Source organism: Ursus arctos, unplaced genomic scaffold, assembly GCF_023065955.2.
Source record: "Ursus arctos isolate Adak ecotype North America unplaced genomic scaffold, UrsArc2.0 scaffold_7, whole genome shotgun sequence".
In the NCBI taxonomy this organism is placed as follows: Eukaryota; Metazoa; Chordata; class Mammalia; order Carnivora; family Ursidae; genus Ursus; species Ursus arctos.
The window spans coordinates 8,739,792-8,883,970 of NW_026623089.1; the positions used below are offsets into that span (position 1 = coordinate 8,739,792).

Here is a 144,179-nt window from a genome sequence, read left to right on the forward strand (position 1 = left end):
GCCCAATGCGGGGTCGATCCCAGGACCCCGAGATCACAGCCTGAGCTGAAAGCTGATGCTTCACCGACTGAGCCACCAGGCGCCCCTCCAGAGACGTGTTTAACAAAGCAGTTCAGCAAGGCTAAAACTGAAATGGGCAATGGAGTACCGGCACGTGCGAACAAGATGGGAGGGTCACCTTGTTTCTACTGAGCAGGGTGGATGCCAGGCTCCCCTCGTGGTGTCTGCTGCCCCTCCCCCCAGGAAGGTGGAGTCTCCTCGTTACCTCTGGGTGGGGGGCAGAGGTCCTGGCTGTCTACAAGGTCTCCTCTGACACCACCCCAGAGTAGTCTCAGAGGGGTGGCTTATACCTGCCCGGTGGGGTTGGAAGCCCGGCTCCCCACTGGTCTCCACCTGACATAGGGAGTGCTGGGGAGGCCCTGGTTACTGCGCAGAGGCGGTAACACCCTGGGAGGGGAGGGAAGATGTAACGGATCCTGGGGACAGGTGGAGGTCTAGGCTTCCCACTTCCCTTTAGTCGGCAGGGCTGGAGGTAGGGCCACGGCTGGAGGTAGGGCTCACTGTCGTGCCTGGCTACCCGTTTGCCCGTCCTTTGGCTAGAGAGAGTAGGCTTCTCTTGGGGCTTTTTTGTCTCCCCCAATTGGTGTTTCTGGGTTGCAGGTTTCTCCCTGTTAAGTGCGTTTTGATCCATAAAACATGGAATGCTCAGCAGCAGCCTTGGCGTTCACCCGTCGGGGCTCCTCAGACTCCCCTGAGCGCTAGTGGAGAGGGAGCTCCTGCCTCCCACCTGCTGAGCCGCACCGGGAGAGGCTGACCTGCAGGGTCACTTATTTGTGCTTTAAAGTTCAGTCCTTTCATTGTCAACACTTCTCCCCTTAGGCGTTTGTTAAAAGCCATAAGGTGCTAACTTTGGAAGCTGTTAGTCTCCCACATCCTCAACACGTACGGGTAGATGCAGTGAATGGGCAGATAAGCTTCGGAAAGGGGAGCCTCTAGCAGCTCAGAGCTCCTCGGAAAGCTCCTTCATTCATCTGAGGCGCTCCTGTGAGATAGACGCCCGATGCTCAGATGACATAACTGAGGATGAAGGTACTCGGTGACGAATGATTAACTTTTGATTTAAAGATGCTGCCGTCACCAGACTGACCAGCAACTATGTTTCATCAGCTTCTACCAGGTATAAGCAGGGAACGCCCTCAAAATACCCGTCAGTATCCTGTTTTTATCAAAATGGTTGGCGATGAAGGGCACGTTTGACATGAGCCTGAGATGTTCCCCTTTAGAGGCAATGCCCTCCCTTGGGTCATGTGTCAGATTTTCATCTCTGGGGACTTCAAGTTTAGCTCCCAGGCTCCCCCAAACCCCACTTTCCTCCCTGGGAGACTTGGCCATACTGTATTCTCATCTCGTCCATGCTACTGAATGACAAAGATGGGAACAATTTCTTGGACTTGAGGACCCATATTTTAAATGTTGCTATTGAATATTTCTTGACAAGCAAAAAACCCCCCAAAACCTGACTATGTCCAAGATGGTTTCTTTCTTTCTTTCTTTCTTTCTTTCTTTCTTTCTTTCTTTCTTTCTTTTTCTTTCTTTCTTCCCTTTCTTTCTTTCTTTCTCTCTTTCTCTCTTTCTCTCTTTCTCTCTTTCTTAGAGAGGGAGAGAGAGAATCTTAAGTAGGCACCATGCTCAGCACAGAGGACTTACATAACCCTGAGATCATGACCTGAGGAGAAATCAAGGGTTGGGTGCTTAACCTACTGAGCCACCCAGGTGCCCCAAGACAGTTTCTCTAAAGACAGTTTTGAGGGTACCAAACCTAGCACAGGCTTCTTTCTGTTAAGATTCAAAGAGAACTTGGATAAAGTGGGTGCTTCCCGCCTTTTCCATGAGGGTGTGGGATATGTGAACCTTCCTTTCTGTGTTCCTTAGGTTTCCTCTGTACTTCTCAGGTTTCCTATAGAGCCTTGAGGATCTGGGATACAGACTGAGTGTGTGGTAGCTCAGAAAATAGTCACAAGTGGTTCATGTTTTGTGTCTCCAGCTCTCATTTGAGGTCAATGCCAAAGCTGCCACCCAAAGCCAACAAAGCCAAGGCAAGATGTGTTCCCTTTGAAACGGGTAAGAAGAGCTTGTTTTGAGTAACTGACAACGAGTAAACGAACAAATGATATGTTAGATTCAACTAACCAGTTATTAGGATTAAAAAAAAAAAAAAGAGCAGTGGCTTCCCAACACTTAGTTTATTTTTCATAAGACTCTTAGTAAGATCGGAAAAGAAATTCTCATACCACCCGAGGGGCAGAAACAAAAAGATCCATCTACTAGCATCTGAACTTTGAAGAGTCAATTAAACAGTCTTTACATTGGCAATTTGGTATATAGAGAGACTCTGTTCTTTAGAACGCGTACAGTGTGAGACAATGATCAGGTTCTCGGTAGTGAAGACTTAGAAAACACAACATCTCCAGCCGACAGAGAGAGTGAGTGCCTTACAAGTTTAATAATCAGAGAAGGTTTATGTAGCAACAAACCTCAGAGAGAACCTCCTTAGTGTTTCTTTTACCTGTGGCTCTGCGGACAACTTCTGATTTGTCAAACTTATTACTTCGCTGCAGGGAAATAGGCTTTGCTTTCTATTAACAGGTTTGTGTGGAAAGTGGAGAAATCACACAAGGGTCTTACTCTGACCGGTCCCTCTGTGGATTTCCAGTGGCCCCACCACTTGGAAATGCTCAGTCTGCTCTTCTAGGGACCCCACAGGACCCACATCCCTCTTACTCCGTTCTACACAGCCCTGGGAGCAGCGGGATGAGTGGTCCCCCACTTTGCACACCGCGACCTCACACTTCAGGTAGACCACGTCATAGTTGCTGAGAAAGTTGAAGGCGTTGAACTTGAACTGGGCCGTGTTCTTCTGGTAGGAGTGCAGGTTGACATAGGTATCGTCTCTGATGCACCTGAGAGAAGAAAAACCCCCCAGCCCCAAGGATTCACTTGAAGTATAATGGGAATCCACTCTGACTCGAATACCCAGACCAATGAATTCCAAACACAGTTCTTCCCACTACCCACTCTTTCTTTTATAAAGAAACTTAAAACACTACCATGAGTAGAAAAACCACTGTTCTTGAGCAGAAATAGAAGGTAACAGTAAAATAAACATAATAAAAAATGAACAAGGTAATTAAATTCTAGCTATTTTGCCCAACGAGGAGATTAAAGGTAGTGGTTGTAATATTTGAAGACGAAACTTAGATTATTTTAAAATATGTTTTGTTGGGGTGCCTGGGTGGCTCAGTCGGTTAAGCTTCTGCCTTTGGCTCAGGTGGGATCAAGCCCTGCATTAGGCTCTCTGCTCAGCGGGGAGCCTGCTTCTCCCTCTCCCTCTGCCTGCTGCTCTGCCTGCTTGTGCTCTCTCTCTCTCTGTGTCAAATAAATAAATAAAATCTTTAAAAAAAAGTGTTTCGTCAACCCTAGCACAACTATTGTAAAAGTTAAGGAAAGAAGTGTAAATGGTACATCAAGAGAGGAGATAAAATGGAATAATATAAAATGCTCCGTTAAAACCAGAGAAGGCAACAAAAGGAGAGCGGGGGTAGAAACAAGGAACAAATGCAACAAATAGAAAACAGTTACCAAGATGGTAGATTTCCATCCAACTATATCCATAATCACTTTAAAAAAATACATATTTATTTATTTATTTGAGAAAAAGAGGGAGAGAGAATGAGAGTGCGAGCTGGGGGGGAGAGGGGGGGAGAGAGAGAATCTTAAGCAGGCTCCATGGTCAGTGCGGAGCCCAACATGAGGCTCAGTCTTATGACCCTGAGATCATGACCTGAGCTGAATCAAGAGTTGGATGTTTAACACACTGAGCCACCCCATGCCCCTCAATAATCACTTTAAATGTGGGTGTTCTAAATATGCCAATTTAAAGATACAGACTGCCAGAGTAGATAAAATGAAAACAACAAGAAAACCTAAGCTTCAACTACTGTTGTCTGTAAGACACCCGCTTTAGATATAAAGACCTAGAAAAGGGATGGAGAAAGACTGACCATGCTAATACTAATCAAAGGAAAGCTGGAGTAGCTATATTAATTTGAGACAAAACAGAGTTCAGAGCCAGGACAATTATCAGGAATCAAGAGGGGTATTGCATAATAATAAAGGGATCAGTCCTCCAAAAAGACAATCCTTAATGTATATACATGTAACAACAGAGTGTCGAAATGAGTGAGACAAAAAGTAACGGAACTGCAAAGAGAAATCTACAAGCCCTCTGTGATGGCTGGAGACTCCAGCACCCCTCTGTCTGTAATTGACAGATCCAGCAGAAAATCGGGAAGGATACTGATGATCTGAAAAGCACCACTGATCAACTAGGCTAATGGGCATCTATAGACCACTCCATCCAACAACAGCAGAGTACAACCCTTCTCAAGCTCATGTGGAACAGTCACCAAGGCGGACACATTCTGGACCATAAACCACACCTCAGCAAATTTACAGAAAAGAAATCACACCAAACACATCCTCTGATCACAATGGAATTGAGCTGGAACTCAGTAACAGAAAGGTTGCTGCGAAACTCTTATTCGGAAATGAAACAACACACTTCAAAGTGACCCAGAGCCAAAAGAAAAAGTCCCAAGAGAAATTTAAAAAATATTTCAAACTGAGTGAAAATGAATACACAATTGACCAAAATCAAATCAATAAAATGCATGAATCGGAAAAGAAGAAAGACCTAAAATCAATAATCTACGTAAGGCTCCACCCAAGGACATGAGAGAAAAAGGAGCAATTTAAACCTAAAGCCAGCAGAAGAATAAAGTGTTGGTTGTTAGATTCTGGCCCCAAACTCTGCCTCCCTCCTTCATCTGTTTGTAAGAAGAATTGAAGGGGAGGAGCTGTCTCGTTCAGTTTAATGCCTCCTGTGTGCCCCTCCCATGCTATGGCTCACACCACGTCCGCCCCGTGCTGTGTCTTGCCCCTCCCCTGGCTTTCGGGAACAGGTACCATGACGATGCTTCTCACGTGGCTCTCACCACTTTAAAGCTGCCATCAGTAGGGGATGGTTTTTTTGTCCTTTGCATTGGTTGCCAATTGCCCATCCATAATCAGGGTTTTGCTCCTGTGAGGGGGCACGGAAGCTACAAAGGCAAGCAACATCCCAGAGTTCTCATTCGGTGAATCCTTTGTTTAACCAAAGGAGCCAGAATAAATCTCACCACCCTAAGCGTTTAGGCTGAGAAGGTAGGCCAGATGCCCCGAGAGCCTGCACCACGAATGGGAAGTGTAATAAAGTCATAAAACACAAAGGGAAGGGAGGCACGTGTAAGAAAGGGTGAGATAGGACAGCAGGGTTCCGGAGGACAAGGGCTCTGCCCAGCTCAGAAGCCACAGGTCCCCCAAAGGAATGCCATGTGAATATAACAGCCAGTCCTAGAGGGCTTTCCATTTTCCTTACCCTTGCCGGATCAAGTCATACTTGACAGTCGTAAAATCGTGGGGATCTGGAGAAGCCACACAGGTATCCACAAAGAGCCTCAGGCTGGGGCTGGGGCTATGGAGCGTGGCCTGAAGGAAGACTGCTTTCTTCTGCCTGGCGTAGTATGGCCCCATGTTCCTCACGTGCTGGGACGTGGGCAGCTCAAGGAAGGATATGGACACGTCATAGCCAACGCTCTCCCTGGGGACATCAGCCCCGGGAACGATTTCAGCTGCAGACGGGCCATCCACCCTGCAGGTGAACTTGAGCTGAGGCACCCTATGCCGCACGAAGACTCGGCCGGGGTGGCCCTGGATTCGGCCTCTGATGGAGTTGGAGTAGCTGAGCGAGCCGAGCCCTTCCTGGGAGAACGAGAGGGGAGTTGCCGGCCGGTGCTCCCCGGCACCTTCGCAAACCTTTCTGCATGGGCAGGGGCCTCTCCTTCAAACCCCTGCTTGATGCCAGCTCACCGAAGAGCTGGAAGCTGGAGGCCTCGGGCCCACCATCTGTGGTCCCTCGTGCCCTGATGGGGTGACATTATGTCCTGGCCGCTTGGAGTTCAGGGTGCATGCAAGGAACCCCGGTGTGTGAGCCTGGACCCCCTTCTTCCCTCCCCTGAGGGTCAAGCTGTGCTGCTGTGAGGGAGGACGGGAGCTCTACGCGAGCTCCTTGGAGCTCCGTCTGCCAGAGTCCTCCTCACATCCCATCCCGTCAGCCGGTGGTTCCCTCAGGCAAGCACAGCCCAGGGCCCACTGCTCTCCTCCCTTCCAGCTCCTCCCTTCTCCTGGTCCCAGACGGTGCTGGCTCCTTGTGAGCTGTGGGCCTAGCCCTGCTCCCCTTCAGTCTCAGTCTTGCTCCTTCTAATCCAGCACGACTTGAAAGGCTAAGGGGGTGCTGAAGGCCACCACGCAGAGCGCCGTTGTCTCTGGCAGCCTGGTCCCCAAGGCCCTGCGTGCCGTCCAGAGACTCGGCCTGACCCGCCACCCTGCTTCCAGGAAGCCTCTGCTTGTGTGACTCAGATCCTTGGCGTTCTGCCTGGGAAACTCCGAGGACAGCCCCGTCAGCTCAAACCAGGTCCGCCTTTTTAGGCCTTTCCTTTCCTACTCATACCACCTCTGCCCCCCCCCACCCCTTCCCAATCCCCATTATGAAATTTTAATACAACAAAGACACTCTTTATGTTCTGCATGAATACCTGTGCTTTATCCAGAAAAACAGTTTTTTTTTTTTTTTGCTCCTAAGAATCAATCTCTCCCTTGAAGCAGATCTCGCCCTGATGCACCGCTTAGAGGAAAAGCCCAGCTCCTTGACCACACGGCCCTGGCCCTTCCACGGGGTGCAGCACTTCCCGGTGCTGACGGCCTCCTGTCTCTCCCTCGAGTCCTCCAAGCTTGCTGCTGCGGGGCCTGGGTGCTAGCTGGCCCTGCACGGAGCCCTCCTCCCGCTCCGCTCCACCTAGCTCCGTCTCCTTCTTCAGGCCTCGGCTCCTCGGCCACCCTATTCCAAGTGGCATTCCTTCCACCCCACATCAGTTCCTGTTCCCTTCCTTGTTTTGCTGTCTTCTTAGCATCTGTAAAATGAGTCTTCTATGTGGGCTTGTTCAGTGCCTGTCTCCCTTTTCCCGAATGTGAGAGCTGTGGAGCAGGACCCCCATCAGTCTTGTTGGCCACTGTGTCCTCCCCACCTAGAAGCTTGCTCAGCCACTGACTGAAACCACACATTCTGTGGCAGTGTGTTCGCCGTGGGTGGCCCGGGACTGGCCGTCACCCTGAGGGGTTCCTGACCTGCTGTGTTCTCTGGCCCCCGTGCAGTGAGAGCTGGGCCAGCCAGGGCCACAGAGGACAGCGGCAGGGTCCTCCTCTCTGATGGCCTAGAAGCTTCCGGGGTGCCCGCCTCCCAGACACTGGGGGACTTCCTCCCTGGCCTCTGGGGCAGAAACCTCTGAGGTGAAAACTAGACGTTTCAGAGCAAAAAGGGTAAGAATGAGCGCGATCTGCATAAGCAAATAGACAAAATGTGAAGCAGGGAATCAAAGTGGCCACTGGGCATCAGGCAGACTGAATGAATTAAGCTCCACCAATGCCAAAGGTTTGCTGTTTTGGTGTGTGTGTCTAAACCCGGATACAAAAGAAGAGAGGAACAACCTGGAGATCTGGCTGGGGAACAGGTTACATTGTTAGATATACTGAGAAAAAGGATTTTGTAGTTGGACGCTCTGCCTGTGTCCCTGGTCTCACTTCAGTGACGCTGTTCTGTGAAATAAGCTGGTGGTTAAGGAACAGGAAGTAAACATATACACTTCATTATCCCCCCCTGTCCCGGACATATGCTTTCTAGATCGGGAAATACAGTGGGTTGCTGGTCAGATCACAGCAGCCAGATAGATCATCTGTCCTCCCCCATGCCCAGCACCGTGGCCTGCCCAGAAGAGGTGTGCCCTGAAGGTGAATAAAGAAGCATGTTGTGGAAAACGCTTGGCTTTGGAGCTAAGAGAACAGCATCCATCATCCATCCATCCATCCTTCTGTCCGTCCATCCGTCCGTTGGGTGTTTATCCATTCATCAGTCCGTCAGCACTCGCACTTATTACTGTGTATTCCAAATTCAGTATGTGTTCCAAATTCCCAAAAGGAAGGAAACTTTTGGACGCATTAGTGCATGCTCCAGGTCTCACTGAACTTAGAAACAGAATCATGGCTGTGCCTTTCCTCTGTCCCTACCGGGTTTTGAACAGGTGGTTAAAATTTCCAAATAGCTCCCCTTGGCCTCTGTCCACAGAAGGGTACCATGACCTTGGCGGCAGTGTCTCACCTGTCTGACGGTGCCACAGCGACCGTAGGGGATGTTGAAGATCAGGTAACGCCCGGTGACTTGGGGGCGGCAGAGCGCATCATTTAAGCGGATGTCCCAAGAGGAGTAGCCCAGCCTCCGGAGATAGCCTCGGTCAATGGTGACTTGGAAGAGGTGAGGCAAGCAGGAGAGCTGGGCTGCAGGAGGAGGAGCATGGGGAGAAACTCACAAAGACAATTTGGCACACTGGACTTGTAGGTCCGGGATGTGGGCGTGTGCTTACTTTATAGGGCATGGGCGGTGCCTTGGGTGGGGGCTGGCTTACCCTTGACTTGACTTTCACTGACTTTATGTCCCTCCTTTTCCAAAACTCACACCATATCGTGGGAGTCATACCCACGGCACATGTCCCACGGTCTGAGTCAGAGCCTTGTCTAAAGATTTAAAGGAGAGCCCACTTCCCATGTTGAGGACACTGAGGTTGAATGTACATCTATCTGAGGCTTTGTGTGAGAGGTAGTTTGGGAAAAGGAGAGCAGAAGCAAAGCGGGAAGGACCACAGGTGTTAAGGGGCTTCTTCCCCAACCTCCTAAAGCCCACAAGTAGGTGGAGAGGCCAGAGATCTCAGTGGAGACAGAGAAAAGCCTGTTCATTCTCCGCAGGACAACTGCTCTCTCTCCTCCCCCTTCCCGCAGCCTGGAGGGGAGGGCTTACCCTTGTCCTTGGGTACAGCAGAGGCAGCTGGACCTGGTGGGGGGAGACGGGTGGGAAGTGAGCATCAGCTGCAGACACACTGGAGGAGGAGGGCGTGGCTGGCAGTAGACAGGCCGTGCGGGACAATGGGCTCATTCGACTTAGCTATTACATCTGGAGTGCAATGGCTTGAAAATACTCCAGGGCAATGGGGAGGGAAAGAGGGCCCAGGGCCTCTGGATGGAGGCAGAGGGAGGGATTTCTACGTGTACGAAGTAGAGTTGAGAATACTGGTGTCATCAACACCAAGATGAGTTAGAGCAAGAGAATAGTCAATACAGGCTTTGCAGGTACCAAACACCGTCATCTGTAGGAATCTGGCTGATGTTCCTTCCCATGCTCATGGCCTGCTTGGATCTCAGCCTGGGACATAGGCAGTCCGTGGCTCTCAAATGCAGAGCAGCCCAGAAGCAATGAAGGACGGTAACCCAGGGCCAGGGCCCAGCCCAGGAAGCATGACTGGCCACATTCACTCAACGCCTTCAGAGACTCTTGGTCCCAGACCTCTGGTCCTTCCATTGCTGTACCCAGTGAAAAGAAAACTCCTTGGTGTATAATCCAAGAGTGAAAAATGAATTACTCTTTCCAGTGGGCCTGCTGACAGCAGGAGGAATGGCTGGAAATGTGAACAGACTCAATGAAAGTGAGGATCTGGAAGATAAGGATCCCAAGACCCCAGGCTGACTCTTATTCGTAAGGCTTTTTGCGGGATGGTTTGTCTCTGGTGGACTCTGATGGTCTATTTACGACCATTGATCCATTTCTCTGCAGAACAAGAGAACCTCCCACATAAAGATAAAAGCATTGGGAGTGAGTCCTTTGTTTACCTGTAGAAAACTAAGGTCGGAACAGACAAAGGAGCTCGGACTTGTTCACCAAATCTTAGAATTCTGTCACTTATTGAGATTTACCTGGGTAAATTTAGGACAAACGTAAGAAAGTACTACACACAGAAGAGGGTTGACCTTTGAGGGTCAGAATGCCACGATGGGCATCGGATGGTAATAAAAAGTACTCCAGGAAAGGGATAGGCCTAATCTTGGATGATAGGGACACTAAGGGAGCCCAAGATAGTGTAGGATTCTGACTTCTGAAGGCTGGGTCAGGGTGTCCACCTAGGACTGTGCCCTTGATGACCTTGTCAGAAATTGAAAAGGGTCTTTGTGGTCTGACTGATAGCCTCAAGTTCTATGTCCTTAATCATTGTACTATACTGTGGCTTCTTCCTTGGACCTCATAATCTCCGAGCCGTATTTCAGAACAAATACTGCCCTGAATTGGGAGTTCGACAAAACCGTTGAATGAAACCACAAGGTTTCATTGCCCTGAAACTATTCAGCACAGCAGCTGTGCGGCAGACACGCCCTTGCTGTCCTGGCAGCTGGCGCCTTGGCCTACGCGCTGTCCCTGGACCTTAAGAGCGCTGCAAGAGCAAGAGGCACGGACCCCGGGGACACACCTGCGCAGATCACACCCGCGTCCTCGCGGTGCCGGCAGTTGTGCCGCCCCCAGCCCGAGTGGCCGCAGCGGCCCAGCGCGTCCTCGGTGCCCGCGCAGCGCACGTCGTCCAGCAGGATGGGCCCCGAGCCCGGGCCGAAGCGGCCGCGCCCCGGGGCGGCTAGCGCGCGGCCGCAGCCCAGCAGGCGGCACACGACACGGGCGTCCCTGATGTCCCAGTGGTCGTCGCACACCGTGCCCCACACGCCCTGGTGGCAGACCTCAACCCGGCCCTCGCAGCGGCTGCGCCCGTCGACCAGGCGCAGGGACCGGTCTGTGGGAGGACAGAGAGGGAGTCAGGAGACAGCAGTGACAGGCGCGACAGCCGCCCTCCCCTGCCCGGCATGTCCGGTGGTGCGTCATTTGCCATGGAAGAAATGACACCGCAGTGAGATCCACAGCGCCTGGTGGTGCCGCCCTCCCTCTCTGTCTCTCTATCTCCTTTTCTCCTCCCCTCCCCCCATGGCGCACCCTGTCTCATAAAAAGTCAAACCTGCCTTAGATGAAGCCCTCAAGGAGCATCAGATAGTGTCAGCCTAGTTGCCCAGACACCTGAGAATTTAATTGTTAAACAAAAATACTAAAAACCAAAAGAAAGCAAAATGGCAAAAAAAACCCTCCAATCTTTAGAGAATTGTTGAGGCCCTGGGTTGACTTAGCAAACAAATCCATCCTATAACATTTCTTTTACTCTTGATGAATAAAAGCCAACATTTGAACTGTAGAAGTGTCTTCTGTGACGTAGGCATTCCACTTCCAGGTGTTGACTCAGGACAAATGAAAACAGATGTGCACTGAAAGATTCCTACATCGCAGAATTCTCTGCTGGAGACAAAAACTGGGGAGTACCCACGTGTCTACCCGCAGGAGAGGGGATAAATCGCAGAATACCCACCCAACGAAATATTAGTAAGCAATAAAAAGGGAAAAAGAACCAATATAAGGAACCATCTGGACAAATCTCAAAAACAATTTGTTAAGCCAAGAAGTGAGACACAAAGGAGCACATATGATTTGATTCCATTTATACGAGATTCTAGAAAAACAAATCTAATCTACAGGGACAGAGAGCAGACCAGTGGTTGCCTGGGGGATTTACTGCAAAGGGACAGGAAGGAACTTTTCAGGGTCATGGGAATGCTCCGTATCTTGATTGTGGTGATGGTCTCGCAGTTGGATACTTTAGGAAAATCTCATAGATGTGTGCAATTCATTGTATATAATTATACTTCAAAATAGGATTTTAAAAAGTCAAAATTATTTTAAAAATCTCTATTATGTTGGAGGGCCACACCCGTGGATGTGTGTAAAATGATATGTCTTCATATAAAGTGGTGGCAGGTGGCTGTTTTCCAACTTCCTGCTTTCTTTTGCCCATAGAAGATGTTTGGTGAACCCTCATTAATACCACTGGCTGTGGTTTCTCTGTGGCTACAGTGTCCTGGTTTAGGACAGTTGTTTGCTCCTCATCTAATTTGTGGCTGTGATATTGGAGCAAGAAAACCATGCTTGTCTGAACTATGAATAAGGCAAATATCTTTTCGGTGAGGTCCCAGGAGGTGAATTTGGGGCTTCCGACCCACAAAGGGTTGTGTGTCTGTGTGTGTGTATGTACACATCTTTGTGCACATATCTACTTCTTAGCTCATAAAAGTTTTCTGTAAAGAGTAGCAACTTTGAAAAGAAAAAAACCCGCCCCTAACAGTAGTAATAATGATTTGATAATTTAAGGGCTTAGAACAAACACAAATTACCAGGTAAAGGGGTCGTGTCTCCGCCAATGGAAATTGTAACTGTAAAAAAGAAAAACTGAGCTTAAAAAAATGCATATCCTCCAAGCCACATATTTATATTCGGACCTGAAAAAGAACCGCACATTTTCTCGAGGTTTAGACACTAATCATTTTGTTTGTTTCTACATAGATTTAGGTGCAGAAATACTGCCCCCTAAGTTTTATTTTCTTATCAAAATGTAACAAGTGGTGTGTCCTATTTGTTCTCCAAAAAGAAAATAATTTGATAAATGGTCGGAAAAGAAGCCTTATAAATATACAGAATTTTTACAGGAAGAATATTGACGTATTAGATTTTGTAAGAAAAATGTTTATTGGGGTGACCTATGTGAGTCAGGTCATTAGAAACATATTTAAAAACTCTAAAGAATAAAATAATTTGACCAGGACAATTAAATAAAGAAAACCAATCAGATTTCTCTGAAACATTTTTAGATAAGAGAAAGATCATATCTGAGAGGTGAAATATACAGAGGGAAGCAAGGTAGGAAAAGTCATAGTGGATTTTATGATAGAACATGGCTGTATAAATTACTATACAAGTAAGGGTTAATCTAGCAACAGCATATGATCTTTACCAGGTGATGATGTCACTTTTGTTGAAATCAGATTTATGGCTGCCAAAAAAGAGAGCGAGAGAGAGAAATTTTTTCCAGTGAAAAGAAAGCATGAACATTGGATGTCACTGAAATTTCACACCGTACACTACAAGTTTATGAAAATAAGCCTGATCCGTAGAATAGAATCCACCCTGCTTATTTATCTTGTGGACTTACACATCCAGGAGTAAAATGGCGCATAAGAAGTTGGCATTTTGCAAGATAGGTGAACAATTCCCATTCTGAGCATCCATGATGTGTCCTATAATTTACATCGCGAATCTCTACAACAGCCATTCCAGGGAAGTATTATCAGTATTTTAGAGATGAGGAAGTTGAGACTCAGAGAGCTTGTAAACATTCCCGGGACATCTTCAGTTCTGACCTGGGAGGCCCCAAAGCATATACCCTTTCTACAGGGCTCTGCCTTTCAGGAGCATAAAATGTGGGCGTTGCATTCATTCTGCATGCTGTGAGGGGAAGAGGGATAAGAGGGAAGGAAGGTAATGGTCTAATAATGGCCACCACATGTGCCCTCACACTCCGCGAGCCAGGAAGTGATTTTGCGGTCATGCTTTCTGAAAGGAAGTAGAGTGTGTGAGGGCCGCCTAATCGGCATGGCAATCAGCCCAGCTACCCTCAACCAGGTATGCAAACAAAAGCTCACCTCAGGTGATGTCAAGAGCCAGTGAGAATGACAAGAGAAGGAATCTGCCAAAAATAGGGTCGTGGTGGGGGAAGGGAAAGAAGGAAGCAAGGGAGGGAGGGATGCAAGGAGGCAGGGAGGAAAACAATCCCTAAATATAAGTGAGAGGAAAGTTCTAAACTTGGTTTCACTGCCTTTTACACCATTGTGTCTTCCAAGTAACCAGGACTTGAAAGGAAAGAAATAAAAGATAAGAAAGCAGTAGGTCTCGCTACTGAAGAGCTCAGTATCAGCTCCATTGGATGGAGTCCCACAGGCTCATCAGCAAAGCCTGGGAGCAGAGAGGACGTTGCATGGGAGCTGGGGGACCCAGCTTGCCTCGTTCTGTGACTGCTGTGGACTGAATTATGCCCCCTCAAAGCTCACATGTCAAAGCCCTAACCCCCAGTGTGGCTGTATTTGGAGATGGGGCCTCTGATGAAGTAATCATGGTAAAGTGAGGTCATAAGGGAGGGTGATCTGATGGGATTAGTGTCCTTATAAGAAGACACACCACAGTGCTCTCCCCCTCCCTCGTTCTCTCTTTCTCTCTCTCTCCCTCAGAGAGCTCACACTGAGGAAAGGTCCTGTGAGCACACAGTGAGAAGCTGGCCATCTTCAACGTGAGGGAAGACCCTCACCAGACACCCACCCTGCGGGCACCTTGATCCTGGACTTCTAGTCTCCAGAACTGTGGGAAATAAATTTCTGTTGTTGAAGCCACAGGTCTGTGGGATTTAGTTATGGCTGCCTGAGCTAAGACAGTGGCAAGTTTTCTTCTTCTCTGGGCTGCATTTTCCTCTAAAACAAGGGTAGTGGTTCAGCATTTTACTCCTCCATGTGGCCCATGACCAGCAACATGGGCATCACCTGGGAGGCTGTGAGAAATACAGAATCCAGTCTCCACCTGGAGCCATGAAATCTGAAACTGCATTTTAACAGGGTCTCCAGGCCGTTCGCTTGTACGTTAACATTCGAAAATCGCTGCCATGGGTCATCTCTAAGGTATCGTCCAGGGTTGACGCTTAATGTTATTTTATCCTACTCATCCTTTCCCCACATCTGCCTTCACTGTGTTCAGAATCATAACCACTGTTGGTTCCAGTGTCCTGGAACCAACCAGACCTTCCTCTCCTCTCTCCTGACCTCTCCTGGGGAAATAGGAAGTATTTTCTCTGAGTGTGTCTGCTCCTGCTGGACTCACAACGGGGCTACCGCAAAGAGCAGAGAGTGTACCTGGTGAAGAGGCCTCTTCTCCTGGAGTGGGAGTTGTATCTGCAAACAAAAAAGAATCAAGCTCAAATATCAGTGAGAAGACAATGGAAAGTTTTGGTTTGAACAACAGTGTGGTAGAAGATGGAATTGCAAATGAGTAGAACCAACACTATCACAATCCAGTTCTTTTGCATTTGGGTGTGCGGGATGGGTCAAAGCATCAGCTGTAACATAACACTGACTACCAAGCGAGTGGAGGTTTGGAACCCCTGCCCTTGCCTCCCATGGGCACATCTGATTAAGACCAGGGCAACAAGCAGAAGGTGTTTCCTAGTGGAGGGACCATTCCTGTGACTATGAATGTATGAAGAGAACATGAAGCTTCATATCTGTGAAAAGGATGCTGGGACTTCTGTTTACATCAGGGCTTATGCCACAGACAAAATATTCAGTACCAATGTTCATTTGTCCAACAGAAAGAGGGAGAGTTGCTCATATTTAACCTAAGAAATGGGACAGGCAGAAAACATTACCAGAGGGCGTGTCCACTTCTGCTGAACTTGAAGATATATCTGTATAGGAACAAAGAAATAGGACACTTAAAAATGGGAGAAAGGACATTTCAGTGTGTCTTTTCATTCAGTCTACTTTGTGGTCAACATGGTCATTACGTGGGCTCATTTTCTAAATAGAACATGGCAAGTGAGAAGCTGGTCTCACTGATTCAAACCACACAACAAGAGGGCCTTTACCAGAGGGAGAGGTCACTTCTGCTGAGGTTGAAGAGGTATCTGTAGAAAAAGAGAAGAAAAGACCTAAAAACCAGCCAAGAGGACTCCCGGGGCATCTGTCCTCACTGAGGCTGTGTTGGGAATAAGCTTTCCATGGAACAGCCTAGTCTGATGAATGGAGCTGCAAGAAGAGGCACTTAATGGGGCAGGAGACAGTGTCTTACCTGGTGTGGAGGTCACAGCGGTTGCTACTGAAGCTGCAGGGGAACAAGGCAGCAATAAGACAGCAATATCAGGCATACATGTTCCAAAGGTACAGGAGACATAGAGGTGGCTGTGCTGATCAGTATGACTGGCCTGGCTTGTCTTACTGCTTTCTGGACAGGGCATTCCTATGGCAGGGCATTCCTACATCATCCATTGCCTCTAGACCACCCTTCCACTCCTTGGGTCTCCATTCCTCTTGGAACCCTTTACTTCTCCCCTCAGAGAAGGTGGACATTACTCAGAGGGCAACAACCATCGGTCCAAGTTTCTCCCAAAGTGGGCTAATCTAACAAAGATTCTGTCATTGAATGGATTCCTTCACCTGGTTCTCCTTCCTCTCCTCAAATGGTTGGAAGGCAGTGACACAGAAAAGGGCAAGCTCTGTAGACCGGAACTTTCTCTAGGTGGGTTGTCCCAAGACCCAGACTGCGGGTAAGGAGGAGGTGGCAGGTCCATTTGCCTCTTGTGCTAACAGTTGCCCTCCAACCAAGCCTTCTCAGTAATAAAGGCCATATTTTGGTGTTGAATCTGGTGTTTTATTTAATTGCTCTAGCACCTAGAGTAGGCGGGAGCACCCTCTTTATTGTCCTCCCCATAAATAAACCTCTAACACTCTATATGTAAAATTGTTCACCCCAGAGTCACATCAGGAACTCCTCAGATGATTGTAACCAGCAACACTCAAGATTATCATACAAGACAAAGTTACGTGTTACCGTGATTGACTCTGCATCCCTCAATACCTTGGCACAGAGCCTGGCACGTGACCATCCTCACTGAATGCTGGATGAATGTCTAAGGAAGATCAACCAAAGCCATGGCTTGACTCCTCACCATGCTGCCAACACCCATGCTGTGGTTGGTCTCCAGGAGAAACTCCCACCATGGGCAGTTGACGGTAGACCACCGGTCAGCCCAGTGAATGACTTATTTTTGAGTTTGGGAATTGGCTGAACTAATTTTTCCCTTGGTCCATGCATTTAGCTGGGCTGCTCAGAATTCATTCACCATCAGGAGGTACAGAGGTGGCCTATGTGAGTCAGGTCAATATAAACGTATTTAAAAACTCTAAAGAACAAAATAATTTGATCAGGACATAAACAATTGTGTAATGAGCTCCCTGGAAAATCAAATAAGATAATTTATAGCAAGTAAGATGGTTAGAACCCACAATAACATCCAAATTACCTGTTGAGGTGGTTACAGTAATACTAAAATATTCTGGAAATAAGAAAAGGCAATTGGTCAAAACCCGCCAAATGGCAAAAATACTTGTTTTATAGTTAACTCGTTTTCTTCTCTCTGTCCCTGGAGCACAGAAATCAAGGACTTCATTTACTTAATCAACAGATTTTGATTCATCCATCTCCTCTATGGCAGACACTGTGCTAGATATTGGAATCGAACAATAAAGAAAGCAAGACATGGCTCCTGCTCTGTCCAAATGCAGCTGTGACCAGCACTATGAAGGAGACACACATGATGCTCTGAGAACCTATGACAGGTGATCTCACCTGGCCAGCAAGATCCCCTCTCTATCTTCCCAAGAGGCACCACCACCACCTTGTGCCTGGCACAGGGTCTGGCCCAGACTGGGAGCTCTGCTCAAAGACAGTAACAACCTGACATTCCTTCCCTCCCTCCCCCACCCAAAGCTGTCCTGGTTTTGGCCCTGGTGACAGGGCGCAGGCAGTCTTGCTGACCCATCTGCCTACATTTACAGTGGGCAAAGGGCATTACCAGGTGAAGAAGTCACTTCTCCTGGAATAGAAATTATGTCTAAATAGGAAACACAAACAAGAAAATCAGTCAATTGATCAGAAAGTTTTTACGCATTTTCCAGTTCTACACCACTCTGTCTTTCCTGTGATCTCATCTACCTGGTTTTGTTGTTGGAAAAATTCAAGTGTGAGGACTAGTTATTTCCCAACCTCCTGAATAAAAGTTAAGGCACCCAAAGCAAAACATGAACTGTTATAAATGAAAACTTTCCTGAAATGGAGCACGTTTCCCTGTCCTGTCCTTTTAAACAGAAGATATAGTCCACCCTGCATGATTCAGGCTCATGGGGAAGAAACCACTGAGGCTCAGGGCTGTCATACAGGGATACCTCAAAGGACGTTGAGGTTAATGGGCATTTTGGGTCCATAGCAGAACATTTAGAAAGTCTAATATATTTACTGGGTTTCTGAACACTTATCTGGCTGTCAGAGGATCTGTAAACATTTCCTGCAGTTGCCACTGTGCCTGTTCTATGAGCAGCTCTTCTCCCTCCCTGTCCCTGTGCCCCTCCCTAGTTTGTTGTCTTTCATAATACACAGTGGGGAGACCAGATATCCAGTTGTTATGCATGTGTAGGAAGTAAGAACAACAGGATCTGTGGACACTGTTATGTAAGCTTGAATGTTGGGGCCTAAACTTGGCTGTGTAGAGGCCCTCTGTGTCTATTTCTGGATTCTAGTCTATTTTCCAAGGGATTAATTCAGCCAAGCAACCCCTGGCCAAAAAGTATAAGCGTACTATCTCGGTAGAATTTCAACCCAGCAATATCCCCTAAAGGCAGGAAGAGGACAAATCAGCAGAAAAGTTGTTACCAGTTCCAAGGACCAAATCTGTGGCTGCAGTGGGCTCAGGAACTGTCAAAGCAAGCACAATTCAAGGAAATTTTAATTCAATACCATCCTTGTCCATCAAGTTCATTGGTAAATAATATTTTTAAAAACAATCACCCTGTGTACAAATTCTGCCCCAGCCACGTTCATATTTGATTATGCTCTGTTCTTATTTGATTTTCTTAGTCTCTGTATCATTAAGCTAAGGGAAATAAATAATGAGGAAAGTGGTATTTGGGTCTGGGACCCAAGAGACCTGGGTTCTAGTCTCTGCTCTTTGTGTAACCAAGTATGTGACTTTGGACAAGTCCCTTTGCATCTCTCAGCTTCCTCTGCTGCATCTGAAGGGCTAGTCCATGGACAAGCAGCGTCTGCATCACCTTGTTAGAAATGCAAACCCTCAGGACCTACCCCAAAACTATGCAGTCAGAGTCTGCGTTTTAAAAGATCTCCAGGTGGGGTGCCTGGGTGGCTCAGTCGGTTAAACATTTGACTCTTGGTTTCAGCTCAGGTCATGATCTCAGGGTCACGAGATGGGATGGAGCCCCGAGTCTGGCTCTGTGCTCAGTGGGGAGTCTGCTTGAGATTCTCTCTCCCTCTGCCCCTCCCTCTCATGCTCTCTGCTCTCTCTCTCTCTTCCTCTAAAATCTATCTATCTATCTATCTATCTATCTATCTATCTATCTATCAATCATCTATCTATCTATCTATCTATCTATCTATCTATCTATCTATCTTTTAAAAAAAAGATCTCCAGGTGATTTATATGAACATTGAAGTTTGGGAGGAACCACACATCTGAATGGAGATGCCTCTATCCCCAGAAATAATTGGCACAGGCCAGGAAGAAACCAGACAGCACTGCCTATGTAAACAGTCCCTTTCATGCTCAACCCCAGACAATTTGTGCCTTGCCAAAATTCATGCTAGCACTTCCTATCCTCTGGGTTCTCCAACAGAGCTTGTAATTTGGATATTTATATGAAATCGCTCATTTTAAAAAGGGATATTGAAAGAAAGTTGAACATTGCTTAGGCAAAACTCTGTTGTCTGAGTCAGAACCCCTCCCTGGGTCAAAGCCGGCCCAACGGGCTGCCTATTTGTGATTTCAGGTCTGAACAGTCTCTAAGGTTTCTTCCAAATCTTGAAGAAAATGTTATACGGTGATGGTGTCATACTGAACTTGACCTTGCCTGAGAGAGTTGGCAGCTGATTCTCACAACTCTAACCACGGAGAGAGAGAAATTGATTTCATTGTCTGATTTTCTTAGAGGTCATTTTCTCCCAAGCCTGGCAGAGGGCTCTGAGATTTTGGAAATATGGACCACGAACTACTTTCGTAACTGTTTACCGTCGGAGAAAACTTGAATTGATTTGTCTTAAGATGGTATTTCTCCAACTTATTTATCCCTGTATTGGTCAACACAAACCCTAGGATGGTCCCCAAAGTCCCCAAGAGGGAAGTTTACAAAAAGACACATGTGTTGCTTAAATGAGAGAGCCAGGTTGGACTCAGCAGATGGTAGGACACGCATCGCACAAAGCTCCCGTCACTGTGTGCTCGCGCTGGGCTGTGCCACCCAATCTCCAGGACAAGCTTCCTCTTCCTGTTCTACAGATGAAGAAAGGAGGCTCTGGGAGATAGGGGGACTTGCCCACTGTCACCCACTGTCTGGCTAGAGCCAGAAAATAAGCCAAGATTCCTGGGCTCCAAATTCTGTGATGCCGCATTTCTACTCAGAAGGTTTTAGTGGTCAAAGAAATTCAAGAAACACTGGGTCAAGCCAAGTGTTAAAAAAGGTCCTTTACCACAGGACTTGTCAGAGATTTTAATGGGCTAACAGACTGAATCTTCAAGAGAAGGCTATGGTATTTCCCCAACTAGTCATGCAAATTATTTTTAAACATTTGCATATGACTGGGTTGGTATACTGTATTGTGAAACACACAGGAGAGATGGGGTACTCTGTTATTTTCTGAAAATGCAGATTACAGGGATAGCTTTGCCCATGATGCCAGAAGTCCTGTGCTATTAAAAAAATGAACTCATTGAATTCCCGAATGTGTGAATCTGAAGGAGGCTCATGTCACTATAACTTGAACTCAGAGATCTGCAGGTGTACCGAGGTCCAAGGGCGCACAGTGGGCATATGACGTCCTCCATACAGAAGGGATATGAGCTCTCTATCTGCCCGAGTTACTAAGCTTTCAGTAAATACGTGAGCACCTTATGTTAGTTTGATGTGAGCTTGATATTTAGTTTCTGGTCATGTATAAACTTCCACCCTAACCATAGGCAAGACCCTCCAGCCATCTATGATTTATATAAAGCAAGAACGAAAATAAAATTACCAGGTGATGTGGTCATTTCTGTGGCTGATGCTGAAATTGTAAAACAAAACCAAAATCAAAATAAGAGAAAATCCAAACAAACCCCCCCCCACAAATGGAAAATTTAGAAGATACCCTTTTACGTAAGACATGTATGCCTCAGCTGTACTAAAATTAGACACAAAAACTGAAGACTTCTGAAATGTGAAATTACAAATAAGAAAGGACTCTTGGATGAGATTGAACTGGAGCTAGGACTGCACAAAGGGGGAGGTGAGAATGGCCGTTGGTTGTGAGGACAGTATAACCTCCCCGCGTGGGTAAGAAAGGCTGTTTCTCTGATGTCATGCAGGGCAAATATTTCCTAGGGCTGCAAAGTATAGAACCCTCCTGAATTCTGACCTTAGGTTTCCAACACGGATTGCTCATTTTCAACAACCTAACAACTAGTTCATACCTTAGCACCAAGGTCTGAATACGAAAGGAGAGTGACTCCTTACCGTAATCAGGCATAGTAGGACTCCTGACTCAATGGTACTTTTGTGAATGACCTATTGTGGTTGAAATGCATAAATGACCCTGACCACTCACCCTGGTAAGGAAGCCCCGTGAGGGCAGGACCGCCGTCGGCAGTGCTCACTTCTGCGTCTTCACGTAGAGTTGTGCCTGGCGCAGGGAAAGAGATCAAGCACTATCTTAAATGGATGCCTTCACGGAATCCTATTACTCTTGTCTTTGATCTATAAAACTAAGATAAGCCGGGCAGTGGGTATTTTCATTTCATCTGATTTGCTTTTGTAATCCTACTTGTTTGGCCGCCTGAGATAACGCGAACGTGGGTTGAATTAAAAAAAGGAGAGAGGGAAACCATCTGAAACCACTGAGGAAAGAGTGTCGATGCCTTCACAAAGGGTCCCCAGGTGAGAGGGACTGGGTTTTGTTCATGAAACTCCCCAGAGCAGCTCCACAAAAGCAGCTTTCTGGCTCAAAACAGAATTTTAAGCCAAAGACTAGGAAGAGCAATTACCCCAGTGGGTGGATAATGGGGAGTCTGGTACATCCTTGAAGAGGGCAGAGACTGAGGGCTCTAAAGTGAACTCGTGAATGTTGGTTCAAGCATTGGGTAGATCAGCAAATTCAGAGAGGCTAAGAAGGATCCAGAGGCTTCTTGGAACCAATGTTGAGAAGGGACTGTAAGCAGGTGTTTGGAGGACCCCGAGGGGGCCTGAGCTTCCTCACATTCATTTCCATGTCCCCCTCACCTACCCCAGAGCCATGGCTCTGGCAACGTCAGGAGAAAGTCAAGAGTGACTACCTGGGCAAATGACCCCGGCATCCTCATGGTGGCCACAGTCGTGGATGGGCAAGCCCGGGGGCCGGCACTGGCCTAGTGGGGGCTCACTGCCCCGGCACCGCACATCATCCAGGAGGATGCTCCCCACACCCTCCCCAGAGTGGCCATTCCCCAGGGCTCTGATGCCCTGCCCGCGGTCCAGCTGCCGGCACACGCCTTGGGCTGCGTTGGTGGCCAGAAGTCATCACACACGGTCCCCCACGTGCCGCTGTGGTGTACCTTCACAGCAGCTCCTCCCATCCGCCAACCCCATGACAGACAAGTCTGGGGAAGCCTCAGGGTTGTTAGTGGGACGGGATTAGCTCTTCCGGCGAGTAATTCCTAATAGGACTTCTCTGCAGTTTTTACCGTAGCCAACCCCAAAGTCCGGTACTCCACCACCTCTCGCTTTCTTTTTCCAAGACCCATAGGGAAAAGTTACACTAGTGCTTACAAGTGCAGTGACTGGTTTTTCCAGGCTCGCTCTGATTTCAGATAACTCGTTCCCTCATTCCCCACCTTTGCATTTGAAAATAGGAAATTGCAAGGATAAGGATAGATACCGATTTTAGAACTGGGTCATTCAATTGCTAAGCAACAGCATGGAAATAGGTCAAATTCAACTTGTCATTATTTTCTTTAGGCCAAACTCATACACTGGCCCAGGTTCACAGTTAGCTAAATTTTAGAAGCAGTGACTAGACCAGCGGCCAGCCCTCTTGCAACCTCTCCGCGCGGGCACTGACATTCCTGGCTGTAGCCTCAGGAAGTCCGCTGGGAGTGTTCATACCTAGCAAGCCCTGACAACAGCAGTAAAAGGATTACCGACTGTGGGATCTGTTTCTGTGGGTTCCGGGACAGCTTCTGTAGCTGAAAGAGAAAACCCAAGGCGCTCACGTCAGCGCAGGAGCACCTTCGCTCCACGTTCACGGACGCACCAGCTGAGTGGGCGCGGGAACCCACGTCTGTGCCCGACGTCTGTGCCCTTGTGCTGGTGCGGGACGGCCCGGCAGAGGCACCTGCGTTTCTACGACCTCCTTTACCCCAGCTGGGGAGACCCCGACTATGGACACTAATCGGAAGCATCTATCTGAGCTTTTCCAGGGAGGAGCTGTCGGTAGCCACTCAGATGCCATTTTGATTGCGAGTCTCACGGAGAGACACCTTGTTCGTAGCATCCAAGGCTCACTCTACGGATTTAAAAAACTACCCAACAACAGGGTGGGATCGAACTATCCTCACCTCGCCTGCATCTTTCCCTGTCTGGGGACCTTGTCTCCCCCGACCCTCTGAGGAGCGGGTGGCTCTGGGCCGTGGGGTGGGGGTCACAGATGTTTGCTGCACGCATCATTTACTAGCAAAAGGTAACCAAGCAGGGGTGTTAAATGTTCATTCAGCTTTTTGGAATGGTTGCATGAAATTGTCACTAATGGCAAGAAAATCCCCACTCAGCCAATCAGGAGAGCATTCGCGAATAGCTCTCTCTGAGAAAGTCCTTCACGAGAAATATATGACATTGACACACATTGGAATATCATTCCTGGAAATTGAAAACCGCCCCAAGCGGGGGCACGAGTTCCTGCTTTCCAGGCGCGTTTTTGCTCTTAGGATCTCTGCTCTTCTCAGGAGCAGGGGAACGGGCTGTGATATCAGGAGCACTTGAGACTAGTGTGACCAGTATCCTGGGTTCGCTGACTCTGAGGGGGTTCCCAGGACAGGGGACTTCCAGCCCTACCTCTGGGAAAATCCCAGGCACACGGGACCAGTGTTCTCATGACCTGGAAGCCCCAGCCTTTCGGGCTTGGCCTGCCTGGCAGGTCCAGCTCTGCCCTTGAGGAAGGTACCCGGGCTCGGGGAGAGTTCAGGTACATGAGGAGACGGCCCCGGCATCCTCATGGTGTCCACAGTTATGGACCGACAGGCCGAGGTGGTGGCACTGCCCCAGGCTGCTCTCGTGGCCCGTGCAGCACACATCGTCCGGGAAGATGGGGCCTGAGCCGCCACCAAACAGACTGCCCCTCGGGGCCGCCAGGGCCGGTCCGCAGCCCGGCTGCCGGCACACCACCTGCGTGGCGGGCAGGCCCCAGCGGTGGTCACACCCCGACCCCCAGGTGCCCCAAGAGCCCCGTGTGGGTCAGGGCCTTCCTACAGGCCTTTCAGTGCTGCCACTGAGGGTGGGTGGGTGGGTGGGTGGCTGGCTGTCCTTGAAAATGTCCCTGCGCGGGGACAGCCCACTGTATCACCAGCTTGCCTCTGATGAGAATAGCTTTGATTCCCTACGTCACCAGGGCCAGGGAAATTACGTTGGCTACATTTCTGTCAAACGCCAGCCTCGGAAAAGAAGTTACAAAACGTAAGAATGGAAAAGTTACCTATCGGATGGAAAACAGGTGACTGTTCCCCAGGAGCTGAAGAAACTGCGCATGTGGAAAAGAAAACAGTCATCATAAGGGCATTCCAAACCAACAATGCAATTGCATAATCTTCTCAATACCATCTACGTCACGTGCGTGAGTTTGCCTTTCAACAACCCCGTCCGATCTCTCATTGAACAGTTAGCATTTAAAATGTGGTGGCAGCCCACGCATGTGTACCTATTATTCTGGTGAAGAGTAAGACAACAAAAGAAAGAAAGTGGCTGTTGGGGTGGTGAAGGAACGGCCCCATCCGCCCAGAAAGCTTCTCAGAACCACAGAGTTCAGCCGCAGCATCCAGGGGCCCGGGTGGGGTTGGAGGTGCAGTCCGGAAATGTCTGCCCCCAGAGCCTCCCTCCTTCTCTGGCCTGCCACCACCTCTGTGGCATGAGCCACCACTTGGGGTCAGGAGCCGGTGTCTCAGTCCTGCGGACACGGAGATCTCCTACACGGGAAGAATGACCTCAAACCTGCTGACATCCCGAAGAGCTTTTCCTCCGGGGACAGAGTAGGGCCCCGTGGGAATGGGAAGCAGCTCTGGGCCCTCGCCTTCTGAGAGAGGTCTGGAGCTAAGAGCATGGTCAAGGAAAGGGAAGGGTGGTGAGGGAGACCTCATGTGGGGGCCCTGGCACCAATGGCTCATCACCAATCAGTAGATAAACTGGAAGTGAACTCACAGATCCCTGGGTGCCCAGCAGCTGCAGAATGTGCAGAGATCGAGGGGAACACAGGGGCGGTTTAATAATAGAAACGGGGCGGGGCACCTGCCTGGCGCAGCCTAAGTGTCCAACTTTGCTTTCGGCTCAGGTCATAATTTCAGGGTCGTGGGTTCGAGCCCTGCATCAGGCTCTGTGCTGAGGGCAGAGTGTGCTTAAGATTCTTTCTCCCTCTCCCTCTGCCCCTCTTGCCCCGCCCACTAAAAAATAAATAAAATCTTAAAAAAAAAAAAACAATAGAAATGAAGGCGGTTGAGTGGTTCGAAGATCATTGTCTCAGTTTAAATGCGACTCAACAAGCCCGTGCAAACAGTTGTTCTTACCCTCTAGGGCTGTTCCACCGGGGTTTTTAGAGCCTGGCCTGAACCTCTGAGATAGTGATTCTGAAAGAATTTGCCTTAGGATCTAAAATACCCCCACCAACAAAATAGTTAACATGTGCATTTACAGTGCGTCATATGCTTGACTGAGCGTTCACGTGGAACGTCTCTGTTCATCCTCCCGCCAGCTTTGTAAGTACCATTACTGATGACTTTACAGCTGATTAACCTTGAGAGTCACTCCAGTTGAAGGGGGCCCTCCATGCCTTAAGCAGCTGGCGACTCTTCCAGAGTGAGAACAGAAATCTATCCTGGACTTGGGGAAGCTTTAAGGCGTGGAAACGTTTCCAGACTCCATCTGCAGATTTCAGGCTTGGCCCGGGCCGCTCCACCATCAGCCCAGAAGGGACCTGTCCTCACCTGAGCAGACGACCCCCGTGTCTTGGTGCCCCCAGCTGTGTGTGAGCCAGCCGCTGTGAGGATACTGCCCCAGGGTGGACTCGTCTCCCGCCCAGCTGACATCGTCTAGGAGGACGCCACCTGACCCAGGCTGAAGCTGGCCCCTGGGAGCGCGGCCACAGCCGGGCCACAGCCGAGCTGTCTGCAGACCACGTGGGCATCCTTCGTGGACCAGCTGTCATCACACGCCTCGCCCCAGCTGTTGGCGTGGTAGACGTCCACGCGGCCCTCGCACCTGCTTCACGCGGTCATCCGCCGCAGGTCCGGACCTCGGTGCACAGTCCGAGTAACGACCTCCATCAAGGCTCATCTGAAAGGCCACCAGGAGAGCCAGCCCTTCTTGGGAACTGTCCGCTGATAATCAGTGATAACAAATGTATTCCCCTTTTCACTTTGTTTCACTCATTTATTTTTGCCCTGGGTGTTCCTGCGTGTCCGGAGGTGACAGCGGCTTAGCAGACGGGTCTTGCTCCTTAGCTGGCTTAGACCCACCTCACCGTAGAGCTGCCGCTTCTCTTTCATGGTGTGTGGTGAATTTTGGTGTCTGGCACTCACAGGGTTTGCTGGATTTTTCCTGAGAAGCTAACATGCACATACCACTTCGGGGGTGTGTGTGTGTGTGTGTGTGTGTGTGTGTGTATGTGTGTGTGTGTGTGTGTGTGTGTGTGTGTGTGTGTGTAATATTCTCTATGTGCCCTTGCACACGCTTGCCAACTGGCAACAGCAATAGCTTCTGTCTATGTTGTTCCCATGTCAGGTGCCACCACATATGTGGGGACGCTCCTGGGAGCACACAGGGCAGTCATTCCGGGCTGCCCCTCATCTTCAAAGGACAGGGTTGCAGAAGGGAACAGAGACCGGATAGGCTCAGAACACAGGACAGCTCATGGTGGGAGAGTGCGACGGGCGGGGTGGGGAGATTTGGGGTGAGCGGGCCACCGTCAGCCCTCCAGACAAGTCCCCAGAAGCCATTTGTGCATCTCACAGCTTCTTGTCGCTCACCTTCCAACCACAGATTTTCCAGGCGAACCCAGGCGTCCTCGGACCTCCCCCCGGCAGCAGGCACCTGGGCGCCCACCAGTGGCTTTGAAGGAGTGTTTCCAGCGTGGACACCATCTCCCACAGCAGTCGTGCTGGAGCATTTCTGAGCTAAAACTCGAGTCAGGGAAGGCAACTGAGGAGAGGGCAACAGCTTACCTGCCGACGCGGGCACCTTTGTCGGCCTTGGCAAGGATGCTAAGGACAGAGTGAAACACAAAAGAACAGGATACAACGTCTTAAGTGTCAAACATGTTTCACTCTCAGTTAACTGTCGGTGGGCCCTCCGCCTTGTGGGTTATGTACAGTTTCTGATTCTAGATTGATTCCCTTCCCCGTCTTTGCTCGGTGGGGGTGCTGCTTCCATCGCCCAGCAGGTGTGTGCACTGGGAGGACGCAGCTGATGTGCATTCCAGAAAATCAGAGCACGATGGTTGACAGATTTTTTAAGCAGATAGACTTTAAAGAAAGCATTCTTTGGGCATCCCTGCTGTTCAGTATAACCTACTCTTGTGCTTCCTTTGATGGTTTGGGGTCCTTTCTTCCTCCAAAGTCCCCTGCGTGTTGTATTTTACTCTTAGAGACTCTGCCACGAACAGGCTCCTGACCTAATTTAAAATGTGCCAACGATGGAGCCGGTCACAGAGTCAGGGAAAGACCAAGTGACGTGTTCAGCTTCTTCATTCTTTGTAATTCTGTCAGGTAGAAAGCCGTACCTACAGAGATGGCTCCTTGCAGTGCTCGGAAGGAGCTGGCGGCCTCTACGTCGCGTGCCCCCCATGGCGGGCACTGCTGCATCCTCTCTGTACGGAGAGTGCTGAGCCCCAGCATTGCCGTAGCAGGCAAATGCTATGATCCTTCTCCTCACGCTTATCTCCAGCAGGAGGCACGAGGCGGTTCAGAGATTCATTCAAGACCCCACAGTTCATAACTGGTGAAGCCAGGATGACAGATCGGGGCATTTGGCCCCTGAATTGCTGCCCTAGTGCCCAGGGTGACTTTGCCAAGATAAATTACAGTTACTCAATAGGGAATAAGAGAAATTACCTGAAGTTGGGTAACTCATAGCAGCTGATGGTGTCGAGTAAGGCAGGGAGGCTAGGAGAGACATAAATCAAAAGGTGAGCGTAGGTCACGTCCTTTCATTCTTCTCAAACCCGAGAGGCTGATCTGCTTATTTGAAACAGAAAGGGGAGAGACCGCACCCAATCTGGGCATTGAGAACGGCCCTGAGTTGCCATGATTACAACCACTAGATGTCCTGGGTCACTGGGTTCATTTTTGTCCAGCTGCTGGACATCGCGACGTGTCCCCCCTCAGCCAAACGGGCCACAGTGATGGTTGCCTTATGTGGATTGCCTATCTTTCCAGTTGGTTTGGTTTTGTAATTCTTCCTGGGTATGTGGGTCCTGCCTCCCAGAGCAAGTGTCAGTTTGCAAAGTGCAGAACTACGTTCGTGTCAAGGATACACACTGGCAACGTCAGCACCTGGAGGAAGCCGAAGGGCCAGGGTGAAGGAGAGCTCTGTCCCCATCACCTCTCGTAGCTCTGTCCAGGGTTCTGGTTCAACATCTCCCTGCTCCTTAGGCTCCCAGCCCCGTCCTCAGATGTCACATTCAGCATGTGGCTTCTGCCCCTGCTTGGCTTCAACACTCCCTCTGCCCCTTGACTTTTCTCTTCTCCTCTCAGAAACCTCTAGTACCCCCACCCCTGCTTGCTCTTCCATCCTCTCGTCATTGTGGCCAGGTCTAGCTGATAAACAACTTTGCCACTTTCCAGCCAAACCCAGAAGGATGCAGAGATAAATGGGGGCTTTCGAATTCATTTGCGGAAACTCAACTGGGATAAAACGGAGGAATAACAGCCCTGGGCTGAGACCTGGGCTCCCAGCTCGGTGACTTTAAGAGCAGTCCCTGTGTCACCTGGGCAACAAGAGGGATGAACCAAAGAGATGATTCCCAGAGGCATGACTCATCGCTGGTGGGGCGGGAGATAATTTGAGATGGTGCATCTTCTATTTTAAGAGTTACATATTTATATAGCATTACAATTTAAAATATTGAATTGAGTTCCATTCTGATTAAGGATATTTTCAGAGATGCGTGGGCATGAATTGATCAGATTAGATAGTTCATTGTTTAATTTTTGTTTTATTGCCGCTGTGTCTATTGGTATGTATTGTCTATTTATGGCAAGTGACCCTGGCTGTGCCTGTGTGGTGGGAATATAGAACTTCCTTGTCAAACGATTTCATGTAAATGAAAGAAGAAGAGGCCACGTGAAAGAAAGTATGGGGGAAAGCAGCGTGGGTGGTAGGTGGGCAGAAACCGTGCAGGAACATCCGAATGGCCCAAGCTGGGGTAACAGTGACAGTGGGATCCCTCCTGCTCTGACTAGTCGGGAACGCCATTTGCCCCCCGCTGGTGTTGGAATCAGACCCACCTGAGCAGATGACGCCGGCATCTTCGTGGTGGCCGCAGTTGTGGGAGAACCAGCCACCGTGCAGGCACTGCCACAGCCTGGCTTCCGTCCCCATACACTCCACATCGTCCAGGGCAATGGGGCCCAGGCCTTGGTGGAAATGCGCCCTGCCGGGGGCCGACACCGCCCTGCCACAGGACAGCTGCCCGCACACCACCTGGGCATCACGCAGGTCCCAGCTGTCATCACACACTGTCCCCCAGGTGCCATTGTAACGCAGCTCCACGCGGCCCTCGCAGCGGTGGCCACCGCCGGCCAGCCTGAGGGCCACATCTGGGAAAGGCAGACAGGCTCGGGTCACGCTCTGGGCACTCCCCCTTTGTCCCTGCTTCGAGGAAGGACCTGGGCATTTAGGTGAGCAGCTCTCCTGTCCGACGTGGGGAGGGAGCCACCGAGGGTTAAAGTGGCCGCAAGAAGTAATTTGGGTTCGATCTCTCACATCTGTGTGATTTTCCGAGGGGCATTTTTAAAAGCTTTTTCCCCAGACAGTAATTGTCTACTTGACAGAGGCAAAAGGAGGTGCCTGGAAGCCCGGTGTGGGGCGGGCAGCACCAGGCATGCCGACCCTGGTTGTGGCCGCTCTGGCTGGGCCACATTTGGAAGCAGGTGCAAAGAGACTACAGGTGTGTGTTGAATGGAACAGGCTCAGAGAGAGCATCAGGCGAGACCCGTCCTCGGTGCTGGGTGAGGAGTTTGGTATCGGAGATGTGCGTGGACACGTTCCACCGCCGAGCCGGGTGTTCAACCACTTCCCTCAGCCAGATCGCGGGGGGAAACGAGGGAGCGGGGGTGCCCCGTCAGAGCCAGCCACCCACCCTCGCCTTCATCACCAGGCAGGGCCAGGACCAAAACGACCAAAGCACCTACCAGTATTGTTCTCGTCTTGCACCGCAGACTCATAGGACGCGTAAAAGCCCATGTTGGTGACGATAGCGTCGCTGTGGAAGACCACCGTCAAGCGATTGGAGGAGGAGGTGAATATTGGGGTTGTCCCAGAGCAGAACCTTCCCAGAGAAAAAGATTCGCTCTGCGGGCCATCAAAGACTTCAATGAAGTCGTACGGACAGCCGTAGAAGTTTTCCAACCTGTGAAGTAACGCTGTCACTCAGACTCCGTCCGCTGGGGCTTTTCCCCCAACGAGCGCTGCACAGATGGGTTCAGGAAGGGAAGGTTCTGGAAAGGCCACCTGAAACTTACATCTTTTCACACAGGTCAGGGGACATATGACCCTGCTGACAGGCATATGTATCTTCCTGTTCATAAAAACCTTCCAATTTGTGAAGTTTCCATGTAATGGCATTTCCTGAACCCGCATTATAAGCGCAGAGAACAGAATTTAAGTGGTATGGGCAGGTATTTGGTGAAAAGTAAAATCTTCTCCCAGCCCTGACTAGCCCCTCTCGCTTCATTCTGCTTCTTTGAAGCAGCTACTGTAAACACTTTCCTTTTGTTTCCTTCCAAACAGAGTCTAAGCGCAGACGTCAGCCGCTGCCCTGTTGTCCAAGGCTTTCCTGCAGACCATTCCATGGCCATACCCCTACGTGTGTGAGGGACCCAAACCTGTTTAACCGACCCCCTGCTGATGGGCCATTAGCTTGTTTCCAGTCTACTGCTCCCCTAAGAACGCTGCCATGGTCATCCTCCGTGCGCGAGCCTTTGTCAGTAGACTCATCTTCTAGAACTAGAATGGTTGCATTAAAGGCTCGTGCCTTTAAAATTTTGGTCAGTGTCACCCAACGGGCCTCCAAGGGCGTCCTCACTTTGGAGAATTCACTATGGAAGGTGGCTTTTATTTATCCGCTTGTGCCTTTGTTCGTTGGCGGGGCTAGGGGCGGTGGGCAGGATACCTGTGTCTATAAAACTGAGCAGAATGGCAGATAGTTACTCACTTCACCACTTCAAATGTGAGCTTGACATGAGCCCTGGAGTCCACGTGTATGTCCCAGGCGCACACCACATTTATAGGGTATTTTTTAGGGTACCAAGGGCTAGAGAAGGAGCCCGAATTGTTTGTGAGCAAACCACCACAGTGGAAATTTTCGTCTGCAAGAAAGGGTAAAGAAACCCCATCAGAAAGAGGTGCCCACCTGTGCTGGTGTTTCCAGAGGGGTCAGAGGGCACAGGGAACAGGGGCGAGGGGAGTTTGCTCCAGGGCTGCTTTGCCTGATAACAAAAACGTTGGCTTTGGGGACCCCTCTGATTTTCTGACGCTGCTCTCTGTCAGGGAAGAGCATTGCGCCTGTCCTGTCAAGCTTACAGGGCTTCGTGCAGAGAAATAGCAGTGGCATAGGGCTGACAGGGCTTTCTGGACCCACAGCACAGACAGGGCTGAGCACGTGGTTTCACAGAAAGACCCAAGGACAATGCAAGCCTGAGCATCCTTTCTCAGGACTCATCACTGGCCGGTTGTGTTGGAAGATCCCAGGGATTACATACAAATCCCAGCTGAAGTCAGCACCAATGTCCCGTAAAGCATCCGTTTTATGGCTGATACTGGATTTGGTGTGGAATTTAAGTTAAAGGCTCCTCTGTGCTACAGCTTCTACGTATAAGAGGAAGAGAGCCTCCTCCAGCTGCTGGAAGGGCTAACATCGAAGATAAGGCAAATCTAAAACCACGAGAAGGGTTTAAGCAAAGCTGACGCACCTGTAGCTGGGCCGTCACCAGTGGAGTCTGCGAAAATACACAGAGGAAAAACGATACTGTGAGCAAGGACCATTATCCAGGATACTCCTCTAAAACACTCAAAAATACTGACACTCAAAAGCTGTGACTTCTCTGGACAGAGATGACTGGCTCTTTGACAGTTGGGACGTCTGCACGCTAAGTGTGTGATAGGAATGGTTTGATAGAGCTTGTTGAGACCTGGCCTGCGGTTCTCGTTTCCTTGCTCTCCGCAGCACCTGTGGCACGATCGTCCCTGCAAGCAGCTAGCCCTCTATCACGGCAGGTGCCCCGCATGGCATCCCTGGGGCCCAGATACCACATTGCTGGTGAACCTGAACGCTACCCAGCCCTCTCCCCACCCTCTGTAGGCCCCCAGCCCCACCGATATGTCAACACTAATGAGCTGTGTCGCTCTGGTTCATTAGCAACAGAAGGTTTATACTGTCCACTGTGCCACGATTACAGGATTAACGAGTAGCCAGGATCACAGACAGCGCTCAGAGACCCGGCAAGGGGCTGAAACGTACAGAAGAGCACCAGTACCTGTTGGTCCTACTTTCGGATTGCCATCCACACCTACTCAAAGACCAAGAGAAAGAATGAGTAAGACAGTCATGTGATTCACAAAAGAAAACCAGATACTTTTTTTTTTTTTTTTTTTTTTTTAAGGATCAAACGCATTCTCTGTGGGCAGTTGGGAGTGTGGCAGCGAAGCCCATCAATGCTGGTTAAAGATCGGCAGGCAGCCTACGTGAGGGCCCGCTGGGTGAGCGGCACACTCTGCTTTTCAGCCTCACGATGTTTCATCTAATTGCTGGAAATACTGAAATTGAAAGCACATGAAAAATATGGTATTTATTTATTTACTTTTGGTCAGTTATGGGGCTGGAGGGGCTTTAGTAACTGAGCCAAGCTCAGCTCGTTGGAGGCGACACTGAGCAGAGTAGGGGCCCCTGTGTGATCTCGGATGTGCCTTTGTCGCCTTATCAATAAGATGAGGATGTAACAGTTTCTTTTATTAGACTGTGAAGGTCAAATGAGAGTATGGATGCGCTGGTTTCAGCCTCGAGCCTGGCACATGCCAAGCCCTCTGGACACCGGCTACTGCTCCAGCTCAGGGGACAGTGGACCGTTACCAACACCGTGGCATGTCCATCCAGGAATGGAATGTCTGATGACACAAATCCTCTCTCTAACTATCACAACTTTCAAGCGGCCGCAGGGGGGACCTTGAGCATTTTACAGACACACTAATTTAAAAGAAGGAAATCCAGCTCTTAAACAAACTGACTTAAAAAGATGGCTTGAAGCCCTGGATTCCTTTCTGAGTAACTACCTGCTGGCACTGACCTCTCCCTTCCCAGAGGCTGCTGATGGGTGAGACTCTCTCTGAGGGGTGCTGTGCCCTGTGGGGGCTCACCTGAGCAGATGGCACCGGCATCCTCGTGGTGCCCGCAGTTGTGCGAGAACCATCCGTTGTGCGTGCATTGCCACACCTTGGCTTCGTTTCCTGTGCACTGCACATCGTCCAGCATGACGTGGCCAGTGCCTCCATCAAAGTAGCTCTGAGCTGGGGCGGATAAGGCCGCGCCGCAGCCGAGCTGCTGGCACACCACCCTGGCGTCCGTCAGGTCCCAGCTGTCATCGCACACAGTGCCCCAGGTGCCATTGTAGAAGACCTCCACCCGGCCCTCACACCTGTGACTGCCGTTCACCAGTCTCAGGGATGCCCCTGGGGGACAGGAAGACAGAGGCTTCTGAGCTCTGGCGCTGTCTCCAAAACTCTAGGACCTTCTGCAGTTACAGAATGCCCTGCACCTGGCCACATTTTTTCCACGTTAGGCTATCGGATTCTAGGTAGCGTGGATTTCCTGATTTGCCTAGAATAATCCTGATTTATAAATGTTGTAGATCAAGCAATGCCTCTTAATTATTTTAAAGTCCCTTTTAAACTCTCAAAAGTATCCTGATTAGAGGATACATTGCATGGTCACCATAATCCACTGAGAGCTCTAGAATGTTCTCCATGTCCCGCTACAGAATATAAGAGGTCTGTTCTGGATGGTTTTTATATGGAATTCGGCTGGAATTAGGCGGGCTGGTAGTTGAAGCTGGAGGTAGGTTTATTGTAGAAGGATTTCCCCTACTGCATCTTCCCTTCCTTTGGAAAAGAGAGACCCTCCTTCGGATCCTCCATCGACACAAAGAGCCAATGCAAGATACGAGATTCAGCCATCTGTTTCTTTAGCCAGGATTTTTTGGTGGTGGAAAATGATAGCGAGTGGCAGAGCAGGGTGAGGGGTCAGCTGGGGGCTGTTAGTGTCAGAGTGGATGTCACTCAGGATTTAGGAAGCATCTCCTCTCATAGAGGGAAAGGACACAAATTAGATCTAACGTCCCTCCAAGGGACATACCAGGATACCTACCGTTCTCCCTTTCGTCTTGCTGAACGGCGTTGTACAGAGCATAAAACCCTGTGTTGGTGATCACGGCATCACTTCTGAACACCACGGTCATGATGTTTGAAGAGGAGAGGAACGTGAGTTCTGTCCCAGCACAAAATCTGCCCATGGAGAGTGAGGCAACTTGCCGTCCATCGAACACTTCAATAAAGTCATAAGGGCACCCATAGATGTCCTCTACTCTGAGGAGGGAAAGGCACAGTAAATCTCCCCAAGGAAATCTGCAGAAATGCCTTAAATAAAATCATCATTTGCATCGTATCCAGCCAAAACCTGCAATCATTGCTGTTACCTCTTTCCAGTCACATGTCCCGCTAGTGGACTTGACCCCTTACATACTGCTTCAATTTGTCCCCCTGTCCTTCCCTCCGGGCACTGGCCCAAGTCAGTCAGCCTTTCTCTGTGTCTCACCTGCTCTGTGTGAGCAGCCCCCTTCGGGTACCTTGGCTTTCAGTCTTTTCCACCATCTTCCTCTCTACCCCAAATGTATCCTGAGTGCCCCCTGACTCTTTATTCAAACTCTGCCACTCCCTGGGGGGGGGCAGGCATCCACTCGGGTCTCATTGTGTAAGACACTCAATGGGATCTGGAGCAGGAAGAAATGGTGCCTGCTATCAAAACTCCCAGGCCCTGTTAGTAGGACTCTTTCCTCGCATGCCCCAAACTGCCCGGTTCCAACCTAGATGATCAGAGAAGCTGTCCCTGACCATCCTACCAAATGCTGTCCTCACCCCCTCTGTTCTCTATCCTATTACCATATGTGTATAAATATTGTTCTTCATAGCACATATCAGCTTATCTCTAATGGAAATTGTCCATTGAGTTGCTGGTTTATTCAAGTACTATTTGCCTCTCCATCTAGAATGTAAACTCCACAAGGACAGAGATCTGTCTGTCTTGTTTGGCACTAGAAGTCCGTTCCTAGACCAGGGCCTGCACAGAAAGCAGGCTCGACAAATATATTTTAAAGATATCAACATTAATCTGACATGATAAAAATGGAAGATATGCACATTGGCTTTTAAACAATAGTCGGTGGCCCTTGAGGCAGGCATTGCAAGTGCTCGTTGCATAATACAAACACAATGGACACAGTTACACTTGTACCTGTGTGCAAATTTACTGAACTTGAAAACCTGTTTATTGCAGAACACATCTGTTCCAATGAAGTAAGAGCCAAGTACCTCAAAACAACCTTTTTTTTTTTTTTTTTTTTTAGAGAGAGAGCTAGTGGAGAGGTGGGCAAAGGCAGAGGGGGAGAGAAAATCCCAAGCAGACTCCCCGCTGAGCACAGAGCCCAATGCAGGGCTTGATCTCAGGACCCTGGGATCACGACCGGAACCAAAATTAAGAGTCAGATGTTTAACTGACTGAGCCATCCAGGTGCCCCACAACCCATTTTTAAAGTAAAAAAAAAAAAAGGATAACATTTATATGTAAGGCAACAATAGTGTGACAGTAACAGGTGACACTGAGAAATCATTTCATTGGAAAATAGGACACACTTGACTTAGTAAGAACGAAATGGCATATTTTAAATGTGGATATAATTTTTGTAGATCGAGTATGAAGAGAATTTCCATGAAGCTGAAATAGAAAAAAAAACCAACAAAAAACGAAGCAAGCTTTAAGCAGGGCTTCTCAGTCTCAGTGCTCTCCACATTTGGGGATGGAGAATTCTTTGCTGTGGGGGGCTGTCTTGGGGACCGTAGGACACTCAGCCGCATCCCTGGCCTCCAGCCACTATGGGACAGTGGAACCCTGCGCCCCCAACTGGACCATAAAAAATGCCTCCAGGCACAGGTGAATGTCCTGTGGGGACATCGTCAGCGGAGTCTCACTGGAGCAAAATAACTAACTTCATGTCTTTAGACACAAAAGGTAAATACCAATAAATCTAGGCTTAAAAACATCAAAAGCTGTAAGGCAGTAACTAAGCTCTGGCTGTAGGTAACACAGGAAGCAGCTCCTTGATTTGTAGATTCTGAAATTATAGTAGGAAATTCACGCTGGGAGAGTCACCTTGTGATTGCAGGGCGAGTGGGTCAGCGTGGCTGTTTGGAGTAACCGTTTTCCAGAAGTGATAAAATGACACTCTGTGCCCCCCAAATCATAGGACGGTGAATTTCATAGATTTGAATATATCGAACCAAACCTGCTCACCTCGCTTTCAATGAATCCATGGGTGTGGAATGAATGAATGAAAAACACATGTCGCTCACAATATGCAATGCTCCCTGATATTAGTTTTTGTTCTCCCCATTTGAAAGGAATTTTGGCCATCAGGTAAAACTAATCGGATCCATCCCGTGAGGATGGATCCACCGCCAACCCATTTCCCTTCTGAAGACAGCATTTAACCATTCAGCTCCTTGACTCCTGAGGCTGATGACCACACGTGGAGGTCTGACACAGACTGTGAACAATGTCAGGAAGAGAGAATGACCCAGATGGGACCCAGTGTAGAAAGATGAAACCAGGTTAAATATTATCAGGAAAAGCAATATTTCCATTAACAAGTGACTTAGGTGTATGTAGGTGTGTGTGTGTGCGTGTATATATATATATTCATGCATATAAATATGCATTAAAATAGGATAAATTCCTTTAAAAATGGGTACGGGTGGAGAAAGAACTGGGAATGAATGAAAGGAGGCTGTTTAATCTGTGCCTGAAAACTCTTACTAGGGGCATGAGAGATGTTCTTCGAGGCAAGAGAAAGCAGACTTGTTTCGTGTTGCATCAGAAGGAAGAATGAAGGGAGGGGAGTTAAGATGGCGGAGGAGTAGGGGACCCCTTTTTCAGCCGGTCCCCTGAGTCGAGCTGGATAGGTACCAGACCAGCCTAAATAACCACGGAATCAGCCTGAGACGCAGGATGATGCATCTGGATCTCTACAAATGAACATCTCCAGTGCTGAGTATTGAGGTACGAAGAGGGGAGCTGTAAACCGTGCACAGATATCGGAAGATAAACGGAAGGGGGAGGGAGCCGCCGCGTTCGGGCTCCGGGAAGCGGCAGCCACCTGCATGGGGGAGCGGGCGGACACACAGAGGGCACCCGCGAGAGAGCGGACTGAGACCGGTGAGCCGTGAACGCGCGCCACCAGGCATCTCCCGGAACACCGGAATCCCGGAGTGCTCACGGGATCCAGACTGAGACCGGGAACTCCGGAACGCGCGTGGGGCGGCTGGCGGCTGGCGGGCCACCTGCACGGGGGAGCGGGCGGACTCGCGGTCGGCACCCGCGAAACAGCAGACTGAGACCCTGAACCGGGTGCGCACGCCACCAGGCTTCTCACGGAACTCCGGAATCACGGTGTGCTCACCGGGCAAAGACTGAGACCGGGAGACCCGGGAGCGCGCGGGGCGGCTGGCGGCTGGCGGCATTAGAAACACAAAGGACAGAGACGGGGCGGCCCTGGAAGTGAGGGCTGGGACGCCGAGTTGGTGCGCACATCCCGGGACGCTGCAAGGTTGAGCAGCACCAACAGTAATAGAGTTAAAGTGGCCAGAACATCAGTGGAGAACGGGCCGCAATCCCTCGTTCTGCGACAATGCAGCCGCTGCTGCTCTGACCCTCAGAAGAGGCATAGCCGGCCGCCAGGGAAAGCCGCCAGAGAACAAAAGCCTGGAAATACCGGCTCACAGCGTGCCCATCCCCATCCCCCCTCGCAGGGGACACGGAGACTCTACCCAAACAGGGTTGCCTGAGTATCGGCGCAGCAGGCCCCTCCCCCAGAACACAGAAGGCAGGCTGAAAAATCAAGAAGCCCACAACCCGGGGTGCCTGGGTGGCGCAGTCATTGAGCGCCTATCTCCGGCTTAGGGCGTGATCCCAGCGTTCCGGAAAGGAGTCCCTCATCGGGCTCCTCCGCTGGGAGCCTGCTTCTTCCTCTCTCACTCCCCTGCTTCTGTTCCGTTCTTGCTGACTGTCTGTCTCCCTCTCTCAGATAAGTAAATAAATAAAATCTTTAAAGAAGAAGCCCACATCTCTAAGATCCCTATAAAACAAGGGGCATGGCCTGGGACCCAGTCAATAATTTGGGCTCTGGACAACCCCGCAACCTCTCCTCATCAGAATGACAAGAAGGAGAAGCCCCCCCCCCCAGCAAAGAAAAGACAGTGAGTCTGTGGCCTCTGCCACAGAAGTAACGGATATGGATGTAACCAAATTATCAGAAATGGAATTCAGAGTAACAATGGTCAAGATGATGAGTAGACTTGAAAAAAGTATTAAGGAAAATGTTACTGAGAATATAGAATCCCTAAGGGCGGAAATGAGAGCAAATTTGACAGAAATTAAAAATTCTATGAGCCAAATGCAGGCAAAACTAGAGGCTCTGACGGCCAGGGTCACCGAAGCAGAGGAAAGGGTTAGTGAATTGGAGGATGGGTTAATAGAGGAAAAAATGAAAATAGAAGATGGTCTTAAAAAAATCCACGCCCACGAATGTTGGCTACGGGAGATTACTGACTCAACGAAACGATCCAATGTTAGAATCATCGGCATCCCCGAGGGGGTGGAGAAAAACAGAGGTCTAGAAGAGATATTTGAACAAATTGTAGCTGAAAACTTCCCTAATCTAGCAAGGGAAACAAACATTCGTGTCCAAGAGGCAGAGAGGATCCCTCCCAAGCTCAACCACGACAAACCTACGCCACGTCACGTCATAGTGCATTTCGCAAATATTAGATCCAAGGATACAGTATTGAAAGCGGCCAGGGCAAAGAAATTTCTCACGTACCAAGGCAAAGGCATCAGAATTACGTCAGACCTGTCTACACAGACCTGGAATGAGAGAAAGGGTTGGGGGAGCATTTTTAAAGCTCTTTGAGAGAAAAACATGCAGCTAAGGATCCTTTATCCAGCAAGGCTGTCATTCAGAATTGATGGAGAAATAAAGACATTTCAGAATGGACAGTCACTAACCAATTTCGTAACCATGAAACCAGCCCTACAGGAGGTATTACGGGGGGTTCTATAAAAGTAAAAAGGCCCCAAGAGTGATACAGAACAGAAAGTCACAGCCAATACAAACAAAGACTTTACTGACAACATGGCAGAATTAAAAGCATATCTCTCAGTACTCAGCCTTAACATTAATGGTTTAAATTCTTGCTTTAACGCCACAGGGTTGCAGATTGGATAAAAAGAAATGACCCATCCATTTGCTGTCTACAAGAGACTCATTTCGAACCCAAAGATGCATTCAGACTGAGAGTAAGGGGATGGAGTACCATCTTTCACGCAAATGGACCTCAAAAGAAAGCTGGGGTAGCAATTCTCATATCAGATAAACTGGATTTTAAACTACAGACTATAGTTAGAGATGCAGAAGGGCACTATATTATTCTTAAAGGAAGTATTCAACAAGTGGATATGACAATTATAAATATATATGCCCCCAACAGGGGAGCAGCAAGATACACAAGCCAACTCTTAACCAGAATAAAGAGACATATAGATAAAAATACATTAATAGTAGGGGACCTCAACACTCCACTCTCAGAAATAGACAGAACACCCTGGCAAAAACTAAGCAAAGAATCAAAGGCTTTGAATGCCATACTCGACGAGTTGGACCTCATAGATATATATAGAACACTACACCCCAGAACCAAAGAATACTCATTCTATTCTAATGCCCATGGAACATTCTCAAGAATAGACCATGTTCTGGGACACAAAACAGGTCTCAGCCAATACCAAAAGATTGAAATTATCCCCTGCATATTCTCAGACCACAACGCTCTGAAATTGGAACTCAACCACAAGGAAAAATTTGGAAGAAACTCAAACACTTGGAGACTAAGAGCCATCCTGCTCAGGAATGACTTGATAAACCAGGAAATCAAAAATCAAATTAAACAATTTATGGAGACCAATGAGAATGAAAATACAACAGTCCAAAACCTATGGGATACTGCAAAGGCAGTCCTAAGGGGGAAATACATAGCCATCCAAGCCTCACTCAAAAGAATAGAAAAATCTAAAATGCAGTTTTTATATTCTCACCTCAAGAAGCTGGAACAGCAACAGAGGGACAGGCCTAATCCATGCACGAGGAAACAGTTGACCAAAATTAGAGCTGAAATCAATCAAGCAGAAACCAGAAGTACAGTAGAGCAGATCAACAGGACTAGAAGCTGGTTCTTGGAGAGAATCAATAAAATTGACAGACCACTGGCAAGACTTATCCAAAAGAAAAGAGAAAGGACCCAGATTATTAAAATTATGAATGAAAAAGGAGAGGTCACGACGAACACCATTGAAATTGGAAGGATTATTAGAAATTTTTATCAACAGCTATATGCCAATAAACTAAGCAATCTGGAAGAGATGGAATCCTTCCTGGAAACCTATAAACTACCAAGATTGAAACAGGAAGAAATTGATTTCTTAAACAGGCCAATTAATTATGAAGAAATTGAGTCAGTGATAAACAACCTTCCAAATAACAAAACTCCAGGCCCGGATGGTTTTCCTGGGGAATTCTACCAAACATTCAAAGAAGAAATAATACCTATTCTCCTAAAGCTATTTCAAAAAATAGAAACAGAAGGAAAGCTACCAAACTCATTCTATGAGGCCAATATTACCTTGATCCCCAAACAAGGCAAAGACCCCCTCAAAAAGGAGAATTACAGACCGATTTCCCTAATGAATATGGACGCCAAAATCCTCAACAAGATACTTGCTAATAGAATCCAACAGTTCATTAAAAGGATTATCTACCACGATCAAGTGGGATTCATACCTGGGATGCAAGCGTGGTTCAATATTGGCAAATCAATCAGCGTGACACATCATATCAACAAGAAAAGACTCAGGAACCATATGATCCTCTCAATCGATGCCGAAAAAGCATTTGACAAAATACAGCAACCTTTCCTGATTAAAACCCTTCAGAGTGTAGGAATAGAAGGTACATTTCTCAATCTCATAAAAGCCATTTATGAAAAGCCTACTGCAAATATTATTCTCAATGGGGGAAAAGCTGGAAGCCTTTCCCTTAAGATCAGGAACACGACAAGGATGCCCACTCTCGCCACTATTATTCAACATAGTACTAGAAGTCCTTGCAACAGCAATCAGACAACAAAAAGGGATCAAAGGTATTCAAATCGGCAAAGAAGAAGTCAAAATGTCTCTCTTCGCAGATGACATGATACTCTATATGGAAAACCCGAAAGAAGCCACTCCCAAACTATTAGAAGTTATAGAGCAATTCAGTAACGTGGCGGGATACAAAATCAATGCTCAGAAATCAGTTGCATTTCTGTACACGAATAACGAGAATGAAGAAAGAGAAATTAGGGAATCCATCCCATTTACAATAGCACCAAAAACCATACGTTACCTTGGAATTAACTTAACCAGAGACGTAAAGGACCTTTATTCTAGAAACTATAAATCACTCTTAAAAGACATTGAGGAAGACATAAAAAGATAGAAAGATATTCCATGCTCATGGATCGGAAGAATTAACATAGTTAAAATGTCCGTGCTACCCAGAGCAATCTACACTTTCAGTGCTATCCCGATCAAAATACCGAGGACATTTTTCAAAGAACTGGAACAAATAGTCCTTAAATTTGTATGGAACCAGAAAAGACCCCGAATCTCCAAGGAACTGTTGAAAAGGAAAAACAAAGTTGGGGGCATCACAATGCCGGATTTCGAGCTGTACTACAAAGCTGTGATCACAAAGACAGCATGGTACTGGCACAAAAACAGACACATAGACCAATGGAACAGAATAGAGAGCCCAGAAATGGACCCTCAGCTCTTTGGGCAACTAATATTTGATAAAGCAGGAAAAAACATCCGGTGGGAAAAAGACAGTCTCTTCAATAAATGGTGCTGGGAAAATTGGACAGCTACATGCAAAAGAATGAAACTTGACCACTATCTCACACCATACACAAAAATAAACTCCAAATGGATGAAAGACCTCGATGTGAGACAGGAATCCATCAAAATTCTAGAGGAGAACATAGGCAGCAACCTCTACGACATTGGCCAGAGCAACCTTTTTCATGACACATCCCCAAAGGCAAGAGAAACAAAAGATAAAATGAATTTATGGGACTTCATCAAGATTAAAAGTTTCTGCGCAGCCAAGGAAACAGTCAGAAAAACTAAGAGGCAGCCCATGGAATGGGAGAATATATTTGCAAATGACACTACAGATAAAGGACTGGTATCCAAGATCTACAAAGAACTTCTCAAACTCAATACACGAGAAACAAATAAACAAATCAAAAAATGGGCAGAAGATATGAACAGACACTTTTCCAATGAAGACATACAAATGGCTAACAGACACATGAAAAAATGTTCAAAATCATTAGCCATCAAGGAAATTCAAATCAAAACCACACTGAGATACCACCTTACGCCAGTTAGAATGGCAAAAATAGACAAGGCAAGAAACAACAATTGTTGGAGAGGATGTGGAGAAAGGGGATCCCTCCTACATTGTTGGTGGGAATGCAAGTTGGTACAGCCACTCTGGAAAACAGTGTGGAGGTCCCTTAAAAAGTTAAAAATTGAGCTACCCTATGATCCAGTCATTGCACTACTGGGTATTTACCCCAAAGATACAGACGTAGTAAAGAGAAGGGCCATATGCACCCCAATGTTCATAGCAGCAATGTCCACAATAGCTAAATCGTGGAAGGAGCCGAGATGCCCTTTAACAGATGACTGGATTAAGAAGTTGTGGTCCATATATACAATGGAATATTACTCAGCTATCAGAAAGAACGAGTTCTCAACATTTGCTACAACATGGACGGCACTGGAGGAGATAATGCTAAGTGAAATAAGTCAAGCAGAGAAAGACAACTATCATATGATTTCTCTCATCTATGGAACATAAGAACTAGAATGATCAGTAGGGGAAGAAAGGGATAAAGAAATGGGGGGTAATCAGAAGGGGGAATGAAACATGAGAGACTATGGACTATGAGAAACAAACTGAGGGCTACAGAGGGGAGGGGGGTGGGGGAATGGGATAGGCCGGTGATGGGTAGTAAGGAGGGCACATATTGCATGGTGCACTGGGTGTTATACGCAACTAATGAATCATCGAGCCTTACATCGGAAACCGGGGATGTACTGTATGGTGACTAACATAATATAATAAAAAATCATTATTAAAAAAAAAAAAGAAGGAAGAATGAAGATGAGAAAATGGGAACGAAGAAGAACCAGGTTGGGTTCAGCCCCAGGAAAAAGCAGTGTCCCCCCGATGGAGTGGCCCGAGAGTGGAGGGGTGAGGTCTTCGTGTATGTGACCCCAGCTGAGGCCCCCTCGGTGGCCTGGGATCAGGGAAGCTCCTGGGGTATTTGGGGTCCTCTCCAACCACATAGGAAGTTGAGCTCAATGATTCTAAGTCTCCTAAGCTCAGGTGACCAGACCAATTTTCACCCAAAATGTGAAAGGATATGTCACTCGGTGCTGTAGGCTGAAAGTTCGTGTCTTCTCACAATTCCTGTGTTAAAACCTAACCCCCAACAGGATGGTATGAGGAAGTGAGGGCAGAACCTTTGGGAAGTGAGGGCAGAACCTTCATGACAGGACAAATGGCCTTACAAAGAGTCCTGGAGAAAGTTCCCTTGTCTCTTCTATCAGGTGAGGCTATCGTGAAAATATGACCATCTGTGAGGCAGGAAGCAGGCCTTCACCAGACCCCGAATCTTGATCTTGGACTTTCCACCCCCCAGGATTGTGAGAAATAAATTTCTGTTGTTTATGGAGCTACCCAGTTTGTGATATTTTTGTTATAGATGCCAAGTTGACTAGGTGTGTGGAAAGGCCGCCTCCTTGAGGAAAGCATGGATTCCAGTCTAATCTGGCCTTTGACGTAGAAAAAGGCAAAACTGCTTACTTCAGGCTTGGGATCACCAGTTCTATATGGAACTTCTCATCCACGTGTATCACCCAGATACACTCCACGTCAGTGGGGTAGTTCGCTGGATACCAAGGACTGGAGAAGGAGCCCAAGAGGCCTGAAATTACTCCCCCACAAGAGTTACTTCCTCCTGTGGGCAGACAAGAGACCACTGGTTGGCTTCTTCAGGCATGCACTTGTATTTTCCCAGGAGTAGAATCTAGAATTCCATCAAGTTCAACAGGAAGTCACAAAATGGGAAGGGATCATGGTGGTACAGACACCATTGTAGCTTGGCTGGTGTATGACGGTACCCCTGAGAGGGAATGAGGGAGAAAAGATGTGTGACTGGTACCAGGGTGGGACCCTGAGATTGTAGACGAGACCGGAAGTGGGCTGGGACATGTACACGACAGGTGTGGGGTGTCCAGCTGATAACTCATTAATGCTCTGCCCGGCTTCCTGTCATGCAAACCAGCTCAATTCAGAAGTAGACAATCCATCCATCTGTGAGGGCTCCAGCCCACCAATTCCTTCCCCTCAGGCAGCCAGGACAGGCCGACATCTATTCTGCTTTCATGAATTATCAGAGCGATTCACCCCCTACAAGTTATACTGTCAATGAAAGGGAGTTACCTCGCGGTGTAGGCCGACCTCGCGGCGTAGGTCCACCTGGGAGCGTAGGCCCACCTCGAGGTGTAGACCCTTGAGGGATGGGAGCTGCAAAAACCAAAACCGGAGAAAATCAGGAAAGCGCTCAGCGTCACAAAAGCGTCATATATTTACATACGACTGAATGAACCTGTTACTATCCTCGAGTCTTGATACGTGGTGTGGGCTCCCTCATTTCTCTTTTCTCTCCTAATGTGGGACTCGGTGTCTCCCCTTCTTTCAGTGATTCACCAAGAAATCACAGACAACGCCCAGCTCCATGACTTGTTTTCTCTTCTGAGTTACGATCCACCAACCCCAGGGCTGTCCTGAGATGGATCGGTCGGGAGGTATGACCCACAGTAGCATCACTGGGCTTATGAGTTCATGCCACTGCAGAAAGCACAGAAAGGCATAGGGACAAGGGACAAGACCAGACAGCCAAGAGCCTCGGTGGGGAAACGCAGGTGGGACACGCATTCCATTGAAGTCGATGGGCCCCAGTGGGGAGCTTCCTCCTTTCTTGTGTCCTTTTGGCTTTGATTTCCGTGAGGCATCTATTTCTATATTCTAGATGTATCCTTGGGCACCACTGCCTGGCAGGTCAAGGGCAGGGCAGGTTTTGAAAGCCTGTCCATTGGAAAGCTGGTGCTTGTCAGAGTTTTACACTAGGGATTAGGGTGCATGGAGTTTGAAGCAAATGGGTCAGGTGCATTTGAGAATTCCTTTATCTCCATGGTCCTTTTTGGGCGGCATTGCTGCGAACCGCAGAGCAGTGAGGGCAGGGGCGCCACCGCTGCCTGCCCTTCTCAATCCTCCAGGAAGGGTGCTGGACAGCAGCAGAGTAAATTTTCTCTGACCTAAAGTTGTCTCAGAAGGAATTCCCTTTTGGGGTGCTGGGAGGTGCAGCCCGTTAAGCATCCGAACCTTGGTTTTGGCTCAGTTCGGGATCTCAGGGTTGTGATCTCAGGGTGGTGAGATCGAGCCCCATGTCTGGCTCCATGTTCAGGGTGGAGTCAGCTTAAGATTCTTTCTCCCTCTGCCCCTCCACTCACTTGCACTCTCTCTTCCTCTCTCTCTCTCAAATAAATAAATCTTAAAAAAAAGAGGCAAGTCCCTTTTGTTAAAATGTTTGAGATGCAGTGTTTCCCTGAGAGAATTAAATGGCAAAGCCTTATTTTGTGTGTGTGTCCCGGCAAATACGTAATGCTTTATCCAGAAGTGATTCCCCTACATACAAGTGGGTAGTATTTAGACATCAAGGGTTTCATTTTCCCCCCTAATGTCTTTTATTCCATGATGCATTCTCTTGTTCACTCGTTATGCATCTGTGCCTCAGAAAAGGAATGTTGTAGCAGAGAGAAAGGAGAGAAAAGCCTTCCGAGGTTTGCAACCCTAGACTGCAAGTGGGACTCCGCAGGAGCTGTCTGATGAACTGAAAGCCCTGTCCTCCCTCCTTTCTCCTCCTCTCTGGCTCCAGGCTAGGGGAGATGTTTCACCGGGGAAAAGCCAGAGGGCGCCAAAGGGAGGTGGCTGCTTGTCAGTGCCTTCAGGGTTCCGTGGGTTCTGCCCGCCCCCCCAACAGCTGCTGCATGCTTTGTGGGTCCCAATGCAAAATGAAAATGTGGGGCCTTAGCTGGAGATGGGGAAGTCAATAGCCCCTTCCTATAGGTTCACTTCTGCATCCTACACGAGGTGGGCAGCCTCCAGGGGATGGTGACCTCCACTCGGGATGCCTTTGGGATCTGGATTGGAGTGGGTCAGAGCCCCCCCCAACCAAGTGTCCCTCCAAATGTGTCGCGGTGGTGCCAGCCCCGGGTAGGGACAGGCTGCTAGCCACCTTGCCCATCCCCGAAACACTACAGGGTGCACCTCAGCCTTGACCTGCCCCACCCCAGGCTCCCACTGAAGGCAGAAGGCGGAGGGAGTCCCTGCGCAGGGTTGGGAAGGAGGCTGGGTGGGGCCCAGGGTGCCAGCAGGCGGTGCAGTGGGCAGCTGAGAGCCTGTCCTGGAGGGGTAGGTGGCTGCAGGAGGCAGGACCACACGTGCTCAGATATCGCTGGGATCTTGAGTTTGGAGGTCACTGCCGCGCATTGACTCTGAGTCGGTTACCAGAACAATGTGTACCCTTTTTCTATTCCTGCTGTGTTGGCGAAGTCCGAAGGCTCCCAGAGCAGCCCCAAATGGCTTCGCTTCTCACGCTCAGCCTGTTCTTGACCCTCTGGGAAGAGTGTGGCATGGACTCATCTGTGTTTTCTCCCACACTTTAATTTTCCAACTCATGTTCCTGGGAAGCAAACCTTCCTATCTTCCCTCCTCTCCATCTTGGCCCTCTTCTCAGCCATGGTGATGGAACTTTCTCCCCCTTTCCCTTCTTGCCCTTCCTTGCTCTACTGTCCAGAGGGGAGTTTTGGGTGCCATCTCATTCGGGAAATGTGGCTCTTAGCTTACTGTCTGAGCCGTTCGTTCTCAACTTGTTGCATGTTGGAACCACACAGGAGGCTCTAAATATTACCGATGACCTGGTGTGAGCCAAGAGATTCTGATGTGACGGGTCTGGGTGCGGCCTGGGTGTCAGGGATTTCAAAGCTCCCTGGGAGATCAGTGCCTAGGTCACTCTCCACCGGTGTCTAGCTCAAGACAGATTAGATTTCTTTTTCACTTGCACAGATGTTAGAAGTTCACAGTAGTGGACGTACCTGAGGGTGTAGGGGTCCCACCTGGAGCCCAGGCCCCAGCATCTGCAAGAATGAAAAAAGAGGTAAATTTAGGAAATCTAAGTTACATTTCATGAAGACCAGTAGTGGTTTCCCAGTGTGGGCAGGTCTCAAGCAGGCAAGCTTCATGTGACGTAAACAAGAACAAGGGCATGTTAGATTCTGGAAAAGGAGCTCGGACCCGGGAGAGGTTGCAGTGACAAGGACCTGCCAATCGGGTGGCTCTGGCTTGCATTTCTTTAGAGCAGGTCAGTCTCTCAGCGTTCCTTGTCAACCTGGCTGCGGGGCACTCATCTGCGGGGCCACCATTCTCAGCTTCCCTGGCCCTGCTCGGTGCGCACCCTCCGCCCGTCACTCAAATTCTGCTGCTGGAAAGGTCAGAAAGAAGCTGCCGTGGGGAGAGAGGCTACCTGAGCAGATGACACCCGCGTCTTCATGGTGGCCGCAGTTGTGGTCCGACCAGCCGGAGCTAGGACACTGGCCAAGGTGGTTCTCGCTTCCTGAACACTGAATGTTATCCAGGAGGATGTTTCCAGAGCCTGGACCGAAGTGAGCCTTTCCAGGGGCTGCAATGGCCCTTCCACACCCCAGCTGTCGGCATACCACCTGGGCTTCGTTCAGGTCCCAGAGGTCATCACACACGGTGCCCCAGGCCCCCTGGTGGAGGACCTCCACGCGTCCTGAGCACTGTCCAGAGCCGCCCACCAGCCGCAGCTGGAGTCCATCCTCTAAACAGAGCAGGGTTTTAGTTTGGAGCTTGGGAAGTTTTAAGTAGGAAGGATTTCTAGCTCCTGCATTTGTGTCAAAGGAAGATAAAAGCAAGAACAAAGCCTAAGTCTGTCTGGATTCAGTAATAGGGCTTACAGGCATAAGGCGAGACAGAGGAGGGTTTGAATCCAGCTCTACTGCTCTCTAGTTGTGTAACCTTTGACAAGTTGTTTCATCTCCCTGGGCCTCAGTTTCCTCATCTGTAAAATGGAGGCTCCGGCAGCATGCATCTCAGGGGGCGATGAGTGCGTGGGAGTGGGAATACAAAGCACAGTGCTCTGCACCCAGGACATCTTCGTGTCTGCAGGTCTTGCTGTGTGGGTCTCTGACACAATACTGGGGTCCTGGAGGAAGGGATCCCCAACTGTGCTTTTGGACGTGACTTGGGTAAGTGTAGATTTAATCCTCTGAAGGCACTTGGGCCACCAGGGTGTCTGTGACTTCATAAAGCCCAACGGGGATGGCTATTTCTGCGTTGATGGGCGGTGGCCCGCCAGAATGACGGGCTGCCTCCTGGAGACCTTCCCTTACTGAGTTCACAAGCTCTGCCACTCTCACCTTGGTTTCTGTTTCTCTAGCGCGTCCCCGAGAGTCCCCGAGAGCCTTTTTATTTGCTATTCTGTCTGCCTGGAATGCCCCCTCACTGTCACCCATCACATGTCCCCCGAACAAGGTTGTCCATTCCCACTCAAGCCGCAGGAGTACCCTCCCCACCTGGGCATTCTCTTCTGTCCCCCAGCCTCTGTCTTCCCACGCACTACCAGTACCCCCAAATCATCTTGTCATTTCAGCCTCACATCGCTGCCTGATTGCAGTTGCCCATGTGATGCTCTTAGTGGGAAAATCTAACAGCTACCCAGTGGGGCTTATGGGGCCAATTGTGGGGCCTTTGAAAAACTGAATCCCAGGCCTTTGCGAGTAGGGGAGTCTCTCAAGTTAGAAAACTATTCTGTCTTCTAAAGGCCTGAGGCTTCCTACCCGACTCTCCTCCGCCCTGGGGAATGACGTTGAACAGAGCATAAAAGCCAGTGTTGGTGATCATAGAATCACTTCGGAACACCACGGTCATGATGTCTGAGGAGGAGAGAAATATCACCGCTGCTGAGGCACAGAACTTCCCCATGGACAGCGAGGCAATCCTGGGGCCATCGAAGATTTCGACGGAGTCGTAGGGGCATCCGAGGATATCCTCCAGGCTGGGGGCATCGAAGTGGAATGTTAGTGGCAGGTTCAAACTTCCTAGACCTTAAAACTTAAAAAAGTGCAACAGTCATAGGATTAAATATTTGGATTTACTTTTTTTTATTTTTTATTTTTTTATTTTATAATAATATTTTTTAATTATATTCTGTTAGTCACCATACAGTACTGGATTTACTTTAAACTGCATATTGACATATAAAGTATCAGTTAACTTCTACAGATGCCTTATTCCGTTAAGTCTTATTTTGTCTGAGGATTGTGGGAGGCTCACGGTGATGACTTAGGCACAGAGATTTGAAAATCATAATGGCTCTGGCCAATCGCCGTCTACACGAAACATTAGAAATGCCAGCGTATACCTGCAAATACAGTCTTACCAGGCCAACGTCCCCATGATCAGCAACAGCATGTAATCAACATCACGGCCAGATTTTCCTACCTCTATATTCCACAGTTTCCATGCTCAAATTCTTGGGGAGAAAAACCTCGATTTTCAAATAAAAATGCCAGCACGTAGAGTCTCTGCACCTCGGCCGTCGCTGACGAGGGATGTGCGTGAGGCTGATTTTGAAGGAACAGATTACCTATAACGGGATGGACTTTGGAGCTGTGGGTTCAAGGTTCTCACTTCCTTGTGGGCTGTCTGTGTCCTTAGGCTTCCAGCCAACAAAGACAGCATGTTTCTAGAATATTCTTCGGCATAGGGCATGCTCGACTCCATGGGCCGAGCAGTAATTCAGTGTGTGCTAAGGGTGGATTTTCATAGCATCTCTCCGTGCTGCTGTGTTTGCAGTGAGATGTGCGTCGTATACAAAACGGGCTTTGTGCAGACTCCACCCACAGAATCACATGCTGGAGAAGAGCTGGAGCTTTGACAGAGACAGACCTAGCTGGTTAGCCTTGGGCTCATCAGTTAGCATCCCTGAACCTCAGGTTCTCATCTTCAGTGGAGAGGACAGGGGCGTATACCTTAGGGCTATAGTGATGCTGGCATATTACAAAGCATACAAAATAGGGCTGGATACACAGCCAACACTGAAAAATGTCCGTTATTATTTCATGCCACGGAAATAAAAAAAAATGTCCGTGCCTTAGAGAAATGTATTCCCTACGTGCCAGAGATGAGGCCCGGCCTCCCCTGGCTCCTTTCACTCAGAGGCAACACTGAGATGATCCAGGGCCTGGGCCTGGAGTAGGTGGCTCACGTGTGTGTATGGAAAGCCTTCTACTGCTTGCTTAAAATTTAGATAAAGGAAAAAGAAAATCTAAGAGGATAAATATTGGTACCCATTGTATAACAAGGGCAAGCTGGTAAGGAGAATTTGGGCGACATTCTTAGAAAAAAAATCAGAAGAAGAGCTATTGTCATAAGGTTGAGTTAAATATGTCAATAAACCACTTATTCAATTTTTCAAACTAGAAGTAACTCCTTGAATAGCACTACAAAATAAAATTCACCTTCAAATTGGGAAGCATTTTGTGTTCTTCTGTCCCCCCCCCAAATATTTCCTACTAAAAGAAATATCTTTATTCTGAATTCACAAACCAATATTCTTATTTAGAAAGAATCTGCTCTGAAAACGTTGTTTCCTTACTGCAAAGTTGGGATCATGAGTTGTATACGGAATTTTTTATCCACGTGAATCTCCCAAACACACTGGACGTCTGTTGGGTAGCTTTCCGGGTACAGCGGACTGGAAAAGGAGCCAGAGAGACTCGACAAGACGCCCCCGCAGGAGCTACTTCCTCCTGGAGCCAGAGGAGAAAGGATGTCAGCATGTGTCCCTGAGGCATCACCTATGGGACCCCAGTCACGACCCGCTCACACCCGGTGGTCTGGGGGAGTGAGGCAGCGACCCACCTGGTGGGCACACCCAGACTGTGTGTACTGACTTTGAACTTAAACGTCTCTGGGGAAGGAGAGCCCATTCGATCTCGTTCTGATGGGGCGAAAGTATTAATATGCAGGAGTTCCCTGCCTTTTCCTCTCCCCGTACCCTCTGCTAAAGAAAATATTGTATCTGTCAGGTCTGTTCACTGCCTCCTCCCTCTTCTAAGGTGGCAGGATTCTTGCTTGTAGAGAGAGATGCAGAGAGGATCCACATAGGGGGTTGGGAAGGAGGGACGAAGGGACAGAGATTGTTAAGCCTGGGTAAGGTGTGCGTTTGGGAAGTTTCGGGGAACAAGAGGCTCCAGAACAACTTTGGGGTCTGATGAGCTGGAGAGAAGGGGACGATGTGGACCGTTGAAGGAGGCTATGACTGGCCGCCCCCTTAAGTTCTTTTTCACCACCTTTTCTGGGTAGATTGTGTTTCCTTTAACTCGGTATCTACTGAGACTGAAACTTACAGGTCTTTGGATTTATAAGAGTTACACAAGTGAAATCTCATTCTTCCATATATTTTACGTCATATTCGTCAAGATCGATACTCACGCATCTGTACACATGCAGCACGACACACAGAAGAGCAGAAATCTTAGAATCATCCAATTATTTTAGAGGAAATTTGAGCACAGAACATGAGTTGTTGACCTTGTCCTTAAATTACCAAGTTGCTTAATTTTCTCCTTTCTGTTTTTGCCTAACTTGTCATGCTCCTAGAATTCCAAGATTCTTGGTCTTTCCTGCGACAGATGGCGGGAAGTAGGGGTGCACCCAGTCATCTCGGAGCTATCCTGTTGGTTGTGTTGTAGTTACAACTGGGCCAGGTCAGATAGACACAAAAACCCTGGGGCTGGATTTCTCGAAACCTCTTCACATGAGCTGGTGCCCATCGTGGGTGCCCCCTGCAGGACCATACCTGGAGAAGGCAGGCTGGCTACCACCAGTTGGACGAGCCACATTCTCTTCAAGTCTCTTGTCACCCTCCCACCGACTTTGACCTGAGCAGATCCACACACCCCCTTCCCAGCCTGCCCCTTTGGTTAACAAGTCTGTATTTACAGGCCTTAGTAGTGAAAATGGATGCCCCTTGGTGAGGCTACAGTGGGGACTGAGGGGCTCCATCGGCTGATGTCCTGACTCCCCTGGTGTTCTCATGGAAGGAGCCATGACAGGACTGGCCTGGGAGGTGGACCAGCAGCCCCTCACCCGTGCTGTGCCAGCCTCTCTGTGCCACGTCCCGGGCACACTGCCCAGCATCTGCTGTGACGGTTGGTATGGAGTTACATCTCAATTTAAAACAAGTGACTACCTGTTATATGATCCCGAGAAGCTGTGGAAAGACCTAGAAGGAAAAAAAAAAGGAGATCATGCTGACATCCAGGGGAAAAATACTGAGTGTCATCTACAAGTTAGGGAAATGTGAAGGGTGTTCTCTGAAATGTCAATGTACTTAGTGCCAACTGAGAAAGGTCTGAAGGTGCTGAGTGATATTTCTATTGTCCTGTGGTAGATTAAGGAAGGTCACACATTCTTGGACATGCCTCCTGTCAGGAAGTGGGATCTACGTCTCTTCTCGCGAACCTGGGTGGCTTCTGTTTTGGCCAACAGAATATGGTGGAAGTGACACTGTGCCTTAAGGGACTGAAAGCTTCCACTTCTTGTCTCTGGGAACAGTGGCTTGTTCATGGCACCCTGAGCCACCTTGTAAGATGAAAGTTTAGCCTGCTGGAGAGACCATGTGAAGAGTCCCAAGACCACCTGGAAAGGAAGAGGGCCCTGACTGAGCCTACCTTCCAGCTTTCTCCTCCAAGCACCAAGCATGTGAGTGCAGCTGTCCTCAACTCTCCAGACCACCCTGGATGTGAAGCCCACCGAGTGACCCTGCTCAGAGCCATGTGGAGCAGAAGAATCTCCTATCTGAGCCCTGCCCAAATTCCTGACCCACAGCAACATAACATGTCATTAAATGGTTGTTGTGTTAAAACACTCTGTTTTTGGAGTAGCAACAGATAACCAGAATTGCTCCTTTCACTTAACATGGTCTTCCTCATTTCCCCATCATCTATGTACTTCAGCATAGCTGAGTTATATAAATTGAGAACTCTAGGTAGGCCTTCATTTGAATGTCCACTTCCTTTGACCTCCATCCATGGCCTTTGAACTTTGGACGGTCCTCCCTCCTGCTCATGACCCCAGAACACCAAGAACACATTACGTTCTTCTCTAAGAAAGTGTCCAAAAGAGGTGCTCCTGCCAATGACTTATGACTTGTGCACATGGAGGCAGTCAGGTTCATTCAAAGGGCAAGAGATGAGGTCTGCAAAGTCCAGTTCTGCTACTTTCTTTCTTTTCTCTCTTTTCTGAAAGTTTATTTATTCATTTACTTGAGAGAGAGAGAGAGAGGGAGAGCATGCAGGAGTCAGGGGAGGGGCAGAGAGAGGGAGGGAGAATCTCCAGCAGAATCCCCACTGAGCACAGAGCCTGACATGGGGCTCGATCCCATGACCCTGAGATCATGACCTGAGCTGAAATCAAGAGTCGGATGCTTTACCTGACTGAGCCACCCAGGCGTCCCCAGTTCTGCTACTTTCTAATTCAATTATCTCTTGTAGGCTTTTAGATCTCCTTAATCCTCAGCTCTGAGGATTAGATACGTTTATTCATACAGAAACCGCAGCATCATTCCTGCTCCTGCACAGAGGCTCAGAAATGTCTATTGCGATGAAACAAAATGCCTTTTCATTTACCTCCAGTATCTTCTCAGAATTTACATTGCATGTATTGGTCTGGTTTTTCTAATCTTTGTTTTTTATCATAGATGAAGATCACTCAATCCTTAAATGAGAAAATCCCTGAAATCAGGCAAAAGTCGTAAGATTCCCCAAAAGCATGTGCTTCGTGGGCAGACTGATCGTGTCAATACTCGGTTCCACCATTAACTCGCTGAGTGATCTCAGGAAAGTTACTCAACATTTCTGTGCCTCAAATTTCTCTTCTGTAAAATATAAATTACCTTTTTGCAGGATTAACAATAATCTGAGCAAAATGTCTTCCCATCTTTGTGCTAATTTTACCTGGTCTTTGTGGAGCTGGGGCCAAGGAAAGGATGTGGTCGATGAGACTGGTGGCCAAGGGTTCCAATCCACTGGCTAGCCCTGGTACATTACTAACTTTCTTTGCCTTAGTTGACCTATCTGGAAAAGTACTTGCCTCAACGCATTATTGTGGGGATTAAGTGAGTTATATATGTGAGGGGCTCAGAACAAGGTCTGTTTCTTAGCATTTGCAAGTAAATTTGATATTATTATTATTATTGGAAAGTTGTCTGGACTAGAAAAAAATACGGACATACCTGGAGGTGTGGGAGGAGGCAGTTCTTCTGCATCTGAATGCAAAAAGAAAGGCAATAGGTCACTCTCTTTAGTGAATCCAAAGCATGGAGGGGAGGGGTAATGACGGTGCAGGTGGCAGATTGAGGGGAGAGGGTGCAGGTGGGGAATGAGGGGAGAGGACACTTGCCTTTCCGGGCCCAGGACTCAGCCTTCCTGCAGCAAGGTCCCTGGCCTTGGGAGGGGTGGGGCATAGCCGCTGGGTCATTTCTGCCCCACAGCAGATAGTGCAGGATTACCCATGGCCCGTCTTCTGCTGAATCACCCAGACTACTTGTGAAAATGCAGATTCTAGCCCCCGGGCCCAATTAGTTAGTCGTGATCTCTGGGGCCAGGGCCCGGGATTCTGCATGGCAATGCCTCAGGTGGTGCTGGTTACTCGACCCTTCGAGACCTCTCGTGTGCAACCTGGGACTGTGCAAGGGTGTGTGTGAGCCCAGGGCTTGTGCAGAGCAGACGCTCAAGGATTGTTTTATGAAAGGATGAGCAAATGGGCAGAAGGATGAATTCCATCTGGGATGCATAGCTTCAAAACGTCTTCAATAACAACCTTAGAAATTATAGAAATTATTGCCCAAGAGGGGAGGGGCTACCTGAGCAGATGACGCCGGCATCCTCGTGGTGGTCACAGTTGTGCTCTGACCAGCCCGAGTGGGCACACTGGCCCAGGTAGTGTTCCAGCCCGGAGCACTGCAGGTTGTCCAGGAAGATGTTTCCAGAGCCCGGGCCGAAGTGGGCCTTTCCCAGAGCAGACACGGCCCTTCCGCACCCCAGCTGTCGGCACACAACCTCGGCTTCGTTCAGGTCCCAGAGGTCATCACACACGGTGCCCCACACCTGTTGGTGGAGGACCTCCAGGCGTCCTGAGCACCGACCTGGGCCGCCCACCAGCCGCAGCTCTGGCCAGTCCCCTGTGGACAGAGATAGGGTGAGTGTGTGAGTCCCAGATGACCCACCCAGGGTGCACCTGCCCCAGGCCTCAGAGGCCAGCAGGACTCGCGGTTTGCAGAGGGACATGCCCGGTTGTGAACCCTGGGGCCTGTTCCTCACATTTCTGAGGTGTGTCCCTGAGCTGCAGGCTGTGGGCCCTTCAGCCACTTTAATCTGATTCCGAAGGAGTTTATGGATTGCCTTTCCGGCTGGGCATTGAGGATTCCGCTATAAACCGAAGAGATGTGGTTCCTGTCCTTGGGGCGCCTGAAGTCCTTTCGCAAATATAGACACCGCAACAATGTGCTATTCCATGGTGTGAGAAACAGTGAAGGGGAAGGAAAGGGGCTGTGCTGTGAACAGGCTAAAGGGGGCACTGGGGACAATCCTCTTAAACCAGTGAGCAGTGGGCCAGGGAGGAGGTGGGGAAAGGCCTTTGAGCCAGTGGGAAAAGCAGATGCAAAAAGACACTGAAATGCCATTTCCTCATGTATGTATCTCCAAGAAATATGGACTCACATATACGCACACACGCACACACACACACACATGCACACACACACACAGCCATCACCACATGTAAAAAAAATCAAGAGTACTAATTCCATTGGCGTCTCAACGGTGGGAAAACCTCTGCAACTTAGACAGAGAGTGAACTTAGAGCTGAAAGAAAACGGCCTGTGGAAAAATCAGGGAGAGCTGATATTTGAGTCCCATCAAGATAAAGTGTGACCCACCTGGACTATTAACGAGCGATTCTTCAGCATCTGTTTATAGAAAGAATAAATATGTCAGTATGTTTCGGAAATCCTGCCTTCAATGACTGAAAACAAAAGCTTTAACTGCATCCTTGCACGTGTTGATTAATCTGATCTGGGAAGAATCAGTCCCGTTAAATGACACAGAGCTGGGAGACCCAGACTCATCCGTGGACACAAACGAGAGCTTCTCTCACGGCTGCTTCCTGCGCGGTGAGCAAACCGTCGGGCGTGAAGGGCACGTATGGGGTCTGACTTGAGCTGCTGATTTTGTGGCAGACGAGTTTCACTTTGGGGAGTCACTGGGGGCAGCTCAGATGTAGACAATACCCTCCAGAACATGGAAACACGAGTAACACGGGGCCCGCGAGACTGCAACGAGGTCACACCTGCCACGTGTCACAGGACGCCACGAAGCAAGCAGACGGATGGATGAAGGCACCAGCAGACATGCTTTTAAATATCCCCTCAGGTTGAAGACAAGGTACTGACATACCCCTGAGCTCCTTTTCGTGAGGTAACTCTGTGTCACAAATACCACTTCGAGTTATAGGTACTAATCTTTCAAATCACACCGGGTACTAGTTTACCGAAGACTTCTCATTTTTGGAAAGGGTTATTAGTAGACGTTCCAGAAACGACTACCTTACTCCTCGCTAATTTTTGCACATGGATAAATCCAAAGTATCTGAAAAATTGTAATGTCATCGGGTGATTAAACTGAGCCATATTAGTCCACTGATCGCCTTGGGGTATTGAGCAAGGAAGATGGTAGGAAAAGTGAAAATATTCAGCCCCTTTTTCAGGTGTTCGAAAGTGCTTTACAAAAGACGGCTTGAATCCTTTCAGCACTCCTGCAAGAGAGCCATCAGTCCCCAATTTTACAGATGGAGAAACTGAGGCTCTAAGAGTTTAAGTATTGCCCAAATGCAGTCTGAGTGTTAGCACCGGCTCTGGGATCCAGACTCAAGTCTGTCCAGCTCTGACATCTTCTCAGTGCCTCTGAATGAAAGACCTTTAGATAAACTCCTTAAACATTCCCATAGTTACATACCTTCTTTGCATATGTCAGTTTTTCAGTAAAGCACACCTACCTTTGGTAAATCTTACCATCAAATTAGAAAATCAGAAGGTTTTATTCTGGGAGGCTGGCAGTTAAAATCTTGTATTTTTGACCAAGTTAGAAGAGATAAAGCAAAAAATGAATGCCACATGTTTGAGGGCCCTGTCTTTGTCCCTGGCCAACTCTGGATTCTAGCAGGGTGGTCTTGAAGACGGTGGGACTGGCAATGACCATCTGAAAGAGGAGGGGCTACCTGAGCAGATGACGCCAGCGTCCTCGTGGTGGCCACAGTTGTGCTCCGACCAGCCCGAGTGGGCACACTGGCCCAGGTAGCGCTCCACCCCGGAGCACTGCAGGTTGTCCAGGAAGATGTTTCCAGAGCCCGGGCCAAAGTGGGCTTTCCCCAGGGCAGACACGGCCCGTCCGCACCTCAGCTGTCGGCACACGACCTCAGCTTCATTCAGGTCCCAGAGGTCATCACACACGGTGCCCCAGGCCCCCTGGTGGAGGACCTCCACGCGTCCTGAGCACCGACCTGGGCTGCCCACCAGCCGCAGCTCTGGCCAGTCCCCTGCAGACAGAGACTTGGTGATCATTGCCTTCTAGGGACACTGCATATTGCCCATGACCTACTTGAACCCTCCACCCTGACACTACTATTAGGGATGGCGAACTTGATAAAAGAGCCAGTCAACTGGTCAACCTCCTAGTTGGAGGTTAATATGTAATTAAGATCATCAAAATAACATGTAGCCTAAAACATTCATTAATCCAATATCTTTGGGCCAGAGGTATGTGTCAATCTATTTTAGCTAAATGCAGAAAAACATTATAAAATAACATTCACAATGATTTGTGGCTTTGTGGAGTGCCTTGTGTGTGTGTGTGTGTGTGTGTGTGTGTGTGTGTGTGTGTATGTGTTCATCTTCACCTTTGTAATAACTCAGAAGGCAAGCAGAAGAGCACCAGTATGCCAACTTTATCCATAAGGAGACCGAAAGTTGGAGAAGTGAAATGATTCACCCCAAATCCCACATTTGGGAAGTAGTAGATCTAAAGTCAGCTCTCCTGGTTCCAAAAGTTCACTATTTTCTCTGCTATTCCATCTCATTGCTTCTGGAATGTCTTTGATGCTCCACTCACTTTGAAAAAGCCTATTAGTGATGCAGATATAGGTTAACTATGAGCAGGACTGGCCAAATTAAAATATATATATATCGAACCCCACTAGAAGGCGCATGGAAGCTGCTCAGGCTTTGAAGACTCTGACAAAATGAACTTTGCTCACCCTGGGATGCCAAAGGATCCCAAGAGTTTTGGATGGTCCTAAAAACGTGCATGGAGTCAACCGGCCTATTTTGCAAATAGATGAACTACTTCCAGTTGGTTCAGTTCCTGTCCATGAAACAGGTACAAACGCAGGTACCGAGAGGAAAGGATAGTTGGTAAACGAATGAATGCATCCCAGGGCTTACCTGGTCTTGCTGTCACTGTCTTGGGTGTTGCTGTTGGGATTGCTGTGAATACAAGATGACACCCTTCAGATATAAAGGGTCGAGATGGTCTCATCCCTTAAACACCAAGATTCTGGTTGATTCATTCTCTTTAGCATCTTTATAATAAGTGACCTCCCAAATCAAACTCTTGTTTATGTTGTTCCTCAGATGTGCGGGATCCCACAGAAATAATATTCCCTTCCGTCCAGTCACTGGCAATATAAAGACACTTAAATAGTGCCGTTTGGTGCCAAAATGCAAACATGCATGGTGCCCTTCTAGGAAAAAGCCATTTCTTCCACGTGCTTCTGTTCTGTTAACTTTCCCTAAGTGTAGAATGCTTGATTAGGTGTGTCTCACTGTTTTTGATAAAAGCAAGGAGTTAAGAAACCAAATTGGCAATTATCAATTTACAGAGACCCAACTGTTGGCACGTGCAACTTGGTTCCATGGTGAATGGTCATCATGCTTGTGCAGACCGTGTGTAGACAGAACCCCTCAGCTAGCTGGACTGATGCAGGAAATTAGGAAACGTATGAGGCAGAGATCGAACTATGACACTCTAAGTGCCAGGAGGGGGGACAGAGGAAGACACACAAACAAGGAATGAAGATAAAGTGGCAACAGTAAAGGTGACTCACTGATTAGATGGGGGGTCCGTGAACTTGCCTCTGCAATGACAAGGAAGCCGCATCAGTAACTGTTCAATCACAGTGACAGTGACTTTCTCTGATCCCCTTTGTGACACCGAGCGCTTCCTCCCTGTTTCATAGCATACTTCCCAAGCATGCTCACTGAGCCCCCTGGCGCTCTCTAAAGGGGCAGGACCCATGGCGGGGTGACCTCAGAACAATTATGGAACCTCTGTAGCCTCAGTTTCCCCACCTGTAAAAGGGGAAGAACCACGGGTTTGCGTGAGGATGAAAGGAGGTAACACATATGAAGTGCGTACAGGGTTGCCTCACATAAATAGGCACTCAGTAAGTGTCCATTGCTCTTTGGGTCTCTGTGGCTGTGATTACCCAACCTTGAGTACGTGCGCTTTATCGGAGACCCCTGGCTGAGCTGCTGTCTGCCTTCTGGCCGCATGTCCTATACATCCCACCTCTGTGCTCACCCTGCTCCTTCACCCGCACGCCCCCTCCCTATTTCTCAACTCACAGCCTGGCCAGGCTTAAAGACTAATCCAAGGCTCTTTCCTCCTATGTTCCCTTCATGTTTTAGCCCGCATGGCTCTCTCTCTCTCTTCCAATGTCTTTTCCCGAGATGCGTACATGTGTCAGTTTAGGATATTCTAGTCTATTCTATTTGTTTGCCTTCATTTAGGATAGTCTACTTGTCCTCTAATCGCATCACATGCATTTGTCTTGAACCCCTTCCAGGTTGTACACAAGCCGCTCTTGGGCTGGGACCACACCTTCTTCCGTAGATCCTAAAACACCCATCTACTACTAGGTCCAGCGTAACTCCGGGAGCAGCATCCTAATGGCAGACTGCCAGGTGTTTATGGGGAACCAGGCCCGGGGTTGAGTCTGCCGAGTACCGAGCACACAATGAGCCATCGCTGTGCAAGGGCTTTACTTGTGTCACTTCAGGCAAGACCCACGACAAGCCTAGGAGGGAAGCTTCTCTTATCCCCATTATACAGGGAATGATTTGAGGCACAGAGAGGTTGGGTCTCTTATCCAGGGTCACAGAGTAAGCCATGGGGCTCTAACTGACCCCAAGGCAGGCAGTCTAGCTGCAGTGCCCACGCTCCTGCTTTGAACCACCGTTCATACCTTTAGAAGCAGAAAGATAATAAGCAACGAAGTTCTTCCCTATGTTGTTGAAGCTTCGGAAGTACACGAGGGTCATTGAGCTGGAGGAGGACGCGTAGGTGAGGTAGAACCCGGAGCAGGTCTTCCCCAGAGATTTTGCGGAGGAGGGAGGGCCGTCCAGGATTTCAAAATATTCATTGGTGCAGTCTAGGCTAGGGAAGCAAAGACCAATGGCTGCCTCTTAGCCTCCCCATTAGCAGATCTTAGAGGTATGCTGTGAGGCAGACCCTTTCTTTCATGACAATACAGCTGGAAACAGATTAAAAGCCCGTCAGTCATTTAAACATAGTATAGAATCCTTTATGCCACTTTTTCTTGAGGGATGGGACCTTCACTGGAAGAGGGAAGAGGAGACTGAGGCACTAGGTGGACCCCTGCTGGGGACTGGGAGTGCAGGTATCCGGAAGTCCAGGGCCGAGGGCCGGTCCGACAACAGCCTGCCTGCAGGACATGGCTTCAGGCCCCAAACGACCTATGTACGAGCTCTGCGGGGACCTGCCTAGAGGGAAGCGCGCTACCAAGTCTGCCCAGCTTGCTTTGTGCAAGTGATCTGATCTGTCGGCCCTTGTTCTTCGTTGTCAAGTTTTGTCCAGATGCCCCGAGGGTTAGAGTCAGAAGAGCATCTCCATGCCTGAGGAGCTGTCCATTCCAAGTCATTTTTTGATTAAGCAAATTTCGAAAGTAATAAATAATTTAGGTTGCTCCTGGGAGTTAATTTCCATAAGACATTCATTTGTGAATGACAACAACCTTGACTATTTACAATATTAAAACCTCAAACTTCTCGATTTATGAGGTCTGGGGGTTCCCTGGAATCTGTATCTTTAACCAGAGACTGAAACATACGTTCTCTCTCTCTCTCTCTCTCTCTCTCTCTCTCTCTCTCACACACACACACACACACACACACACACACACACACAAGTGGATGTGGAAAATGGTGAAAACAGAATAAGGTCTGTGGCCTAGCTCAGTATTGCATTACTTCTTGCTTTGATTTTTTCCTACAGTTACAGACGACGCCAGCATTGGGGGGAGCTGGGTGAAGTGTACGTCGGACTCTATGTATTATTTTTGTGACTTCCTGTGTGTCTACAATTATTTCAAAATTCAAAATTAAAAAGGGCATGAAGGACTCTTTTACTTTTGAGAATCAAGCCCAGGAAAATGCTTAGAACTTTAAACCACAAGTCATGTACTTGGGACTTACTTAAGATACGGAAAGGCCAGCACTACGTGATCGGATGCGTTGGCCCTGACCTCCCACACGCAGGTTATGTTGTCGTGCATTTCGTTCTGGGGGGGATTCCTAATTGCTCCAGATGAGTTGGTAATCACTCTGCCACACCTAGGTTTTTCTAAAAGCAGAAAAATAGTTTAGAATTTTAGTTTATTTCATTGTTGAGTTCAGTAATTTTGTAATTCACACTTTCTTTTCCTTTCCTTTTTTTTTTTCCCCCCACCAAATAGGTCTCATTGGTCATTACCTTGTGGGTATGTCTTAGGACAAATCAGAGGCATACGCCAGTCTAAAAACTCCTGCAAACTTAGGAAATCAGAGCCTGAAAGTGTCTGAATTTTGAAACATCTCTCACTTGTTTTGAGAATTCTACCACTGACGTGGCCTTGCTGGGCTGAGCTGTTACCCAGTCCCAACCCGAATCCTTCCCTCTGGTTGTTACCCCCCTAGTGGTGAGTTCTGCAGCCTTGACGTTTGTCGGCCACCAGTAGTAATGAGTAAATGGCTTCACTTTCCCAAGTAAAGCTGAGTCGACATGGAATCTCTGTGTATATGAAGATGGCAGCATTCCATCTGCCCTCTGTTACAGTTTATTAAAATTACACTATTAAAAATCCACTCCTAAGTGGAGAGAACTTGCCCTGAGCCATCTACCCCTCCAACACTGACATCATTCTGTGTCTGCCTGTTTACCACCTGTCCATGTGTTTTTCCATCTGCTTGTCTGTGTATCCATCTGATGAGGGAACAGAAGGCAAGCTGAGGACAAAGTAGAAACTGACACCCTGCAACCTCCGCCCTCCCCCCCACCCCGGGATGTATGTGACATTCCTCAGGCACTCCTGGTCGCCCTAAAGGACAAAGAAATAGTTAGCCTGCAAGACTGGAGTCTCCCTCAGTTTACAAATGTTTTAGCAGTCTACAAGAGCAAAGCTATCAGTAACCTAGCTTCCGGAAAGGACTGTAAAAACAATTGAATGTCTTTGTAACCTGCAGCCCCTAGACAGATACTTGAAGCAGCAGAGTGTAATGTTCCTCCAGGAAGTTCCCAACTATCTTCATGTTGATGCCTTACTAGAGGGGGAAACAACCTTAACTTGACAATGGCCGGGCCTCCGGTATCCTGTGAGTCTTCTTTAACATAGGGAAGTACTTTCTCAACCTCCCTTTTTCCTTACCTCCCCCAGCCCCAAGGTATATAATCAGCCACCCCTCACAAACCAGGGCAGCAGCTCTTTCTGCCCACGGGTCCTGTCCCCGTGCTTTCATAAACCACCATTTTGCACCAAAGACATCTCAAGAATTCTTTCTTGGTCATCGGCTCCAGACTCCCCCCCACTGAACCTCACCTAGATTCCAAAACCCCATCATATCTGCCCAATATTCAGTACAAAATTAAAGGTAACACCCGTGGCAATGGCTTTCTCCATCAGACTATCTGGCTGTGTGGACCTACACGCGACTGGCTCTGGTCATCTACCTGTGGCTCTTCCGTAGAAGGACTCTCCAGGCATCGGTATTATTTTAGCCCTTTATCTCCAAGTGGTGCTAAGAAAAGTTTAGTGGAGCTTCTGGAAACCCAAGACACAGGCAAAAACAGAGGGGTGAAAATGGAAGATGCAAAGAAAGGATGAACAAGGAAGATAGAGATTGTCAGAGAAGGGAAAGGCGTGGAGAAGAAGAACATGGTGGTTACGGCGGCAGCCCTCTGAAACGATGCTCTTGGGTAGCGTCCTGGCAACACTGCCGTGTTAAGAGCCGCATGCCAGTCCTTCCCAAGTAGTGTCTATGCTGGAGACCAAGCACGCTGATGTCACTTTGATGGGGAATCAGAAGGCAAGCGGAGGACAAAGCAGAAACTAACACCCCGAAACCCGCCCCCCCCCCCCCATGGGATGTACGTGACAGTCCTCGGGCACTCCTGGCTGCCCTAAAGGACAAAGAAACAGTTAACCTATAGAGACCACAATCCTGCAAGACTTAAATCTCCCTTGGTTTACAAATGTTTTAGCAGTTTACAAGAACAAAGCACTTTTATCAATAACCTAGCTTCCGGAAGGGAATGTAAATACAATTCAATGTCCTTATAATCTGCAGCCTCCAGGAAGCTCCCAGCCATCTTCATGTTAATGCCTTGCTAGAGGGAAAAACAACCTTAACTTGACCATGGCAAGGCCTCAGGTATCCTGTGAGTCAGTCTTTAACATATGAAAATCCTTCTGAAACCTCCTTTTTCTTTACCTCCCTCACCCCATAGTATATAATCAGCCACCCCTCACAACCCCTGGGCAGCAGCTCTTTCTGCCCACGGGTCCTGCCCACGGGTCCTCTCCCCGAGCTTTCATAAACCACCATTTTGCACCAAAGACATCTCTAGAATTCTTTCTTGGTCGTTGGCTCCGGACTCCACCCACTGAACCTCACCGATATCCCACAACCTCATCAACTTGATTATTTGGATCGCCTTCTTTGACTACGAAGAAATGGAATTGGAGCCATAAATGCATCTGACTTCATTATTGGACTATTCATTCAGAACACGGGTTCAGAGGGGTGACCCAGACAGGGCAGGAGTATTTTGCTCAACTTCCTTGGAGAATCACTTCGGGGCTTGAGCTAAAACATGGTGGTTAGAGTAGCCAAGGACACCAAAGTCTCACCTGTGACCTCTGTTCCTGGTATGACAGCCAGTGGGCGATCTGTCAAACACACAAAGGACATGTGGCTCGTCAGCTGGCACTAAGGTCCCAACAGTAGCTGCACATGATACCCTGAGGAGCTCATAACAAATACAGTGCCCCCCCCCAAACTGCTGAGTCATCTCTGGGGGCAAGGCCAGAACATGTAGGGGACATCAGTGTGTGGGATGGAAGAAGCGCTGATCTAGATCCTTCCCGGATTTTGATATATTATCCTCTTGTCATACACGCAAATGAGATATTTTTAAATTTGGGGTTTAAGAAGACTAAAGACACGAAATTCTGGCAACTGTAGTCCATTCTAGTGACCCAAGGCCTGAGAGTCATGAGCCTTCGAGGTAAGAATAGGAAGAGGCACCAATTCTCCCCTTCCTTTGACCTGGTGTTGCTCGGAGATGGTGAGCCAACACCCAAGGAGGCTGTGCATCCTGCTTCATGCCCCCTGCATCTCTCCTACCAGTGACACCTGGCCCAGAACCTCCCCCTGGGACCAATCCGTTCCCACCTGCAAGAGTTGACAACCCAGGAGGGAATGTGCCTGAAGCTTTATCAGACCTGTTCTACTCAGCTACTCACTCTCTGATAGCTGCGGGCAGGGCATCGGGGAACCTGGGGGTTTGAGGAAGGAGAGAGAGCACTGGCATGGAAAACTCTGGGTTCTGGCATTGAGAGCATGTGGGAAAACCAATAGCAAAAGCAGCTCTGTGGGCACCAGGAACAAAGCAGAAGCAGGGAGAGGCTGCGAAGAGAATTGGGTCACCTTGACTTTGGCCAGGTCCAGCCTACCAGCCATCTGCACCTGGGCAAGAAGAGTCCTTCACCCCTTCTTATGGTTTAACCACCCCCTACCCATATCTCATTGTCGTTGCCTTGTAACCCTCAGAGCTGGCAGACTGAAAGGGCTATACACGAGTCAGAGAAATTCAGAATCTGCTTCCTGTGTATAAAATGGGGGATACGTGGGAAGTGAGGCTGGATCAAATGATTTCTAAGGTACTCTCTGTTTCTCCCACTGGACAGTCAGGTGACTCCACATGTCCCAGTCACTCCACCGGTCTGGAGGATGACACATCCAGCTTCCAGCAGAACTTCTTCCCCAAGACTTTGGGAAACTGCACATGTAAATATCGCCTTCCTTACCCGGGGGTGAGACCGTTGCGTATTCAGCACCTGTAAGCGTGAGGGATGAAGGTATCTGCTGTGAGCAAAAAATGTACTGGTTCCTTTTCAATAGCTAGACTTACATTGTCTTTTGAAAGGTATTCTCTCAGGAAGAGCCAAGGCTGGGCTCTGGCTGGGAGGGGGGCAGGGATTTACCTGAACAGATCACGCCGGCATCTTCTCCGTGCCCACAGTTGTGGGAAAACCAGCCGACGTGGGAGCACTCCTCCAGGTGCTGCTCGTCTCCCCGGCAGTGCACGTTGTCAAGGAGGACGCTCCCAGAGCCTTCCCCAAAATGGGCCTCGCCGGGGGCTGAAACGGCCCAGCCACACCCCAGCTGCTTGCAGACGATGTTTGCTTCGGGCAGGTCCCAGAGGTCATCACACACGGTCCCCCAGACTCCCTGGTAGAAGAGCTCCACACGGCCTGCGCACCTCCCATGGCCGCCTACCAGCCGCACGGGGGCCCAGCCTCCTGGGGAAGGACCGTGGGTCACGGGGTGACCGTCACTCACTCTGCCTTTCGACGACTGGACGATCTGCTACCCGACCGAGCTTCTCTTGTTTTCCCTGACTTTGCTATTCACACTCTTCACGCGGTCGTGTGAGCTCCCACGCCATTCTCCACACATGTCTGCTTTCAGGAGCCTTCCTTACCCACACTCTCGTTAAGCCTACTTGCCTGTGGTAGAGCGTCTGCAAAAATGACCACAGGGCTTCTCTTCCTGATAGCCTCACTCCTCCCAATGTGACATTGCTCCTCTGCCTGTCAAGAGGTTAGCTTATTTTCCTACTCCTTGGTTCTAAGCTGTAGCCTGGGACTTGCTTTGGCCAGTAGAATGTGGAGGAGTCACGGTGGACTCAAGGGGAGCTGAGGCCTCAAGAGGCATGACAGGCTTCAGTTCATTCCATGGGAACGCTGAGGGAATCATGGGAATAAGCTTGAGCTAGCCTGTGGGTGATGAAGGATGCATGACCACATCACCTCTGTCACCTCAGGTAACAGCTATTGAACTGTAAGACCCATGAGGGAGGCCATCCAAGGCCAGGCAGCCTTCAGCTGACCTGCCAGCGAGCCACAGTTGCTTGAGCAAGCCCCACTGAGTCAGCCGAGACCAGCCAAGCCTATCCCAGAGTGGCAGAACTACCCAGCTGACCCTTAGACTCATGAGCAACGATAGATGGTAGTCATTTTAAGCCACTGTGTTTTGGGATGGTTTTACACGGCAATAGAGAATTTATAGACTTGCTTATCCATACTCGTTTCTTAGATAAGTTACTTTTTGTGGTGATCATTCGGCTGGGCTCTGGCTGGGAGGGGGGCAGGGGTATACAAATGTGGAGTCACTATGTTGTAGTCCTGAAGCTATTATTAATGTTATACGTCAGTTATACCTCACTAAAAACTTGTATGCGAAGAAGAGAGCTTGGACAGATATATAAACAATGTTAACACAAGAAACATAAAAAATAAAGACGTGGAGTGTGAATTCAGGTGATTGAAACTCGCAGAGCTAGCAACAGCGCCTTTGGTAATTGCCACACCCCCAAAACCATGGCCAATGGTTTTTGTGCACATGCTTGGCACTATTCTGCCAAGGATGCGCAGACCCTGGGAGTTTTGCCACTCTGGGATAAGCTGGGAGTGATAATGGCTCAATTCTCTCCTCCCTGAATCTTTTGACTGTGTAGCTAGATTAAGAGACTCAGGGGTCCAATGTTTTACTCCTGCCTTATCTGACCTCTGACTACATCTAATTTGTTAAGAAAAAAAAAAAAAAAAACCATACCCTAATTCAAGCCCAAATATCCTGAAATACTGCTTATCCCTGATCACAGCCGAAAACCATCTCAAAGAGCCACCTCACTATTCACTAATTCTATATGGTCATTGGCCAGTCCTATATTCTAATTTGGAACACATGTTAATGTCTCCCACCCTGCAGCCCACGGGGAGTGTGTCTGGTTTCTTCCCTGCCTGGCATAATCCCATTGCCTCCTCACCCTTCAGGTCCTGCCCAGACCCCTCAGATCTGGAGGGAGACCCTCTTCTAGGCACCCATGGCACCCTGTGCTCCCCCTTCAGAGCATTCACCACACTTTTTGGTAACCAGTTCCTCCCCCTCCCCCCATGAAGTTAGCTTACTTGAGGGTCAGCTCTGTTTATTGCTATATACAACCCCGGTGACATTATATACCCTTAGTGACACATATTCATTCACTCATTCATTGCTGAATGAAAAGAATTGTTCGGAAGACATAATATAGAACAAAACCAGCCTTACCTGGAGATGCAGAAGAAGGTGGGTGTTGAGGCGCTGATATCACCAGTGATGTGGGAAGCAGGTTCTCAGAGGCTGTTCGTGGGTAAAAAGGAAGGATTGTCATCAGGGAGCAGTCAGGACATTGGGAGAAGATACAGTTGCTTCAAGGGGTCATCTGCCTCTTCCCAGGATTCAGCAGGAATAACCATGACACTGCATTCTGAAGCCAGTGACCTCATAGCCCCAAGAGCTTCATTTAGGACAGAACATAGTATTATCACCCACTGACAAATGAACAGGCACCACGTGGCCGTTAGAAAAGCAAAGTTCATGGACAGTTTGCCCCCTGTGGCCTGCCATAGAAGAGGCCATCATTTGTTGGCCATCATCTCTCTCTTTGCTGCCCTCTCCCCAGGTGTGTCATGACTTCACCTGAACAAAGCAAGGAAATTCACATAGCAGCTCCTGGAAGTGGAGTGCGGGGAAGGACAAGGGTATCAACCCCGAAATGTGTGAGGAAACCTTTGAGGGCAAGGGAACTCTGTATAATCTTCACTGCAGTGGTGATTATACAGTGGCACAAAATTACCAAAATCCATCCAAATGGGCCTGAAAACAGGTGAGTCTTATGTTATACAAGTAAAACATTAATAAAAATATGATGGGTTGATGGATGAGTAAAGAGATGAAAGATAGATTGACCAATTTATCATGAGGGGCGCCTGGGTGGCTCCGTCATTAAGTGTCTGCCTTCAGCTCAGGTCATGATCCCAGAGTCCTGGGATTGAGCCCCACATCGGGCTCCCTGCTCAGCAGGAAGCCTGCTTCTCCCTCTCCCACTCCCCCTGCTTGTGTTCCCTCTCTCGCTCTGTCTCTCTCTGTCAAATAAATAAAATCTTTAAAAAAAAAAAGAAATGTTAACCTCTTAAAAAAAAAGATTGATAAATTTATCATGAGATCTAGGTAGGTAGGAGCTCATTGTTAAATCCTTTAAACTGCTGCCTATTTGAAAATTCTCATAATAAAATGTTAGGTGGGAAAGTGTCCCTCAATTTCTGGTACAAGACCTACATCTCTGTCCTTCGACGACAACCTCTTGCTTTCCACAGTGCCATACACCTCATTCAGCCAGTCCACACAGCGGCTTATCCTCTTTGTGTTAGTCATGGAATGTCAAAGGCATAGAATTTTAGGGAGCATGGGATCCCATGTGTCTGTTCTAATGACATGGAAAGTGAGGTCCAAGGTCGTTCATCTGGAGAGAGGCCAGTCAGGATCAGACTCCTTCAGCTCAGGGCCCTTTGCACCCCACACAACTCCCCTTAGTTGGCATTGGGCCAAAAGAAGGAACTGTGTGAGTGCTTATCAGGTGCGAGGTGTCTTTGGGTATCATCATATTCAATTTTCAATCATTCAATTCTCTATGTTATTCCTACTCTTGGGAAGAGAAATTGAGATGAAACGGAATCAAGACATGATATGACTTGGCTGTGGTCACACAACTGAGGGTGATCCTATGCCATGTCTGTCCCTGCCAGTAGGGTGCAGACTCCTTGACAGAAGAGAGCTGGGGGTGGGGGGTTTGATCACTGCTGTGGCCCCAGGGCTTATTGGCTCAGAGTAGCGCCCGGTGGACACTCAGTCAGTAACCACTGAATGAACGGATGAATGAATGAATGAAGCTGGGAATCAAACCAGGATGTGGCTCTGCATCCCATGATCTTTCTTACATCATGCCAGGTCTAGTAGATGATGCCAAATGTAGCACGGGTCCTACCTGTCGGCAGAGCAGCTGCGGAATCAGCACCTGTCAGCACGAAGAGAGATTGTGCATGTTATTATGTCTTATTCAGTGACTGTTTATTGGGAATGTCCTAGAGGTAGGGAGCTGTGGGAAGCAGAGAGAGGCAGAGACCCTGCCCTTGAGGGTCTTAGTATTTCCTGGGGATTTCAGACATGAGACCAGGCAGCAAAGGCTGAGTGTCCCAGGGGAGCTTCAGAAGGCAGTGCCCCTCCCCTGCCAGGGGCCTTCGCTATTGAGGGCCCAGGGAGGGCCAGGTGCCGCCTGGCAGGGCCTGTCATTTGTAGGGACATTATTCCAGCTGCCAGTGGGACAGAATCAAGAAAGATTCTGTGCGGCGGGGTCAACTAGAGGGACGCATTGGTTTGGGAAGGTCACCAGGTCTAGATGTAGAGGGCCTGGAACATCAGCTGACAAATTTGGCCCATCACCCAGAGGTCACAAACTCAAACTCAAAAGTTTCCGAGGGCCGTGGGGATAAAGCAAATAAGGGATTTGAGTGATGGAGACTGTGTGAACTGGAAAGCTGTTTCCAGACCAAAGGGTCAGCTCTTTCTCAGATCCAGCCAGTTAATATAATAAAATAATTTGTTGTTTTGAGCCTGAATTTCTGTTTTTATTTTTTTTCATAAATGCAAGAATTTGGATTTTTATGCCAGATGCTCTGATTTGGCTGAATTCAAGTTCAGCCTGAATTCTCAAACCAAACAGGTCACTTCTGAGCCTGGATCGGTGGTCATGAGCCATACTCAACAATCTTTGCTGTCAAGGGGATGGGCAGGCTGATGGAACTTTGAAAGGATGTAGGCAACACCAGTAGCCTGCCTCAATCCACTGACATTTCTAGGCGGCATGTGTGGAAGAATGAGAAATGACGGGGTAGGACTAGCCCTCCCAATGAGGACTGACAGCCAGCCCCTCACCTGCGCAGATGACGCTGGCATCCTCCAGGTGCCCGCAGTTGTGCCCGGCCTCAGCCCTGTGCTCACACTCCCCCAGGTGGCTCTCAGTGCCAGCACACTGCACATCGTCCAGCAGGATCTTCCCAGAGCCCGCCCCAAAGTGGGCCCCTGTGGGGGCAGCCGTGGCCTGGCCACACTGCAGCTGGCGACACACGACTGTGGCCTCGGCCAGGTCCCAGAGGTCATCACACACGGTGCCCCACATGCCCTGGATGTGAACCTCCACTCGGCCTGAGCACCTCCCTGTGCCATTCACCAGCCTCACGGCCATCCAGGCTCCTGGAGAGACACAGAGCAATGGGAAATTCCCTTCTGGAACTTTGACAGTCCCATGTCCCAGGGAGGACCTTCTGCCTCATTCCTTCAAAACTGGGCGGGTTGCAACTTTCTTGACCAATGGAGTATGGCGCGAGTGACACTAAACCTTTTTGAGCCAGGGTGAGGGAAGTGCCATGTACTCGTGTTCTGTTTCCTCCAGGGACTCATGCCTGGGGCCTGGCCACCACCCTGGGAGAAAGGCCAGGCTTCGTGCAGATACTGACGTCAAAAAGCCACTTCTCTAGGCCAGTTCTCTCGCTTCAACAAAAAGTAAATATTTGATGACGACAATGATGACGACAGTTAACGATAAGGCTAACATTTATGTGGACTTCCTAGTGTCCGGCACTTAGTAACTGACACCATCAGCTCCTTTAACCTCCACCACGGTCCTCGAACCACATCTATGTGTGTGTGTAGATGTGTGTATATAAATAATAGTGTGTGTACGTGCACATACACACACTCACAGAGGTGTTATATACAAATATATTTTATTATCGTACCCATATTGTGGGTGAGTTAATTAAGGCACAAAGCAGTTGAGTAACATGCCCAAGATGACACAGTTCTGGGGAACCAGTATTTGAAATTAGGAAATTTGGTTCCACAGTTCATGCAAGAAATTGTAGCAAGATGTGTTTAGTAGAAAACAAAACAAACCAAAAACTGGAGAGAAATCCCAAAAGAATCAGATTAATATTTTGTGGGTATAGAACCAAGGTTGTAGGTGAAGTCGGAGAAGGAAGGCTGCATGACAGTGAGCCTGTTAGCGCTGGGTAATTGTCAGTGCGTGTGCACAGAACGGCAGCATGGATGGAAGGAAAGAAGGAAGGAAGGAAGGAAGGAAGGAAGGAAGGAAGGAAGGGAGGGAGGAAGGGAGGAAGGGAGGGAGGAGGAGAAGAGGAAGGGAGGAAGGAAGGAAGAAGGGAGGGAAGGGCGGGGAGAGAAGAAGGAAGGAAAGAAGGAGGGAGGGAAGGGGTGGAGGGGAGGGAAGGAAAGAAGGGAGGGAGGAAGGAAGGGAACAAAGAGCCCTGTTACACTGCAGCATTAACTGGGCCTAATTTTACAAATGTGCCTCTGTTTTAATAGTCCAGAAGGCAATTTATTTTTACCCAAATTTGTTTAGAATTATTCATAGTAGCGCACGTAGAAATTCAATAATTTAGAACTCAACCTTTCCCCAATACATTTTAGGCCAAATACTAGTCTTAAGAGCTGTCTCCTGAAAAATGAAACTATTCCCGGGTCAGATAATTTGGGAACATGCCGGATACTTGAACCCCTTTTGGGAATCCACAAGCTCATTCATAGAATAAAATCCCTTAGATGTCCTGAGGTAAAACTACGACAAAAGCGAACACTCATCCCACTAGCTCAACGGAAGCTTCTAATATTCAGAAACAGAACCCTGGTTTGAGTCTGTGTCCTGTTACTGTCTCGCGGAATTCAGACGCCACACCACAAGTTTTAGCAAACACCGGCATATCCGAATAACATAACCGAAGCAAAATTTCTCTTAGAAATAATGACTAATGCTCTTTTCCCCCCTGTTCCTGTCTTCAGTAATAAGGTGCATTTTATTTTGAAACATTTAAACATGAAAATAAATGCAGGATAGAAGGTACCAATTTATACTTATAAATTATATTACTATACATCTGAGTACAGGTTAATCTAGAGCCAATAATTCAGTAGCTAAGGTAAAAACGGAAATACCAAAACACCAGACAGAAAACAACTGAGTAGGGGCGCCTGGGTGGCACAGCGGTTAAGCATCTGCCTTCGGCTCAGGGCGTGATACCGGCATTATGGGATCGAGCCCCACATCAGGCTCCTCCACTGGGAGCCTGCTTCTTCCTCTCCCACTCTCCCTGCTTGTGTTCCCTCTCTCGCTGGCTGTCTCTCTCTGTCTAATAAATAAATAAATCTTTTAAAAAAATAACAAAAAAAACAAAAAACAAAAAAACCCACAACTGAGTAAAAAGGAAAGAAAATGGTGTCTTACACTTAAATGAAAGATATCCGTTTTTTGTTTTGTTTTGTTTTGTTTCTGGAGGGGTTGCTGCCCCTATAATGTAGGAATTAACAAGCAGCAATGGGTTTTCATCCTATAGAATTTTTATAATAAATTCTAATTTATTAGAGATGAAGACCTGTTTCTGTAGACGCAAAACATATGCTCACATTCCTTTTATCAAAATTTTCTTTCTTTTGTTCTCTGATTCTTATTGTTTAAGTGCAGAGCTACTCAGACTTGCTCTTTTCCTTCACTGCTAACCAGAGAGATTCGAACAGCTCCTCGCCGCTGCCTGCAAGAAAGATCTCAGCAAGGTAAAAAGGAAGAAAAAGTCCTTCTTTTCAGTTAGATACAGAAAAACAGATACTATTTTGCTTCATCAAGTTGTCTTCACAGATGAAATGTTTAAGAAAGGAGAAATAGGGGTGCCTGGGTGGCTCAGTCGTTAAGTGTCTGCCTTCGGCTCAGGGCGTGATACCGGCGTTATGGGATCGAGCCCCGCATCGGGCTCCTCTGCTATGAGCCTGCTTCTTCCTCTCCCACTCCCCCTGCTTGTGTTCCCTCTCTTGCTGGCTGTCTCTATCTCTGTCAAATAAATAAATAAAATCTTTAAAAAATAAAAAAGAAAGGAGAAATAAGCTGTGAGATTATTTCTGTCTAGTGAAAGTATCTGCAATTCTGATGGTTGTTTTATTTGTTGCCCTGGCCATGATATTGACATTCTACATTCTAGAATGTTCTAAAAAAAGCTGGTGGGTTTCTCTGTTAAGTCAATAGTGATCTTCCGTATGTCCCAGTTCCCTACACGGAAGAGATAAGAAGCAGAAATCACTTCCTCACTGGATTTCTTAGTTAAACGATGTGTTTAAGAGTCTGTGTCTTGTATGAAGTGTTCTAGCTTTCAAAATAGGAGTAGAAATGTATAATACAGTATAATACAATATAATACAACATAATGCAAATAATAGAAGTAGTAATATTTCTCTAATACACAGGTTCTTTTGAGATCAGTTAGCATATACATGTGAGTAAAATTGCAGGTGGAAATGTGCACCGTTAGTATAATCACGAGGAGATTATGCTCAGAAAAGAAGGTGAGGACGCCTGCTGAGAGGTTGTAGGTCAAGCTCCCCTACAAGTCCCAGTTCTCCTGGGCTGTCAATATTTAGTCCGTGGACACCCTTCTCCCCACATCATTCCGGAAAAGCATGGAAACATCCAAGTGTGACTATTACCTACTGTTCTTAACTCAGTCCTACCAGGAACTGTGTGCACTGTTCCCCAAAAGATGAACCTCTCTTTACAACAAGGCTCCTGTGAGCAACCTTGGTCCAAAAATGTCCCTGCTAACAGGCAGCCTGGCCTACTGAGCCCAGCTCTGAGGACGTGGACTTGGAACGGCTCTTACCACAGCAAGTCGATTCTGCACCCCAAGAAGCTGTAAAGTAAGTCAGAATCCAGCCTCCCAACCCCAATTTGAAATAGCTTCATGGTGGGCAAAAGTCATGTCTTCCCTCTTCCCCAAATAACGTTAGGGTATTGGTGGTGAATTCAGGCTCCTGGTTATTCAGAGCAACCCAGATGGATCAGACGCAGTGGGCACACTGCCTGGGCCCATGTGACTTTTAAAAGGCCCTCAAATGTCTTCTTTTCTTTTTAAAATTAGAAGAAAAAGATGACTACAATATAGTCTGCTTTCCACTTGTCTTTATACCAACACTCTCATAAAATATAATTAAACGTATATATATTTATGGAGAAAGGGGTCCTTGAAGGCAAAAGTGCCTAAGGGCCCCAGGGATGTCAAGCCAGGGTCTGAAACAGCAGAGGTCATGTGTAGCTGCTGCCTGATGCTCTTTTAGAAAGTAGCAGAATGACTACACGCAGCCGTCAACTTCTGCCACGGTATTAATTTTAAACACACTCACATGATTACGCTTGACCTGGAAAAACTCAGTTACTGCTGATGTGAGTTACTGTGGAACCAATCTTACGATGCCAAAACGGTACAATGGATTTTTCCCCTTTGTAAACGCAGATGTATAGGCATGGTGAGAAAGGAAGAAACAGATTGGGGCTCATTCCTGATACAGAGTGCTAGGTATACCGAAAGGATATATTTTGCCATTTTGCGTGTCACGCTGAAAATATAAATTTGAAAGTTTTTCCCATTAGGAATTTTGTACTAAAAGCTACAGAGTAAGTGATGACCCACAGCTGAATCCCCAGTTTCCTGGCTACGGTCTTAATATACCTCCAGCATAACAATTAGACTTGCGAGAATGTTCTCTTCCCAGTAGTCCAGAGGTAGCTTCAGACATACTGTCCTCTGACCCAGAAGCCTAGTCATCACGTGGGACTGATATGTGCCCAAATCTTGGCTTCTTCATGTTGTAGGTGGGTGATGCTAGAAAGTGATCCTTTCTGTGTTTCATTTTATGAAACAATAGTGGAGTTGTGGGGAGAATAATGCTGATAGGTTGTTGTGAATTGTCCATTCTATGAGCGCATCTGATTCTCTGTTTTATCACATTGTGGTTGTTCCACAAACATTAGCTCCTCCCCCATTTTCCCAAGGACTCACCTGCCAGGGGTTTGGGTGTGGATAGTGGGGCCACGGGCTCTGATGTGACTACGGTTGCAAATAATCCATCACCTGTCAGTGGGGACAAACAGAGGCATCTCCAGTCATCGGGACATGCCCTAATCTCAGCTTGAGAAAGACCAACGTTCAAACACCACCCAGCTTGAAGATCACAGTCAAACATAAATGTCAGTTCCCGGCTCTGTTTCTCTTCAGGCAATGAGTCCTCCCAAGGCCAGGATCGGCACTCTGCATGGCGTCAGGTCTGGGAAGAGGCCAGACCAGGGTTTGGCCCATAGGGCCCTTCCTCTAGTCCCCGTAGAAGAAACACCAACTGACCTGCCGGAGTAGTTGTCACAGGAAGTGTGGCAGGCTTTGCAGTGGGCACCGCTGCTGTCAGTACGTCACCTGTGCATGTAAAGCAAAGAGACGCCCGGTTCACTGCTAGATACCACCTCCCACCTCCCCACACTGGGAGAGGGAACTTCTGACAAGCCCAAAGAGAAGGCTAGGAACAAATCTGTCCTGCTAGGGTTTTTGGTCTGCATTCCCACCTCCTTTCCTGCGGCACTCATCCAACACTGGGTCTCAGACTCGCTGTGGGATGAAAACGTTCATACCTGGATGGTGTGCCGGTGTGCGAAGGGCCCACAGAGCCAATTATGGATTTTTCCCCTTTTCCTTTGAGGAGCAATCCAGATGTGCCGTACCACAGGGACACACAAACAATTAAATGGCTGAACGTTTTCCATTTATTTGTGGGGGCTTTATCTGGGCTCTGAGTAGCCTAAGCCATGTGAGGCTTCCATAGGGCGTTAAGGCAGCCCCGTTTTAATCTTATTAACTCATAGAATGGCAATAGAGTATTGTTTTTTTCCTTTTTAAAACAGCTTTATCAAGGTAGCCTTGAAATCCAGAGAGCGGCACATACTCAATGTGTACGGCTGGCTGGGCTGGAACATATGCAAACACTTGTGATACCATCACCACAGTCATGGTAACAGACACATCCAGCACCTCCCAGAATTCCTCTGTGTTTTTCCTTCCTCTTTTTTTTTTTTTTGGTGCGAATACTTAACATGGTGTGTATCCTCTTTACAAATTTTGAAGTGCACGATACTGTATTGTGAAATATAGGCATCATGTGTATGGCAGATCTCTAGCATTTATTCATCTAGCATAACTGAAACTTCTTCCCCAGTAAACTCCGTTTTCCCCTCCCCTCAACCCCTGACAACCACCATTCTATTCTCTGTTTCTGTCAGTTTGACTATTTTAGATACATCATGTAAGTGAAATCATGCAGTATTTATTCTTCTGTGACTAGTTTATTTCACTTAGTATTACGTCTTCCAGGTTCACCTATGTTGTTACAAATGGCAGAATTTCCTTCTTTTTTAAGGCTGAATAATATTTCATTGTATGTATATACCACATGTTCTTTATCCGGTCATCTGTTGATGGACATGCAGGTTTCTTCTATATCTTGACTATTGTGAATGGTGCTACAGTGAACATGGCAATACAGATATCTCTTTGAGATCCTGATTTCAATTCTTTGGATATATTACCCAGAAGTGGGATTGCTGGATCGTATGGTAGTTCTATTTTTAATTTTTTGAGGAATCTTTGAAATGCTTTCCATAACAGCTGAACCATTTTACATTTCTACTAACAGTGTACAAGGGTTCCAATTTCTCCACAACCTCATTAATACTAGTTTTCTCTCTTTTTATAAATAGTAGCCATCCTGGGGTGTCGGGGTGGCTCAGTCGGTTAAGTGTCTGACTCTTGATTTCAGCTCAGGTCGTGATCTCAGGGTCATGAGATCGAGTCTTGTGTCGGGATCTCTGCTCAGCCCAGAGTCTGCTTGAGATTCTCTCTCTCTTCCCTTCCCTCTGCCCCTCCCCCATGCACACTCACACCTAAGTTCTCTCTCTCTCGCTCTCAAATAAATAAATCTAAAGAAAATAGCAGCCATCCTCACAGGTGTGAGGTGATATCTTATTGTAGTTTTGATTTGCATTTCCCTAATAATTAATGATGTTGAACATCTTTTCATATACCTGTTGGACACTTTTACGTCCTCTTTGGAGAAATGTCTGTTCAAGTCTTTTGCCCATTTTTAAAAATCTGGTTATTCAAATTTTTTTTCCATCAAGTTTTAGGAGCTCCATATAGATTTTGGAAATTAACCCCTTAGCAGATATATGGTTTGCAAATATTTTCTCCCATTCCATAGGTTGCCTTTAATTCTGTGGATTGTTACTTCTGCTGTGCAGAAGCTTGGGTTGATACAGTCCCACTTACCTATTTTTGTTTTTTGTTGCCTGAGTTTTAGGTGTCATATCCAAGAAGTTATTGCCGAGACCAGTATGAAAAAGACTTCCCTTGTTTTCTTCTAGGAATTTGATAATTTCAGGTGTCATGTTTAAGTCTTTAATCTATTTTGAGTTAGTTTTTTGTATGGTATAAGGTAGGGGTCCAATTTCATTTTTTTGCTTATGGATATTCAGTTTTCCCCATATCATTTGTTGAAGAGACCATCCTTTTTCCATTGTGTGTTCTTGGTACCCTTGTCAAAGATCAGTTGACTATACATGTGTGGGTTTATTTCTCTATTCTCTTCCATTGGTCTATATGCCTATTTTTATGCCAGTACCACAGAGTAGGTTTCTAATACATCTTGAAATCAGTAAATGTGATGTCTCCAGCTTTGTTCTTTCTCAAGATCACTTTTGCTATTCTGAGTCTTTGTAGTTTCATATGAATTTTAGGGTTTTTTTTCTATTTCTATGAAAATTGCCACTGGGATTTTGGTGGCAATAGTTTTGAGTCTGTAGATCTCTTTGGATAGTATGGACATTGTAACAATATTAAGTCTTCCACTCCATGAACATGGATGTCTTTACCATTTTTTTTTAAAGATTAACTTTTTATTGGACAGAGAGAGACACAGTGAGAGAGGGAACACAAGCAGAGGGAGTGGGAGAGGAAGAAGCAGGCTCCCAGCAGAGTAGGGAGCCCGATACGGGGCTCGATCCCAGGACCCTGGGATCATGCCCTGAACCGAAGGCAGACGCTTAACAACTAAGCCACCCAGACGCCCCATGTCTTTAGCTTTTATTTGTATTTCTTTTAATTTCTTTCACTAATGTTGTGTAATTTTCAGTGGACAGATCTTTCACAACTTTGGTTAAGTTAATTCCTTAAGTATTTTATTCTTGTTGATGCTATTGCAAATGGGATTGTCTTCTTAATTTTCTTTTTGGATGGCTCATTGTTAGTGTAGAGAAACAATTGATTTTTGTATGTTGATTCTGTATCTTGTAACTTGACTGATTTTGTTTTTTAGTTCTAACTTTTTTTTTTTTTTTCTCTGTGGAGTGCTTAGAGTTTTCTACATATAGGATCATGTCATCTGGAAACAGAATTTTACTTTTTCCTTTCCATTTGAATTTCTTTTATTTCTTTTTCTTGCCTAATTGATCTGGCTAGGATTTCCAGTACTATATTGAATAGAAGTGGCAAGAGTGAGCACACTGTCTTTTCTTCTGAACTTTAAGGAAAAGTGTTCAAATTTTCACCATTGTGCATGATGTTAGGTATGGTCTTGTCATATTATGGCCTTTCTTATATCAACGTACATTCCTTCTACACCTAGTTTGTTAAGCATTTTCATCATGAGAGGGTGTTAAATTTTGTCAAATGCTTTTTCTGCATCATGTGATTTTTTCTTTTTCTAAAAAAGTTATTTAATTATTTTTTAAAATTGTAATTCCAGTATAATTAACATATAGGGATATATTAGTTTCAAATGTACAACATTGTGATTCAACAATTCTATATGTTACTCAGAGCTTATCACAATAAATGTATTCTTAACCCCTTCATCGATTTCACCCATTTTTAAAATCTTTTATTATGTTAATCTGGCATATCACATTTATTGATTTGTATATGTTGAATTATTCTTGCATCTCAGGGAAAGATCCCACTTGATCATGATGTATGACCCTTTTAATGTGCTGTTATGTTGTTTACTTTTAAAAAAGATTTCAAACAATTAGAACAAAGTATTAGGATTTGATAAAGCTCAGTAGTGGGTACCAGGAGTTCATGATACTATTCTTAACGTTTGACAGTGAGTTTGATACTTTTCATAATATTATTTTATATATGTAAACAATCAGCTAGCCACTTCATTATTGTGATCTGTTCAAATAATTTGGAACTAGACTATCTAGAAGTTGTTAAACCATCAAATTTGTTATTTAAAATGGGCTGGAATAGAAAAGGGAAAATAATCACATAATTTTTTTTTTGGTTGGACCTATGGTTCATTGTACATGGTATAATGTAGACTCAGTCTTAGTATGTCAAAAACACACCAGAAGCTTTACTCTTAATGGTGAAGAAACTGAGACTCAGTTCCAATCAGAGTAAAGAAGGGGACCCTGTGAGTGTGGCTACTGCCAGTGAGAATTTCACTAGCAACCATTTTATTATGACACCCAGGTATCATGTACTTAAGGAAACAGGCTTCACTATTCTCCTATTAAATATCTACTTTTTTCATGACACGTCTCCAAAGGCAAGAGAAACAAAAGAAAAAATGAACTTGTGGGACTTCACCAAGATAAAAAGCTTCTGCACAACCAAGGAAACAGTAAAAAAAAAAAAAAAAAACAAAAACTAAGAGGCAGACCATGGAATGGGAGAAGATATTTGCAAACGACACTACAGATAAAAGACTAGCATCCAAGATCTACAAAGAACTTCTCAAACTCAATATACAGGAAACAAATAATCAAATCAATAAGTGGGCAGAAGATATGAACAGACACTTTTCCAATGAAGACATGCAAATGGCTAACAGACACATGAAAAAATGTTCAAAATCATTAGCCATCAGGGAATTTCAAATCAAAACCACAGTGAGATACCACCTTAAGCCAGTTAGAATGGCAAAAATAGACAAGGCAGGAAACAACAAATGTTGGAGAGGATGTGGAGAAAGGGGATCCCTCTTACACTGTTGGTGGGAATGCAAGTTGGTACAGCCACTTTGGAAAACAGTGTGGAGGTCCCTTAAAAAGTTAAAAATTGAGCTACCCTATGATCCAGCAATTGCACTACTGGGTATTTACCCCAAAGATACAGACGTAGTGAAGAGAATGGCCATATGCACCCCAATGTTCATAGCAGCATTGCCCACAATAGCTAAATCATGGAAGGAGCCGAGATGCCCTTCAACAGATGACTGGATTAAGAAGATGTGGTCCATATATACAATGGAATATTACTCAGCCATCAGAAAGAACGATTACCCAACATTTACAGCAACATGGATGGGACTGGAGGGGATTATGCTAAGTGAAATAAGTCAAGCAGAGAAAGACAATTATCATATGGTTTCACTCATGTATGGAACATAAGAAATAGGAAGATCAGTAGGAGAAGAAAGGGAAGAATGAAGGGGGAGTAAACAGAAGGGGGAATGAACCATGAAAGACTGTGGACTCTGGGAAACAAACTGAGGGCTTCAGAGGGGAGGGAAGTGGGAGATTGGGATAGGCTGGTGATGGGTATTAAGGAGGGCACGTATTGCATGGTGCACTGGGTGTTATACACAAATAATGAATCACGGAACACTGCATCAAAAACTGGGGATGTACTGTATGGTGACTAACATAATATAATAAAAAAAATATTTAAAAATAAATAAATAAATAAATAAATAAATAAATAAATAAATGTACTGATTAAATGTGACCAGTTTTATAAAGTTATGTATTTTTCCCCAAACAACCACTATTCATATCTCTACAAAACCATGTGGTTTTTCAAATAAAATGTATGATGTTCCATGTTATACATAAATAAATAAATAAATAAATAAATAAATAAATAAATAAATAAATTTCTACAGAGGAAGGAACTATTCATTTTTATATGCTGTGTCCTCTTCTAACCACTTATTTGTTCCTGTATTTTTCAGATTCTTGAAATTAAAAGGATGCTGTGTAATGATCACATAAATAGCTACTGATATGTGAATCTTTAAGCAGTTTTTAAAATATGTCTTGATCACCATAAATACCACTTGAGAGAAATTAATTCAATCATAACTGATTTTATTTTAATAGACTTAGCCTCTGAACACTTTGGAAACAACTAAACATTCTCAACACACAGGCTTCATTTTAGCAAGGTCAGGATTTATTTAAGAGGTCTACGTGATGAAATGAGAAACCTGATTCCCCTTCTGCTCTGTGCCCCTCTGTATGATGTGGTACCATGTAGAATGGCTGATAACTATTTCACCCTGGAATGACTCAACCACGCGGGACTACTGAGCTGCACAAGCCCAGGAGTCACCATTCACGTAGAACATGTGATGACCTGCCTGGGGATTCAATTCACAGTGCGTTCTAGGCGGGTGGAGCCCCCTGAAGTTGTTCAATGTGAAGACCCGGCTAACTGGCTTAAGAAAGGGACATTCTAGGGCGGATAATCTTCAAAGCAAAAGAACTAAGCAAAGAATGGACTGACCTGACAGTGCGTATGAAGTGGTGGCAGTTTCAGGCTCTGGGGTTGGAGTGGGGCCTGGTGAATCATCAGCACCTGATGGCCAGAAGAAATCCACATGCTAAGGTCTATGGTGCCATATATAACATAGGAGTTATTAAAATAATCATTGAGAACTGTCTAAAGGGGGAGAAAAAGAAGCCCTTTACCTGTGCAGACAACACCAGCATCCTCCAGGTGCCCGCAGTTGTGCCCGGCCTCAGCCCTGTGCTCACACTCCCCCAGGTGGCTCTCAGTGCCAGCACACTGCACATCGTCCAGCAGAATCTTCCCAGAGCCCGCCCCAAAGTGGGCCCCTGTGGGGGCAGCCATGGCCTGGCCACACTGCAGCTGGCGACACACGACTGTGGCCTCGGCCAGGTCCCAGAGGTCATCACACACGGTGCCCCACATGCCCTGGATGTGAATCTCCACGCGGCCTGAGCACCTCCCTGTGCCATTCACCAGCCTCACGGCCATCCAGGCTCCTGGGGAGGCAGAAGCAAGACAGATATCAGAGACCTGGGTCTCTGAGGTCAGGGAGATTTCCTATATTGGGGTATAATGCTAGGTGATAATTGCTCAAGTTTTCAGAAATTTTGTCTCTTGGTCACATAATCGTCATCACCTACAGTAAAAGAACAGCTTTGGTAGCTTTCTTTATTTATCTTTTCTATTTGTTCTAATCAAGAGGACTAGTCTTTTGCAGTGTAGCCCAACAGACCTGAAAGTCAATATCCCCAGGCGATTTTTAAAGGCATTGTTCATTGATTACCTGGTGACATATAGGAGATATGGCTAATGGAAATGTTAGTTCTGCAGTTGGAGGCCAGGAGGCATTGGCTTATGAGCTAAGGAGAAGGTCTAGATTTAGCCGAGGAGATCGATGTTGCTCAACTGCAGCAGTGCAAGGAGAATGGACAATCCAAATTACAAGTTGACATGTTGTCTTTCATATCTTCTGTTCTAGTAGATTCTCTGGTGTAGACAGCCTATTCATATACTTCTACATGATTTTCTCAGATCACCTTGGGATGAGCAGTTAGTCCTTGTTCCCACCTTCCTCCTCTAATACACCCAGTGGTAACATTGATCCACGTGCCCAAGAAAAACACACTGAAACCAACATGATCCTTGTAGTTGGGTGGGTCTTGGTGATCCAACCTTCACCACGTATGGTTGTATGACTCTAGTGTCACACAGTGTCTTCTGTTCATGTGTCTTTTCTGAGCCTCTGTTCATGCATTTGTGAAACGTTGGAGATCACACCTTCCTTTATGGTTATTGTGGAAGAACAATATTGGGAAAGCATGTACTTCTGTGCATGACACAGATCAGATGCTCAGAAAACATGGAGCACAACACTAGGCAAGTCACAGGGAGGCATTACCTGCTGGTGTGAGTGTAGAGTGAAGCGTAGGAGGGTGTGTTGTGGGTATGGGAGCTGACAGTCCATCACCTGTCAGAGGGTAGAAACAGAGACATCACTTGTGACCAAGAGCCTGCCAACCCCACACAGGAAAGAAGATGCTGACAAAGAGAACATTCTGAAAATATGACATTGAGTCGTCCACTGGTTTCCCCCACAAAGTTTTAGGCAGGGAAGCCCTCACTTTGCCTTATCTTTACACTTAGTTCTCCAGTCTCTAAGATGAGGTTTTTGCAATATTGCCCATGGCCTGTACACTCTAGATCTTGGAGTGCTCATGAGTTCATTTCTGGTTCTCTCTGTGCCATCTTTCTTCTTTCTCTTTTAGGAAACCACCAGCTGTGTGCAATCATGGGGACATGGCATTTGTATCAGTGACTGGACTTTTTAGTCTTGCCTCGGGTGTTTGGCTAACTCACCTTACAAGATGGGATGCTTATCTACCACCTGGAGTGGATTCCTATTTTGTTCCTTATTTTGTCTCATCAAACATCAGTCCAAATGATCTTACTGCCATATCACTATGGGGTCAGTGGGCTGAATTAGTGTTTAAATTGTTAAATCACAATTAACCCAGCCAACTGGATATTTAATGTGGAGAGCAGATTTGTGGTGTCATTTTTTTTCCTTGGCAGAATTGTGTTGGTCCAACCGGCCTTAACTTTCAATAATAACCCACAGGTGCCATGGCTGCTGCCAGAGGAGAGGGAGATCCAGCACAGGTCGGATGCTGGAGGAACAGTGCCCACACCGGGGTCCTCAGATTGGGGGGCTCTGCAGCCTTCCCCATCCTCATAGGCTCTACAGGCACCAATTTGAGCTCCCTCGCCCTTCTGCTAGGATCTGATAAGTAGTCAGATGTGCTGGGCATCATCTGCTTTTTATAATGTTTTTAACCTTTTGGGTCTTTTTAAAATTGGTTTGATAGCAATGGATTGAACTCCTAGACCAGTGGAATACAATTTGGATTCCCCAGCAAAAACTACTGAGAGACAGAAAGGAATATTTTGAGAATTCTAGATGATAGATAAGCATCCCATCTTGTAAAAGTTGTGCCCCTTTTCATTCTTATCTACAGAGTTTGAACAGTAAAGAGGAATTGGGCAGCTCTGCATCTCCAAGTACCTCTAGCACGGTGTAGATTGACGAAGTGCCTTCTAGAGGGTAAGTAGAACCAAAAGCAAAAGCAGCAAGAAAAGAGGACCTACCTGTGAGTGCGTACAATGAGGAAGAAGCCTCAGGCCTTGGGGTGGGGCTGGAGGCTGATAGACCATCAGAACCTGAAGATTGGAAGGCATAGGCATGGCTTCTAATAATAAGACTTACAATATGGGGCTTCTTCAGTACATTGCTGAATGGCTGGTGTGACTGCAGGCTGAGAATGCCTGAAGAGGCATAAAAGCAGTGACAGCCCCTTACCTGCACATATGACACTAGCATCCTCCAGGTGCCCACAGTTGTGCCCGGCCTCAGCCCTGTGCTCACACTCCCCCAGGTGGCTCTCAGTGCCGGCACACTGCACATCGTCCAGCAGAATCTTCCCAGAGCCCGCCCCAAAGTGGGCCCCTGTGGGGGCAGCTGTGGCCTGGCCACACTGCAGCTGGTGACACACGACTGTGGCCTCGGCCAGGTCCCAGAGGTCATCACACACGGTGCCCCACATGCCCTGGATGTGAATCTCCACGCGGCCTGAGCACCTCCCTGTGCCATTCACCAACCTCACGGCCATCCAGGCTCCTGGGGAGACACAAGGACGAGGAACACCAGGTGACTGGCCTTCCCAACCCTGTAAGTTTTCCTTCATCCTTTGGAATCCCTAGGTGGTCATATCCCTGCTTTATAAATATGCAAGATCACACAGTACTCATGTAGCCACACAGTAATAACCAGAACTGTCTTCAATTTCAAATCCCCTCCATGAGTCTTTACTAAATCCCCCTTTTCAAAATATGAAACTCTCTTTTAGAAATTTTCAGAATTCCTAACTGCTCCTAATCATTTTATCTATATGTTATTCCTCCGCCATGAATAGGGTAAAAATATGAGATGTCAATATATCAATGAAATAAGAAATGACTGTCCATATGCGAGTCATAGCTAAGTAGACCCCTTGCTGGCCAGACTATATTAGTCTTATAGCAACTTGGTGCCTTTTGCCCCATAATCTTTACTATGTAAAGGAAACTGAGACAGGAACTAACATTTGTTGTTGGTAAGTGAAGTGCCAGAGCCTTAGAAAGCCACTAACTTAAACATTTCTCTCTTAATCTTTACAACCCCATGTGGTGAGCATGGGTTTCCATTTTACAGATGAAGAAGTTGAGGCAAAAGAAAAGGTGAAAAATGATGAAGAAAATTGCTCTAAATGCTATGACTTGTAAGTGGGCCATCTCCCGTTTTAACACTGCCTGTGGTTTCTCTCCAGCTTGGAGAAATGCCTCTGTCCAAGCTTTCCATCATCCCTTAATTTCTCATGAACTACTTCCCATACCTCTAGGTGGAGGTGTCAAGTCCTCAGGGCCTGCCATCAGTGAGGGCTCCGAGAAGCTGTCAACTAGGAGGAACCACAAAGCTAGGTCACCATCAGTCAGTCGCGGAAGAAGAAAAAAGCAAGCACACTGCTGGAAAGTTCCATTATAAGACTCTTCTGGAACTTTGTGTTTTCTTTTGATTCACCTAAGTAAGTCACCATCATCACCATCAAATAAGATTGTTTAGCTTTTTAGACATGTGTTAGATATTCATGGTAAACTTACCCTTGAGTCCTTGGCTCAGTAGACATAAATCCTTAAGAAACAAGATAAATTTAAGAACATCATACTTAGGGAAACCTAAAGGCAATAAAGTCAGCCTCTGCAAATTAATAATGCTGTGTGCCACCATTCATAACGAATACTTATTCAATGCGAAGAAACTGAGACAGAGAACCTGCATTTGAAAGCCTTAGAAGCTAGAATATGCATACAAGTAACTGTAATATGAGGTGGATTATGAGGGATGTCAACAGAAAAGACACAAATATACAGGAAATGTCTTCTTCTGGAGACCAGGGGAAGCTACCGTGAGAAACGCGTGGAGGGGGAGGGGGGTGAGCTCCTTTCAGGTAGCACAGGTATTGGAGGACAGTGACCTTGAATTCAGACATTCAAGGACATGAGGGACTAGGCTTTTTTTTTTTTAAGATTTTATTTTATTTTATTTATTATTATTTTTTTATTTTTAAGTAATTGCTAAACCCAACATGGGGCTCAAACTCACAACCCCAAGATCAAGAGTCACATGCCCCACTGACTGAGCCAGGCAGGTGCCCCACATTTTAATTTGATTAGAATATTGTGGTAGCATATGTATTAATCCCAGACACTTGGATTTTACATTTTCCTTACTGATACTATGCAGAAAACTTCTTAAGAGATGATACATTAAGAAAAGGGATTCGGGTCGAGTATATTGCATGAGCATGGCCTGCTATGACTTCTAGTAGGGATTTTATAGGATTAATTGTATATTAAAATCTCCTAGACATCTGTAGTAAAGAAACCTATTTAATGCAATGTTTCCTAAATTCATCAGACCATTGAACCTGTGTGTGTGTGTGTGTGTGTGTGTGTGTGTGTGTGTGTGTTTGTGAGTACAATTCATCTTAACATGGTGTTGATTTAGTAGTTCTGGGAGCATATTCTCAGAAACATCTTTATTTAACTACCTCAAGGATTCTGGTAGGGACTGGAGACTTCTAGTAATGTTTGTCATTAAATTGCCATTTTCTTCTTATTTCTAGAAATACAAAATAACTTGTAAACTTGAATAAGTTTCAAGAGACAAGGTTTCAGTATAAACTCAAAAAAGCTGCATTTTTAAGTACCTATTGGTGTTTCCTCAGCCTCAGAGATAATGGGTGCCGTTGTCATTTCAGCAGCTACAATGAAAAGAAAACATGGGTTACTGATGAACAGCCCCTCATAGACACACAACTAAGGCTGAGAAAAGGGAAAGTTATTTGGCATGCCAAACCAATTTCTAGTATCTCTTGGTGAAATATGAAAGCCAGTTCTAAAGGGCTTTAGTGAATTTCCAGCCCAAAGACAGGCTTGTTCTAATCTGGGATCTAATTCTTATTCCACCACATATTACAAATGAACATCTGTTTTCTGATCTGTAAAACTAAAAATCTGATAATGGATAGGAAAGAGGTTTAGAAACTAAGAAATGAATAAATTCAAAAATTATCATTATATCTCCAATGATAAATGCTTCATTGTTTGAGGGAAAAAGTTAACTCCCTAGCCACAAAGATAAATATCGAAATAGAAAGTTTTTAAAATATGTTTTACAATAGCATCAAAAACCATGAAATTATTATGGATAAGTCTGATAACCATGGGCAAAATTTGTATGTGGAAAAATAAATAATGAGATAAATGAAAGATCTCAATAAATGAAGAGATGCACTGTGTTGATGATCAGAAACCTCAGTATTATTAAGATGTCAATTTTCTCCAAATTTACATATGGACTCAATACAATCCAAACTAAAAATCCCAGCAGATATTTTTTGTACAGATTGACAAGTTGACTCTGAAGTTTTATATCAAAAGCCAAAAACCTAGGTTAGCCAAGCAATTTTTAAAAAAGAAGAAAAAGTAAAGTTGAAGCACTCACACTACCTGATTTCATGACTTACTCTAAAGCTGCAGGAATAGAGACAATGTGATATGGGCATGAGAATAGTCACATAAATCAGAAGAATAAGAGGAAGTTTAGAAATAGACCCATGTATTAATGATTATTTTATTTTTGGAAAAGGTGCCCAGTTATTTCAGTGGAATTAGGAGAGTCTTTTAGACAAATGGCATTGAAATGATTAAAGATCTATATGAAAAAAAAATCCCTGGAGCCATATTAAAAAGTCAACAAAAATGGATCATAGAACTAAATGGAAAATCTACAACTATGATACTTCTAGAAGAAAACAGGAAAAAATCTTTGAGAATTCTAGTCAAGTGAAGATTTCTTAGATGAAACACAAAAGCACATTTGACTAAAGAAAAAAACTTGGGAAATTGGACTTCATTAAAACTTTAAAAATTCTGCTTTTCAAAAAACAATTTTAAGAAAATGAAAAGACAGGTTATAGACTGAGAGAAAATATTTGCCAAACGTACACCTGAGAAAGTACTTGTATCTAGTATTTTAAAATATATAATATTTGATATATAAAGACCTATATCTCAGTAAAGAAAAAAAGAAAGATAAAAGATTTGAACACACACTTCACCAAAGAAGAAATGCAAATAAACACATTAAAATGTGCTTAGTATCGTTAGTCATTAGGCGAAGGAAAGTTAAAACCACAAAGAGATAATCATTCTCATTATGGGAGAAAGACTATAATGACCAAACAAAAAATAGAAAATCCAGTAGGCAGGGAAGCCAGTTAGGAGAAGTCTGTGTTCATCCAGGGAGGAAGAGATGATGAGGATTTGGATTAGGACAGTGGCTACCAGATGAAGAGGAGGCTACAAATGCAACCTCAAGCTCCTAGCTATAAATGAAAAATTAATCATCAACAGAGACCTGATTATTTAGATACTAATGGATATCCAGATGTTTGCAAATATCTTAATAATTTACTTATACTCTTGTTTGGATGTTCAGCTTTGTATGTACATAACCATTAAAAATCACATAAACTAAAAACAACCAGAGAAGTGATTCATAAATACGAAGTTTGACTTACTAGATAGAATAGGTTTTGCTGATAATAGTGATGGTGTTGGTGTTCGTAATGAGGATGTGGATAATGATGGCATTGAGGATGGTGATGATGGTGATGTTGGTGATGATGACAACAATAATGGTGATGATGACAATGATGATGGCAATGACAAAGGTGGTGATGGTGACAATGGTGATGATGATGCCAATGGTGATGATGATGACAACAATAACGGTGATGATGACAGCGATGATGTCAATGACAAAGGTGATGATGGTGATGATGACAATGGTGGTGATGACGATGACAATGGTGATGATGGTAATGATGACAATAATGATGACAATGATGGTGATGATGATGACAACATTGATGATGGTGATGACGATGACAATGGTGATGATGATGATGACGACGATGAAGACGATGGTGAGGAAGATGATGATGATGATGATGATAATTCTGCTTCTATTTATTAGGATAAGAAAGATTCCTTCTTTCTTTTAAGACAATGGTTCTCAGAATGTGGTCCCCAGACCAGCAGAATAAGCATCCTGGACTTGTTGGAAATGCAAATTCTCACACCCCACCTAGACCCACTGAAGCAGAAACTCTGGAGGTGTGGCCCAGCAATCTGTGTTTTAATAGGCCCTCTGGGTAATTATGATACACAAAACAGTAAAATACCAATTGCTTTAGGATGAAAAAAAAATGATTGCAATGGCCCAGGTTTTTTCCTAATGTCAGAGGTACTCTAAAAGCACCCAAGGATAAATTTTTACCGATGTTGTTTCTTCACCTGTTGGAAAGAATAAGGTCCTACAGACTCCAGAGGGATGATTTTCTGATCTAGTTACTCTGGAAAGTGAATGGCAATTTTCTCTCAAATAAGTGGTTTGTGATGACTGATGGGCATAGTCATAGAAAACTATCCTAGGTCAATGACCATTAATCACAGTCCTTCATGGCCCCATGAGAGTCCTGTCTTACCCGCAGCTGCCTGGTAATTTCACTCTCATTTAGGAAGATTCCTACACCCTAGTGATTGGGTAGTTAGCTGATCCCTGAACTCTCTCTTTGCTGATATTGCTCTTCAATGTTGAGCTCTCCCTAAATGATGTCTGGGATCTACCCTCAAGCAGCTGCCCAGAAGAAGGGTCATTCAGGCCAGGATTAGCGGGTTTCCCTGAGGAGAGCCTGAGGGCATGAGAGCAAAGTCAGCACCATGCCCGTATTCTGAGTTCCCTGTGTTATGGTGGTTTGGACTGTAGACTGGGAAAACCTTTTAGGTTTCAAGTGATATGGACCAATCAAACCAACTTCTGTAAACTGCTCACAGCTTGATTTAACAGGGTCATTTTCATTCCACTTCTGTCACACATATAAATATTAGCTATCCAGAACTAGAACTAAGAATGGGATAGAAAAATGGCTGGAATCAGCCTTACCTGGAGGGGAAGGGGTTGTTGTCAGAGACCCTGTTAGTGAAAAGAGAGGAAGCCATTACCTTCACTGGCTGGGACCACTGGCTCATTGCTCAGTTTCTGTAATAACCCATTCTGTTTAGAGTCATTCAGACTGCACAAAGACCTCTCACCTGAGCAGATGGCTCCAGCATCCTCCTCGTGACCACACTTGTGAGTGAACCAGGCATCATGGACACACAGGGCCAGGTGGCTCTCCTCACCACTGCAGTGCACATTGTCCAGGAGAATTTTTCCAGAGCCTGGGCCAAAATGGGCACCCAAGGGGGCAGACACTGCCGGGCCGCATCCAAGCTGCCTGCACACGACGTGTGCTTCCTTCAGGTCCCAGCCATCACCACACACAGACCCCCAGGTGCCCTGGTAGGAAACTTCCACGCGTCCAGAGCATCTTCCAGTGCCATTTACCAGCCTCAGCATGGGCCAGTCTTCTGTGGAAATGAAAATTAAGGCAAGTTTTTGAAACTTCCCTCTTGAACTCGCCCTATCTACCTTGCTTACAAATTGAGGGGAATCTTGTGATTACTCCACAAGTATAAGAGTGTTCTAGGAAAATATTGCTTAGTGATTACACCGTTGTGCAATGTGCTTTTTATTAGTCACTTAACAAAGCAGATTAGATCGTGGAATACGTATTTCTCAGGCACTGGTGCTTTAGGACTTGACATCAACAGGGCAGACATGAAAAATGAAGAAAATGCATTTCTGTCAGTGGGGAAATGCATAATTTAAATGGCTTATTCAAAAAACATAACACTACAGCAGTTAAAAGCAGTGAAGTATATATACATCAACATGGGTGAATCTCAAAAACATAACTCAGAGTAAAGAATAGGAGGTATTGAATGATACATAGGGGATAATGTAATTTGTGTGAAAGAAAAACACAGAATAAGAGATCCCATAATTCCCATTTGTAAAGATATTAAAACTGAAGATACATACAAGATTCAGGAGAGTGTCTCTGAGGAAGAAGGAGAGAACAGACACTGGGATTGGGGAATTGGGGGAACTTCAAATTTATCTAAGATGCTTTATTTCTTGGTAAGACTGGAAAATCAATATAACAAAATGTAAGCATCAGTCATCTGTAGGTAAAGGGGACATGGCTATGTGCTTTCTTAATCTCTGTATTTTCTAAACTTTAGAATGTTTCACTGAAACAGCAGGAGAGTGAGAATGATCAGGTCTTAAAGTGGTGGGAGACCCAGACCCATCCTGGAGGCTGTGATCTTTCTTCTTCTCACTGGGATCTTTCTTGGGTACTTCCTAGGCCTCACATTGCAGCCACCAGGCTTCCTCCCCCATTGTGGTGACTCCCAGCAGTCTTCAAGGGCAATGGCACCTCCTGTGGGGAAGGCTGCTGACCTGATGGGCTGGGCCAAGGAACATTGGCTCTGCGGCTGGAAAACAGTGAGTCTACCACAGGTAGAACTGGAACAGCATGGAAACAGTGATTAGAACTGAAATTCTTAACTCTAGGAAACAAAATGAGAGTTGCTGGAGGGGAGGGGGGTGGGGGGAATGGGTAACTGGGTGATGGGCATTAAGAAAGGCATTTGATGTAATGAGCACATGGTGTTATATGCAACTGATGAATCACTAAACTCTACCTCTGAAACTAATAATACACTATATGTTAGTTAATTGAGTTTAAATAAAAAATAATTATTGAATATCTACTAAAAACAAAAGAACTGAAACTTCTCTTCCTGAGATAGACATAGGACAACATGTCAGAAGGGGACTCAACTAGTGACTGGTGAAGAGCCACCAGCTATGCCACACCTTTCCAAAACATGTGGGCTGGCCACACACTCATGAAGAATGACTTTCTAATGAGATTGAAGTCAAGTCCGGGCTGCTGATAGAAAGCTCCTAAATGTGAACCTGCTGCCCCCAAATGCCTCACTCTCTTTAGCCCTACATCAACTCCAGGTTCTGGGTAAAGTGCTCTGAAGTAGTAAAATAAGTCATTGATGAACTGAGCAGAAGTTTTTAAAGGATTGTGTTTATAAGGATGCTGATTATCTTGGGTGACCCCACAGAGAACACCATATAACCTAATGGCATGACCCATTTGTCTGTGCCTCCCACCTGGATAGTGAGGACCTTGTTCTACCTGGTATGATAGTTGGTAACTTTTCATTATCTGCTGAGGTTGAAAAATTTTTTGTTAGAAGAATTTGGCTTCATTTGGCTTCATAGTTTGCTCACCTGTGAAATACTAACTTTTTTTGAGGAGGATATTAGTACAAGTAGGGGCAACTGGCATCTTCTAGAGTGATGCCTGTGTCCTTGAGCAGAGGAATTTGCCTCCACTCTGACCACTGCACTGACTAACAGGATGGTTCTTATCCAAGACTGAAGTTACCCCAAGAGGGGTTAAGTAGCCTGTCCACATGTGCACCCCTCACACATTCATTTATTGATTCAATAAATTTGTTGGGTGCTTACTGTGTGCCAACCCCTGTGATAGGTGCTAAAGGTACAGAGATGAGCAAGGCAGACAAAACCCTTGTCTTCATGGAACATCAATCTGGTATCAAAGTTGACACTGGCATCACATTATGTCTAGATCCCTTGGTAGTGAATTTTCCCTGGCCCTAATCTTCAGTTCATCCTTCCTATGGGCTCAAATGCTGGAAGTGGCAAATACAAGGTATCGTACCCATTTTTGGTGGTTGTAGCTCATAGCTTGTTTGCCTCCCTGATGATGAGGTTGGGTGGTTAACATCTTCTGGGACTGTGGAAGTTGAGAGAGCTGTTGGGAAACAATACAAGGAAAATGACTCCTGATATTTGACACCAAATGGAAAGAGAAGGACTTTTTTCATCTGTTTCACATTTCCAGGAGAAGAATTCGATGAGCTCTACATGAGTTCATTCAACGTAGAGAATTTTAAAGGGAACAGCAGCCTTGGAAATATGCCAGACACTAAAGACCACATACTGCATGACTCCATTTACATGAAATATCCAGAACAGGTAAATCCGTAGAGATAGAAAGCAAGTTGGGGCTTGCCAGGTGCTGGGGGAGGAATTTTGACAAAACGGCCGTGACTATTAGCAAAGAGCAGAACGCTGTACCCTGTTTACCCAGCTTAGCAGTCATGGAGCCGAAACCCTCTTCCTTGAGCAGTGCTGTTCCACAGGACACACCGGAAGGCACAGAAGCCCATACTCTTGGCTACACCACACTCTCCACCAAGTACTTTACACAAACTCACTGATTTGCTCCTTACAACTCCTTGGAATGTATAGTTATTACCCCCATTTCCAATAAAGAAACTGAGTGCAAAGAGGCAAAGAAAAACTGGTGAGAGCGACACAGTGGGAGGTAGGAGAGAGTGGCCCCAAACCCAGTGGTCCAGCACTTGGCTCTGAGCATTGTGCTGGCAAGTGATGGAATATGTCACTCAGGTTTCAAAAGAATCCTTAGTCACTTAGACACAAGATCTAAGAATTTAATGTGTTTTCTCTCTCTTCTGTTAATGTTTGGAAGAAGACAGAGATATGCAAACTGGGATCAGCTAGATGGGATTCATTTATCTAAGCATTTACTTGTTTCTTCATTTAACAAACACTGAATGCCCGTAAGAGAGCGGTCATTGTTCTCTAGACTGTGTGTGGGGGAGGGTGGGGGGGTAACACTGTCATGGACGAGAAACATATGGATTTTGCTCCAAGAAGCTGACCATGTCATTGGAGCGACAAGTGGATACAAACAACAGTCAGGAAAGGAATAGGAGCTAAAAGTGAGGACAGACACAGAGGTGGGATCTAGAAGAGGGAAGCGCTGCTGCCAGCTTGGGATGGGAAAGATTGGACAAGGTGTGCAGGGCGGGGGGCAGAGACTGGTGTCTTTGTGGACCACCAATAGGCAATGGACATGTGGGTGTGGGAGAAATGGAAGAATAAGAAAATAAATGCAGGCCTGGCTCAGAGATTAGCCCATCTTTTGACTCTTAGCTTCCCTTGCCTCAAATGGATCCTTGTGGTTTCTAAATAGGTAATATAACCAGTCAGCCTTTTTTAGTAGTTTAAGGATTTTTTGTTTGTTTGTTTAAAGATTTAATTTATTTATTTGACAGAGACAGCCAGCGAGAGAGGGAACACAAGCAGGGGGAGTGGGAGAGGAAGAAGCAGTCTCATAGTGGAGGAGCCTGATGTGGGGCTCGATCCCAGAACGCTAGGATCACGCCCTGAGCCGAAGGCAGATGCTTAACGACTGTGCCACCCAGGCGCCCCAAGTTTAAGGATTTTTTAAAAAAGATTTCATTAATTAATTACTTTGAGAGAGACAGAGAGTGCATGAGCAGGGGGGACGGGTAGAAAGAGAGGAGGAAGCAGACTCCCCGCTGAGCAGGGAGACTCACAGGACCCTATCCAGCACCCTGGGGATCATAACCTGAGCCAAGGGCAGATGCTTAACTGACTGAGCCACCCAGGCGCCCAGTAGTTTAAGGATATTAAAATGGTTTAGAGAGTTAAGATAGTTCAGAGATTAAGCTCGAGGATTTTAAAGTCAGATTGTCTATATTAATCATTCCATCGACCTTGGAGACAGTATTTAACCTAGTTGAGTGTGAGTTTCCCCCATTCAGAAAAGGGGGTGTTAGTTCTCTCTCCAGGTGTTGGGAAGATTAGATAAGAAAATTCATGTCAGGCTGTCATGGGGATCGACGTGGCATAAGACAGTGCTGCCCAGTAGAAATAAAATGCAAGCCACATATGTAATTTAAAATTTTCTGATGGCCACATTTTAAAAAGTAAAAAGAAGCAGGTGAAATTAATTCCAGCAGTATATCTTTTTTTGAGAGAGAGTGCGCATGCCTGTGTGCACGCATGCATGAGCGGGCTGGGGGAGGGGCAGAGAGAGAGGGAGAGAGAATCTCAAGCAGGCTCCACACTCAGTGCAGAGCCTGATGCAGGGCTCAATTAGAGATCATGACCTGAGCCAAAATCAAGAGTTGGATGCTTAACTGACTGAGCCACCCGTGCACCCCAGCAATATATCTTATTTAACCCAATATATCCAAAATATTGTCATTTCAACATGTAATCAGTATAAAGATGTTAATGAGAGCAATGCTACATTTTTATCAGACCATGACTTTGAAAGACCCACTGTGTATTGGACACGCACAGCACAGGTCAGTTCTGCTGAGCCACATTTCAAGGAGTCAGTAGCCACATGGACAGTGCAGGTATAAGGGCTTATTCAGGGCTATCGTCATCATTGTCAGAATATGGATTATTTTATGGTATAATCGAAATGTCAATAGTTACAGATGAGTCAGCATCGAGGAGCACAATGATAAAATAATCGTGACCACTACTCCCCACAACTAGGAAGAGGTGTCCCTTTTTTATGTGACTCACTGGTACAGAACATAATGAGGTCTTTCCAGTTGGACACTTTCCAGACATAAGGCCGGATGCTGTAGTTTATTTCTTAAAATTCAAAAGGTAGAAAGCAACGCTTTTAGTAATATCACTCTCTTACTCTGACACACACATACACAAACACCTCTTTTCCTCTTTACACTTGTGAGACATGGGAAATGAGGAGCCTTGTGTTATGATTTTTTTTATTGTGAAGTTATAGGTAATAAACATTAAATAAAGCTGGAAAGCATGAAATCCCAACTCTACCAGGGTCCTCTTGTCTCTTTCTTCTCAGATCATTCAATCTCAAATAGAACACCAGCAGTGTCCAGTGGGGTGGCAGAACAGCTGACTATCATGACAAGAGGGGCCATAAATCCAGTAATGGCGGTGGTGGTGGGTGGGGCTGGGAGTCCTACCTGGTGGTGTTGCCTGGGCCACAGTCATGGGAAAGAACTGAGTTGAGCGGGCAACGGGTAGAACTGTAATAAAGAAACATCTGTTAGTAGTAAGTAACTGTTCACAATGACTTGGAGATGTAGACAACCAGGGGCTCCCTGTGGTCTCACAGAAGGTGATTTTGCTTCAACTCTGAAGACACCACTGCGTAAGTGATAGAGAGCCTAGGTCACCTCTCAGCAGCTGACCCTCAGCCCTGTGGATCCTCAGCTCAATCAACTGTGTCCCCTCTCTCCCGGCCTTGATGTCCGGGTGCAGGTGTTTGGTGTTTTGTGACAAGAATGATGTGTATTGAATCTGAATATTCTGCCTAAGAGTTGGGTGTTGGTCTGGACTGTCAGGACTCCCTGGTACTTGCATGCACTTGCTCTGCTTATTTCCTTCCTCGGCTTATTTCATTACTGACGTGTGGCTCTGTGGCTGGCATAGGTATTGCCTTAGCACGAGAACTCTCCATAAATCCACACAATCCCACATTCTCTCCTGTCTCCAGACCTGACTCTACACCCCGTGTAGCCCTGGGAATTACTTACAATATCCCTTAGGAACACTGACAGAAGAAACAACAGTGGACGACAACATTGCTTTTCTTTTTATATTCACTCGGGTAGATGCTACCCCTTTTTTATCACACCCTTCTTCTCTGCTTGCTTTCTGGGTCACCATATTTCAGCGGACATCCTGAGAGATGTGTCCATCTCTGTGCCACTGAGCAGAACAACTCCAGAATTGTATTTAAGCATGGGAGGCAGAATACTGGGCCCCCAAAGATGTCCACATCCTAATCCCTGGAACCTATAACTATGTCGTGTTACATGGCAAGGGGAATTAAGGCTGTGGATGGAATTAAGGTTGCTCATCAGCTGTCTTAGGATAAGGGACATTATCCTCATCATCCAGGTGAGCCCCGTGTAATCACAAGCATTCTTAAAAGTGGAAACAAAGGCAGAAGAAGAGAGTCAGAGGGAAATCTGAAGACACTACACTGTTGTGTTTGAAGATAAACGAACGTAGCCATGAGCCAAAGAATGAAGACGCCTCTAGAAACTGGAAAAAGCAAGGAAATGGATCCTTCCCTAGAGCCTCCAGAATGAACATAACTTGGCTGACACACTGATTTAATTCAGTGAGATTTATTTTGGACTCCTGATCCAGAACTACAAGATAATATATTTGTGTTGTTTATGCCACTAAGTAGCAATGTGTTACAGCAGCCATTCGAAACTTCTGCAATAAGCAAACATTACATATGATCGAGTGATGCTTCCTCCAAAGAAAATTTGAGACTTATCATTTATAAAAGTTTAAAGAGTTTGGATATTCTCAGAGCAGCTGACCGAAATGAAACTTAAAGACAATTAGAAAAACACTATGTTCAAAATCGTTTCTAATATTTATTCAAAACAATGGCATTGTAAACTCGTTTTTTTAAAGAAGTTAGTCAATCTATACAATGGAATATTACTCAGCCATCAAAAAGAACGATTTCTCAACATTTGCAGCAACATGACGGGACTGGAGGAGATAATGCTAAGCAAAATAAGTCAAGCAGAGAAAGACAATTATATGATTTCACTCATTTATGGAACATAAGAAGTTCAGTAGGAACTTCAGTAGGAAGATCAGTAGGAGAAGAAAGGGATAAAGAAAGGGGGGTAAACAGAAGGGGGAATGAACCATGAGAGAGTATGGACTCTGGGAAACAAACTGAGGGCTTCAGAGGGGAGGGGGGTGAGGGAATGGAATAGGCCAGTGATGGGTAGTAAGGAGGGCACGTATTGCATGGTGCACTGGGTGTTATACGCAAGTAATGAATCATGGAACACTACATCAAAAACTAAGGATGTACTATATGGTGACTAACATAATATAATAAAAAATTATTAGAAAAAAAAAAGAAGTTAGTGAATCTATTGGTGGTGACACCCTGAAAATCAGCTCCACATCTACTCACAAGTAAGGGGCAGGTTATAATGAGTCACTCAGGAAAACAACTCAACAGTGACTCTCATTTATTTCTTTTCTGAATTTGGTTGGGCAATCAGAAATATTCCTGCAGAAAACAGCACAACAATGTTCTCTTACCTGATAATATCGTTGCTGAATTTCCATCACCTATTGGTACAAGTAAATGGGCATGCTTTTTATTCAATTAAATTTTACTTTACCTACTTATTGATATTCAACGAATCTTTAATGTGACAGGTCCAAAATATCAAATGTAAAAATACAGTGAACTCCTGGCAAAATGCAGTCCTTTGAAGGTGACAGAATCTCAGAAGTATTTGCCGATTTGATTGTTTTGAAGAGACTCTAGAGGCTTTAACATGGGATGCTAGCTCTTCAGAATGTCCACACATCGAGGGCAAGCTAGCACTCGTGGAACTGGGGGCCCTCTGCCTGTCCAGGGAACTGGTTCCCAACGGGGAGGAAGCAGAAGGACCATGGCCTGCTTCTGACCTGGTTTCTCAGCTCATGCTTCCCACAGGAGCCAGTGGCCTCATATGTTCTTCCTGGACCGTTGGTGAACAGTTCTATTAATCTATTTAAATATATCCTGCTACAGATTTCCAATGACGGATAGTAAAACATATATACCTGCATAGCAAAACCAGAAAAATAGGAATACAAATTTAATGGCAATATGGACGAAAGAGAAATTAGTAGAAAAACAACCAACTAACTAATTCAACCAATAACCGACAAAAAAAAAAAACAAAACCCTCTTAGCTAATTATTAGAACTGATTATTCAGCTAAGCTCTGACCTACCTGGAATTGGAAGGGAGATGGAAATCATGGTGCACAATGGAATTATAATTAATAAATAATTTGTAAGAGGCAGAATTGCCTGATAAGTGGTATCTTCCTAAAGGGAGTTATTGCCTTTGTTTGAGGATCGCTGAGCATGTTAGTGACTAATACACTGTCTTCAACACCAATTTTATAGGAGAGGCAGAATGCTAGCATGTGTCTATTGTTTTTTCATTCAGTAGATATTTATTTAGAACCTGTTATGTGCCAGGAACCGTCCTTGGCTCTGACACAAATGTGCCAAAATTCCTGCTCTCAAACAACTTACATTCTGGAAAGGGCACAGGATGAGCAGGTGAACAAAAGAAAATTCTGAAGACAATATCAGATGGTCTAAGTACTATGAAGAGATAAGCAAGAGGTTGACAAAATAGAACATGACTAAGACGGAGTGTATTTTGGATTGTGTGTTCAGGGGAATTCTCTCTGAAGGAATGATGTCTTAGATGAGACCTGATTACAAGGAGTCAGTTAAGGAAAAATCTGGGAGAAGAGCATTCCAGACAGAGGGAATAGCTGGTGCAAAGGCCTTAAGGTGAGTACTACCTTGTCAGTTTCAAGGGATTGTAAAAAATAATCCAGTGGGGAGCCCAGCACGAGATGAGATGTTTTCCCACTGGTCAGAAACATAGACAAGGATGAGATCATGTGGAGTCTTACAGTCACTATAAAAGATCTGGACATTGTTCCAAATATAATAGAAAACCTTTGGAGGGCTTTGAGTTGAGAGGAATGGTCTGATTTGTGATTTACCAGCCAGTTCTAGTTTCTGTGCCAGGAACAGAGTCCACGTGTGATGGAGGGGAAAGAGACAATGCAGAAGACTACTTAGAAAATTGTTGCCATAATTTGAGATGCTGAAGTTTGGAGAATAGAGTGACAGTGGAGTTGGGAGATGTTAATGGGTCTAGCATACATTTCGGAAGTAGAGCCTGAGAATTTTCTGATGCATTGATTGTGTGGAGTGAGGGAAAGGAAGCAGGGGGGATGGCCTCTTCAAGAAACTAACTGAATAGGAAGAATATGTCTATTTTTTTAAAAATAATTTTTTATTATGTTATGTTAGTCACCATACAGTATATCCTTAGTTTTTGATGTAACGTTCCATGATGCATTACTTGCGTATAACACCCAGTGCACCATGCAATATGTGCCCTCCTTACTACCCATCACCGGCCTATGAATATGTCTATTTTTAACATCCACCCTCCATAAAAGCCAAGCAAGCAAGGTATCATAATGTAGCAGACTGGCAACTGTGGCTCTTGCTAACTTCATGGCCTTGGGCGAGTTGAGTAACTTCTCTACGCTTCCGTTTTGTCATCAGTAAAGCAGCAATTACGATCATACCTACTTCCTAAGTTTGTTGTGAAAATTAAATAAGTCATGCATGCAAAGTGCTTAGAATTAATTCATTAAAGCAGGAGTCAGGACACTGAAGCCTGTGGTTCAAATCCAGCCCAGGGCCTATTTTTGTAAGTGAATTTTTTGGGAACACAGGTATGCCCAGCAGCCTACAAATTGTGATGGCTGCTGTTTTCATGCTACAGTAGCCGAGCTGAAATGGAGCAGTGACCATCTAGCCACAAAGCCTAGAAGATTTACTCTCTGACCCTTACAGAAAAGGTTTGTTGATCCCTGAATTAGAGAATCCGAAATAACTGTGCAGGCAAAGCTCTTAGAAAAATGCCTAGAAGGGACGCCTGGGTGGCACAGCGGTTAATCGTCTGCCTTCGGCTCAGGGCGTGATCCCGGCGTTCCGGGATTGAGTCCCACATCAGGCTCTTCCGCTATGAGCCTGCTTCTTCCTCTCCCACTCCCCCTGCTTGTGTTCCCTCTCTCGCTGGCTGTCTCTCTCTGTCGAATAAATAAATAAAAATCTTAAAAAAAAAATGCCTAGAATATCCTTAACACTCAGTAAACATTGGATCTTGTTTTCATTCCATGTACACGCCCTCATTTTAACCTAAATGGAGCTCTGTGAAGTGTTTTTTATCTCCTTAAAAAAAAAAAATGAGAGTAAGTGGTTTGCCCAAGGTCATACTAAATAAGGGACAGAGATGGAATGTAAACTCTAACCTCCTGTGGCCAAAACCCATTGTCCTTTCCTCATCCCAAGGCCCACCGGAGCTGGTACACAGGCCTCTCTTGAAGATGCTGCCACTGGGTTTACTAGTTTCAAAACTCACCAGCTCCCTAGTACACCGATAAATGGATAGTTTATGTACAAAATATGTAATATGTTGCTCCCTTCAAATTTGGTTCAGTAATCCCAACAAAAAAACTTCTTGTTTTACACCAAAAAGAAAATTTGCATTAGAAAGGACAAATACTGCAAATTCAACATGAAAATGCTTCCTACCTTGGGGTGTTGGCAGTGATTCCTCTGCATTCTCTGCAGGGAGAGGGGTTGAGAATTCAGTGGCTGTTAGCATGTAAATGTATTCATTCCCTTCTCCAGCCATACAAGACACACAGTGGGAACGAACATATGCTGAACAGTTGTGTAAGCTATACAAATAATTCACCAAGGTGTTTCCTTAACAGTGTTTTTTTTTTTAAGATTTTATTTATTTATTTGACAGAGAGAGAGAGAGAGCAAGCACAAGCAGGGGGAGCAGCAGGCAGAGGGAGAGGGAGAAGCAGACTCCCTGCTGAGCAGGGAGCCTGACCCGGGACTCGATCCCAGGACCCCAGGATCGTGACCCGAGCCGAAGGCAGATGCTTAACCGACTGAGCCACCCAGGTGCCCCCTTTAACAATGCTTTTAACAGAAATTCCACTGGATGAAAAGATCAATACCAGAGAATAAGTTAAAACCCTCATGACTGAAATGAAAATAAAGGTAACTCCCGTGGAAGGGAGAAAGTGGCCCAACCACACTTTCAACTTAATGGTAGGATCATCTTAATAGCCCAAGAATGTGCAAATAGTAAATAATGATTGTTAAAATATGGCATTCTGAACCCTCCCACCATTATTCCCTTTTTTCCTTTCTGATCTACCCATACCTGCCCAGGTCGCACATAGAATGAAAACTGTCATGTCGATAAGACAAAAGCATGCACTTACCCAATGCAGGCTTGAAATATTCAGTCTCTGTGAATATGTGGGGAAAAGAAAGACTTATGTTGAAAAAGGGAATTTGTTTCTAGAGATACTTCAATTCAAAATGAATTTTAAAATGAAAGAATGTGATTCTCAGATATAAAAATGTAGATTCTCCCTGCCTTAGTTCAGAAGACCTTAATTAACCATCGAATGGACAAATGTTTAATCCAGTGTGTCTAACAACACAGGTTCACCCATCTGTGCCTGTGCTGTTTCTGCCCTGCAGACTCTGTAACACCTCCAGGTAAGAGGTGAACACTCATCACAGTCACACGAGACAGGTGGGACCCAGTGGCTTTACAGAGTAGACTGCTTTAATGCAATTCTAAACCAAAAATCCAACTAAACAACCAAAATAAAACAAAGGGGGAAAAAAAAGAAACAAAAGAAAGATGAAAAGGAACCAAAACATCTCCCCCAATATTTTTGCAGTTTGAATTGATTTAACTTACTAATTACCTTAGTGTAATATGAATACAGTGTTTCTAGTTGAATACAATTGGAATTTTCAGCAAGTGACCAAGTTCACTGTTCTAGACCCACTATATTTTTTCCTTTATTTCCCGCGGGCACACGCATTTATGTCTTTAACGTTGGTAGTATACTACTCATTATACTAGCCATTTATTTGGTGGAAATTTATCTGTATGTCTAGAACAGTCATTCTCGATCAGGAGGAATCCCCCACCCTCCAAGGGACATTTGACCATGTCTGAAGACATTTTTGGTAGCCATAGCTGGGGGGGGGTTCACTCAGTAGGCTCAGGTGAGGGATAATGCTAAATCGCTTATATGCATGGGACAGTCCCTTCCGCAAGGAATTATGAGTCTACAAAGTCAATAGTGCTGAGATTGAGAAACTCTGGCCTAGAATGATCATGGTCATTAGTAATTGGTTGAAGGCTTGTGATTAGCGATACATAGCCTGGGCTCACAATCAACAGGACAAAATTCAGTGCTATTCTAATTTATAAACTCCCGGTTTCTCCACTTTCATTAGACTGCAAACTTTAAGTGGGAAAAACTACCCTTTAGTCCCACAGTGTCCTGAAGAAAGGTAGATTGCATTCAGTGAGTGATTAACGTCACTATTGACTTAAGTTGTCTTTTACCAATCATTTTGAAATCTAGTCCTCGTGATGGAACCCCTAAGATCTTCCACCATTTTTCTCTATTAAAAAAAAATCCATTTCACGGGGTGCCTGGGTGGCACAGCGGTTGAGCGTCTGCCTTCGGCTCAGGGCGTGATCCCGGTGTTGTGGGATCGAGCCCCACATCGGGCTCCTCTGCTGGGAGCCTGCTTCTTCCTCTCCCATTCCCCCTGCTTGTGTTCCCTCTCTTGCTGGCTGTCTCTGTCTCTGTTGAATAAATAAATAAAATCTTTAAAAAAAAAATCCATTTCAACATCTTGTGGCTGGAAATTCCTGAGCTCAAGGTGAAGCTCTCGAATTACCAACGCCTCTTTACTTCTGGCTCATACATGTGGTCAGAGACGATCTATGACTACACAGGTGCAAGCATCACTAAGAGATTAGTGGATTGCCATCTGCTTAATTGGATGGGCACCCTCGGAGGGAGAGGTGACCATTACCTGAGCATACGACACTGGCGTCTTCTCCAGGACCACAGTTATGGAGGGTCCAGTCGGTATGAGGACACTGTCCCAGGAAACTCTCTCTTCCTGTACAGTCTACGTCATCCAGCAGAAACTTGCCCTCTCCTTGGCCAAACTGAGCCTCGACCGGGGCTGCGAGGGCACGGCCACAGTGCAGCTGCCGGCACACCACATCGGCTTCGTTCATGTCCCAGTGGTCATCGCACACCCTGCCCCACTGACCATGGTAGAAAACTTCCACGCGTCCGGAACATCTGCCTGACCCATTCACTAGTTGCAATTGTGGCCAGTCTTTCAAAGATACAAAAATAGTACATGTTAGGAGAAGGAACACATTCTGCATTAACCCATTTGTTTAACTGCTCAACACGTATTTCTGGAGCATGCACTGGGTCACAGCAGACAGCACTGCAGGTATCATGGTTCACAGAACAGACCTGGTTTTGCTGTTACGGAGTTCAGAGTCTAATTTGCGGAGACTGGAGGAAGTAATCGCATTAATCCAAAATTAGGTTCAGATTACACCTATGCTAAAGGCTAAGAGGCAAAGGGGGAGATGTTTGTAATGTTTTGAGAGTGCATGTGGGGTGGGGGTTCCAAGATATCTTTTCAAGGAAGTGATTACAGACCCGAGTCTTGGACAAAGAGTAGGAAGGAGGTAAGTAGACAAAGAAGGATGGGAGGAGGCAGAGGCTTCCCCAGTTCCTTAAAAAACAGTGGAGGTTTTTGAGTGAGGTGAATGCACAACGATCCCCAGATGGACTCGTTCTGTTTGGTAGCACATGACCCACCAACCCACATGAAATGAGGAGGTAGAAAACCTTGACTCACCACCAGGGAATGGTGTTAGGATCTCAGCACCTAAGAGCGAAGAGAAAGAAATGAGGTGTCATTGCCATCCCAAAGAGTCCACCCAAGTTTACTGGGGAGCATCGCATGTACGTGGTGGGCTCACAGAGTGGAGACTGAGCTAAGGGCGGCCTCACGGAGTAGATGTTGAGCTAGGAGCGTGATTTGGGGACTGGATTCAACAGGCTCCTTCTGATCAGTGGCACATGGGACATGATAGTGTATTTGGGCAGCTCAGAGTCACTCACACATTGTTCCTTTAAACTGGATCCTTTGTGGGAATACGCCTTCTGCCAGAAAGGCAGAAGGGTTGGGTGCTTCTAGAAGTGTATTCCTCTGGCTCATTAAGAGACTTCTAAGGAAGAAAGGTGTTATAGGACCCAAGTTAACCAGAAATGGTGAGCTTTTCTCCACTCATTTCTGAATTTGCTAGAAATCTGAAGTTAGGATTTTCTTTAATATAATTTTAGTTCAATTACGTCTTTAAATGGTACTTTATTAAATCATATTCATATCCTCACTGCATAATTTTCTGAAATATGATTAGGCAACAGGAACAAAACAGTTTGGGGAGAAAATGCTTCCCCCAAACCATAGTTAAACGAGAGAAGCTACCCTTTTTCCCCTTTCCTTTCCTTTGTTGAGTTCTTTCGATTAAATTCATTGTCTTCTGCCCTCCCTCACTTCCACAATGGGTTGTGTTATAAAATCAGAGGATTGGGGACATTTGGGGGAGGTTCCCTTAAAGCTATACTGTAGTGTGATTCTTACCAAAAGCTCCTGAAGTTTCATGTTCATATTCTATGAGAAAGAGAAGAAAGGTGAATATAACTGGAGTCTATCAAAGATAACGAACATTCTGGAATGCCCTGTGCTTGCTGGAAGGATCAGCTGTTGTCCCACTGCTATTACCCCAGTGAAAAAGTTCAGTCTGGAATTTGTGCTCTAAGTGGTTATTCCAAAAAGGAGGCTTGAAAGACCTTTTTACTATTTTCAATATTCATTGAAATGCAAACATCGTAGTCTAAACTCTACACTCAGGAATAGCCCAAAACATTCAACTAGGGCTGGTTTGTTTAAGCGTCCTCCCCTGAGACTGGGGCTGGGAACACCTAGCCAGACAGGGGCATCTTGCTGAGGTGCTCCTTAGGTCCCCAACAGTACCTTATGTGGGGTATTTGAAACACTGTTTTCATATTGTGATAAATATGCTTGTATTGTAACTTGGAAATAAAACTCTATGTGACTGTTGAAAATAAATGGTTTCCAAAAAGAGTCTGTGCTCAGGGCAGGCCACCCTGGGCTGTGCTGTTTGGGGAATTTGTTTGAGGAACAAGGGAGCTGATTAACACATGGACAGTCATTCTCCATCATATGGTCAATCACTCATTTCCCCAGTTGACGTTCGGTTCTGTTGATGTTGGAAGGTGGGTCTGGCTTAAAAAAATTGGGGTGGTTCAACTCAAGGGGTACTGTGCACCTGGGGATGTGCCAGGGCTTGGGGGACGTGAGTGGGCAAGGAACCTAATATATGAGGAAAGGGTGAGTCTGCTCGCAGAGCAGCAAGACAACTTTGAACACTTGCAGTTTTGCCTAGAGTCACGGTGCATTTCCAGCACGTAGGCGTATTCAGTGGAGGGGACAGCACCAGAGGGGGCGTCTAGAGGCCTGGATATTTGCCATATGACTTTGGTCAAGGTACTTGACCTTGACTTAACCTCGGTTTCCTTATTTATGAAACGAGGATCATAAAACAAGCCTGCTTGAATTGTGTAAACACAGAATGGGAGGATGGATAGAAGGTACTTGGAAAACGGGAAATTGCTCCTTGAACCAACTGGATTCACACTTTGAGGCAGTCTCTCAGGCAAACCATCAATGATTCAGTATACCCAGATTTGGAATACCTGACGTGCTAAGATTAGAATAAAGATTCAGTGAATCTGTTGAAATATCATATTTGAAAGAAATTAGATTTTCTTTCCCCCCAAATGATAGTAAACTTAATCAACTTTAATCAGTACATAGGACAATCAGAGGAAATTATTGAAAAAAACTAGACTGAGGTTGACACTTGAGGAAGGAGCTATAGACAACTTTGCTTTCATTAGTAAAGCAATAACTAATCAATTAACCATCAAATAATTATTAATTAATACACTTACTAAAATAAAATCAACTGCACATGCTTGATTCCAGAGTAGGGTTTCTTAAACTCAGTACTATTGATACTTTGGGCTAGAAAATTGTTTGTGGTGGAGGGGTGTTCCATGTGTTGTAGGATGTTTAGTCGTGTCCTGACTTCTAAGATGCCAGTAAGCACCCCCTGGTTGTGAGAATCAAAAATGTCTCCAGACGTTGACCAATGTCCCCTGGGGGACAAAATCATCCCTAGTTGTGGACAACTGTTTAAAACTATACTTAAAAAGCGTTTTAAATTTCTCTGAAGTCAGATTCTTTTTTTTTTTTTAAGATTTTATTTATTTATTTGAGAAAGAGAGAGAGAGAGAGAGCATGGGCAGGGGGGAGGGGCAGAGGGAGAGGGAGACGCAAACTCCCCGCTGAGCAGGGACCCTGACTCAGGGCTCAATCCAGGACCCTGAGATCATGACCTGAGGCGAAGGCAGACGCTTAACCGATTGAGCCACCCAGGCATCCCCTGAGGTCAGATTCTTAAAATAATTTGCTAACTAAACTATTCTCAGCCACCTCCTCCCCTCAAGGTGCCGCGCCCAAGGACTTCCTGCTTAAGAGACAGCAGAGTCCTCCTCCCAACTCTTGGGCTGCCTGGAGTTCCCAGATGAGACAAAGATGACATCTGCCGAATCCTGTCTGTCCTGAGGACTCACAGGAAGCTCACAAAGTGGGTTCCAGGGGGTCAGGAAGTCAGAGGCGCTGGGGTTGCTTTTCCCCAGCAAGCCAGTGAGAGGCCTTGGGAATGATTTAATGGACAGGAACGCTCCTCTACCCCTTTAACCAGCTCTCAGGACAGAGTCGCCTACAGTGGGAGAGGTCCCAGCAGAGCAGGGTCTGGTCCCCACCATCACCAAGAGAGGGGAGTCTGCTGTTTTGTGACAGAAGCTAGCATGGGGAATAGTCTGGAAATCAATCCCATGGGACAAGGACATTGTGTTCACCGCTGAATCTCCAGGTCTTCTGTGATAACATTTTCTGAATGGATGAGTGCTTGGCTCTTGGCTAGCTGATGATGGCTTCGACCCTGCTTCCTGACATGTCAGATTTGGAAGGAGTGATCTGGGGAATGGGGGAGCAGTCTCTTCCGACTCTGCCATATTCAACAGCTGAGGAACAAAGAGGGGGCTGCCTCTGGCTCCTGACTCCCGAACCTGCCCCATCATATAGAGATGGTTTATTAGAGACACGGCTACTTGGTCTCTAGGCGATAGATGTCCTCAAAAAGCAGAAATACCAGGCACAGCATCAATGGCTATGAAATGGCACGTGAAGGATCAGAATTAACAGGTGTCTCCCCTCATAGCAGGAAGAGAGGGAGGAGGGAGGGGGGAAAGCCATTGTTTTGGTTGCTACTATTATTAGTATTCTTATGCCCATTGTGATAAAGGGGAAATAATGTGTAAAAAACCACATTAAGAGGAAGGGGAGGCATGGGGGGCACTTCCATTAACGATGTCAGAGTCACCTGCCATCACCCTCCACTCAGAGCTCCAGTGCTCTGCTGTTGCTGTCTTGAAATTCTTAAATAATTTCTGAGACAGGAGACCCACATTTTCATTTTGCCCTGGGACCTGCAGTGATGGAGCCCGTTCTGTGACTGGACTAAGCCTTTTCGCTTCAAACCTAGACTTCTTTGCAATAGGCTGACCTTTGGCTTCTCAAATAGACACAAACAGTTGGGGGTAGATTTAGGGTATCCTCGGGGAGCCTGGGTGGCTCAGTGGGTTAAGCGTCTGCTTTCAGCTCAGGTCATGATCCTGGGGTCCTGGGATTGAGCCCCGCATTGGACTCCCTGATCAGTGGGGAGCCTGCTTCTCCTTCTCCCTCTGTGCTCTCTCTCTCTCAAATAAATAAATAAATAAATAAATAAATAAATAAATAAATCTTTAAAAAAAAAGATTTAGGGTGTCTGGCCATGTGGGGGAGATACTGAGGAAATGACTGGAAAAAATGGAAACTCAAGTCCCAGAGAAGAGAGAAAGGCATTTACCCAAGCAGGTGACGCCAGCGTCTTCCCCATGCCCGCAGTTGCGGGTGAACCAGCCGGCGTGGGAGCACTGCCCCAGATAGGCCTCAGTCCCCGAACACTGCACATCGTCCATGAGGATGGGGCCCGAGCCCTGGCCATAGTGGGCCTCTCCCGGGGCGGAGACGGCTGTCCCACAGCCCAGCTGCCGGCACACCACCTCTGCTTCCTTCTTGTCCCAAAAGTCGTCACACACCGTGTGCCACACGCCTTCAAAGTACACCTCGACACGGCCCGAACACCTGCCAGAACCTTCCACGAGCTGCACCGCGAGCCAGTCTTTGGGAGAAAAGCAGTCCCCCCAACCCCCCCTCAAAGTGTTGGTGGAGTCACCACATTCCTCACCGGCGTCATCATGGTGACAGCAAGCACTATTTAGGGAGTGCCGCCTGTGTTCCAGGCACTGGGTTGACTCCTTTACAACAGACGTCTTTTCAAGGTTCACAACTACCTTGTAGGGTATTATTGTCCCCATCTCACCAGGGAGGAAACTGGGTACAGCTTCCTGGATGTCCCACCGGTGAGGGGCAGAAGGGGAACCCTAGCTCATTCCGACCGCTCCCAGGGGTCCTCTGCACATCTCTGTAGGGCCCTCCTGTTTGGGGGGGGGTGTCATCCATGGGAGGGGAGTTTACACTGACTGTGTAGTGGGACATCTGGCTTTGCTTTGTCTTTTCAAAAGCACTTCATTCCGGATCCTCCCTTCTGCTCCGGCAAGAACATTGACATCTAAGATGGGAACTCCCCAGCTCTGGGCTACTTGATAGTTTAGCTGAAGGAATACCTCCTGGGGTCTTGGATCATTGCCACCGTGTGATTATCATTGCCAGTGCCGAGTCGAGCTTGCCGGAGGAAAGCAAGTGTGCAAGAAACACACACACTCTGCAAACTCCCCAGGAAACTGCGGCCCTACCAGCGTGCACCCGCCCTTCAGCTCTCTGAGTATTTGCCGGGCATTGCTCGCTGGCTCTCCCCATGCTCGGGGCAGGAAGGGCTTCCTGGGATAGGGAGGTGTGCAGCTGGCCTGGCTTTGCTGCTGGTCTCATCCCTCACTAGCCACGCGATTTGTGTAGGTCCCCCACCTCTCATTCCTCATCTGCAAAGTGGGCACCATGATAAGAGCACTCACCTCAAGGGAGATCAAGGAACCAAATGCTATCCGAAGTGCCCTCTGCGGAGGGAGCACCGAGGAGCTGGCAAATGTCATTTTCTACACTTCACCCACTGTAACTAGAGAGCTGAGGAGGCTGATGGGAATTCCCAGGGCTGGCTGCTGAAAGCAGGCCGCTCCCCCTGCCTGCTGCCTGTGTCCCAGCGGCCGCAGAGCAGTGTTTGTCAAAGCCTGGCCCTCACACAGCCTGCATTGTTCAAATCTCTGGGGAGCTACGCTATAAATCAGACTCCTGGAGTGTTCCTCGTGTCTGGGAGGGGGCCCGGGAGTTTGCACATTCCACAAGCTCTTGGGGGTTGATTATGGTCTACTCCAACGTATAAGAGCACCGGAAATAGGGACCTTTAAAGTCAGTCTCTAATGTGTAAGAACCACGAAATTAGAAAAGACCCCGGTCTTGTTAAACCAAAATAAAAATGGAGTGTCTTTATTTCCAGGGATGCGTGACTCATCCATCCCCAGGGGCATTCACAGCTTCTCCACATCCCTGCAGCTCTGGAGGTGCACCTGACCTTGGCCCCGCCTCCTCCAGGCCCAGGGGATGGGTCAGGCTCAGACTCACCATCCCGCGGCTCTGCAGGTGGGCCTTGCACGGTGCTTCTCTTAGAATGTCCCTTCCACAGCCTTTCTGTGGGTCCTCTGATGTGCCTCCTGGAGCAACCTGAGAAGTACAGCCAGGTTAGAATCCCGATGTTTAGCCCAGGGAGAGAGGAAACAGCCTTCCCAGAAGGGAGACCCAGTAGGACCCAGTAACAGACAGCAGTTCCCCGGCCCCACTCCAAACCCACTGAGTCACAGGCTCAGCAGAGAGAATCTAAGAACCTGGGAATCTGAATGTTTACCAATCCAATTGATTCTGCTGTGCTGAGTTTTGTTCTGGAATCACTTTTCCTTAAGCTCTTGTCTTGGGGTAGATTGGGTTTTATAACTTCCTTTTAATCAGAAGTATTTATACTGGTAATTGCAAGTTTTTGTCGGCCGGTATGCCTCATCAGACGTCCTCATTATCTGTAGCTAAAATCTGAAGCATTTTCTTTTCTTTTTTTTTTAAATTTTATTTATTTATTTGAGACCAGGCAAGAGAGCGAGCACGAGCAGGGGGGAGGGGCAAAGGGAGAAAGAGAGGGAGAAGCAGACTCCCCGCTGAGCAGGGAGCCTGACTTGGGGCTCAATCCTGGGACCCTGAGATCATGATCTGAGCTGAAGGCAGACCCTTAGCTGACTGAGCCACCCAGGTGCCCTGAAGCATTTTCTTTAATTAAGCTATAGTTTAAACATAAATTGAAATACACATAAATTTTTTTTTAATATTTTATTTATTTATTTAAGAGAGAGCACAAGCAGGGGGAGGGGCACAGGGAGAAGCAGGCTCCCCGATAAGTAGGGAGCCCAAGGCAGGGCTTGATCCCAGGACCCTGGGATCATGACTTGAACCAAAGGCAGACACTTAAACGACTGAGCCACCCATGTGCCCCTGTTTTTTAGTTTTAAATTGATGTTTTCCAGTATCTCCTGAGTTCATCTTTTTAAAACAATTTCCCCTCTTTTTTGCTTTTTACTTATTTTTCTATTTTTCTTTTTCTTACTTCTTTTTCCTTTGAAAGGATATTTAATTCGTATTAGTTAATTATTTTACGTGTTTGGCTTTGTCTTTCAAAGTAGCTTTGCTAAGGGATGAGATGTTTGGGTCTCAGCATAAGCCTAGCTGTCCATTATTTCCTGGCTCCCAAGTCTTTCTGGCTAAGCATGGTAACTGTGCCCTAAGCCTTGTCTTCGAGCAAACAAATAAGTGGTATCCTCCAGAGCAGCCCTTTTGGTAGATTTTGCACCGTGAGCCCCTGTGCCCTTGAGCTCCCCCCTTCTTTCAGCCATTACGAAGTGACGCCATGCTTCGTGGACAAACCGTCCAAGGACATAGGCCATGAAGCTGTTGAGTGGATTTACAATAGTCCATTTACACCTGGGTTTGTTGGGGGAGGGTCTGCTGTTCCTTGTCATTGAAGAAGGCCCTGGGGACATACCAGAAAACACAGAACCTAGTACTTGTGTCAGGGAAAAAAATCCATGCCCACTACATGGATGGAGCCCTAGACCAGATAGAATGTAACCCAGCAGCTAGATGTGTGGTCTAGGCCGTTAGAACCAGGAGAGGCCCCCCTGTGGGGAGGGAAGGCAACTAAGAAGTCAACTAAGTTGGTGTTGTTAATAATAACTGACCTTTATTCGGCACCTGCTGTGTGCTTGTCACGAGTCTCACTGACTTGAACAAACTATGGTTGACTTGGAAATATCCTGTTACTGCTTCCATGCACATTTTAACAGATCGGGAGGTCAAGGCACAAAGAAGCCAAGTAACTTTCCCAGACCCCGCAGCTCGTAAGTGGCAAGGCTGGGATTTGGCTCCAGAATCTGGACACTAAGTCGCTCACTCCCACTTCTTCCCTTTTCGTCCCACACCTCCCCCAGCCGCCTGCCAGGCGGTAGAACCCTTCCATTTATAAAGCCACTTCTGCTCGTGCCACTTTTGCACGAGCAACTCTGATGCCTACGCCCCGCTTTACACGTTCCCAAGCACGCTCACAGCTGTCAGCCCCTTAGATTATCAGAGAAGCCCCGTGATGTGTGCTTCTCGGGCCCAGCAAGGTGGCCCGGGTGGCCGACACGCACAATGTCTGCTGCTGTCCAGACCCACCGTGACCACCCTGAGCCAGGCTTGTGTGTTTTGTTGACTTTGTGTGTGGTCTGCCATGACTATTTTTTTTTTTAAGTCAGTTTGCCTAACTCAGTCTTTCCTTACTTCGGTCCATGTCACCTGTCTACTCATCTGAAAAAGCCCCTCTGATGTCATTCCCCTGCCTACCGTGGCTCTTCATCACCTCCTAGGTGAAGGCCAAAGTTCTTAGTTTGAATTTCCAAACCCTCTTTAATCAGAGCCACAGCTTCCTTTCTGATGTGGAGAACAAAGGCAAAAGAAGTATAGAAAAAAATTAAATTTCCTTACAACTTACAGCCCATTGACAAGTACTTAAGACAGGCAGAGTGACCTTCCTCCAGGAACTCAACTGCCTTGATGTGAGTACTTTGCTAGGGGCAAAAGACAACCTTACCCTGACATTAGCCCAACCTCCAGGATCCTATAAGTTTTCTCGAACATATGAAAATCCCTTTGGAAACTTCATCTCTGCCCCCGCCACAAGATACATGTTAGCAATCACCCTCCAAACACATGGCCCACTGATATCCATCTGAGGGGTCTCAGTAACGAAAGTTTTACCGGACAGGAGTAAATGACCCTGCAAGGTCCTGGAAACCTTGCTTCCAAACTCCTTAGAGACTTACGCTATCCCTAACCCCCTCCCAACTTGAAAGTACATAATCAGTCACTCCTCACAACCCCAGTGCAGCTCTTTCTGCTCCAGGTCCTGTCCCCACGCTTTAATAAGACAACACCGTTTTGCACAAAGACATCTCAAGAATTCTTTCTTGACCATTCGCTCCTGAACCCCAACACATCACATCACTTTGCAGCTCCTCTCCTATGGGGACCTTGTTCTTTCTCTCTCTGAATGAAGCCTCAGACTCACCCGTGAGTCCATGAAATTCCCTGGAATGTCATAACCACTTATATCAACCTTGTACCCTAGCCACCCAGGCAAGACCGATTACCAATTGGAAACTTTATGAAGTTTTCCCCACGATTGCAAGCCTGACCTCCCAAAGTTTTTATGTTCAGTCCATTCAAGTTTAACAAATATCACTAACCACCTACTATGCGCTGGGCATTGAGAATCTGATGGTAAATGATAATATCTTGGAAACTCATTGGATATTTACTGGTTTGGGGCTACCTGTTCATGTCTTGTCTCCCCCGCAAGTCAGACTGAAAGATCTGAATGGAAGGGACAATGTTCCCCACACAGTGCTTGGAATCTGCTGGGCGCTCACTAAATGACAGGAAAATGAATCAAGGGTGTGGGGTGTCAGATAGGCCTTGAAGAATGTGTGGGGTAAATTTAGAGGAAGTGGATAAATGGGAATGAGTCCTTTTTACAGAGGAATCAGTAAAGGAGCCGGCTGAACTATGACTCTGTGTTAGAGCAGGAGTTATAAAGACGGATCAGCAGGAAAGGTTGGGTTCTTAAGTTGTTTTTTTTTAAAGATTTTATTTATTTATTTGACAGACAGTGCGTGCACAAACAGGGGGAGTGGCAGGCAGAGGCAGAGGGAGAAGCAGGGAACCTGATGTGGGGCTCGATCCCAGGACCCTGAGATCACGACCTGAGCTGAAGGCAGACGCTTAACCAGCTGAGCCACCCAGGTGCCCCAGGGTTTTTAGGGTTTTGAATGTTAGGAAGAGAAGCCTAGACTTTTCCAGTGATAGCGGAGGTGCCATTCGGCCTTCTTGCTCAGAGAACAGACATGACAGACAGCACAGTGCAGGTGTAGCCAGAAGTGAGAATCAAAGGTAGGGAGGAAACCGGAGTGCAGACGACTCTAGGGAACAAGCCAGAAGTTACCCTGGGCTTGGCCTGTGGTGCAGCTCTGGGCATATAGAAGGGGGGAAATAAAATGTTAGATGATGTGTCTTACGATTGGTCTCCCAGCTGTGTTCATCCGAGTTGCCTGAGTGTTTGGGGGGAGTATCTGTGAGATAAGCCGGGATGAGGGGAACTTAAGACTAGAGTAAGGACATGGCAGACAGCCTCGTGAGTGAGGGCAGGGCACTGGGGACAGTGGACGAGGACTGACAGGGTTAACTTTGGGCTGAAAACCAGGAGGGAAAGATGGGCAGAAAGGGGCTGGTCCTGTGAATGAGTGTATGTGGGGGAGGGGGAGGCTGGCCTCGGAGCTGTCAGCCCCGCGAGCATCATCAGGTGGTATGATACCCGATGAAGGTTTGACCAGAGGGGAATGAGACAGCAGGGCAGCTGTGGCAGCTGGGTGGCTCCGTTGAGATCAGATGCCATGGGTTTCCAACCCACTTTGGTGCTAGGGATGAAGCTTGGGGCCGGAGGAACGGCAGAGGCAGGGCCAAGTGAACGGGGCAGGGCTGTGGCGTGAGGGAAGGTGAGGAGGTTGTGGTCAGGGTGTCAGACCTGCAGGCAGAGCAGGCCCGGGGCCACAGCTGAACCGATGGTAACCTGATCACGATGTGGTTTTAGAGACTATTTTAACTATTGAACTTGCATTGTGTTGACCAGATAAATTCAACACCAGGGAACAATTGCATTTTCAGCCATAGGCCTCCTTTCTTTGGTGGTCAACAAATTGTCCTTTGTCCTCACATTTTCCATATGAGTTGCCCTAATATCACCTGAGCTCCAGTGGCCTGCAAGTTCCCCAAATCCCTGCCGATGCCCATGAGACCCGCACTGAACCATGGCTGCATTTCTGCGTGCCTCTTCCCAGGAGGTCTCACTGGCCCCATTGTCTGTAAGACTCTTGTGCAATCAGGGTGAGGAGCCTAACAAAGCCAACAGGCCAGATCATATCGCTAATCCATGTGCTCCTGGAAGCTCGGGAGCACCCCCCGAGAAACTATAGGGTGACATAATCATCTTGGGGGTGAGGGGAGGTGACAGTATAAAGCCTGGACAAAAGGATTAGAGAAGGCAGCAAAGAAAAGGAGGCACCAGAGAGTTAGGGAGATAATGGTCCCGGGGATAACTGACATTTGAAAATCACGTCTGTAAGATCTACTGAGACTTTCAAATATCCTTAGATTTAAGCAATCGGGGGAAATGACCCCATGATCTGGCTGTCTTTATTTTGAGGGGATCCAGTAAGCACTCCTTACTCAATGGTATGATATTCCTGCTCATTGATTTTTCACTCACTTATTCAGAATTCATTTATTTATGAAATGCCCTCTAATGGGTCAGGAACTATGCTGAGAAAATGGGTCCATAGCTGTAGCAAGGTGTGCCTTCGGTGGGCAAGTAGTGCTGGTGTTTGGCCGTAATTTTGCAAATTTCAAGGAAAGCAGGATAAGGCAGAGGAAGAAGAGAGTTGAATATTGGTGTAACTGGATCAGCAGTGCAAGAAATAGCCCTTATTTTGACAGATTTTCTTCATTAGTCCTCATTAGGACTTTCAGTGCGATGAGAAGAGGGGTAGGTTCGGAATTGGGGCTGATCTTTGTTCCCAGGGTCCCTAACACATTAGTAAGTAGTTATTACAGTATAGTTTTAGGAGAATCACTGAAATTTAGGGTGGCTTTTAGTCTCAGTTCCCAGAAATCATTAAATTCATCCCATGAAGTTTGTCTCCATTTTCTCCTTTCATATCTATCCTAAATCCTTTGGACACTATAATTCCAAACTGATGAAATCATAGGCCATTTCCACTTTGAAAGAGTAGTGATACACTTCAAATAAAGCCTGGGGGCAGAGCTCATTAAGATTCCTTAATGTTCCAGGGGTCACTTTCAATCACACTTAAACCCCATTCACTGCAGGTGGCTTTCAGCACCATCAGAGTCAGCAACATCTCTGCCACTCCTGGAACAAATATGATTAACTTGAATTTTGACTAATCTCAGAAATTTCCAAAAATGTTACACTTCAGAAGACCCCTTCAATTTCCCACATCCATTTGGTATAATTCGTCAATGTCCAGAGTACCTACCTGCATAATATTGGTTGGCCGGAATAAGAGAACTTCCCTGTTCCCAAGTTAAAAATATTAAATCTATTATTTGAAACCTTACTGAAATATTGAAAAATATCTTGGTTTCTTGGAGAACGGAAGCATAGTGGTAAGATGTAATCTGAGTCGGATGACTGTATTTTCATTTCTTCTCGGTTGAAAATACACAGTTGAGAATGTACAACATTTATAACAAGAGTTGACACTGAGTATTTTCTATGCCTGAGGCACTCTTCCAAGTAATTTACAAACATCATTTCATTAAATCTCCCCAACAATCCAATGAATTACCCCCTTTTCTGTGGGAGGAAACAGCAGCCTACAGAGATTCAAACACTTGCCCAGGCCCACATGGCCAGAAAGTTAGGACCAAACTCATACCTCATCGAACATATAGATGGGAAACAAGGCCCAGACCCCAAAGGATTCAAAAAGTCATTTAAATCCGTCTTAACACCTTCCGATGTTTTAAATGTGGTTGAGCAGCTGACATAAACATATCTACACAATTACATGCAGAATAAAAAAGAAGTTGGGTATAAAATTTATGATCAAACACAATTCTGTGGTTGGTGAGTTATGTTTTTCTCGATAATAAAAATTTTATTCAAGCTATTTGTTGGTCAAGAGTATTTCCAAATTTTCATTTGTCAGTAGAATCGGGAAAGCGAAGTAATAAAGGGCTTTACTAGTTTCCCTCCAAAGCCACAAAATCATGACAAAAATAATTGAAATTATGTAGGCATTTGCAATTAGTTTAGTTCCAAATTAGATTGAGACTTCCTTAAAAGGACTAAACATGGAATACAGATTAAGACTAAATATCGACCTGATAAAATTTTTTTTATAAAAAGGTACAGATTTTCAGATTGATTCATGAATCAAGTCCCGATACCTTTACGTCATGCCAAATATTTCAGGCTAAGAGATTTCTTTTTTTTAAGATTTATTTATTTATTTATTTATTTATTTATTTATTTGAGAGACACAGAAAGAGAGAGAGAAGCTGTGCAAGTAGGGGGAGGGGGAGAGGGGGAGAATCTTCAAGCAGACTCCCCGCTGAGCATGAAGCCTGACTGGGGGCTCAACTTTGGGAGCCATGAGATCATGACCTAAGCCAAAACCAAGAGTCGGATGTTCAACCGACTGAGCCACCCAGGCGTTCCAAGATATTCTTTTACTGTACATTTTACAACTCTGTTCAGCAATAGTAAAGAAATCATGTCAGTAGGTCAAGACTTCTAGTGCTTAATATCAATATATAAGCCGAAGAACATTTTCAAAACTCTTATTTAATTATCCTACAGGCAAATGTTAATTCTTTTCCATCTCTTCCAGAATCTTAAAAACATACCCATGTTTTCAAAGAGCAATAAACTGGTTAATGCCTTGTTCACAGATAATAAATCTTACAGAAAATATTTGACTCAACTTCCCTAAATCAATTATGATTATGCGTTCGGTGATTATCAGAGCAACATCTCGTCAGTGGTTGGATTGCATTGAACACAGTAAAAGCTCTATTTGTTTGGATTTAATCTCAAGCTTTCCAAAAGTTGCCAGTAGACTATGTGCCAACATTCATCTTCACTTTGGAAGCTTGGAACAAGGCATAAGCAAAATGGTGCTGGGACACCAGCTTTAGTACCTGTTTCATGCAGAACAGTGGCATGGAAGAGCAGCAGCCAGAGGAGGGCTGAGCAGCCCATGGTGGGAAGGCTTCAAGCTACCGGGATACATGGGGTTCCCGCTTTATATGCTCTCCAGGCTCCCCTGTGGGGGCGGGCCCCTGCAACCTGATGCTCTTTTCAGGCTTGGATTGGCAGGCATTCAGAGCAGGGGACAACTCGTTTGCTTTGGCATTTTGTGTATATTTGCAATGGGGAAAGGGTGAGTCTAATTGTTAGAAGAATTCCATGGAATAGTTGGAAGGTGAAATCAGAGACAAGGGACAAATTGTGTGCTGGTACCTCGCTAAGCAGGTGGGACTCCCTAGCTCCTTAGGGGGAAAGAGAAGGTACCGACAGCCCTAGACATCACTGTAGGCTTCATTCCCCTTCAGGTGTGGGCCTTTCTGGAGAAAGAACCTGCTAATATCTACTCATCCTTCAATGCCCACACCTGCCTTCCTCCCTCCTTGAAGTTTTTCTTTATTCCTCAACTATGTTCTCTAATTCCTACAGCACCCACTTGGTACCCCCTTATAACACTCAATACATTCTGCCGTAGTTGTAGCTACTAGAGTTTTAGTCTTATTTCCCTGTTGGCTTGAAACCGTTCATGGAAGGAAGGGCTTCTCTTTGTATCACTTATAGTCCTGCTTATAATATTGCTTACTTGTAATATGCTTAGCATGATGCCTTGTACTTAAATATTTGTTGAATTGAACTTTGAATTACTTGCTGATGTCTAATGCCTTCAAGGGATTGTTTCCCTAATGGATACTTTTTCTCAACTTAGATCATTGGCTTACAGTAGCAAATTGTCCCATAATCACAAAGAATTCTCCTCTGCTCCAAGCCTCGTTCCCTCCATTGTGATTTCAGGTGAAGCACTTAGCTACACTGAGCCTTTGCTTCCTCTTCTTCAAAACCGAGATACTACTATGTGCCCCACTTACTTTGGAGGGTAATTGGGAGGATTCAATAAAATTAGGTGTATATAAGAGATTTTTACATTTTACAACAAGATTACTCTTCCTCAATAGATGTTCTCATACCAGAGACTGAATTTTTCAGATTAGTCTCAATGCCATGAAATCGTAGAATAAATTTGGTCAAATTTAGCCAAGCAGAGAAAATATAGGTGTAGAGAGAGTGTGTGTTATGTAAACAAAAGCAACTGGAGTTTTATAATATTTCACAGGCCAAAAGTGGATATCTATTTGTTTTCCTATAACCCCACCTCTCTTTGGAACCCCCATTCTATCTCAGGTAGACTACGGAATTTAGTTAAAATAAGCCCAAATAAGCTCTGCCATTTCAGATTTATTTTCAGTAAATCCAGGGTTTTCCCTCTCCTCTTCCTAAGTCCCTGGAGTCCTACTTCAGGTCAGGCCTTCCGTGGGGGCATCCCTGGTTTCTGGATGTTGGCTGTTGTCCATAATTCCATCTACTGCGTCCCTCCACAATGGTGGTCAATAAGATGTCCATGTCCTATCTGGTCCCAGGTTGTAGGGTCCTCACTGCTCTCCTCAGCATCCCTGGTCATGACCGTGACCCTGTAAGGGTGCCCAGGTCCTTGTTCACACACGTGATCTCGCTCCCTCCTCTAACTTCTGCAGACCTCTCAGGAATATGAACCACTTCAGGGCTACCCCAACCTTTTTTGTCTTTGGCCAGCCACCAAACTTTCTCCTCTTGTCCTCACATCGTAGGACAGTGGGGGAACTTCAACAAGGGTCCTACCACTCAGGCTTCCAGATGGTGGGAGACACAGAAGTCTTCTCTCTCTCAGACACCACAATCTCCCAAATTATCTGGGGAGTGTCATTCTGTGGTCATCAGGGACCCACCAGCATCAACTTCCCTTTTTCTTCTGTACCCCTAACACTTCAAAGGGCTTTTAACCAGACGGGTCTTCTTCCAAATATTTCCTATCTTACCTCTTTTGAACAAAAAGTCAATAACGTGTTTTTACTTCCTAGTGCCATTGCCCTGGATGGAGGGCAAAGTGAGGTGTGAGAAAGACTGTCGATAAGTATTTCACAACATTGCTGTCAAACAGGTGGATTTTCCACCTGGAAGCAATCCTGCTGGTGAAACGGATGGAGACTTCAGTGCCAGGGTCCAGGTCTGCTTACAGCCCTCCCATCTGCTCCTGTTCACCTCTCTACACCTCTGTCCTCTCATATAGGAATAATGACATGTATCTTACAGGGTCATCATAGATAATCAAGAATATGTATGAAGAACACCAGTAGAATGTCTGGAGCACAAATGGTAGCTATCGCTTTTAATCATTATTGTTAAGAACCATAGCTCCTCCCTACCCATGGAGTTGACATAAAACTACTTGAAGTGATATGAATGGAAGCTATTTGAGCTCTTTGTATTACAATAAGTGTTGAGAAGTTAAGTGTACAAATAAAAAACTGACCATGAATACAGAATTTTGGATAAATTGGACAAAGCAAAAAGTTTATCAGGACAACCTTTTGCTTGTAGGAAGAATAAGTTCTGGGGAGCTAGCATACAGCGTGGTGACTATGTTCACAGTACTGTATACTTGAGCGTTGCTAGGAGAATAGATCTTAAATGTTCTCACCACACACCCACACACAAAAGGCAGCTATGTGCGGCGATGCATACGTTAACTAACCTACCGTGGTAAGTTATATAAAAAAGATAGATATTTTATTTATATTTATTTATTTATATATATAAAATCATTGCATTGTACACCTTATGCACTGTTATAAGTCATTTATACCTCAAACCTGAGGACATTTTTAAAAAGTTGATCAGATTTGGCGCTCTACCATGCTGCATGTTCACATACTGTGATGAGTCATCTGATCACTGAAGATCTGGTTCCAACCAAGCTGCCACGGACAGCACGCAGCTTTCCCTTCAGAAACTCTCGGGGGCCTCAGTGGCCATCTGCCTGAGAATCTGCCTGTTCACACGGCCACTGTGTTGTTGCATGCTGGGTGGCCTGGTTTCTCAGAACTCAATGAACCTGGAAAAGCACCGGCTGAGTGCAGCACAGGGAGGACGCACCCTCAGGGCCAAGGGGGAAGGCTCCACAGGGTCTGGAAATAGCTCTAGGAGGGCGGCCATCTTCAGGTGATCAGGGAGGCTATGCTGCTATTTACTGCTGTGGAAACGGGGAAGATCCTACCCCACCTCCCCCCTTTCCCTCTTCTCCCCTCACCCATCCTCTCCCCTTCCTTTCTCCCTCCCTTCGCTGCTTCTTTCCGCCTTCCTTCCAATGAATACCTACTGAACACCTACCAGCTGAGCTACGACTGGACCCCATCAGCCAACAAAACAGACAACACACCCTGTGCTGTGAGCCCCAGGTTCCAGGGAAAGATGGGCAATGCTGATCAAGTGAGATTCACAGTGTGTTATTGGGTAAGTGCTTTGGGGAACAATAAAGCGGGGTGGGGGAGGCAGTACGAGGGGAGGAGGGAGCCACTGAAAGCAGGATGGTCAGGGGAGATCTGGTTGAGAAGCTAACATAGAGCAGGGACAGCTGGATGAGGCGGACGATTAGCCTTCTTTTTTAAATTTTATATATATATGTTATTTATTATATAGATATATTTATTATTATTATGTTTTATATATATATATATATATATATATATATATATATATATATCATTATATAATAATGATGATTAGCCTTCTTGATGTCAGGGGAGACCATGCATCCAGGTGGATTGATTCTGGACCACAATGGGGCCAGGACTCTGAAGGCACCCGTGGGGCCAGGTCAGGCTGGCTCCTAGGACACTGCTGAAACAGCCTGGGCTCACGGATCAGGGCTCAGGACATGACAAGGGGCAAGGAGGACTGAAGCCCCAGGAGGACTCCACGGCCTGAAAGGGCAGAGTTCCAGTGTTCTTTGCAATGTTGACAATGACAGGATGTACACAAAAATGCCGATTTTAATGAAATGATGAAAGACTTCAGTTGTCTCCTTTTAGATACTGCATTATCCCAGGAAGAATATAAATTTTAGCTTTTTTTTTTAAAGACTGATTTATTTATTTGAGAGAGAGAGAGAGATGAGTGCATGCGCATTGAGCTTGTGCCAGTGGGGGAAGGGAAGAGGGTCGGAGGGACAGGGAGAGAAGCAGACTCCCCGCTGAGTGTGGAGCCCCACATGGGGCTCCATCTCATGACCTGGAGATCAGGACCTGAGCCAAAATCAAGAGTTGGGTGCTCCACCTACTGAGCCCCCCAGGAGCCCCATAAATTTTAGCTTTAATAAGTTGTGGGAAGTACTGAGATAATAGTATTCTCATAATAAGAATACCTGAGTTCTAACCTCCTCTTCTGCTACTAATGACCCATATGACCTTGGGCAGATGACTTAATCTCACTTATTATTTGCTTCTTTTGTAGAACAAGGATAATAATATTATACCTGCCTGATGTGGGGGGCAGCCCAAGTAAAGAACCCTGGAGACCCTCTCCAGGACTGAACCTGGACCTTGTCTTTTTTGTCAATCTGTGAAGTCTGTGCAAGAATACACAGGAACTGAGTCAGGGTTGAATTCGATCAAAAGCTGTTGTGTACATTATAACTTTCATTTGTTAGTATGATGAAGGTAACACACGTTCTCTAAAGGAGAAGCGTGTAAAGCACATGGACGTTTGCAGAAGAAAACAAAATCACCACACTGAGCTGCACATTGTCAGGGTGTTAGAATATTCCTCCTAAAGCTTTTTAGGGCATATAATAAGCCTTCTGTTGTGTTGTTTTATTAATTCTCTCATCACCAGTTTTGGGTTCACACTATATACGGTGGTATGGTTTTATCTACTGCTTTAAAAAAAACCCGACCCTCCCATTATAGCACGAGAAATTTCTTGTTTAAATGTTCTTTGAAAACATCATTCTGAAGAGCTATGTAATATTTCACTCAGAGAGTGCTCCATAGTTTATCCCACTTATTTTTACTGTTGGCAACGGGTCTTATTTCCAATACTTGGCTAAACTAGATGCATTTTAAAGCATTCGAAGCATTAGGCTGTTTGTCTCAGGTCAGTGAGTTGTGTCCAGAGAGCCCCTGCCCCATTCCCTACCCTGCACTGGACCCCAGACAGCTGCCCACCCCCCCACCTCACTCTGGCCTCCCCCTGGGCTTTGCCACTCTTCTCCACCTGTCTTTGCTGGGACCTGCAGCTCCGAGGAGTGGGTTCCATTGAGTACTGACATGGGGGAGGGGAAAGGGTCACTGGGGGAGAAGCTGCTTCTGAAAAGTGGTAAGAATGAACAGAAACTCCTATTCTGATGTGTTCCCATGAATAGAAGCAATGAATGCCTTCCCTGGAAGAAAATGCAGCTGGTTGCATTATGTGGACATTTAAAGAGACTTCCTGTTTTTCACAGGTATTCAAAGGAAAACATTAGTTCCCTGGTTCCTATTTCAGCCCAAAGTTTCATGTACCCCAGTAAGTTTGTGCCCACCTTGCAAATATCACTGTAACTTTCAGGAAGTTAGAGCCGGGGCCGGGGGGCAGAGGTCATGAAGGAAATCTTGCAGGGACTGGCCACCATCTTGGTTCCTGGGGCTTAGGTTGCCTGATGAGGCCTGAGTCTCCTGAGGGACTAGCCTGGAGCAGCCGACACGTGCTGAGTGTCCCCTGCCTCCCCATGCCCTGCTGTGTTTTATGCACCTGCCACTGAGCGCTCCAAGCCCACTCGGAGTGGATGCTCTGTGGTGTCCACATGTCATAGATTGTCCTTTTGTCACTGTTTCCCTGGTGCTTGGATCAGTAAGACTCACTTAAGGCTTTTAAAATTTTTTAAATTATTTATTTATTTTTTTATTAGTTTCAGAGGTAGAATTTAGTGATTCATCAGTTGCATATAACACCCAGTGCTCATTCCATCACATGCCCTCCTGAATGCCCATCCCCCAGTTAACCCATCCCCCCATCCCCTTCCTCCAGCAACCCTCAGTTTGTTTCCTAGAGTTCAGCGTCTCTTAGGGTTTGCCTCCCTCTCTATTTTCATCTTAGTATATTTTTCATTCCCTTCCCTTATGTTCATCTGTTTTGTTTCTTAAATTCCACATATGAGTGAAATCATATGGTATTTGTCTTTCTCTGACTTACTTCATTTAGCATCATACCCTCTAGTTCCATCCACATCATTGCAAACGACGAGATTTCACTCGTTTTGACAGCTGAGTAATATTCCATTGCATGTATAGACCACATCTTCCTCATCCATTCATCTGTCGATGGACGTCTGGGCTCTTTCCATAGTTCGGGCTATTGTGGACTTTGCTGCAGTATGGAGTTTCCTCAAAAAGTTAAAAATGGAACTGCCCTTCGACCCAGCAATTGAGCCACTAGGTATTTATCCAAAGGATACAAACATAGTAATTTGAAGGGGCACATGCATCCCAATGTTTATAGTTAAGGCTTATTTTAAAAAAAAATCAGTGAATTTGTAGAAGTTCACACCACTAGCTAGAGGTGCAGATGAGATTTTAATCCAGGGATCCTGAACTGTTTGGCTGCATTAGCCCAAGCTGCAGCCCACGTCTGGAAAAAAAATGCACCCCAAAAAGAGTGGTCAGGGCTAACACATTTGTACACAGAGTAAACACATCTTTAATCTGAAGTCGCTGGGGCTGAGCTTGGTACACCACCGATTTTTCATGTTTGTGTCACCTCCTTCCAGAAAAAGAATTCAAGGCGGTTATAAAAATGCATACAACCTAAAAAGATAAAATTAAAACAAATAAGCAAACAGAGTGAGGAAGCTGGGGTAACATAAAAATAAGAGTAGGAAAAATGAGTCAAAGCCAAGAGCGGTGCTGGAAGCAGGAACATCGACCGAAGGGATCCGACTGAGTTTGCAAAGGACATTTGTGCTACGCGAATAAAGTCAAACTCTAGTCATGGAAGTCCTTTTATTTGCCTAGTACTTATTTCTCTTTCTGTTTCATGTTCATTTCACCTTAATTCTTCTAGCAGTTCTGTGAGTGAGCACAACAGATCGTCTTATGTCCATTTTATAGGTGAGGAGACTGAGACACAGAGAAAGGGCTCTCGTGCCCCAGGTCAGCTGGTGAGAGAATGAAGCTGTGGGAGGGAAGTCAGGCTGCTTTTTAGGTTCTCTGTCTCCATGTCCCTAAAACGCCACATGAGACAGGTGAGTACTCTCTGTCTATAAAGTGCATAAGAATTCTGATTCCTGGGATTCGTTTTAACTTCAGGTCTGTAACTCCAGGTGACGGATTATCGCTGCTCAAGCTTTGCCTTCTCTTTCACTCCCTCACACTGTTCTCTCTTCAATTCTTGGTTTCTTTCCAACATGTCTTCTGCTACAATAAAGAATTATCTAACAGAGGTTGATAGAGACAAGCATACTATTTTGTCACGATCAATAGTTTCCTTTTATTTGAGAGAGAGAGAGTGAGAGAGCACCAGCAGGGGGTGGGAGGAAGGGAGAAGTAGATCCCCGATGAGCAGAGAGCCGGATCTCAGGACCTTGGCATCATGACCTGAGCCAAGGGCAGATGCTTAACCAACTGCCCCACCCAGGTGCCCCAAGAGTTTCCTGTTAGAATGTGGGTTTTACTTGGGTCCATCCTTCTCGAGGAATTTTGATGGTATGTTATTTTTTAGGGCTGCTATAACAGAGAGGCATAAACAATAGAAATTTATTCTTTCACGGTTCCGTAGGCTAGATGTCTGAGATAAAGTTGTTGGTGGGTTTTTTTTTTTTCCCCTGAAGACCTTAAGGAAGAATCTATTCCATGCTTCTGCCCTAGATTTTGGTGGTCTGCTGGCCATCTTTGTTGTTCCTTGGCATGGGAAGCACAACCCCGATCTCTGCCTCCATCCTTACTTGGTGTTTGCCTTCTGTGCCATCTCCAAATTTCCCCTTTTCGTAAGGACACCATTCATAACAGATTAGGACCCACCCTTATAACCTCGTTTTAACTCAGTTACCACCACTAAGACCCCATCTCCAAATAAAATCACATTCTGAGGTACTAGGGGTTAGGACTTCGACACAAGAATTTGGGGAAGACACAATTCAGCCCATAACCTGTGGCATTCACTGGATTCTCAGCTACCGTTGGCAAGGCTGAAATCTTTCTCTTCCATCCGCAAAGTCAGCGCACACAATCGCAAATTCAACATCTTCAGTTCCAGAGCGAAAGCCGTCAAAGGCAAAAGGGTAATCTCCAAGTCATGCTCTTTCTCATCACTGTGCTCTGACCCTTCATCCCCACTTCTGCCACCTCATCCCCTTATCCCTCCTCCAGAAATATATTTGGCCTCCTTGGGATCATCCGGGTCATGAGATCGCTTAACAACTGCTTCAGCATTGACACATGTCTCTCCATCACTGCTCTCCTCTATTCTCTTCCACCTTCATGCTTCACAAGCAGTGGGCCCCCTTGGACAAACATGTCCACTTCCTTTACACACGTCGCACATTGAAGGAGTGCCTGATGCCTCCGTTGTCTACCCACAGGGGCTGCCGTTGGGATGTGGGAGAGCAAAGACACTGAGCCTGACAGTGACTGCAGCTGAGGGGACCACACCTGACGAAGGAGATGGAGCTGAGACATGGGTGGTGGCTGTGGTGGACGCTGCCTCTGGGGGGACCACAATGGGCAGTTGTGGCTGAGGTCACGTAGCTACCAGAACCACCAGCCTTGCTTGTGACTGAGAGGTCGGGAGGTTCAGACAAGGAGTGGTTGGTGAACTCAGCAGCCCCTGGAAGTTTCCACAGTATTTTGAGCACTGCTATTAAAAGTAATTTAATTGATCTCCCACTTACGGAATCAATGGACTCTTGCACAAACAAAAGGCAAAGCATTGCACAACCAAGTTAGGCCTAGCCTGCCATTTTGAGTTTCTCAGGAACTGTCACTCAGGTCTGTTCCCAGGACTCTGTTCCAAGGCACGTAGTCGAAAGATCATGAAAATACACTCTCCTTGGGGTTAGATTCCAAATAAGATATACTGTAACTTCCTCCCTCTTACCCCATGGAGTTCTAGTACCCATAGGAAATGTTTTGCCAACTCGGGTTTTAAGATAAGACGGTTTCATGTTTGCACACCATAACTCGCAAGATCTTTTTATGCACGCTCAATTACGTTCAGCCTTTGCCAAGGAACTCAGCTCCTCGCTGGGTGAGTCCCAAGTGGGGCAAGGGACCTGCAGGGGAAGTTCAGAGCGATACCAGCTCTCTACATTATCGTCTCAAGATATGAAGAGCAGCCGAAGTCCTCAAAAACAACTCTGAAGTTCCTCCTCAATTTGGGGAAAAAGAAGGGGTTTCATACAGACACGTGCAAACCCAAGAAAAGGGGCGCTTCCTGATAGAGAACACATCACATTTCCAGATAGGAAGAGATCGTTGCTGCGGACTCCTTGCATTTCATGCAACACGTGGGAGATTCCTCCACGATACCTGGTGAAGTTTCCTGAGACACTGACGGTGATTCTGGATGGAGACCTGCCAGCAGGGCTGGTATTCAACCAGTACCGATGCTATAGCTATGCAATTGCGGAAGACGGCAGGTCTTTCTTCCCGGTGGTCAGGGAGCCCCCGGAGTGCTGCCTATAACTACGTGGGACCTCCGCCTCTTTCCTGAGCCCAGACCTCCCCAACATAAAGCACAAACACGACACCAAGTCTGATCAGCGGCCCGTGATGTGCCCAGCACTAGGGCTTCCATGATTCAAGTATCACCTGCACAGATTAGTAAGGCTGTTAATCTGGTTTGTTTGGGAAGCAGCTGCCTTCTAGAAGTTTTATTACTCTGGCTTTAAATGCATATGTATATTTAAATGCGTTGAGGCACGGATAGCTCATAGACTGCTGTCTGCTCAATGTTCAGTGATTACCCGTTTTTATGGTTAATTTCGGTGCCATTCTTTATTTCAGACCAGACCTGTGGCTGGAGGGTAGTGGCAGCAGGCTCGGCGGAACCCCGGCCTCGCAGTGTTTTCCTGTGTCAATTTCCCCATATTCAGTTTCAGTCTCCTTATCAGAACGATTTGCATCGTTCAGTCACCACACCATTTCCTGGGGAATCTAACCTCAGATTATGTGGAGATTGGTGGTTTTTGGTTTTGTTTTTTCTAATTTTAAATAGTATGACCTTGGGCAAATCATTGAAACTTTCCTTCCAAACACTGGCTTCTTTGTCTGCAAAACTTCCGTAAATGGACCTCCTGAGGGAGAATGAGTGGGAGTTGCCCAGAGAGACCCCTGCCCCGGCAGCAGGGGGTCCTACTGGAGAGGGCAGCCCTGCCCCCCCCCCCAGGCTCCGCTGTGACCTGCCCTTCACGCAGGTTCCCCGGGGAGAGGCGGCTTCTGCCGGTCCTTCCCTACAATCTTCTTTGGGAGATTCACAAGTGGGACCTCCTGGAAGCAAAGACCTTGTAAATACAAAATCTTATTTGCAAAGTCTGTGGCGGGGGGCTACGGCAGTTGTGCTTTTTTGGGGCAGTCTCTCTCCCTTACAATTTGATTCCAGGACAGTCTCCCCCATCATTGATTTTCTGTTGCATCTTAGCTCCTTCTCGCTTTGACCTGGGCTAAGCCCCCACAGACCAGGAACGGCAGAGCTGAGACCGGAACCCAGGACAAACTCCTGCACTGTGAGGCGAGAAATATATTTCTTCTCAAAACAAAAATGGGGGCGCCTGGGTGGCTCAGTCGGTGAAGCGTCTGCCTTCAGCTCAGGTCATGATCCCGGGGTCCTGGGATCAAGCCCCACACAGGGGTCCTTGCTCAGCGGGGAGCCTGCTTCTCCCTCTGCCTGCCGCTCCCCCTGCTTGTGTGCTCTCTCTCTCTCTGTGTCAAATAAATAAATAAAATTTAAAAAAACAGCAACACCTGGGTGGGCTCTTTCTCTTCCTTCTTCCTTGCCATGTGTCATTTGTACGGATCACCGTTGGTGTGACGAAGGCTCTGAGCTGACTCGTTAGGGGTCTCGGTCACATCAGCAACACGGAGTTCCCACCGCTGGTATGCACAGCGCCTGGTTAAGGGACTAAAATGTTTGTTTTTCTTATTTGCACTTAGAGTTAATCACCTTTATTTATTTATTTTTAAAGCTGGTTTGTTTGTGTCTTGGGGTTTGGTCTGTAAAGCAGGTAATCTTAGTCTCACTTCCCGGAATACTGTATTTCAGTTAGACACTACAGAGAAGTGTGTTTGGTCTTGAGAATTAGAAGAGTCCTTTATTTTGAAGCCTAATGTATCAAGTCATGGTGGAATAGGACAAAAATCTATAACCCAAGTGTTTTTGTGGCAATTATATTGGCTCACGCTCAGACTGACTTCTATCTTCGCTGACTCCGTTCAGATTTGGCAAATGTGTCCTATATCACTCTACAATATCGGTGTTTGAGTTTTATTTAAAAATCAAGAATTAAAAAGACTACTCGGAGCTGTAGAAACTCTTTCTGAAGTTTTGCAGAATCAGATCACCTAACGTTGTTTCTTAATCTTTGTCGATGACACCACAATGTCCCCCAGGAACCATGAAAGTGCTGTGATTAGGGTTACTTCTCTGCATGTGAGAACCAGAACAAGAACTTATACATTACATATTTCAAGTCTAGCTAAAAAGACAGAGTCAGGGAAAGCTACTGTTTAGTTTTGTCACGTACCTAAAAAACATGTATTGCTTGGGGCGCCTGGGTGACTCCGTCGGTTAAGCATCTGCCTTCGGCTCAGGTCATGACCCCAGACTCCTGGGATCGAGCCCCACATTGGGGTCTGCTTCTCCCTCTCCCTCTACTGCTCCCCCTGCTTGTGCTCCCTCTCTCTCTCTCTTTCTCTGTCAGAAAAATAAATAAAATCTTTTTTAAAAAAGTTGTATTGCTTTAATTCACCTAAAACCAATATCTTTAAAACTACAACTGATCTTTTCTTTTTTTTTTTTTAAAGATTTTATTTATTTATTCGACAGAGATAGAGACAGCCAGTGAGAGAGGGAACACAAGCAGGGGGAGTGGGAGAGGAAGAAGCAGGCTCATAGTGGAGGAGCCTGATGTGGGGCTCGATCCCACAACGCCGGGATCACGCCCTGAGCCGAAGGCAGATGCTTAACTGCTGTGCCACCCAGGTGCCCCTTGATCTTTTCAATATCTGGGAAGGAATTTCCTAAACTTCACAAAACAAGAATCTGCACAAATTGTGAAGGTTTGGAGAACACCACTTACATGTATTTCTTAGCAGATGGAGACATTCTTTTCTGTGTCCTTATCTTTTAAAATAGTTGAATATATTCCCCCAATAATTGTTACATGAAGTCATCATTCAGATAAGCATATAATTCTTGAAAGAACTTGTAAAAAAACATACTGTAAATACAAACTTCCTTAAAAGAGGAATGTCCTGGAAATATTTTGGTGGCTTTACATCTAAGGTATGCTTATTTTATTTTATTTTTTCATACTTAATCATCCTACTGGTTGCCTAGGCTTAGGATATCTTAAAGCCATGGTCTGTAGTTACAGGTATAGTTATTTTTCAATGGGTCATCTCTAAATTATGTCTCCTCTCTTCCAAGCAAATGTCGTGTGTACACAGTGGTTTGCAGCAAGAGCCCAATACCTAAATGATTTCAGGGAAAGGACAAGAAAGACTTGATTGGAAGTTAGAGCTTTGGCATGTTGAACAGACATGTGGAGATAGTCACCCCCAAGGGAATTCTTTAGAGGAAGAAGAGCCCATATTCAGCCTGAAAGGATGTAATCCAGACTTAGCATGACTTGGACCGTGAGAGTGGAAAGAAAGGAAGACGACTACGCGGTCATAGAATAAGAAAGACTTCAACGTAAATCGCAACCTAAATAAGAACATTTAACCCTGATCTATATTGGTTTCTAATTCATCATTATTTTTAAAAAGTTGGAGAACGATTTGCACTTCAGAGGTGTCAACCCATCAGAAATTGTGGTATTCAATAGTTCGTCGATACCAGTGTGTTGTCTAGGTTTGCCAACAACACAACCTTGTATGAGAAGGAAAAGGCTCCTATCTCCTTGGAACTTACCTCCTCTGATAGGAGGAGAGAAAAAATACGCAAGCTTTTTTTTTTTTTTTAAGACTGAGACGAAACAAAAGCAAAAATATCTAGAGAGCAGTAAGTGCTATAAAACAAAATATTGAAATCAATCAATAAAAAGGATAATGCATCATGATCAAATGCAGATTCTTCCGGAGATGGAAGGTTGGTCTAACATTTGAAAATCATTCAGTGTGATTCATATACTATTAAAGTTTAGAAAAATTTTAGATCATTTCAATAGACACAGAAAAAAAAACTTGTCAAAATTCAACACCTATTTAGCATAAAGGGAACTTCAATAGACACAGAAAAAAAAACTTGTCAAAATTCAACACCTATTTAGCATAAAGGGAACTTAATAAAAACAAAACGCTAAATGCTTTTTTCCCTTTGAAATGGGGAATAAAACAAGGAAGTCTGCTCTCACCACTGCTAGTCAACATTTTAATGGAGGTGCTAGCCAGTGCAGTAAGGTAAGAAAAAAAAAAAAAAGAAAAAGCACGTAGATTGGAAAGGAGAAATGGAAACTATATTTTTAGATGACACAGTCATATAAGGGAACCTTATGAAATCTTAAAAAAAAAAAAAGCTTATAAGGCTACTAACAAGACTCAAGTAAATGCGACGTGGGATCCTGGGTTGAACTAGAAAGACCGATCAGTGGTAGAACCGGTGAAATAGGAACAACGTCCATAGATTAGTTGATAGCATTGCCCCAGTCTGAATTTCCTGATTTTGATCTTACTGTGGTTATGTAAGATGTTAACATTAGACGAAGCAGGGTGAAGAGCATATGGGAATTCTCTGTACTATTTTTGCTGTTTTTTCTGTTGGCCTGAAATTATTTCAAAATAAAAAGCTTTTCTAAATGGTGAAAAAATAGCTCATAGAATTAATACGTAATTTTAAAAAGGTTGCAAGAAATATGGGAAATTTAAAGAGATCAATTGTGTATCTACTTACTACTAATAATAATTGGAAAATGAAACATAATTACCATTTAAAATGCCATAAAGAGCCCATAAAATTCATACAGGTAAATTTAACATGACATGTATAAGAACTACACATTAAAAACTATAAAATACTACTGAAAGAAATTAAAGATGATCTAAATAAACAGAGAGATATGTCATGTTCACCAAATGGACAACTCAAGATTATTAAGATATCAGTTCTTCCCAAAAGTGATCCATAGTTTCACTGCAGTGCATTTAAAAATCCTTGCAGGCTTTTTGTAAAATTGACAATTTGATTTTAAAGTGAATACGGAAAAGCAAAGGACCTAGAACAGCCAAAGTATTCCTGAAAAAGAGCAAAGTTGGAGGACGAACACTATCTGATTTCAAGACTTACTATAGAACCATCTAGTCGCGGCCGTGCGATACGGACATAAACAAGACATGTAGACCAATGGAACAGGGCAGGGGCCCCAAACAGATCCGTGCACATGCAGCCATTGGACTTTAGACAAAGGTGCCAAGGTAATTCACTGGGAAAAAGACAGTCTTTTCCAAACCTGGTGCTTAAAACAATTGGACGTCAAAGTGTAAAAAACAGAAACAAAAACAAAACACCTCAACCCTTACCCACGACATCCAAAGTTAACTTGAGGTGGATCATAGATCAAAACGAGAATAAACTGGGGATAGACCCAGGCAGTATTTCTTGGTCTACTTAAATGACTGTCGTTATCTCTTTTCACTGAGTGTCAAAATCTGAATTCAGATTATTCAATTCAAATTATGTGCCTGATATGTGTGTGTATATTTTTAAAAAGCCTGTTTCTACCTTCCATTTCTCTGCACATGTCACATTGTTCCGGTGTTGCCTTGAAAGAGGCCATCTGTGTGATGTCCACTTAAAGGACCCATTTTAAATACCACCCATCATCTTGAGCCCCATGGACAAAGAACACAGGACAAAGTCCTGCCAGAAAGAGACGATAGAGATGTTTGCACTGAGAGGAGCTGATGGCTTGTCCCATTTTCATTGTCTGATATCCCAGGTCTGCTGGACTCTTGCCCTGACCTTAAGCCAAAAACAATTTTCAAATGTCTCTTTGAAGGAAACGTTCATGGGACAATGGCAGATTTTACTTTCTTCCTCCTGTTGGCAAATCTCATTCCTGCCTTTGTTCCACTGTAGGAGGGGCACGTGTGTGATCAGCCCCCCCTTGCCGATGCCTGGGCAGCCAAGCAGAGAGGCAACCCACTTGGAAAATGCCTTCGACCTGCTTCTCTTCACCCATCTCCTCTAAAGCTCCCACGCCCACAGCTGTCTGCAGAGTCAATTCCATGCCAAGAGTGAACAGAAAATCAGGGAGGTAGATAAACTTGTACATAGTGTCCTCACATCCTCATACATCTTATCTCTGAACACCCATAGTTTTGCGAAGTTCTCTGAGCCCCTGGCTGTGAAGAGCCTCTGCTCAGCATCGTCAGGGGTGCCCCCCTTTCTTACACTTGTTACAACATGCTCTGTATTGTACACTGACTTTCTGTATGCCTGTCTCACCTCACTTCATGAGCCCTCCCGCAAGGGAGGGACCCTGTCTGTTCATCTCTGTAACCTCAACATCTAGCAGAGTTGAGGTCACGGCAGGCATGCCCATGTGAACGTATATGTGACTATGTGAAAAGTGTTCTTCCCTACAGAGTTCTCCCTACACTTAAGTTGACTCAAACATCCTACTTTAATCCCCATATAACAAGTTTCTATACGGGCAGCTTTTGCAGTAATGTCAAGACTTGCAAAACATGCAAAATAAACATTTAATGCTTAGTCCATCCCATAGAGTGCTTCTGTAGATAAGAGAAAGTGAAAAGTTTGTCCACATACCAGTCAAAGGCTAGTCTCATCCCATCCCTAAATCCCAACCCTAAATGTGCCAGGTTCTTGCCTCTTATTTGTGGCTCCACATTGCTCTGCCACCAGACCACATGACCTTGAGTGGCTCCCTTTAAGCCCTTTCTCCTTAACCTTCCACAAGTGGAATAAGCCACTGGGTAAGCCCTCCATCTGGTGAGCTAGCTGGGAGGTGCCTCCCAGAGATGGCCAACTCCCTCCTTCCCACATTCTTTTTTTGGTAATTTACTTCTCAGACGGGGCATGTAGCAACTCATATAGGGGACAGAGTTGGATCCGTGGGGCATGGGGCACAATGGAATGGAATCTGGACCCTGCTTAATCCTCACCATCAGGGGAGGGAGAGTAACATCACAACCTTAGTATCTTAATTTGAGATGGCTCCAGGGAGAACCATCTTTTCTCCTATTTCATTTGTGTTCAGATGTCACAAGGACTGACAGGCAGAAAGGAGCGTTCCAAATATGGGAGGTTTGCCCACCCCCTGTCTCCTGCCTTGTCTGGTTGTAGTGGGACCAGCAGAATCATGGTTGGGTTTTCCTGGCGCCATCTTCATTCCAGACTAACACAGGAAGTTGTTATTCAGATAAGGGAAACCACAGTTAACACCCTCCCTCCGTAATCTGATGAAGAACTGCGAAGTCCTTTCTGTGTTAGTCTATGGAAAATTAAGCAGATCTCCTGCCTTACTTGTCAGGGAAGCCGTTAAGCCGACTGAACTCAGCCATGATCCCAGTTACAAGCTTCAGAAGCTAGACGCTTCCGGCTTCGTGGGAAGAGGGCAGGTTTCATAAACATGGAACTAGTGGTGTGTCCGCTGTGACAGAGGGACGACAAAACACCCACTCACTCCACAGCAGAGAGCCAAGAAAGAGAGGGTCATTTAAAGCTAGAAAGGGAGCTAAAATGAAAACATCTGAAGGCAAATCTGTAGAGAGAGAGAAAGGAGACTTGAAGACTGGTGGTTGACACAGGATTGATTGTAAATGGTCACAAGGGATCACAAGGGATCCTTTTAGGGTGATGGAAGTGTTCCCAACTGAACTGTAGAGACTGTTGCAGAACTCGGTAAAGTTACTATGAATCATTGAATTACGTGCCTAAAACAGGTGCATTTCATGGAAGGTAGAGTTCACCTCGATAAAGTTGTTTTCAAAAAATTAAACTGTTGGGGCGCCCGGCTGGCTCAGTCAGTAGAGCATGTGACTCTTGATTTCAGGGTCATGAGTTCAAGCCCCACGCTGGGCATAGAGCTTACTTAAAAAAAATATTATACTGTTGAGCACGCCACCTCCTTCAAAGGACGTTGTGATGCATGTCTCACTCTCCTGCAGGAGAGGTGCCAACTCTTCAGCCTGGCTTAACGGCTCTCCTGATTCTTGCTGCCTCGTTTTCTGGCCTTTGACCCATCACATCCCCATACTCCCTCTGCTCCTGCAAAACCAGAGTTTTCAGTTCCCTGGACTCACCAGCCTCTCCCAGCTCTCTCCCCTTTTCTCTTTCCTCTATGGGGAAACCCCTCCTGTCCACCTAATTTGTCCTTCGTGAGTTAGTGCAGATGTCCTTCCTCCACAGAGCGATCAAATCAAGCCCCATCCTCCAGGTGGGAAGGGGCGGGACTCCCCGGGCTTAGGAGCGCTGGGCCTCATGGACCTCACCCAAGCTCTCTTTCCTGGGACTCATCTTCCCTTTGGGAGTGGGGCCTCACTAACTGCTGCTGAGCCCAGGGTCCTGGCCTTGGAGGCACTACCCACTTCCCCTGCCCCTGTCCTTCCCCTCAGCCCAAATGGAACCTTATGGCCAAGACCAGACCGGAGCTATCAAAGCTCTGGCTCAGTGTTCAGGGAAGAAGACACAATCAGTAAGGAGCACAGAATGACAAGACTCAGCTCCTCTCTGGCTGTGAACTACCCCAGGGGCTCTTGGTCTGCCTCCCAATTCTTGACTTTGCTCCCCGCCTTCTCCACGTGGCAGAAGCCACTTTCCCTCACCAGCAGGGCACCCGCAGGAAGGGCAAACCTTCTAAGAGCTAAGATGTAAGAGAGTGAGACCCAGAGAGTAGCAATAATTTCCTCTCCTGTTAACGCCCTTCTTCCAGGGGCCCTTTTCCCTTATGCCTTCAGGGAGACCCCTCCATCTCCCACCCACAGTGGTGCGGCTTCGCCTAAGTGACCCACGCAGTCAACCGGAGCAGAAACCAGCCTTAGAGACACCTGCCGTTGGGAGCTGAGGGCTGTTTCTCTCACCTTCCCCAGCCTCTCCCTTTACTCCCTGCCCAGCAGAGATGGATCTGAACCCCTGGCCCAGAGCTTGTGTGTCACTGTATGGTGGCATCTTAGCTAAGTTTTGGGTGGTTTTTTTTTTCACTCCACAAATATTTACTGAGTGCCTTCTATATGTCAGGGACCATGCTGGGGGCTTGGACAACAGCAATCCATAAGTAAAGTTCTCGGGCTCTTAGAGCTTACATCCTAATGGGAGAGGCACTAATAATAGAAATACAGATGGGCTGCAAAGAATCCCACAGAAATTCTGGTGGAGAAAACTAGAAAACTCACACAGGCAGAAATACCGTTGCCCTGGCCTAGATTCTCAAGTTTGATTCAATCATCCCTCCGGGACTTGAACTTCCCCAGACAATAACCTGTTGCCCCTCAGACAGGAAAAGAATCAACAACCTTGCTTCTGACACGTCAGCGTGTCCAAAACACTTGCCAGGGGTCGAGATGGGAAACCAGCCTCCCCTTGCCCTTAGGCTCCATGTTCTGGGTGGACCTCCCAAAGGGCCTCCCAAAGGGCCATAGCTGACCCCAGGCCTCAGTAACTGCTTGTAACAACTCTGCGAGTCTCCCCAGTCCTTCCGCCAGAAGGAGGAGGCTGCAGAAGCTGGGAACGGGATTTGAGAAGCAGGCTGGTGCACAGCAGCGTGAGTCCCGGCCACGGGCGCTCTGGGCTGATCCCACCATCTGCTTCCTCACAGGTACCAACCAGCCAGCCTTTGCGCTTCCTCTCCTGTGCCGGTGGATCACCTGCGGAACTTGCGACACGCAGATCGGGATTCGGCAAATCTGGAGCAGGGCCTGAGATCCTGCGTTTCTAACGATCTCCCAGGTGATGGATCCCACGGCTGCCGGTCCACGGACCACCCTTGGACTAGGACCCCGTGTTGAGCGGTCCCCCACTGAGTCGCCACTTTGTTTCTCTCGGACCAGCAGCATTGGCATCACCTGGGAACTTGTTGGAAGTGCATATGGTTTAAGTCCGACCCCACATCTATCAAATGAGACTTGGCATTTTAAGGAAATACCAGGAGATTTATTTGCACGTTAATTTTTGGAGAAGTGCTGGTCTAGAAGCCCTTCCCAGGGCTCTGATCTGCCTAGAGCCAATGGTTTTGTAGAGCAAACTATGATTTTAAAGCACACAGCTTCTCATATGAAGACTGTATCCTATGCAATGTTAAAAAGGAGCACCATTCCCATAAATGGGCGGGCTATCTACATAGAGCATCTTAGCGCTGGAGAGGGGAGAGGGCCGATGGGTCTTTGGAGAGACAACTTGCAATGGGCCGCAACGTCCACCAGAGGGAGCCAGAGCCCAGGAGGTGACGGCAGGGACGGATGCCGGGAGGAGGAACATCCTCCCGGTTTTCGCGTGTGATTTGCGAGCGCGCAAAGCGCATAGAGTGCATGCATGTACGCACTTCTTGTTGGCCGTATAAAATTGAGCTGGAAAGTATACTTTAAAAAAGGTGGGAAATAATTGAGCATTATGGCAGAAAAAGTGAGAGTAGGAAGTTAAGAAAGTTCAAAAGAAAAAAACCCCAAGTTTTTAGAGACTATAGAATATCATTATAAATATATACATATAATATAATCTAGGACAGTACTGTTCCTACCTGGGGTAGGAAACGATTTCCTAAACAAGGCACGGGAAGCACTAACCAATCAGGGAAAGACTGGTAAGCTGGGAGTGCACCTGGCATTAGGGACACCTTGAAGAAAGGCGAGAGCGCAGTCCACAGTCGGAGCAGGTGTTTGCCATGTATTGAACCGGCAAGGGCTTCCATCAAGAATACATAAGGGGGCGCCTGGGTGGCTCAGTCGTTAAGCGTCTGCCTTCGGCTCAGGGCGTGATCCCGGCGTTATGGGATGGAGCCCCACATCAGGCTCCTCTGCTGGGAGCCTGCTTCTTCCTCTCCCACTCCCCCTGCTTGTGTTCCCTCTCTCACTGGCTGTCTCTGTCAAATAAATAAATAAAATCTTAAAAAAAAAAAAAAAGAACACATAAGGACGTCCCACGTATCAACAAGAAAACAGAAGCTTATTAGAAAAAGTGGACAGAAGACTAGAATAGACATTTCACAAAGGGTCATCTCAATGGCCAACAGAAAAAGCGTCCAGTCTCATTTGTACCCGGAAAAATGCAAATTAAAGCCACCGTGAGCTACCACAACATACCCACCAGTGTTGAGAAGGGGGAATTCCTGGCGGGACTGTGAACTGGTAGAAACTTCGGAATAGAGCTGAGAATTTTGTAGGAAATCGAAGCTACACATACCCTAGAAAGCAGGTCCTCTGCTCCTAGATTTTCACCCACCAGAAGAGCATGCACATAACCCAAGGAGTCATGTACAAGAATGCCCCCCAAATCGGAAGCAGCAGAAGATGGATTAAGAAATCATAACATACGGGGATGTACTGTATGGTGACTAACATAATATAATAAAAAATCATAAAAAAAAAAGAAAAGAAACCATAACATAAGCATGCTAAGCAACAATGAAAATGAGCCAAAGTCAAGCATATCAGGAAGTCTGAAAAACACGATGTTCAGGGAAAAAAACAGACACAAGGGAATACGTACCATATGCATCTATTACTACAAATTTCCAAAGTGGGATAACAGCAAAAAACCTGCTGTTTTTTAGACAACAAAAAACAATTTAAAATAATCTTTAAAAACCTAGTAAAATACAAGTAATTTTGATGGTTAATTTTATGTGCCAACTTGGCTGGGCCATGAATAACTCTGGATGTTTCTGTGAGGATGTTTTTGGATGAAAGTAACATTTAAATCAGTGGGCTTTGGCTAAAGCAAACTGCCCTTCAGTAAATGGGTGGGCCTCACTCAATCAGTTGAAGGCCTGAACAGAAGAAAGACTGACGTACCCTAAGCAAGAAGAAATTCTGGCAGCAGACCTGACCTGCAACAGGGGCTCTTCCCTGGGTCTCCAGCTTGCTGGCCTTCCAGCCTTCATGATCACGTAAGCCACTTCTTTAAAATCTCTTCTCCTGGCTCTCTGAACAACCCCGACCAATACAGTAGGTAAAAACAGATGAGATGTGTATAAAAGGTAAAGGCTATGAGGCAGAGACATAAGATGAACATGAAAGTAAAACATAGAGGATTAAAATGACAGGTGGTAGAAGAGGAAGCCTGGAAAACAAGGCAGCCCTGAGGTTGATGACTGTGAATGAAAGTGAACACAAAACCTGGTAACAATCAGGAATGAAACTGATGTAAAAGTGATCGGGGAGAAATCTCTCTTTTTTAAAGATTTTATTTATTTATTTGACAGAGAGAGACAGTGAGAGCGAGAGCACAAGCAGGGGGAGTGGGAGAGGGAGAAGTAGGCTCCCTACTGAGCAGAGAGCCCAATGTGGGGCTTGACCCCAGGACTCTGGGATCATGACCCGAGTCGAAGGCAGACGGTTAAATGACTGAGCCGCCCAGGTGCCCCACGGGGAGAAATATCTTTTTAAAAAAAGCTTGGGGATGGCAATGAGAGAGGGAGAGAAGGAAGTGAGCTCGAAGCAAGGTGGTAGCACTGAGTGTAGGAAGCATCAGTTTCCCCACAGTGTAAAGACTTGTTGCCCTGGTGACAGCCTCCCAGGCAGAGCGGCAGGGTGCCCCCTCCCAAGCCCCTTTCCCTTTCTGGAGAAGCTGGGTCCTGACCATGGCACCCTTTCCTGTCCGTACATTTTGGGATGGGGCCATAGTTCCTCCCCCAAATTTCTGAAGGTGACCGGGCTGCTGGAACACGGCCAGACCTTGGGGGTCCCCCATCAGCCCACAGCCCGGAGTAACCAGTGCTGATGTCTCTGTGGATTTCCTGCTTGTCTGTTTCCCTCTTGCATATTTGTGTGTATACAGCATCCAGATCGTCCTCTATGTAAGTTTTGTATTCTGCCTTTTTTACATATCACATTACATCACAAGTACATTATTGGACATTTGTCGAAGACCGGCTTTTTCATAGGTACATAATATCCCATCCTATATCATTCGCTGGTGGTTTCACGAATAGTTGTTGAGCGCATACAATGTGTCAGGTGTCGTGGGGTTCATGCAAGGTCATTCTTCGTCAGCAGCTACTGTGGAACAGGTGGCTGGGGCTCTGAACACAGAGCAGGAGGCAGTTTCCTTACTGCTAAGAGGTGCTCCTTGCGGATTCCTGGGTTTGGGGATGTTCCAGGTAACTGAACTTGCCTGTGTGAATGGGAGGAGCACTGTTCCGTTTCAGATGGCTCACCTGGGTATGAGCACTGGACCATGTCCTATACGCCCCACTTTGAATTTCCCGGTGGAGTCAAAGGCAAGTTGTAGCACCCACACTTGTCAGAGGCAACACGGAAGTCCTCTTTCTTGACTGGCTGTTTCCTTTTCAATTTTTTCAATGTGTGATACACTCAACATGGCTCTAAATTGAAGACAGAATAATGCGTACAATGAAAAGGCTCATTTCCACCACTTCCTCATCTGCCTGGTACCCACTTCCGGTAACCATTTTTATTAATTTTTTTGTGTGTATTATTCCAGATTTTCTTCATGCAAATACAAATATATGTGCTTATTTGTTCTTTTCCAAGTCTAAAACATAGTCTACAACTTATATTCTTTTGCACCTTGCTTTGTGCATTCGTGCAAAAACCATATTGAACCATATTTCTTGGAGACATTTCCATACAAATAAAGATCTTCCTTCCTTGATCTTTATTACTGTGGTATAGCATTCCGTTGTATGGTTGGCCGTAACTCTCTAACCAATCCCTATTAATGGACATTTGAATTTGTCATAGGGTTTGTCATCCCAATCAAGTGGTGTTGCCTAACCTTGTGCATATTTTATTTTATACACATAATTGCTGGGCCAAGGGCAAACCCATTTGTAATGTTTGATATATACAGTCACATTACTTTTTGTAGGGGGTGTGCCAACGTCCGTTCCCACCAGAAAACTCTAGATCCCACCTTTGGCCAGAGGCCCAGGATGATTGCTGTTGAGTCAGCAAGCCGAGCATCTGCTCCACGCGAGGCCCCGTGCTAGACCACAGCAGCACAAGCATAAGATGCTGCTGGTACTTCCTTTTGAGCAGAGGAGAGACAGACTATTGGACAATGAAGTCGATTTGTGACAGAGCGCAATAGCACGGTGATAGCAGGACTATGAGAACACAGACAAAGGGGTGATTTATTCTGCAAGGAAATCTTCAGCGAAGGCACAGGTGAGCCGGGCCCTGAAAGACAAGCAAGTTGCCAGGGGAGGAGAGGCACCTGACACGTGGGGGCAGCATGAACAGCAGCCGAGAAACTGGCTCCAAGGGCCACGGGTAGCATTCTTTGATGGCGCATGAGGAATTAAGATTGGAGAGGCAAGCGATGACCAGGGAGAGACTGAGCCTTCATCCAGGGAAGGGAAACAAGGCAGCCCAGGGATGGCCAGGGAAGGGACTGAGCTGTCTCTGTGGGCTTGTGGGTGGCAGCAACGTGGTCAGTTCACGCCCCCAGCTACGTGCTCTGCCCACTCTATTCCCCTGGACTCCAGCACTGCAGGAACGTGGTAATGCATGTCCATGTCACCCCAGGGCATCCTTGATGCCTAAACTCAGACCTCATAATAGCCCCCAAATAGGCCAGTTATGATGCAAGAGAAGTTTGTGACTGCCCCTTGGGTTCCCATTACACTGTCCTGGAAAGCAACTCCAGGCACCGGCACCTCCCTCTAGCCTAGTGTGGCAGTATGATCAGAGAATGGGAGAGTGGCTGTCAGAAGGTAGGAAAACAGAGGACCCAAGAAAGAAAGCCTGCAGAGGGAATGTGGAGTAAGACCGGAACGCCAGTCAGAATATGTACCATGAGCGATTCCTTTCGGGATAAAGACTCCCTGTGCAGCCAACGGGGTCTGTGTCCTGCTTCGCCATTGGAGTGAGTGTAGCCTGTGCTTCTGGTCCTTTCTCCCCCCTCCCCCCGGAATGAGCCAAGGGGAGGAGCCCACCGTGGTCACAGTGGTCCTAATCTGACGAACGCAGAGTAGCCCTGAGGTTTCCCACCCCAAAACTACAAGTAGGAAGACCCTTCCCGGAGTCCTACTTTACCTGCCTCTCTGCCTTTCAGGATATGGACCAAATTCTACAAATCAGATCCACGCATTGCCCTCGGGAAATACTCCCCCCTGGAAAAAGAGATTCTAGTAAGTGTCCTAAAGCTTATTCACAAGGAGGCCTTGTTGCAGCCAGGCGGTAGGCTGGGGGGGTGGGGTGGGCGGGGGAAGCCAGAGGTTCCAAACCGACCAGCCACAGAGACACAAGTCTCCCAGTGGCCTCGAGTCGGCTGCGTCCGCTCGAGACTCCCACCCTTGCAGAGCAAATCCTCCCTTGTTTCAAAGTCCTGATCAGGAATAGAACTGTGAGTGCTGACCAATGACAGGGGCTGCCATCTCGAAAACCCTTCCCTTGTGCAAGTCGCTCTCATAGGTAAGGCCTCGCCATCGCCCTGTAAGTCGGTACAATTCTTT

At 46.3% G+C, this 144,179-nt stretch overlaps 2 protein-coding genes across 2 annotated transcripts in view; one reads left to right on the forward strand and one right to left on the reverse strand.

Annotated features, from left to right (window-relative positions):
* Positions 1–2,309: 2,309 nt before the first annotated feature.
* On the reverse strand, positions 2,310–110,426 carry LOC113251638 (deleted in malignant brain tumors 1 protein). Its single transcript, XM_048218764.2, is given in 34 exon segments — positions 2,310–2,960; positions 5,477–5,859; positions 8,309–8,484; positions 9,002–9,034; positions 10,500–10,811; positions 21,362–21,436; positions 22,086–22,286; positions 23,973–24,168; positions 26,094–26,247; positions 27,210–27,248; positions 27,885–27,981; positions 28,098–28,148; positions 29,493–29,804; positions 30,399–30,616; positions 31,421–31,574; positions 32,178–32,204; positions 33,619–33,930; positions 49,691–49,893; positions 51,496–51,649; positions 53,095–53,127; positions 55,138–55,170; positions 55,768–56,071; positions 58,147–58,565; positions 59,401–59,442; positions 60,063–60,092; positions 61,203–61,393; positions 62,452–62,599; positions 66,498–66,815; positions 71,329–71,646; positions 83,030–83,347; positions 85,708–86,025; positions 86,780–86,842; positions 91,605–91,733; positions 109,916–110,426. Coding segments are annotated over 34 exon segments (6,564 nt in total). The 3' UTR covers positions 2,310–2,668.
* Positions 110,427–143,519: 33,093 nt separating this feature from the next.
* The window catches only part of CUNH10orf120 (chromosome unknown C10orf120 homolog), a 1,616-nt gene continuing 956 nt past the window's right edge, over positions 143,520–144,179 (forward strand). The window contains exons 1-2 of the mRNA XM_026493624.1: positions 143,520–143,590; positions 143,780–143,855. Coding sequence (XP_026349409.1) covers positions 143,520–143,590; positions 143,780–143,855 — 147 coding nt within the window. The remainder of the gene's footprint in view (positions 143,591–143,779; positions 143,856–144,179) is intronic.